General features: G+C 48.7%; 4 protein-coding genes across 14 annotated transcripts in view; 2 read left to right on the forward strand and 2 right to left on the reverse strand.

Annotated features, from left to right (window-relative positions):
• Nucleotides 1–26,186: 26,186 nt before the first annotated feature.
• On the reverse strand, nucleotides 26,187–78,538 carry shq1 (SHQ1, H/ACA ribonucleoprotein assembly factor). 7 transcript variants are annotated; one of them, XM_086197296.1, is made up of 14 exons: nucleotides 78,419–78,538; nucleotides 75,459–75,525; nucleotides 75,072–75,127; nucleotides 74,788–74,948; nucleotides 73,762–73,826; nucleotides 69,040–69,168; nucleotides 68,804–68,964; nucleotides 68,610–68,722; nucleotides 68,444–68,541; nucleotides 51,017–51,174; nucleotides 50,594–50,647; nucleotides 47,370–47,493; nucleotides 38,373–38,493; nucleotides 26,190–27,179 (listed from the first exon to the last, which is right to left on the reverse strand). In XM_086197296.1, the coding sequence occupies exons 4-14, from the start codon at nucleotides 74,928–74,930 to the stop codon at nucleotides 26,612–26,614; spliced, it is 1,734 nt and encodes a 577-aa protein (XP_086053422.1). In that variant the 5' UTR covers nucleotides 74,931–74,948; nucleotides 75,072–75,127; nucleotides 75,459–75,525; nucleotides 78,419–78,538; the 3' UTR covers nucleotides 26,190–26,611. The 7 variants fall into 7 exon arrangements, with proteins under 7 accessions (XP_086053464.1, XP_086053413.1, XP_086053446.1 ...); XM_086197306.1 differs by lacking the exon at nucleotides 78,419–78,538 and adding an exon at nucleotides 75,840–75,858; XM_086197338.1 differs by lacking the exon at nucleotides 75,072–75,127 and having other exon boundaries at nucleotides 26,187–27,179; nucleotides 78,419–78,520.
• gxylt2 (glucoside xylosyltransferase 2) lies at nucleotides 77,353–97,819 on the forward strand. The gene is made up of 7 exons (XM_086197352.1): nucleotides 77,353–77,738; nucleotides 84,435–84,630; nucleotides 87,793–87,924; nucleotides 92,284–92,535; nucleotides 92,817–92,940; nucleotides 94,957–95,129; nucleotides 96,592–97,819. The coding sequence occupies exons 1-7, from the start codon at nucleotides 77,482–77,484 to the stop codon at nucleotides 96,766–96,768; spliced, it is 1,311 nt and encodes a 436-aa protein (XP_086053478.1). The 5' UTR covers nucleotides 77,353–77,481; the 3' UTR covers nucleotides 96,769–97,819.
• A 1,292-nt stretch (nucleotides 97,820–99,111) lies between these two features.
• Nucleotides 99,112–107,436, forward strand: ppp4r2b (protein phosphatase 4, regulatory subunit 2b). Of its 4 annotated transcripts, none has more exons than XM_086197366.1 (9): nucleotides 99,112–99,314; nucleotides 99,967–100,048; nucleotides 100,233–100,403; nucleotides 102,436–102,529; nucleotides 102,606–102,643; nucleotides 102,735–102,809; nucleotides 102,892–103,032; nucleotides 103,124–103,431; nucleotides 106,002–107,436. In XM_086197366.1, exons 1-9 carry the CDS (start codon nucleotides 99,281–99,283, stop codon nucleotides 106,364–106,366), a joined length of 1,308 nt encoding a protein of 435 aa, XP_086053492.1. In that variant the 5' UTR covers nucleotides 99,112–99,280; the 3' UTR covers nucleotides 106,367–107,436. The 4 variants fall into 4 exon arrangements, with proteins under 4 accessions (XP_086053492.1, XP_086053511.1, XP_086053520.1 ...); XM_086197385.1 differs by lacking the exon at nucleotides 99,112–99,314 and adding an exon at nucleotides 99,392–99,770; XM_086197394.1 differs by lacking the exon at nucleotides 99,112–99,314 and adding an exon at nucleotides 99,799–99,819.
• A 17,748-nt stretch (nucleotides 107,437–125,184) lies between these two features.
• pdzrn3b (PDZ domain containing RING finger 3b) overlaps nucleotides 125,185–143,609 on the reverse strand; it is a 101,554-nt gene continuing 83,129 nt past the window's right edge. For both annotated transcript variants that reach the window (XM_086197418.1, XM_086197408.1), the window contains 7 exons: nucleotides 137,076–137,329; nucleotides 136,014–136,101; nucleotides 133,047–133,145; nucleotides 132,762–132,824; nucleotides 131,354–131,455; nucleotides 127,406–127,522; nucleotides 125,185–127,079 (listed from right to left, as the gene is read on the reverse strand). In XM_086197418.1, the coding sequence (XP_086053544.1) occupies nucleotides 125,571–127,079; nucleotides 127,406–127,522; nucleotides 131,354–131,455; nucleotides 132,762–132,824; nucleotides 133,047–133,145; nucleotides 136,014–136,101; nucleotides 137,076–137,329 (2,232 nt within the window). In that variant the 3' untranslated portion in view covers nucleotides 125,185–125,570. The remainder of the gene's footprint in view (nucleotides 127,080–127,405; nucleotides 127,523–131,353; nucleotides 131,456–132,761; nucleotides 132,825–133,046; nucleotides 133,146–136,013; nucleotides 136,102–137,075; nucleotides 137,330–143,609) is intronic.

A 143,609-nucleotide genomic window follows, 5' to 3' on the forward strand; every position in this document is an offset into this window, starting at 1 on the left:
CAGAGATAAAGAGAGAGAGAAAGGAGGAGAGACTGATGGACAGAGACAAAGACAGAGAATGGAGGAAGACAGAGAGACAGAAGGAGAGAGAGGGACAGAGATAAAGAGAGAGAGAAAGGAGGAGAGACTGATGGACAGAGACAAAGACAGAATGGAGGAAGACAGAGACAGAAGGAAAGAGGGACAGAGATAAAGAGGGAGAGAAAAGAGGGGAGACTGATGGACAGAGACAAAGACAGAGAATGGAGGAAGACAGAGAGACAGAAGGAAAGAGAGGGACAGAGATAAAGAGGGAGAGACTGATGGACGGAGACAAAGACAGAGAATGGAGGAAGACAGAGAGACAGAAGGAGAGAGAGGGACAGAGATGAAGAGGGAGAGAAAGGAGGAGAGACTGATGGACAGAGACAAAGACAGAGAATGGAGGAAGACAGAGAGACAGAAGGAGAGAGAGACAGAGATAAAGAGAGAGAGAAAGGAGGAGAGACTGATGGACAGAGACAAAGACAGAGAGACAGAAGGAAAGAGAGGGACAGAGAAAGAGGGAGAGAAAGGAGGAGAGACTGATGGACAGAGACAAAGACAGAGAATGGAGGAAGACAGAGAGACAGAAGGAAAGAGAGGAACAGAGATAAAGAGAGAGAGAAAGGAGGAGAGACTGATGGACAGAGACAAAGACAGAGAATGGAGGAAGACAGAGAGACAGAAGGAAAGAGAGGGACAGAGATAAAGAGAGAGAGAAAGGAGGAGAGACTGATGGACAGAGACAAAGACAGAGAATGGAGGAGGACAGAGAGACAGAAGGAAAGAGAGGGACAGAGATAAAGAGAGGGAGAAAGGAGGAGAGACTGATGGACAGAGACAAAGACAGAATGGAGGAAGACAGAGAGACAGAAGGAGAGAGAGGGACAGAGATAAAGAGGGAGAGAAAAGAGGAGAGACTGATGGACAGAGACAAAGACAGAGAATGGAGGAAGACAGAGAGACAGAAGGAAAGAGAGGGACAGAGATAAAGAGGGAGAGACTGATGGACGGAGACAAAGACAGAGAATGGAGGAAGACAGAGAGACAGAAGGAGAGAGAGGGACAGAGATAAAGAGAGAGAGAAAGGAGGAGAGACTGATGGACAGAGATAAAGACAGAGAATGGAGGAAGACAGAGAGACAGAAGGAAAGAGAGGGACAGAGATAAAGAGGGAGAGACTGATGGACGGAGACAAAGACAGAGAATGGAGGAAGACAGAGAGACAGAAGGAGAGAGAGGGACAGAGATAAAGAGGGAGAGAAAGGAGGAGAGACTGATGGACAGAGACAAAGAGAGAATGGAGGAAGACAGAGAGACAGAAGGAGAGAGAGACAGAGATAAAGAGAGAGAGAAAGGAGGAGAGTGATGGACAGAGACAAAGACAGAGAGACAGAAGGAAAGAGAGGGACAGAGAAAGGAGGAGAGACTGATGGACAGAGACAAAGACAGAGAATGGAGGAAGACAGAGAGACAGAAGGAAAGAGAGGGACAGAGATAAAGAGAGAGAGAAAGGAGGAGAGACTGATGGACAGAGACAAAGACAGAGAATGGAGGAAGACAGAGAGACAGAAGGAAAGAGAGGGACAGAGATAAAGAGGGAGAGAAAGGAGGAGAGCAGGACAGAGACAAAGACAGAGAATGGAGGAAGACAGAGAGACAGAAGGAAAGAGAGGGACAGAGATAAAGAGAGAGAGAAAGGAGGTCATGTATTGACCCATGTGCTTACTTATCTTAGCTGCGATGATACCTGACAGGAGCTTCCGTTTTGTGGAGAGTAGTTGGATGTGATGGGTCCCTGCTGGGGGTCCTTCATGATCAGGACTGTCCTGGGTTAGCCACTCTGGGTGCGTCCCATCCCTTAGCAGCTGGTTCATTTCTCTTGGATGTCTGCCATTGAGATGGTCACTGCTTCTGGCTCTGGGAGGTTTCTGCGGTCAGTTCTCAGGTCCACTGGCGTTGTGCATGGATGTTGTGTGAAGCTTCTCTTTCCCATATGCCCTTCCAGTACCTTCCATCTCAGCTCTTGGTGGGCCTGGTTGGTTGTTATTCCCCTGCCACTGAGAGTACACCTCGGCTGGGTCAGTGGCCTCTTAGTGTATCTCTTCAGTCAGGTGGCCAAAGCTCTTAGCCTTTATTTTGCAGTTTCAAGTGCCTCTGGTCTGGATAGCTTGGTGTACTTCTGAGGCACACCTTTATTCACCATGTTTCCTCGCTGCAGCTCTGCTAGCTGGCTAACTTCTCTCCTTGTTGTTTTCATTTTGGCCTCTACCCTTCTCTTCCATGGAGGGTATCGCTTCTTATTATTCTTCTTATGCACCATGTGGATGTCTACCTGGTACCTGAGCATCTCCAGTATTACTGTTGCTATACTGTGCATCAACTTGTGTTTATCTGATGTGATGGTTGCTGTGGGTGTTGTGTTCAGCACAGCATTCACATCCACTAGTAGATCTCCAGAGGGCACTTAACTCAGCCTTGGTATTCATGGGAGGTTCCAGGATTCTTGTTGGTTCACGATCTTCCTTCTTAGGTCAGCAGCTCTTGTATTGAGGCTGTTTATATCTTTTGGGGCTTGGTATCCACTCTCAGTTGGTGGGGGTGATGATGACATCCCCCCACTAACCTGTCGTCCTGGCTCCCCCTTGTTGAGGCATTGTTGTTGTATCTCTTTAGTCCCTAGCTGTGACAGTAGTTTTTGGTTATGGATGTTGGAACACTGGGCTTACAGATTGCAGGTTTTGAAGTGTCCATTGGTCTTGCATTCACTGCACATATCCCCTGTCTCTGGGATTGTTTGGATGGTAACATTCCAACAATTCAGTATTTTCTGTCATATAAATGAATATATATATATATATATATATATATATATATATATATATATATTTCTGTGACCAGACATAACATATATGAGAACTAATGGTCATCAGTACTGAGGGGCTTTTATCAGCAGTACAAAACACAAGGAGCCAATTCAAAGCCTAGGCAGTAAAAGCAAAAAGAGCCTTCACTTTGAGTATGAGGCAATTAAACTTTATGGAAAAATAAAACCTCTTCAAACACTTTAACACAGGCTCTCTTCACTAAAGCGCTTCACTTTGTATTGTGCATCAAAAATTTGACCTGAATCTTAAAACACCACGGTAATTTTACCAGACGAGCCCGCTGTGTGATTTCAACATGAATCATTTATGTGGGCAAACAGCTCACAAAGACAGAAAAAAAGATACCAGGTACAGAGAATACCAAGCGCAGCTCCGAGGAAGAGAAGAAAGAAATCAGCTTCTCCATATCTACGCCAGGGCCCTTTCTCTCTGTTTATGTGTTCCTTGAAAATATTCAGAGACGGAGAAGCGGAGATAAGATGGAGAAAGTGGGACAGAAGTGGGAGAATTGGCTGCTTGAGAGGCAGCAGGACGGCAGACAGAGGCGCTTCGTCTCTGGCTGGCGCTGATCCATCCACACAGAGGGGGAAATGATTAATCATCGCTCACAGAGCTCCCAATAACGTTCCCCAGTCAATCGCCCCGTCATGCCAGGAGAGAAAACAGAGCTTTTAAGTACGATTATTTAGAGAGCACTTCTTGTTTGACTTGCCCACTGAGTTGTGGTGAGCACAGTCATTCGTGGTTGCTCTCTTATAGGCTCATCGATGTCCAGGTTTATTTGTTTTTGCTGCTTTGTCATCTGCTGTCTTTCAGCGTTGTTTCAACCTGTGCTGCTTCTGCCACTTGACCTTTAACCTCCTGATTTGACTTCTCATATCTTCTTTTTGAATTTCACCACTGGTGCAGAGCATCTAAGAGATGTTACAGACAAGAACTCCTGCAGCAGGAATACAACAGCCTCAGCTCACACGTCTGGATTTACAGTGCAGAACTTATCAGAAAACAATGGACAAGAGTGGAACATTTAAGAGCTGTTTTTATTCAGTCAGGCTCTAAATCAAAAGCTGCATCTCAGTGTGAAGATGGAATCCACTGATGAGGATTTCTCTCCAACATAAGACTCAGTCTTACAGCCTCGCACTCGCTCAGCCACCAGCTCTCTCTCTTTTTTTTATGGTGTCAGACAACATGACATTGACTCCTGTCATTTCCCGGAGAGTTGCAGAGGGAGGAAGCCACGCGGGTGCAAGTCTCAAGTCTAAACCTTCAAGTCTCAGCAATAAATGAGAGAAGTCAAGGTATATAGAGTTCATCCCTGACTTTCTCAAACTGTCACAGAAATAAAACACACAGCCTGTAATCTCTGTATCTCACTGCCCTTTTTTTCCTGTTTAACTTAAAAACACACATTGCTCTATTCTATCTTTCTAACGCAAGGGTCCCGATGACCACAGTCTTCCTGAGGTCCATTACATAACCCAACACAAGGAGAAGAAATTAATTAAATTCAAATTAAGGTGCAGACAAACAGAAAGAAATAGAAGCATTGAATGGAACAGCAGAGCGCCAATCAACAAGCAAGATGTGTGGATGCAAAAATTACAGTCAGACAACATCAGCGTTCAGATTCTACAACTGGTACATCCTCAAGTCCATCATCAGCTACATCAACAAATTAAGTTCCTCATCAGATAAGACCAAAAGATAAATGATCAACTATTACAAGTCATTAAATCATACTCATTTACTCATCAAATTACCATCAAAGGCCATCAGACGCTTATAGAGGAGGGTTAAAAATGTCTATATTCCGATATTTTATCGATGTACATTTGTAGGAAAGATTATCGATACATAAATCCCAGTATCGATCTTTTAAAATGCATCAGATTTTACCCGTTTATTTTTTTGTTTTGTTTGCCCCTTTAGTCTGGCGTGATTTAGTGCGTAGTGCAATGTTACTGCAGTCAGATGATCAGACCTCACCAGATCCAGGCCATGTGCCTCCGATCAGAGAACAACAAGATGGCGGAAGCGCAACTTTAATATCCGGCAAATTTAAGAGCCGGTGTCTGGCAGCACTTCGGCTTTAAGAAGCGAGAAAACTGCACCCAACTTGACAAAAATAATGCTGTGTGCAAAATGTGCAAAGTAGAAGTAAAGTACAACGGAAATACTACTAATCTCTGGAGCCATGTGACGAGGCATCACCCAGAGGACACTCAGCAACCAGGAAACTACAAGTCCCTGCAGCAACCCTCGCTGGAGACAGCATTTGGGACCAAGTTTCCGTCCACGCCTCCACGTGCAGAGAACATCACTTCAGCTCTGGCAGTTTTGATCTGCAAGGACCTCAGACCATCCTGTGAGGTAGAAAATGTAGGCTTCAGACCCCCGTCCACACTGGAGCCACGCTATGTGCTACTGACACGGAAACAACTGAGTCAAGTCACAATCCCAAAGATGTTCAGAGAAGTTAAAAACAACGTCGCAACTGCAATGAAATCGGCAGAGAGAGTTGCCATCGCTGGTGACAGCTGGACAAGCAGAGCTACGATTCCTACTTGACCATCACCTCTCAGTCCACTGACAGTCACTGGTCCCTCATGTCCCACGTTGACAAACGCGGGCGATTGAAGCTCGCCACACCACGAGTCCTCCTGCTGAGCTGCTGACGGTTTGTGGAAGTCTAAGTTGCCCTTTTGTTTTGAATGACGGTCAAATATTTAAATAAAAAGTGCATGATGTTGTATAACTATTGTTTAACGGTCAGTTCTCAATGTAAATATTAATATTTAATGATGCAGCAGGGTAGAGGGTTACTTTTACTATTGAATTTACAGCATCAGTCCTTTGAGAAGCTCTTCCATTACCAAAGCAAAATTAGTATTGTAACTAAAATATCGTATCGTGTATTGGATCAAATCGTATCGGAAATCGCATCGACTTGGGACCTAGTGTATCGGAATCGTATCGTATCGGGAGGTCAGTGGTGATACCCAGCTCTAGACGCTAATATCAGGTGCATGTATGAGGGTGTGGTAGAGGTTGCCGAGTCACATCATTCAAGCCAGTCAGTAGGCCGTGCACGTGTTTTGTAAGGGGACATACACCAAATGTACTTTGAGTCAGAACATAGTCCGGCACCTTCTGATTTGCAAATTAAGCACAAGGTATAGCGCCACCTATGATTGTGTGGGCAGATAAACTTCCATTAATATTTGGATTCTTCTCTGAAACCATGGCAACTGCAATAGTCCAATTATATGGGCTAAACAAGTTCAAACTGAGCTCGGCTGCTACTGTCTATGTCAAACCACAGAGTTGGTCGAGCTGCTCTCAAGTGTCAACTCGAGGCCTCCATCTCCAGCCCGGCTCATCCTACCTGGTCACTAACAGATGTCTTCAGCCTCGCGTACAAAAGTTGTGGGGATTTTTATCATGAGGCGTAAACAGATCGAAGTCCCCACAATATGAGGAATAGCTGCTACACACACTTCATTCCAGGTCCAAGGCTGTGCTGCTGGTGTAGTCTGGACTCAGCCCTGTCCAGGGGTCAAGCCCCTAGGAGGAGAGCATTGCCCCCTGGATGTGGGGGGGGGGGGGCAGTTGAGGACATGTTTCCTGTAGCGGTGGAATGTCTTCATGTGTGTTCCTGTTTGGAGAAGCAGCTCATGGCTCCCAGGAGTTGGCAGGAAACCACAAGTTGTTCACACTGGGCCGATAAGAAGGAGGTAAAGGAGGTGAGAGGAGGGGAGCGGAGGAGAGGGGTTGTGGAAAGATGGAGGGTAGAGGAGGGGGGATGGAGGCAAGAGCAGAGGGGGGAAAGGAGGTGGGGATGTGGAGGGACTGAGGGGAGAGGACCACCATAACAAACCTTCAGGAAGGTAGCTTATCCCACGAAATGCTGGCAGAGCTTCAGCCTTTGTGTGTGTGTGTGTGTGTGTGTGTGTGTGTGTGTGTGTGTGTGTGTGAGAGAGAGAGAGAGAGAGAGAGAGAGGGAGGGAGAGAGCAAAAAGCAGCTCCTTCAGCTCACTCAGCAGTGGAGAGTTTCATGAATGGCCAACAGCCTCCACAAAGAGCTGTGGAACAAAAGGCTTGCAAGCTGAGAATGTGAGCATGGAGTCACAGCTCGGCCTCCCGCTGAAAACAGCGAGTAAAGACTGAGACAAACCCGCCTCTCTCCAATTACCTGCCTCCCCTCTACTGCTAGACCCCCTCAACTTTCTCTACCATTGCCTCAGCCTTCTCAGAGCTTCATGCTTTATCAGACAGGCGCAGACATGAAATCATGAACTTGATCTTCAGGGTGGTCAGGCCTGAGTTCAGGGGTCACCACCCTGCAGCCCTGATTCAGGGAGGAGGACGGGCCTAGAGAATTGAGGATTTCTGTCCTGGTGGTTCAGTTCATACTGGTCACTGGTGAACCCAGCGCTTGCAGTCCAGACCAACCAACCCCTAATTGCCTCCCACAGGGATAAATAAAGTTTTCTGAATCTGAATCTGTACTGCTGAAGAGGGGGCCCAGTTGGTCCTGGTGTGTTTGGGTCCTTGTGGCCATGAGGCAACAGTGCTAACGTTATCCTGTATTTAGTGTCCAGACACATTGGTTGAGGAAGCCAACGCCCACCTGGGCTGCAGTGGAGCACTTTAGTCCAACTGGCCTGAAGTGTTCCAAGCTCACAAACTCTGATCTGGAACCTGATCTGGGACTGGAGCAGAAGAGCTCAACATGGGAACCACACCCTCAGAGCATGAGCCTGTCTACAAAACAACTGCACCAACCAAAGAACACTAACACACACACACACACACACACACACACACACACACACTCACGATCCAGGGATTATCAATCACAGGCACTTGGGGAAGGTTCCAGCCCACTAAGCCTGGTGTTTATGGTTTCTCTGACTGAATCCAGCTGTGTGGAGCCTCTCAATGCTCCAGGAGGCACAGTCACTTTGGCAGATTAGCGTATTGACAGATGGAGCGCCATCCATCCATCCAGCGATCAATATGTTTCAGTTAATCCTTTCAACTGTTTAGTTAAGAATCTGGAGCACTCCCCTCAGTGGCCCCTCCCACTTTAACTTTCCTATTCTGTGGGAAACAACTTTCTGACCATCCACGTGAAAGAAAAACCCTCCTCTGCTCATATCCTCTGATAGTGTACTCAGGACCCCCGCCCCCCCCCCCCCCCAAGAGGGGCAGCCAAAGAGAGCAGTCAGACAAGACATCCATCACTGTCCTGCGGGGTGAGTAAATGACCTTGATGGAGACTCCTCACTCAGGTTCAGACACCCTTGGGCTCCATTATGGGAGATTTAAGCAGCCAGAGAGTGGCTGGCTGTCGCATTTGATTCTCACGATACTGGGAGTGATAAGTGTGTGACACAGGAGTCACAAGGGGGGAAGAGGGTGCTGAGCTGGAGAAGGTGAATCAGCAGGTGATGAAAGCACAGTGGAAAATTAGGATGGAATAAGAGGCTTCCAGGACATGAGCAGAGGAGATGGGCAAAAATGGCAGGAGGAGGCAGCACGAACAAGGAAGCTGAGAAATTTCTTTTCAAGGACTTTCTACTGCCTCTGTGGAACGAAGCCCTACCTCAAAAACCCCTGGGTACAGCGGAGATCCATCACAGCGGCACCAGAGAACATTCAAGCCAGACAGCCGGGAGAAAAGTGATGAGTCAGCAGGGTTTGTTCAACAACAACTGTATTGAAATACACGCACACACATTGGTCCGACTGACATCGTCCTGAGGTGAATTTCTCAAAGCTGGACCAACATGCATAGCTACTGTGGCTGGGAGTCAGCTCACCCATGTAGCCCGGCCTGCTGCGCATGTTCCGTAGCAGGGGCTCAAACAGTCGGGGGGGGGGGGGGGGGGGGGTCGTCATCAAGGCGGGAACATTACGCAAAAACAAAGTGTTACTGGACAAACTTAGGGAATCTTCTGGGGAATCTCTTCTGGATAACTGGTTTGGTTGGTTTGGATAACCAGTTTAACTGGCAGCTGTACAGAGGCGTGCTGCCACCTAGTGCTCCAGATGTGCAAATACTTCAATCGCCATGTTCACGTTTCCTGGAGCCACTCGAGTGGCCTGTTCAGTTTAATTTTAGCTGAACTCAACCCCACCTACACTGACTGACTATTGACTGACGGGACGAAAACCGACTCTGATGAAAACCTGTTTGCATCCAAAACAATGAGCTAAAACACCCAGCAGCATTTTACCTCCATGCCCTGTGGAGGAGCGAGTGTGTCCAGGCCGGCAAGCAACACTCCCACAGGAGAAACACCTCCTGCAGCTTTGAGTGACTTCATTAACAAAGGTCACATGTGCTCTCACAGTCAGATTGTACACCTGTAAATTTCCTTCGATTTGTTCATTCACCTGAATTCTTTGCCCACGGTGACAGTTTGCATTTGCTGTCGGGTGATTTTGATGAGAGCGCGTCACGCCAGCGCCACACATTTCATTTAATTAAGAGGCAGCTGATAACACTTTCACTCTGGTTAAAGAAGCATGTAAAAGAAATCAATGTGATTGACACGGCGATCCGTGGAACAAATCTATACTACAAGTACACGGAGGACTGAGACTTAATCCTTTTATCACGGTGAAGAACTGAAGATCGTTTTTCTAATAACTCTACATTCATCACGATCCTGCAGTTTCATCGTAATACGTGCTAATGCTAACTAGCTAACTGATCCAGCTAGCTTGGGGCCTGACAAAGCTGACGTGAGTTTATTTCTTAGGGCAGAGTTGTGGTGTGACAGTCAAGGTGACATCAACGTGTTCAGTCTGACTGGAACCCAAACAATACATCCAACTTGTCTGAAAGACTTTCTCGCCTCCGTTCTGGCCCAATTATCGCATGCCCATCATTTTCAGTTAAATATTTAAACCTGAACAGTTCCTCAATGACACTGCTCCTGCACCTCTCCTCCATCAGTTAGTGGCAGGAGGTGAAGCGCTGACAGCTATGAGGAGATGTTTCCTTCACAGAGGCAAGTGTCATGCAGGAAAACAGCCTTCCAAAAGCAAACTGGTTGATGTGCTGTAACGTTGCTGCTGTGTTTGCAGTTTGTTCCTTTCCCACCAACAAATGCTGGGGAGCCACTTTAAACATATTCTAACTTGGAATCTCCTCTAGAGCAGTGAAGGAATGAGTCCTAAAACCTGGAAGGAAGGAAGTCAGGTTTTTGCTTAAGATCCTGAAATAAGGTCTGAGGTTCTACTGGCTGAGGTACGGTAACATTTGGTTCTACAGACTACATTATATCAGGAGATAGAGCACTCACATTTTGAAGCCTTAGCAATGGCGGTTGCACACAGGAGAAACAAGGCGAAGGAGGCACATGAAACGGACGACAGAGGGTTAGATGGGGTGACGCTGGATCATCTGCACGTTGGCTTTCTACCTCTGGCGATTGTATTTAAGCTTCAAAAATCACAAAGGTACTGATCACTTTTGAAAAGGGTTAAATCTCTTGAAGCTGTGTTTGCCCCTGAGTTTGTCTTCTGCAATAATCCAAAATCAAGTGTGAAATCCAGCTGGCTTTTGGGAGAAGACCGTAACAGCGACATCCTTACCTGCAACTGTGCATTGCTGGCAATAAAGTTCACTAAAAATCATTTCTATAATAAAACTTCTTTTTATCAAGCAAAGTTAGTTCAATTTATTTTGTTCACGCCTTTTAAAATGCGTTTCTTTAGCATTTCTGCAAAATATATTTTATTCTATAAGAGTAATTGTGTTAAACCGAAATCTGTTTTGTTACCCTCTGTACTGCTGCTAATAATTAATCTGTAACTGTAAAATGAACTCGTTAGCGTTTCAGCAGCTATTCTCCAGTGAATGTGAGCACTGCACATCTCGAGGTTTGAGCTGAAACGTGTCACTCTCACCAATGAACCCACTCAGCCAGACTGAGTCACGAACCTCTGAGGAGGGACCAGGCTCCCACCAGACACAGTTGTCCTCATACCACAGAGGTTAATTGTGCTCAGAGTAAATCCTATATGTGGATCTCTGCCATGGTCCCGCGCAGCATGAACAATCTGCGGTCATTAGATGGTGAGCGGGTGTGTCATGTGAGGAGAAACAGCCCATTAGGAGTCAAACAGCTGTGTCTGATCAGACCTTTACACAGCCCGCTGCCTCGTCATGTCAGGCAAGGTTGCAGCTTGTCCTTGTCCACTGGAGCGAGTGTTTGCTCAGTGGAAACAGGCCCAGGGCAGCCTATGTGTGCTGCACTCATCCATGTAACTGTAAGATAATAAAATACTACAGGCTACCTCCAGTTTTCTGCCTTGTGAGCAAGAATTACACGCCGAGGCTTGTCTGGCTGACGTGTGATGATGGAACCAGGAACGCCATCAGTTTGCGCCGTTGCAAAAGAGGCAGCATCAAAAGTGTGACCCACCCACCCGTCGGTGAAGGAGAGAAGCGCTTTGTTTTCCAGGTGTTGGAGGCTCAGCTATTGCCGAAGCTGAGACATCAGGCTTGATCCAGGTCAGGTTGCTGAGAGTCTGCCCTGGGCTTCTCCCTCCTCCTGTCCTCCTTCCTGTCTCACAGCTGCAGGTCACTAACTGGACGTCTTCCTCTGAGTCCTGGTGCTTCGCACCTCCCAGCCCCCTGAGTGATGCTGCTGGAGGAGGAGGCTGCAGACTTGCAGAGCCTCAGGCTCCTACCACTAGTAGTACTGGTACTAGTAATACCACCACTAAGAGCACTGGTACTAAGAGTACCACCACTAAGAGCACTGGTAATAGTAGGACCACCAGTAATAGCACTGGTACTACTAGTACCACCACTAAGAGCACTGGTAATAGTAGGAACACCACTAATAGCACTGGTACTACTAGTACCACCACTAAGAGCACTGGTACTACTAGTACCAACACTAAGAGCACTGGTACTACTAGTACCACCACTAATAGCACTGGTAATAGTAGGACCACCACTAATAGCACTGGTACTAGTAGTAGCACCACTTATAGCACTGGTACTAGTAGTGCCACCACTAATAGCACTGGTACTAGTAGTACCACCACTTAGACCACTGGCACTAGTAGTACCACCACTTAGAGCACTGGTACTAGTTGTACCACCACTAAGAGCAATGGTAATAGTAGGACCACCACTAATAGCACTGGTAATAGTAGGACCATCACTAATAGCACTGGTACTAGTAGTACCACCACTAATAGCACTGGTATTAGTAGTGCCACCACTAATAGCACTGATACTAGTAGTGCCACCACTTAAAGCACTGGTACTACTAGTACCACCACTAAGAGCACTGGTACTACTAGTACCAACACTAAGAGCACTGGTACTACTAGTACCACCACTAATAGCACTGGTAATAGTAGGACCACCACTAATAGCACTGGTACTAGTAGTAGCACCACTTATAGCACTGGTACTAGTAGTGCCACCACTAATAGCACTGGTACTAGTAGTGCCACCACTAATAGCACTGGTACTAGTAGTACCACCACTTAGACCACTGGCACTAGTAGTACCACCACTTAGAGCACTGGTACTAGTAGTACCACCACTAAGAGCAATGGTAATAGTAGGACCACCACTAATAGCACTGGTAATAGTAGGACCACCACTAATAGCACTGGTACTAGTAGTACCACCACTTATAGCACTGGTATTAGTAGTGCCACCACTAATAGCACTGATACTAGTAGTGCCACCACTTAAAGCACTGGTACTAGTAGTACCACCACTTAGACCACTGGTACTAGTAGTGCCAGCACTTAGAGCACTGGTACTAGGAGTACCACCACTAATAGCACTGTTACTAGTAGTACCACCAATAAGAGACCTGGTAATAGTAGGACCACCAGTAATAGCACTGGTACGACTAGTACCACCACTTAAAGCACTGGTAATAGTAGGACGACCACTAATAGCACTGGTACTACTAGTACCACCACTAAGAGCATCTGGTAATAGTAGGACCACCACTAATAGCACTGGTACTACTAGTACCACCACTAATATGCACTGGTACTAGTAGTACCACCACTTAGAGCACTGGTAGTCGTAGTACCACCACTAAGAGCACTGGTAATAGCAGGACCACCACTAATAGCACTGGTACTACTAGTACCACCACTAATATGCACTGGTACTAGTAGTACCACCACTTAGAGCACTGGTAGTCGTAGTACCACCACTAAGAGCACTGGTAATAGCAGGACCACCACTAATAGCACTGGTACTACTAGTACCACCACTAATATGCACTGGTACTAGTAGTACCACCACTTAGAGCACTGGTAGTCGTAGTACCACCACTAAGAGCACTGTTACTAGTAGGACCACCACTAATAGCACTGGTCCTACTAGTACCACCACTAATAGCACTGGCAATAGTAGGACCACCACTACCAGTACTCGTCAGTCCGTGGCAGACACACTGCTGCTGGTCTCCTTCACCTGTCACTTCTGGAGTCCTGCTGCTGACCAGCTCGCACTGTGGTCATCATGATCACATTCTCACTTGACAAAAATCCTCATTAACTCGATTTAGGGTCATAAAATACAAACAAACAACAAGTTCATATGTAATAATAATGTAAAACAGACATAACACAGACAACAGATTTTCACAGTTTGGTTGATCGAAGTTAAATATTGATGAGCAAAACTGATTTTGTTGGATTTACTGAAGTTTTAACAGAAATAATTCTAAAGTAGTTTGAGTTTTCTTGCTGAGCATCAGAGGAGCCCATCAGTTCACTCTCATGCAGGAAAGGAAGCACTGGAACAGCTCGACTAGTTCTGTCTGAATGCTGATCCACTCATCCTGTGTGTCATCACACCACCGATGGTTCTGACCTGCTCTCACATCTAGTTTTGACAGAGCAGCCCCACAATATAATGGCAGTTTTACTCTCAAGGTTGTGTGTAATGACCCTGATGCCGTCTTTCTCGTTTCAGACCTTTTTGCTGCCAGAACTCGTCTGCTTACTTGACTCAGTAGAATCATCTGTTAAGGGTGGGGGTGGCGAAGCCTATCTTTCAGTGTGAGTCTGCATGTTCTCCCTGTGCCTGCGTGGGTTCCCTACATGTACAAGGCCACATCAGGTCACCTCAGGTGTGGATGCAGGAACGTCCATCAACTGAGTGTTCCTCTCACTTCCATAAGTCGTCTTACGATGACGGCAGTTCGCACCAATTAGTGGCCCTCATTTATCAAGCGGATGGTGGATCGTCTCCATTCAACTCTCATCACGCAACAGCGTGGACGCCAGCGGAGAACACAATCAACCCTCACATCACATACAGGACAGAACACACAAAGATACAGAAACTAGAGATTAAAAAGATGACCTTCATTTTTCTCTTCAGTCTGTCACAACAAGCTAGTTGGTTCTGTTGATCCGGTGATGTGGAGGTTTCAGTCTCCACATCAGAAGTTCCGCCTCTGGCACACATACTCTGACATGATGTAAACTCAGGGGGCGGGGCTTCCACAACCAGAATATACTGGAGTGTGACATTCAAATGACAATAGTTTACAGCCGCTCTATTGATCCGTGGCAGGTGGTGTTGAACGTGGTGATCAGCAGGGTGCGAGCGGAGTGAACAGTCACGTTGAGCTCAGCTGGATTCTGTGCCAGATTGATAAATAAAGGCCAGATGTTGGCCATTCATCGCCACCGTTACCAACGCACAGTGCCAGGTTGTTGCATCATGACCAGCCGTGTCACTACTGAGCACGAGTGGATGCTGTGGACCCGTGTGCACTACAGCCTGCTCCAGTTCTGGCAGAGATCCGGTAACCTGGCACCACCACTGAAACAACTCAACCTCCTGTTTACTGACTAATGCCCTCATTAGCATAACTGACCTCACTCACAGAACTGGTCACTTGTGTGGTGCTTGCGTTGTTGTGCAGCGGAACATTCCACAGCGCCGCAGCCTGACAGGATGCTCTCTGACAGCTCAGGACAGGCAGCGTGTCCTGGTCTTACCTCTGGAATCAGGGATGCTGTGTGAGTGCGGCACATTTGTTGACACTTTAGAATACGAGAGTGACGCAAACATCCCCCAGATATGAGCAGGCTGAAGTCAGCTGACGCAGGTGGTGCACTCCCACCCTGTTCTCGCTCTCCCTCAGCGATGGACGGCAACAATCTATCTTTGGCCTCCCGTGGTTACATGACAGTCAAATGTATATGATTTTGAATCAACAGTATTCAAGTGTCAAATTCAGTTTCCATTCACCAGCTAAAAACTGAGATACTCACTTTAAAATCCTGGAGAGAGAGGAGGTTGAAACAATATCTGATATTTCTGCAGTGTGTCAACAGAAATTAAGTCTTAATCTCAACATCTCACTGAGATAACGAGTTAATCATTTTGTGCTGAATCTTATCTTGAGAAAATTTACTGATAAGAATGATCCTGTGAGCTGAGTCACTGCATCTTTATTCCAGAGGACGATGTCAGTCCAGGACAACAGTTCCAGCTGGGTGGACCATCAACAGATCAGGGTCAGAGGTCAGCCTCCATCTTCCTCTCTTCAACTGCAGAGTCCCACATGAGCTTCCTTAGAAAGAGGTGCCACGGCTCTGTCTACATAAACTGATGGCACGAGAAGAATCTGTACTATTTCCCTGATGTCCAGAGGATCCGGCGAGCTGCCAGTCACGTTCTGTAAGCTTCCTGCACGTGATGACACTCGTCATGTTTGGCTTTCTGTTGCCACAGGATGATGGGAGGTAGCAGAAGCCTCATTGAGAATCTACAGAGAAAGTACGAGCAGGAAGTTCTCACAGCTACCTTTGAGAAGCCTGCCAAGCTGGAACTGATTTCCTCTTCCTCCTTTACCTCGGTCAGAAGGTGGGAGGTGCGGCGATGTAGTCTACACCCCTCCGGACCAGAAAATACTGCCTCAGTGGTGGTGGGCTGACGATCTTAGGCAAGATGACAAGGTCCGACCCGGTATATATGCCTTCATAGCCTGGTGGTAGGACGGCAATTCTGTGCAAAGATGTGAAAGCAGCAGCTCCAACAGCAGAAGCTCCAACAGCAGCAGCAGCAGCTCCAACAGCAGCAGCTCCAACAGCAGCAGCTCCAACAGCAGCAACAGCTCCAACAGCAGCAGCTCCAACAGCAGCAGCTCCAACAGCAGCAGCAGCTTCAGCAGGAGCAGCTCCAGCAGCAGCAGCTCCAGCAGCATCAGCAGCAGCTCCAACAGCAGCAGCTCCAGCAGCAGCAGCAGCAGCAGCAGCAGCTCCAGCAGCAGCAGCAGCTCCAACAGCAGCAGCTCCAGCAGCAGCAGCAGCTCCAGCTCCAGCTCCAGCTCCAGCAGCAGCAGCTCCAACAGCAGCAGCTCCAGCAGGAGCAGCTTTCATCAGTGTGGAAACTCTATTTTTGGTTGTCAACTGATGCTGCTGAGTGAATGTAGAGGAGTGTGTTTCTGTGTTTACATGACAGTAGAAACCTTTCATCTGTGTCAAGATCCTGTATTGGTGATGTCAGGGGAGATTTTCTGCAGAAAGCTTGGGGAGTGCAAACATGAGAAACCTTTGCGTCTGGTTGCAACATACCAGCATCTGTGAGGCATCATTAGTCTGAGGCTCTGCCCGGAGCTGCCAGAACCCAAAACATGGACTTCACACAGAGGCTGAAGGGCATTGACCTGTGGACAAACAGGCACCCCGGTTTGGCACACAGGGCACAGGGAGGAAGACAGAAACCTGTGTGTGCTTCCATAATCTAACACTACTTCCAGCAAAGTGACCACATTTACTCACTCCAAATATTCCATCATTATCATTAATCCAGTTATTGCCCTTATTCAAAAAATGACAATAGTCCAACATCACTGTTCACATGATTCTGGAAAATTAATATTCCACTAATAATCCTGGAAGGAAATCCAGGAGTCAGTGTATCACCTGGTGGTCGGGCCTTAGCCCATGGGGTCTGGCCAGGCCACCCACAAGAGGAACCTGAAGGGTCCAGTGCAGTGTGGTTTTGGGCAGCAGACCAAAAGCCAGACACGGAAGCTGGCTTTTGGGACATGGAATGTCACCTCTCGCTCTGGCGGGGACGGAGCTGGAGCTGGTGTAAGAGGTTGAGCGTTACCGCCTAGATATAGTCGGCTTCACCTCAACACATAGCTCAAGGTCCGGAACCCAAGTCCTTGAGAGGGGTTGGACTCCTTCGCTGGAGTTCTTCCAGGTGAGATGCGGAGGGCCGGGGTGGGCTTTTTGATAGCCCCCCGGACTCTCTCCCTGTACGTTGGAGCCTTCGGGTCAGGAACAGGTCCTGACTGTTGTCTGTGCTTAAGCGCCGAACACTAGTTCAGAGTACCCACCCTGTTTGGAGTCCCTGGGAAGGGTGCAGGAGGGTGCCCCGACATGGGACTCCATTGTCCTACTGGGGGACAATGACAGCCTGACCTGGAGGGGTGTGTTTGGGAGGAACGGCAGGCCCATCCTGAACCCGAGTGGTGTGACATTATTGGACTTCTGTGTGAGTCACAGTGTGTCCATAACTAACACCGTGTTTGAACATAAGGATGTCCACCGGCGCACATGGCACCAGGACATCCTTGGTCAAAGGTCTATGATCAATTTTATAGTCATATCATCTGACCTGCAACTGTATGTTCTGGAAACTCGGGTGAAGGAGCTGTCAACTGATCACCATCTGGGGGTGCGTTGGATCAGGTGGCAGGGGAAGACGCCACACAGACCTGGCAGGTCCAAACGAGTTGTGAGGGTTTGCTGGGAACGCCTGGTGGAAGAACCTGTCAGGATGATCTTCAACTACCACCTCTGGCAGAGCTTTGACTGCATCCCAGGGGCAGTGGGAAACATTGAGTCTGAATGGGCCATGTTCTGCTCTGCCATAGTTGAGGTGGCTGTTGTGAGATGCGGCCATAAGGCTGCTGGGGCCGGTCATGGTGGTAATCCCTGAACACGCTGGTGGACACCAGAGGTGAGGGGAGCCGTCAGGCTGAAGAAGGAGGCCTACAGGGTGTGGCTGGTCTGTAGGTCTCCTTTTTTTTTTTTTTTACCTGTCCTGTTCAGCAGCATCCATGTTCCTGCTGCCTTGTTGTACTGAAGCAGTTTTATTCTGCATAGGAGGAATCTGATAAACTCCTCCTATTGCCATTTATGTTTAACTTTATTAGGAATGGTGTTGGTTCATTGATGAAGCGACCGGACTGAGGACAGGAGAGAGAACAGGGACAGGACAGGGAAGACAAGGGGGAGTGGGGAGACAAAAAAACAACAACAGCAATAGCAGAAAACAACAACAACAACAACAACAACAACAAAAACACTAAAACAAACAAAGACAAAAAACAAACAAAAAAACAAATAAACGAACAAAGAAAAAGTAACAACAACAAAAGAAAAAGAAAGAAAAAAAACAAACAAAAACAAAAAACAATGGTTGCAGAATTCTCGGTGCAGGCTTACCATTTGGTTTAATATAATTTTAAGATAAATGTCTGAGTGTGTGTTTATGGGTCAGCTGTGCGCTCCATGCGTGTGGTCTGTAGGTCTCCAAAGGCAGGCGACTGGTACCGGCAGTGTGCAGCATGGTGGTCACCCAGGCCAAGCAGTGTGCAGCCACGGCAGTCACAGAGGCAAAAACTGGGCGTGGGAGGAGTTCTGCGAGGCCGTGGAGGATGACTATCGGTCAGTTCTGGCAAATTGTCCAACACCTCGGGGGGGCAACTTCACCACACTGTTTACACTGTGGACAGGAGACTGCTGACATCAGCTGGCGAGACAGTGGACGGTGGAAGGAATACTTTGGGGAACTCCTCAATCCCACCAATACGTTTTCCTCCAATATCCGGGGCAGAAGTCGCTGTGGTAGTGAAATAACTCCACGGTGGCTGAGCTCCAGGGGTGGATGAGATCCGCCCTGGGTATCTCAAGGCTCTGGATGTTGTAGGGCTGTCTTTTGCCCCTGTCAGGGCTGTTCAGTCTCTCTCCTGAAGGAGTGAGAGTCTGGTTCGGGATGCCGGCAGTAAGTCGGACTTATTCCTAGTGAGGGTTGGACTCCACCATAACTGCCCTTTGTCACCGGTTCTGTTCATAACTTTTATGGACAGTTCACAGTTGAATGTGAAGCGGTAGGGATGAGAATCAACACCCCCAAATCTGAGGCCATGGTGCTCAGCCGGAAAAGGGTGGCCTGCCCACTCCAAGTCTGGGGGGAGGTCCTGCCTATGACCGTGTTCCCAGGAGTGCCCTGTGGGGGTTACTCCAGGAGTATGGGTGATGGCCTCTTACAAAGGGCCACTCAGTCTCTCTACCGGAGGAGTGAGAGTCTGGTTCGTGATGCCGGCCGCAAGTCGGACTTGTTCCCAGTGAGGGTTGGACTCTCCCAAGGCTGCCCTTTGTCACCGGTTCTGTTCATAACTTTTATGGACAGAATTTCTAGGTGCAGCTGGGTGGTGGAGGGGGTCGAGTTTGGTGGTGGGAGGATGTCGTCTCTGCTTTTTGCAAATGATGTGGTCCTCTTAGCTCCATCAGGCCATGACCCCCAGCTCTCTTGCTGGGGCAGTTAACAGCCGAATGTAAAGCGGCAGGGATGAGAATCAGCACCTCCAAGTCTGAGGCCATGGTCCTCAGCCGGAAAAGGGTGGCCTGCCCACTCCAGGTCAGGGGGGAGGTCCTGCCTCAGGTAGAGGAGTTTAAGTATCTTGGGATTTTGTTCCCAGGTGAAGGTAGGATGGAGCGCCTCCCTTGGGAGGTCTTCAAGCCGTGTCCGATCGGGAGGAGGCCTTGGGGCTGACCCAGGACACGCTGGAGGGATTATACGTCTTTGCTGCCCTGGGAATGCCTCAGGATTCCCCAGGAGGAGCTGGTGGAAGCGGCTGGATAAGTGGAGGTCAACAAAGACGGACTAATAATCCTGTTATCGTGCAGCCATGCAAATCTGAGCAGCCTGGATCGTTATCTCTGCTAAGGCAGAGCTGCGTCCTTCCTGTCTAGTCACAGTACGATACACTGACACCTTCTGACTCAAATCATGGAAATTTGTGTTGCTAAAACAAAAACGAAACAATTTGACATGTTATTCTCAAATTTTCTCATGTCATGCCTTTTTTTACTAAGATGACTTATGAAGACATGAGTTCTATCCTTTGTTTGCGGCTACATGGTAGTGTTAAGCTAGCACATTTAAACATCTGAGGCTGAGTGCTGCAACTTCACAAACTGCTGCAAAAAGTATATTCGTGCTCTTAAACCCGACGAGTGTGAGGATATCACGTCTTAAATGCAAAATGTTATATTTGGAAAAAGGTTAGTCATATTTAACTGGAATACAATGTTTACATGAACTTTATCATAGTCTAAAATCTCTACTTACGTAATAATAGTGTGATATTAGTGTGCATGTGAAGGTAGCCACTGTAGCAGTCCGGCTAACATCATGAAAGCCAAGGAGGCAAATGAAAAGCAGCTGAGGAGGGAGAAGGTCAAAAAGCAACAGTGTTGTCTCCAGCTCCCTCCAGCACTGCCTCGCTGAAATATTAATCGTGTTTGACAGCTGTTTTGGCAGTGAAAACAAACATAAGACCATGGTTTCTTTTGTAAAGGGTAGAGACACACAGAAGCATGGCGGGCTCAGATAAGGACGGCTGGCTCATTACAGGAGAGCTGTTGTTCAGCAGTGTGAAATCATGTTGAGCTGCTTCCCACTGCGCTAATGCAAGAAAATGGAGTTTTAAATGTACAATCAGATGTCTGCGTCTTACTCCTCTAACACCTGTTTGACAAGGTTCCTGCAACTCCGGCATGCACACACACACACACACACACACACACACACACACAAACACACACACACACACACACTCTTGGGAAGGAGGGTGTTTCACTGTTTCTTTGTTATTAAAAGCATGTAAATCACCAGTTTAGATAATGCCTCCCTGGCTCAGGGGTAGCGTGGCTATTGAGCAACCAAAGGGTTGCTGGTTTGATCCCCACTTCCCCCGGTGACCATGTTCAAGTATCCTTGAACAAGATACTAAACCCGGGACAGACTGGTGACCCATCCAGGTTGAACCCTGCCTCTCACCCAATGTCAGCTGGGATAGGCTCCACCCCCCTCGACCCTTAACGGATAAGTGGTAGAAAATGGATGGATAATAATTGATTGTCAGTCTGAAAGACACAGACACATTCCTGCAGTCACTCCCTCATTACCATTTGCCATCATTTCAAGAGGACTCACTACAAAGGCGAAGGAATGAGCTGAAGGGAAGGCCACCTGCCACTCTGTCGCCAGAGCTCCTTGTCGCTTTGCCGGCCAAGCCTGGAGCAACGCAACACAGCAGAAACACACAAAAGAGAGAGCGGAGCGACACAGTTGGCTACTAAGAGGCTGCACTAAAGCATTTCTACTTGCAGTGGAGGAGTCAGGCCCTTGAGAGCACCTGATTCATTTCTTCTTGAGGGCTATTAATCTTTTCAAGCACCAGAATCACTTTGGCTCTTAGGAACAGGAGAGGAGATTGAGATTTCTATTACAATCAGCCAGCGGCGGCGAGGCAGAGGGGCTGTAACCATGTTGTCCTTGACACTGCATTTCAAAGAAAAACAAGTGAATAACATAATTGCATTAGTGATGTCTTTTCTTCTCCTCAATTACACGTGCAGCAAGGCAGGACACAGGAACTGCAGTTGTAGCGTCTTTACATCAGCAAATGGTTCACTGATCTACAGTGAGGGAGCAGTGAGGCTCTTTATGCAAAAGACACACAAACAAGGTTTAATCAAAATTGTTCCTTATCTGCACAAGTTAGAAACAGGGCTCTGGTGCGCTCATGTAGCTGGGAAGTTGGAGAGCTCTGGAAGGTTCCATGTTCCGGTAAAGAACATCTGCTCAATCTCTGCTGTCAATGTGGCCAAAAACCTCTGACCAGATCAGAGAAGCTCAGGAGGCTGATATCAAGTCATCCAGCTAGCCAGGAGGCTAACACTAGCTGAGCAACACAGAAACTGGTTCCATGATGATATGAACTCAAGTATGTAGAACCTCTCTAGCTTAGCGGTACTTAGAGTGCACACACACACACAGACACACACACAGACACACACACACACACACACACACACACACACAGACACACACACACACACTACCTGCTCATTAGTGGTTAAGGATCCTGCTCAAGGACACCTGGACACGGTCACCAGGGGTCATAAAAATGGAACCAGAAACCAAGCTAAGGTGCGAGTGCACCACCTGTCAAATGCTATCTACACCTGTGCTCTGTCACGCTCCTGCTCAGGGTTTGACTGGCGTTAAGTGCCAGTTTGGAGATTTCCCACTTCCTATTGCTGATGAACAATTGCACCTTGGCTCGCAGGTGGTAGCTCCATGTTTCTCCATGGCTGTTAAGTTCATTATTGGATCAACTTTCCAGAGAAGCCAATTATCTGATGAAGACCAAAGGGGGGGGCCGACTTCCACGGAAGCGGATGTTTGGAATTCCTGGGGCACTTTCATATTATTTTTATTGAACAGCTGTAGACAACAATCACACAAACAACAACAAACAAGCGTAGCTATGTTATATTTTGATGGTGATTCCTGGGCCAACATGTTTTATATTATTTTATTAGTCAACAATCCCACAAATACATTATCAACTCAGATAACGACGCAATGGAACGACAAAATACAACGACATGAACGCCATTTAGGTTTCCGTGGTTTGAACCATAACAACTGCAGAAAACTTGGAATGACGCTAGTAGCGTCCTTAGCAACCACCATAGCAACAGCAGAAACGTGACACTGTCACGACTCTCTTCCGAGAGGTGAAAGATTCATGGTAATAACGAACAAACCAAAGATTCTACACAAGAACTGAGCCAAGATTATGAAAACAAAATGCATATTTCTCACTGGAAATGTCATCAGAATGCTTTATTAAATCAAAACTCTCTTGGAGTAAGGCACTTCCCTCCGACAATGACAGGAGCGGCCACCATGTTTTTGTTTTGAGAGGCCCGCATGAAAGAGTCACATGACCTACCAGCACTCCAACAGGAAAGAATAGGGGGAAAAAAAACATACACATTTCACAATTTTTAGGCCTTTATGGTAGAACTGATAGGTTTGGACCTGTGGACAAACGGAGCCTTTTTACGTTTTGACATGAGACTGAGTCGTCCTGGAAGTATCCTGCAGTAGGAAGAACAGATTTTCTATTTATACACAATATTAGAATTGAATTGGCGACTCCTCCACCCTCTTCACCTGGCGGTGGTTACACACCTTTTACTTCTCAACAGAAATCCTCCATTGACCTCTGACACCTTCTTCCCCTTCATCTCAGACAAACAGGGACAAATCGTAGCGCTCTGACAAACGGGGGACATTTTATCCTCTGTTAGCCTTCTGGAATGAAGGGAAGGGAGAAGGCAGTCAAGCTTGACCATCCTTCCATCATCCACCCATCCACCCATCCATCATCCATCCATCCATCATCCACCCATCCATCATCCATCCATCCATCCTTCCATCAACCACCCATCCATCCATCCTTCCATCATCTATCCACCCATCATCCACCCATCCATCATCCATCCATCCATCATCCATCCATCCATCCATCATCCACCCATCCATCATCCATCCAGCCACCCATCCATCATCCATCCATCCTTCCATCATCCACCCATCCATCATCCATCCATCCACCCATCCATCATCCATCCATCCATCCACCCATCCATCATCCATCCATCCATCCATCCATCCATCATCCACCCATCCATCATCCATCCATCCTTCCATCATCCACCCATCCATCATCCATCCATCCACCCATCCATCATCCATCCATCCACCCATCCATCATCCATCCATCCTTCCATCATCCACCCATCCATCATCCATCCATCCACCCATCCATCATCCATCCATCCATCCATCCATCATCCATCCACCCACCCATCCATCATCCATCCATCCATCCATCCATCATCCATCCACCCACCCATCCATCCATCCATCCATCCATCCATCCATCCACCCATCGTCAGAAAAGCTGCCAGTAATCACAGAGACTGCTGCAGCTGGTGTGAGTCCAGCATGAGATATGATTGGCCAGAAGATTAGCTTAGCATGGAACAGAGGCTAGTGAACTAGCATGGCACTGTCCAAAGACGGAAGAAAATCCCTTCTAACACCTCTAAAACTTTGACTCTTGGAAAGTGGTATTTCTCACATTTACTTTTAGCTGTTTTCTTTCTACATGCTGAACTTAGCCGCTAAACTACGCTAACCCTGTCCTGTAGCATCATAATGAGGGTACAAACACATCATTAATCTTGTACTGTTGGGAGCAGGGGTGTCCAAACTGGTCCAGTAAGGGCCGGTGTGTCTGCAGGTTTTCAATTCAACCGAGCAAAAGCAACACCTGATTCTACTTAAATCAACTAAGCTGTATTCACACAGCTCATTTGTTGGATCAGGTGTTGCTTTTTCTCGGTTGAATTGAAAACCTGCAGACACACCGGCCCTTACTGGACCAGTTTGGACACCCCTGGTTGGGAGGAAAGGAGTAACTACGGCTGATATTTTAAACTGGGAGGTTTGATTCATCAGTCAAGAAACCCTCGAGCTAACTGATGTCCAGCTCAGAGTATTCTCCTCTGGAAAGAGTAGAAAAAACTGCTGCTGTTGTCCTATCACAAGGCATGCTAAGTTAGCTTAGTTAACATTACCTTTCTCCGCTTTGCTAACAACCCTGATGACATCTTGTGTGTGATTCAGCTACTCTCCGAACCAGGCGACCATCTGAGATGACGGTTGCAGGCAGCCAGCTTGCAGCAAGGCCCAGCTAGCAAGGTGAGTGGCCAGGTATGCTCGCTGGCGTCAGAGTCCCTCATCAGCAACAGCCCACATCAGTAAATCATCTGGATATTTGCTGCTCACTCACATTTCCCTGCAGTGGTTAAACATCAGATAAACTAGAGTCATTGGAGTCTGGTGCAGCCCAAGCAACAACCTTTCCGAGTGTCTTACTAGCGTTACCATTAGCTAGTAGCATTAGCCACTTCATATAGGAGGATATTCCAGTTAGGATTATTGGGCCGGGTTCAGCCCCTCTGACATATTTACTTTTTCATGTGGTTGGAGACAAATATATTTCAAATGTTTACAGACTCACTTAGCTTGTGTTGTTGCTAATTAGCCACATACAGAAGGTCAAAGGGCAAAATCACTACATGAGTGAATAGTTGGGCTATAAATCAGAATAGAGCGTCTGTGACATGAATTCCTGCTCAATGTAATTCTGACATGGTCGATCTTTTAACGGCAGCAGAGGACATGGGAAATGCTGCCGTCCCGGCCAGGCTCTGGAGGAGGGGGCCACTTAAGGGTGAAAAACTGCAGCACAGCATCGCTTAATCAGTGTGGAAGCCCAGCGGGGGAAAGGAGCTATTGCCTGAAGGGCCACACAGTCCCCAGACTCACGGCCCCTGAATGAAGGGGCTTCAAATGAGCTGACTCTCAGTTGTCGCACTGACGGCATTTGCTCCTGAGGGGGTGCTCCGGGGAGCGCGTCCCATCTATCTCCATAACACAATGCTGGAGACAACCGTCTCCTTTAGGAGCCATCATCACCAGCAGGTCCCTGGCTGCCTACATGCACGTTGGATCCGGTTCTCTCTGCAGGGTGCACACAAACACATCCATATTTGGGTGTTTTTGTGTTTCTTCTCCCTCCTCAGTAATGAGAAGAGGAGGTTAGTCCTGTGGTTGTGAGGACCTCGCCCTCCTGGGACTCCTTATCTGATGGTCTCCTCAGATGCCCTCATCCATCCGTCTGACACGGGCCTCTGTGTTTGTTTTCTCTCGTCTCCAATATTGAGCTCCTCCGTTCACGCCGGATGAATCAATCACTCCTGCGGGCTCTGCTGACCTCTTCAGTGCCGGCAGGATCTTTTCCACGTGCAGCAACGCTGAGGCTAGAGGATGCTGGAGGCTTCTCAGCTAGGGAGGAGGATCCACCAAGATCAGGCTGACAGGCAGTAACGAACGTTCCAGAGCTGCTGAGATTGACGGCTGTTTTTACCAAGCGCAGAATCATTCAGTAGGATTCTTACACTCGATACAAGTGTTACTTCACAAACCCCGTTGCATGACTTAATAAGTTAAAAGAATGAGATGGTTTACATGCAATTATATGTTAGGAGAGCACGAGTAGATCTTCCCAGCTACTCAGGACTGGCATGAGAATGTAGGAAGGACCTGGAATCAGCGGTCAGGAGGCACATTCTGCTTTATTCATATCGTTAAAATCATTTTACACCTTTTTCAACCAGAGCTGGATCAAGTAGCAGCTGAATGAACGTCAGTCAGGAGCTACGCGAGTCACACACATATTTTATCTCATTTCATTACATGTAAGTTTTGGGTTTGACTCAGAATTGACTACTTCATTCTGTACACGTTTTTGTACAACAAGTTAGATTATCAAGTGGTAGCAGCAACCATCAGACGACCATGGTTGGAAAACCAAGTAAATATAAACAAATGCGATATGTGCAGGCGAATTAGCAAGCCATCAAGTACAAAATGCTCTCGAGAGAGGAAGTCTCTGATGAGGGAAACTCCATGTACCCACGCACGAGGTCCTCCGGCATCACTTTCACCGTTCAAAAGATTGGATACCTTCCTGTGATTGGATGATAAGCAGAGGGTTCCTGCGAGGGTTTGCCTCCAGCAACGTCCTGCTGCTGCTCCTCTCTGCCGCTCCTTCAATCTGGACTGCAGCGGCGCTCACTACGTCTTCAGAGATCCGGAGCTCGTCAGCCACTCGTTCTCCCAGCTCCTGGATCAGCTGTCTGGAGCCTGTTGAGGCTGACAGGGGGACGCTGTCTTTCCTCTCTGCTGAGAGGAATGAGGCTGTAGGCGCCTGGGGGAGGGGGGATGAGGGAGAGGAGGGCTTGAGTTGGAGAGGGCAGTCCTTAGCTGTCCCTCCTCCTTCTTTCCTGCTGTGTCCTTCAGCCTCAGATTCCTCAGAAGAGTCACTGCTGCTGCTCTCGTTGCTGCTGTCGCCGCTGGAGGCTCTCTGCTCCTCCTCTCCCTCACCATCCTGCTCCTCCTCCGCAACAATTGCTGCTGCCTCCTCCAGCTCCTCCAGCTCCAGCTCCAAGTCCTTCTTCTGCAGAGAGGCTGTCAGTAGCGTAGCGGCCAGGGCCGGCACCTTCTTGAAGCTGCCGGGGTGAAGGGAGAGGATGAGTGTCAGGTAGATTTACATGGTTGAGAGGTCTCTCCTATATTGATAGACAGACTCGTCCTCTGAAATGCAGAGCAGGAGTCAACTTCTTACATGGACAATGAATTAGAAATGAACACTGTTACAGCTCTGACACACTTCTGTCAATCCTGATACCAGAGCTCTGCCTTTTCCTGAATATTATAATTGAATTGTTTTTAAATTAAAGATTACATCATAAGATAATAGCAAAACAACACAGCAATCAATAGACACAAAAGCAATGAATTTGAACTGTTTGCACGAGTCGTGATGGGTTCCAGTGGGTTCCTGATCCGGATCAAGCCGCAGAATCTGGATCAATTGGTGGACGGGCACCGTCACTCTGATATGTGACCAGTGGAGGATGTTATTCCGATGTGAAAACCATCCTTAGTGCTAAAAATACCCAAAATACATTTGTGACAATTAGGCTCTTACAGCTGCCATCGTTGATGTTGTGATGTCAATGTGAGAACCGCAGTTCCAACACTTCACTTCCTATTTGGACACTGTAGCACGTTTTCCCCCCAAACCTCCTGAGTTGAATACATGCGAACCATCAACACCATCTCTGAAGGTGCCACAGCAACTTTGCTGCATTATGATCTGATACAACAAACGCTAAACATGAGTGTTAAGGGCCAGAATCAGCTGATTGAGTGGCTGTCACACTGGCGTCGGACTGGAGGTGGCGTGCATCGATGAATCCGTGAGTTTTACACCTCAGGGGAAAACCACAACCTCCAGCACCTCCTGCAGGACCACATCCTCAGAACTAGTGCTGTTAACTAAACCCTGGTCTCTGGTGTGAATGTTGTGTGTGTGTGTGTGTGGGGGGGGGGGGGGGGTCTCAATGAAATATGGAAATGTGAGTGTTCAATAAAATAGAGTGATGAGTGGTGATACACACACAGTTCTCCTCCTCTACTGCTGCTCCCTGTGAGAGGTGATAAGAGCCTGAGAGGGATTCGAGACACACACACACACACACACACACACACACACACACACACACACGGGAGCTGAACCAACAGCAAACACTGCAAATCATCTATAACCCAATCAATTTGATATTTCAAGGAACATTTGTGCTCCAATATCAACAGGTTCTTTCTTCAATGAACTTTCCTTTCCTTACTGTATAAATTCAACCAAAGGCCTCAATACGCTCAGAATGTGAAGTTTATAATGATGGGGGGGGGGGGGGGTACACCGAGACCACTAGTCAACAAGGACCAGCAGCGATGACGAGGGGCACGTTCACATAAAACCTCCAGGAGTTTCACTGCTGACGAACGGCTCCCGCTAGTGAAGCCAGACTGTAGACCCACCCCCACCTGACCATTGTTCATGCTGGGAATGGCTGCCGTGATGCCTCCTGACCCTCGTGCAGTTAGGGCGTGTGCTGCCATGATCGCCATGGTGATTACGAGCGCGCCACCATGGGTCAGTGACTCAGGGTGGGATCACGTGTGTGCGCGTTACTCTTGGTAGTCACGTTTTCACCTCCGCCTCACGCTAACCTCTCTGGCCCAATTAACCGACTGCTGAGCCCCAAGATGGCTCCTCATTATGGAGCAGCCCTAAAGACCTCCGTCTCCATGAGCGCTCCGTGTTCATGGAGCAGCGAGTCGAGGCGAGCGCTCATCCATACCTCAGGGGCGGCGCTGGAAAGAGATCCTTTAGTTGTGTGAACCATGTGGAGGCTCAAAACCGAGAAAAGACGAGTGGAGCTGGTGGGTGGGGTCTGCAGAGACACGCCCCCCCGGGTGGACATGGCTGCCATGTCCACTGGCTGGCTTTGTTAACTTGCTCAGCTTGAACAGACTTGTTCATGTCTCTTCGTATCACTTGGAAGTGGAGTATGTGGTCATATTTTGCCCTTTTTGCACGTGGTAGTTAGCCTTAACCAGAGGGTTACAGTGAGGACTTCCTGCGTGGCTCCATCTGCTCTGTGTAGATTGGATAATCAAAAATAGACTTGCCACATATTTCTTGTGAAGAAACTCTTCTGAGTTGCAACTGACACGCACCACGGCACTTCTAGAATCAACTCATTGGCTGCGATTAGCTCCAGCAACCCTGGTGGACCCACCCAGTGTGACTTAGGACTAAATCCAGGTGACACAATGGCGTTTGGCCCTCAAGACAAATCAGGTCAGTTTTATCTGTGTATGACCAAATCCCTCCATCAGTCTCTCCTGCCTCTCTCCTTGTGGAGCAGCTCTAGAAACTCACTCCTATGAATTTACACCCAGCAATTCTTCATGAAAAGCCAGCACAGGGTTAACTGGTTTGTGCCAGCCAAGCTTTCAGAGCGATCCTTCCATGTCGCTGCTTCCCATCATTGTGAAGCAGAATTCACCAACCGTTGGTTTAGAGGGTCTTTGGACAGGTTAGTTACGGGTACAAGCAGCGATGACGGGGCAACCACAGCTCCTGAGAATGGTGACTGAATACAGACAGAGATGCCGGGGTTCAACGTGGTTAGGAATCTAGGAGACAAGCTGCTCCCCTCCCTCCTGGGGGGTGGGCCAGCCCACAGTGCTGTCAGTCAGCAGACTGGTTGAGGCCTGTTGGACATGGTGGCCCACTTGATGCTGGACAAGCTCATTTCAGAGGTCAAGCAGTAGCACACTGGACGCCGTAAGGTAAGGCTCTGGTAATGGAGTGGTCGCTGGTTCAATCCTGCCTCCTCCCTGTGACAGAGCCGATGTGTCACTGAGGTTAGCAGCCTCCATCATCAGTGTCACAGACAAGAAGGAATCTCAAAGCCTGCTGACACGAACAGCTGGAACTTTCACCGTGGAGAACACCAGGACTGCTGGGGTCAGGGGCCCAAACGCGGTCCAGTCCATCTGCGTGTGTAGGGGTTGATGCATGTAAATTAGGGTGTAACGATTCGTTCTAACGATTCGATTCCTATCACGATTGGTGGTTACTGACACGATTCAAGGCTGACATGGGTTCATTTGGAACGATACAAACGATTCAGTGACTTGAGATCCATTCAGTAACTTTTGAGCCAAAAATTCTACCCATGTGACTGAAATAAACACCTGGATACTGGACCGTGCAGGTGAAGTTTCCAAGATTCCTGTTGTTTCTTGTAAAGGAATCAGGCATAAATGAATTATGGATACAAACAAACAACAATTAATGGCAAATGAATTCACGTTTTATTGGAATAAAGAGCAACCAGCACTTGAGGTTGAATTAACAGCAGGTTCGCCTGCTACTTCTGCTTTTACGTGTCCTACAAACAGCCTGCGACTCTTCTAGAAAAGCTCCGTCCACCGGGTTCTCCTCCGTCAGCCGCCATGCTGTGTTTTGTTGTTCTGAAATCCGCGCGGGTTCAGGGTGGTGATGATGTCACCGACTGGCAGACCGAATCAAGTAACATTTGACGTCTTTATCATTAAAGTACTAAAAACTACATTTAGATAAATTCTGCTGTGTTTAAATCTGCTGTGTTATTACCCCGTACTGATACAATCAATGGTGGCCTGGTGGAGCAGTGGTCCTCCCTGTGGCCCCCAGCAAGAAGGTTGTGGGTGGAGCCCAGGCTGCAGCACGGGGTCTTTCTGTGTGAGTCTCCATGTTCTCCCTGTTCCTGCTGGGTTCTCTCTGGTACTCCAGCTTCCTCCACAGTCCAAAGACATCAAGAGGGACCAGGTTAATCCAGACTCTAAATTGACCGTAGGCGTGGCTGGGAGAGCCAATGGTTGTCTGTCTCTATGTGTTGGCCCTGCCATGGACTGGTGACCTGTCCAGGGGGAAGGCTGCTGGGATAGGCTCCACCCCCACCACCCTCAACAGGAGGAGAGGGAGAAGATGGAGGGATGGAGGGAGGGATGGATGGATGATGGATGGATGATGGATGGATAGAGGAATGGATGGATGATGGAGGGAGGGATGGATGATGGATGATGGAGGGAGGGATGGATGGATGATGGATGGATAGAGGAATGGATGGATGATGGAGGGATGGATGGATGGATGAAGGAATGGATGGCTGATGGAGGGATGGATGGATGGATGATGGATGGATAGAGGAATGGATGGATGATGGAGGGATGGATGGATGGATGATGGATCAATACAATCGACTGATTACATTTTAAAACAATGTTAGATGGATGCGTGTCATCCAAGGCCAACTTGTCGAGCTCAGATCGATGCCGTTGGATCCGAGGAATATAAACCGATACATTGATGTCGCAGACGAATCCCAGCACCCCTGATGTAAAGGCATCAATCTGGCTCGTGGTGCTTCATCTCCTCGCTGAGTCCCACCGACTCCAATCTGACACGGTGGCTCCTTGGTGATAGGACAAGCCACTCTATGGACAACAGGGTCCAACAAGTCAGATTCAACTTTTTAACATTGACCAACAGCTTTACTGCTGTAACCAGCGAGTGAAGGGCATGAAGGCATGGATGTGTGTGTGCAGGCGGGCTGCAGCTTCCTGCAGCGAGGCTGGGCAGAGGAGGCTCCTGCAGCAGAGCCACTTCAAAGACTGGCCTGTATTCTCTTCCCCCGTGGGAAGTCATTATTGAGTTAGCATTGGAGAGGCGCGCTTGTTTTCTCTCCCCTCCCGTGCTGTGTGGTGGGAGAAGCTCAGCCTGCGGTGAATACAAAGGCTCGGTCCGGGGGTGGGGGTGGGGGGCAGGCATTACTACATTGCTGTTGTGGCTTGTCTTCATTAAAGAGTGGAGGGGTGTTTTTTTGTAGGTTGGAAAACTTCTGGCAAGACAAAGACGCCTCCATCTGCCAAAGTCTTTAAATGAAAATGGGAGGCGTGTGTGTGTGCGTGCATGTGTGCGTGTGAATGTGCGTGCGTGCATGTGTGTGCGTGTGCATGTGTGTGTGTATGCGTGCATGTGTGTGCATGCATGTGTGTGTGTGTGCATGTGCATGTGTGTGTGCGTGTGTGTGTGTGTTAAGGAACTGTTAAGGAGTTAAATTACAGTCTGACATTTCTTTCATCAGGCTTGTGTTCATTGAAAGAGCAACTTATTCAGCATGTCTGAGCTCTTCGAAACAGTGCAGATAAAGCGCGTCTTCAGATGTATAAATCTGTGTAATATGAGCACCAGCTTTCCTCAGCGTAGCTCACCAATGCATCATTCACTGGCTGACGGGGATGAAAGCCAACACTGGGAGATGTGGGCCGTCACTGTGACTGAACGCTGGAACAGTGCTCGTCTCTGGACCCGACTGCCATCCCACAAATGAGAAACACAGATGTATTTATTCAGCAGGCCGTTTCAATCCGACTGAGCAGAGTTACTGTACAAACATAAATAATGTCCTTGTAGCTCAATATTTACCTTTTAAACAGTGATTAGAGGCACTTTCCTCCTCATCGCGGAGGGAACCCCATATGGGTCACTTTTCATCATAGTGAGGATTCTCAAACTGAATTATTGGAAATTCACTCAATCAACAAGCTCCAGTGGAACCTTCCGGGTCCTCCTCCAGGACAAAGGTCTGCATTCAAATACCTGATCAATTCAACTAGAAATACGGCACTGCCGGGGTATCTCCAGTGCCTGACACGCTCCTTGACCTTTGACTACCAAAATCTTTTAATTCATCCACGAGTCCCAGTGGTTGCTGGTCGTTCCCCAGACATCTCGTTATCGAGAGAGGGCCGTATTGGATGCTGCTGCCAGTCTTCCACTGTTGCTGGTGCAGACGCATAAAACCAAAAACTCTGAGGAAATAATGGCAGGAAGGATTTTGGACGCACATTTGAGTCTGGCTAGTTGAGCTGCACGAGTAAGATCTCCTACTTGTGTTTGCTCCTGTGACGATCGATGAGCAACCTGAGACAAGAATGAAGCTGAGAGGTTGGATTGGTTCACACTTTTAGGGCAATTCATTGAAATTCAATCATGATTGCAGCTTCCCACAATCCCGAGGATCATTATTGTTGTAGTTGCCTTGTGCCATGTGTTGTCAGGGCAGAGCACCATCCAGCCATCAGGGCCCCAGCTCTCCTCCAAAGCCCAGAAACCGTTTCAGGCTGGGCTGATGTTGAGAGGGAGACACGATGGCAACGGCGAAGACAACAGGAATGCACTGCTGAAGCCATTTGGAACCGACTCCAGTCGTGCGCTTTGTGCTCATAGCTGCAAGCAGCACAGAGGAAGGACTTGAGCAGCAGCAGGACTGCGAGGCAGCAGCCAGAATACGAGAAAGCCGATTCTTGAGTATCAGGAAGATATTTGCATCTGGCATGGATTTAAAAGGAGTATTGGAGCACAACTACAGTGGTTGAACTCCTTACTGCTCGTTTGTGCCGTCTTTTCCCATGAATCCATCATATTGAATGTATCTTTTCTGTCTCCAAAAAAATCCATATCAGAAGCATGTAAGCAGAGATTTAAGAAGCCCCCGTCCTGCCTGCTGCAGGCAGCTCAAACCTGACCAGAATGGATTGTAATAAGTGGCATGGGAAAGAACAGAAGGGGAAATTATGACAACACTGTGTAAGTCTGCTTAGGATGAGCCTGTGTACTCAAGACAAAAAGTTGGAGTGGTCTCATGTGGAGAGTAAATCTGTACTACTTATGCTTGTTAGCAAGGAGACCCTGGTGTCTTTGTTCTCCCCAGCTGGGCTTCCAGGCTCTCCTTCACACCCCACAAGCCTTGTTATCAGTTTCAAAGCCTTCTGGAGCATCTGACAGTTGGGTGAAGTTGCCTGGTGGTTTTAGGAACAATCTGTCAAACAAGTATCTGGGTGTCACCTGGGGGGGGGCTTTGGAACTCTTGACCGTCCTCATCTACCAGAGACCTCACCCCCCCTTCACTCAGACTGGGCCAACTACTGTAGCCAGCGTCTCCTAAACTAGAATGGGAGGCAGAGCACTCAGCTGTCTTGTCTCCCTCCAGCTTGGCTTCAGACTTTCTGTAGACTAAGTGTTGAGCCTGACTCAGGTTTTTTGAACCAGCCCCTGCAAATGCTGCGCTGGGCTGAGACAGCTACTGCTCTGATTGACAGCTCCTCCTCTTCCTCTGTTGGCATCCATACTCCATTCATGTATTTTCTGAGAATTAGTCCATGACAGGATTTTGAGGTAAAGCAGGACTGGCAACGAGGAGCCCTAGAGGTCTGGGTGCGATCTGTTTAAGGGTGGGAGCCGAGCGACTTGCCAGCGTTTCAGCAACACATTCCCGATATCTGACAAGCAAAGTATCAGGATCCGTCAGTCAGTAGATTTGCATACAGATGTGAGTGGAGCGACACTTGAGACTCTATGAGGCTACTACGGCTACAAATTAGCCACTGCCATCATCTCAGAACACATGAACAGGGAATCGATGTATTCATGAGAATACTTCCACCTCTGGAACACTAGGAGGCGGTACACCTCCTTACAGGCAGACTTTCTCCTGGGTCAGCTTTCCACCACCTCAAATGATGAAAATCAAAGAAAACTAAACAACAAAGGACACCTCCTTCAGTTGAGCAGCATCAAGTTTGCCTTTGTCCACAAATACACTGTTGTAGCCGTATTTAACCTGCTGGGATGCCCCCCCACACACACACTCACATACTCACCTACAACTGCTAGGCCAATTGATGCTGGAGTAGTTTGAACCAACTTCTAGGTTTGTTAGTCTGAATTTGAGGAATTCAAGTCAGTATGGGTTCAGTCAGACCAACAGGTAAACATTTTGCCAAAGACCAGTTTCAGTTGGATGAACACAATAAATGGACTTTTTCTAACATCAAGTAAACACACCATGTGACAAGCTTCAGCCATGAGAGCCAATCAGAAGTCAGGACCCCACCTGTAATAATGCAAACTGATGCTGCGCGATGTGCATTTACTCAAAAGACCGACGTCGTCCCTCAGGCCGTGGACCATAAACACGTTTGCATCACCCTTGCGAAGGACAACGACCCGATCCAACGTGCACGTTCCTCTCCTTCCTGCAGCTTCTCTGCTCTGTAGTTTCTTTGTAGAGATGAAGATGTTCGTCCACTTTCAGGGCCTTTGACCACAAGTATAAACTGACATGCTGACCCCGTGCCTGACCAGGCCGTTCTGAGGCCTTCACAGTTGTCCAGATGTTCCCCCACACCCCCTGCAATCCTGGGGGAGCTGCTTTTAAAGCTGCTGACAGCCCCCCACCCAAGAAGCCATTGTCATTCACACAATCTGAATGAGATGGCGGAGGTGGCGAGTGTGAGATGACAAGGGCCTCTCCAGACCTTGGAAATAAAAAGTTGGTTGGGGCAGCTTCCTTTGTGTTTTTCTCCTTTTCCCCAGGTTCAGTCTTTTCTTCACAGAAAACAACAAAGGGGCTTCCCACCTCCCATCCACTCGGCTCTGCTTGGAGGCTCGTGCTGCCCTTCAGCCATTTCTTGTAAATTTATCAGTCTGTAGAGAAACGAGTGTTTGACCGAAACACTTCCAATAGTCCAGCTGTACATTCGCTCAGCAAAGCAGGAAGGCGGAAAAACAGAGAAAAGTGGTGATTTCCTTTCTATAAACGACTCCCCCTGGAGCAGCAGGAGGTCTGGTTCTGCAGGTGAGGAGCGCTCTCTTCTCCTGAGGTGAAATGTGAGCACCACTGAGGCAGCAACCCTCCAAGTCCTGGATCAACCTGGGCTTTAGAGGGAACGACACCAGGCTCTCTGACTGGTCAGAGCCATGTCACACCTGGAACAGACCCGTGAGAGCTCAGGTGTCTACTGACGGCCTCTTATTACTATCTGACTCCACGCCTCTACATACCAGAATGAGCTGAACACGCCTGAATGCTCGCCGTCCACCAACAGCTTTATGCCGTAGGGAGCTTAAATAGGGCCCTTTGTCTGTGCCGGCTGTCTTGAATCTATGTTGGCCAGCCTCCAAGTTTTTTGATGGGGGGGGGGGGGGGGGGGCCAAAAAGAAAAAAGTGAGGCAACCCGCTTTTACTTTGCAGTCCAGCAGCTCAGCGGGGGCTTTGGCAATCGAGGACCTTCAAAAGAATAGACCAAAACTAATGGAGTGGAGAGGCCGTTGCTCAGTTTGGAACAACACTCTCTGCTAACAATTGGGAGATAATTAGGACTGGATGAGCGTGTGAGGGCCAAGTTACATATCCACAAAGGAAGTGTACACAAAAATCTGGAGCGGCGACCATCACAACGAGGGAGACAGAAGTTCCACATCGTAGAGATGAAGCTGTTCACCGTGAGGTGGAGCTCTGTGTTTCAACCTGGGGGCTTCGCTGTGACGGAGCCAAGCTGCCCAGCAGCTTACATCACGCTGAAGTCTTTATGAGGCTGCAAATTTGAGACCAACATCTCAGCAGTCAGAGGAATTTTAGGAGGAGAAATGCACACGAGAGGAAACACAGCTTGAATAAATCCAACCCCCCAGCCAGCAATCAGTCATTAATCTGCGTGTCCATCATCTGCGATTGATCGCCGCTGAGGACCGACAAGATACAAGGATCGCACCAGGGGTATGGATTACATCTCATCTTACCACTTGGCTCCTGGAGACAACTCACTTAGCACAGGATGACAAATCCTGCACAGGGGAATATCTCACCCTCTGCAGACAGCCGTGCCTACCAGATCTGTCAGCAAACCTGTCAAACAGCACAAAAGAGCTGAACAACAAACCGCATGTTTGATAGTGGAGGTCGGCTGTGGTGCCTGCAACTCCAGCACTCACAGCTCACAATATGGGCTGCTTTGCCTTTTGACTGGAGGCTCCTTTTCGTGGTGCACTTGCAACATGGCCCCCAAACCGCAGCAGGAGATTGTGTGGAAAGTCTAGCGGGGCTCGAGGAGCCCATGCTCGTGGTTCTCTGGTCCTTCCCCCTGGTCTGCCACCTCCTCGTCCGGCCGAGGTGGAACAGGAACGCGCAGCTGGAGTCAGACAATGTTGGACACGTTCCCTTGATGTCCAAGTCTCCGTGAAAATGCAGTGATGCCGTTTTAAGCTATTTAGAGGCAACTTTCCTGGTTGAGGTCCCTCAATTGCTTTTAGAAATTCTTGGAAATACTGACATGCCGATTTTCTTTTCTTTTTTTTTTAAACCGGCGCCGATGAGATTTCAGTCCTCGTTTCACTGTCATGTGGTAGCAGGCGCCTCTGCACACCTTTTAAAAACCTACACTTTACTTGATTTGGTGGGGCTGACGTGTTTCTCTCATGTTTGTTTCCTCGAGTGGTTGGAGGTGAAAGAAACTGTGTTTTATCATTTCAGAGAGTTTCTTGACATGCAGCTCATCTGACCCAAGTTTCACACTCCAGAACGTGAAAACTCAATCACAGGTCAGGGCTGTGAAAGTATGTGCTAACCCATGTAATGATGGATGCTGGGTGGAGGGCGGCTCGGCGTGTTCGGTCGGGCAGACATTTGTTTCCAGCAGAGTTGAGCACAGAGGAGGAGGAAGAGGTGGAGGAGGAGGAGCTGTATTCTCACCCCTCAGCTAAGAACAGACTGATGAAGCTCTTCAGAGAGTTGACAGGTGAGATGCGGTGCCTCTCGAAAGTTGAGCTGCACCTCCACTCTGCTCTTCTGTTCTGAGAACTAACCCACTCACCAACCACACATTAATATTCCTGCATCCGTACCATCTTTAACAGTAGAATTCAATATTTCAGTTGGAAAAAACGTAGAAATGAGGAAAAAAAAACGTTCAGTCCCTGCAGACTTTTTATCGTGTCTGCATCTGGGCACTGAGCCTACAACATCAGCCACATATTTTTCAACTGGGCTTCTTCCAGACGAGAACGCCACTTGGCTGAACCCTGGCCAAGAGGAGAGCAGAGCTCATTACTGAGCAATGTGCTCGCAGGCTCACATTTGAAATATGTAAGTAAATGTAAAATATGTAGTAGGAGGCAGAAAGAGGCATAAAATCTATCACAAGAGCCAATTTGGCATTTTTGGATTGCAGCGCTGGTGGAAGAGGACAAACTCTCTGAAAGTTTGGCAGAGTTTGTTCTGATAGCAGCTGTTGAGACACACCATGACAGAGACAACAGAAGCTGCACGTCTCGGCCCTGCCGGGACGAACGGCTGGTCTAATCCTCTCCTCTGGAGCAGCGACGCGTTGCAGCTGACAGGCACTTCCGTCACGAAGGTCTGGAAGGTGTGTGAGTGTGTTGAAGCAGTCGGTGGACTCACCTGACCCTCTGGATCCAGATGCAGTAGTCGCTGATGTACAGATCATTCAGTATGTAGGCAGGGTCGTTGTGTCTGAAGACTTTGTGAATGTCAAGCAGGCATTTGAGGACGCAGGCCTTCCCTGGGCACAAGAACACACCAGTGCAGGAAAATGAACCACAGTGTTATTGGTGCTCGGTATTAGGATGACAATACACTCCAGCTGCTGGCAGACACACGGTGCGTCTCAAGGCTTGCAGCCATTGTTGCATACAGAAAAGCCGAGGTAAAGGATCAGAAGAAAATCCCACTGAGCTGCAGAGTAATTTAATTCAACGCCATTTAAGACGAGTTCCTGGTTAAGAACTGGTTCATCCCAGAGAGAAAAGAGCAGAAGACGATTCTATTTGTGGCATTCAGTGTCAACTGAGTGGCAGCTCGACTGAGAGTGGAGCCTCCTCCATCATGAATAGCACTGAATGTGTAATGATTTTCCACTTGACATCAATTCAAGTGTCTGTTCAGCTATTGTGGAGCTGGATAAAAGACCTTTGCTGTACAGAAATGCATTTTGCAGCTATTTGACAAACTGAAAGCTGTAGCATAAACTACCTTAACTATCAATCTGGAATTAGTCTCTCCGTCAAAATATTTCCTTCATTCCTGTACAAAATGCCTCTTGTGCCGTTCCCTTGGCTCGAGTATAGACTTCCTTGGTGGTTCCTGTCATAATACGACTCACGTGCACTGCAGTTACCATGGATACCCTTCACTCACATCATCCTCGTGCACAGCATTACCGTAAATTGTGAATAGCTTCTTCCAAATGGAAAACAAGGGAAGAACAGATAGAAAAAGAGAAGTCAACTAGACAAAAGATGAAAGTTGTTCTCCTGGACGTTAATGGGACCAGTGGTGGGATGTCTACAGGAGCAGCGTTGGCCGCACATCGACAGTCATAATTCTTATTTGAGGAATTGTGCCTCCCCAGAATTTCTGTTTGGCTGTTGCACTGGTGCGCCGTCTCCACGGCTCGCTTATTATTTCCTCATTAAACCTGCTCGACAGACCCCAAGATGCTCAGTTGCATCAGCAGCTGTGTGTCTTCTGCTGGTCGCTGTTAGCGTGTGTCGGTCAATCTAGGGGCTGTTGCTAGTTCAGAGGACGGCGTTTGTCAGGGACCTTGTAGAAGAACTAACCTCCCAGGAAAAAGGTGCTTCGTAGCAGATTACAGCAGATGGCTAATCTCTGTCTGCAGTTCCTGGGCAGGCTGACAGAACACAGCATTAACAGTACAACAGAAAACACACACACACACAATTACACAGGAGCTTTTAGCTTAGCTTCCTCAGTGCTACTAACAGGCTAACTTTGTTCAGGTGTAACACAGCTAAGTAATAGATGTGCGGTGTGGGGACGAGTTTCACCTGGCAGGGTGAAGGAGCGGGGCTCTGTGTTTGCATCAGAACTCGTAAATTCTGCGTTTACTGCCATGCTGACTACATCTGACCCCACTGCACACAAAAGCCCAATGTTAGCAGATTAGCGGGTTTTTGTTGCATCCCTGCCCTGCGTGAATCTGTAGTCACCACAGATTCAGCTATTGCCCTCTATTCCTCCAAGTATCTCAATTTCCTGAGACTGGTATGGGCCCCTTAACATTTTTTAGAGGGAAATGGTCTCTCGGGACCTTCTAGGAAGTTGAAGAAAAAACAGTCCAAGATGAAAGGTTTTTTTTCACAACATTCTAAAGAAATCCTTACAGGGATTTCATGCAACTCCTTTCCCTGTGAAGCATTCACGGATGAAAATTTGAGGGCACGTAGGAAACCTTAGCCACAGGGGTTTGATGCAACCAGGCATCAGTTTACCAATCTTCTACCAATAAGTGAACACAGCAGTCAGGAACCAGCGCGGTTGTAGGCTGCCCAGCCCTTCTGGCACCAATACCAACAGGGGTCACTTGTCAAGGCTGACCAGAGCTGCAGTCTGATTCTTGAGTATGATCTTAAATGAAGCATTCTTTATCTCCTTTAGTGCTTCCAAGTGAGTTCTGTTGTTTTATCACCGTCAGAATCTTCAGCTGACAAGCAGCTGCTAATGAGCTGCTTCAGCACGATCGTGCAGTCGCATCAGTCGTAGTTCGCTACGATGGATTTGGACGGAGTGGCACAATTACTTTCTTCAAGGTGTCCTCTGTATGAGCGAGAGATCCACAGCTAATATATCGGAGTAGTGGCCAGTTAAAATCCTCTGGTGGTCTCATGTTTAACATCCACGTGGAAACATGGGCCATGATCTTTTGAGCCAATAAAACATCCAAAATACCACAAGACGCAACTGTCGGGAACAGAACTCTGCTGGCGCAGAATCACAACCCAACGACTCAAAAGGATGGAAGCATTTACCACTGAGGAACTTTTACACAATCAACTCATATACCCATCAGCTGGTGTGTGTGTGTGTGTGTGTGTGTTTTGGAAGTGCTGATTATCAGATCAAGTCTTTATCATGTTGAGCGGAACACAATCTTGAAACAGAAAGATAGGACTTTTAACGACATGCACACATACCAACGTGCGCACGCAAACACAGAGCTGCACCAATGATGAGGTACAAAAGTACCGCAGCACTCCTCCCTCCAATCATGCATAAAAATAGCCACATGATGCAGCCAACAATCTGCTGAGGGCAAGAGGAAACGCTCGTCTCCACCTCTGCAGAGCTGCTTGGCATTGTCCTCAACATTCCAGGCCAATCAAAATAAACAGAGCACTCACAGTGTGGAAAACCTTAAACAAACATTTGGTTCTTATTTGAGCATGGGATTGCACGCAGGGAACTCTGCCCTCAGCTGCAGGACTTGGATCGTGTGAGGCAAAACACACACTTGCTTCCAAGATTTCTTTTTCTCAGGAAAAGGTGGGAGACCTTTGACTTGGATGTCACTGATACTTCAGCGGCACGCCAGAACTCTGGACATGTGTTTCTGTGCGGTGCTGTTAAGAGATACAGGACAAATAGCAACATGTGGAACGTGGCAGCTGACAGGTCTGCTCCTGGATTTTTTTCGGGTAAACAGTACAGTGAGCGAGTGCAAAGTTTCTGTCCTCGTGCTGGAGCGATGGCGAGTGTGTGGTTTTAACCCTAGTAGTCACAACCCAGAAAATGGACCAGCTACTTCATCAAAAACTGTGTTTTGCTTCTTTTTTTTTGCACCACATCTGGTTTCTGTATGGTGACATGTGAAGCGCCAGATCCACATGGTACCACGAAACACGCACCATGAGCACGGCGTGATGCACAGATCCACATCGGGACCACATTCAATCAATTAGTACCGAATGTTGGCATTTGACTCACATCAAGGTGAGTCAAGTGTGACAGCAGCAGTTGCACGCTGGAGCTCAGCACACGGTCACGGCGAGGGGGAACACAAGCACCGAAGTGGTTACACAAACACAGAAAACAACCGCATCGAACCAGCAGGAGCGGCACAGCTGCAAAGTGGGCTGATGGGGTTTTTTCTGACTAAATTTTAGCTATTGAGATGGAAGTAAAGCACCAAAAATACAGTTGGTACCAGTACTAAATCCTAGGAATTCACACCTGTACTGCTATCTGTTCAGAGTCCTGCTGGATGTGGTGAAGGTCTGAAGTGGACCACAATCAACGGCCCCTGTGTTGTAAGTACTGGACATTTCCATTCTAATAACCAAAAACTTACTTTGGAGTTTGAACAGAAACTAGTTAGTAAAATGCAGTTTATCTGGTATTTTGTAGTAATTTCAATATTATTGATCCAATGTATCCAACCCAGCACTACCATCATTCTACAATAGCCTGCAAGATACGAATAATCTGTGCATGAGATGGAAGATGCACAGTGCAGTGCATAGTTCATACAGTTCGCATGAACTATCCTAAAAGTTCCCCCTTATCCATATTAATTCCCATTTTAATCCCAATGGAAGGTTTCCGACTCCACTGGGAAAGGGTAACATTTCTAAGCTTAGCTCCCTACAAACCTCCTCCTCAGCGTCGAGGTCAGGGAACAGGAGGACAGTCAGATAGTCCAACCTTTGGCTCATGAGGGAAAAAACAAACTTCACTGTAATATTTCAATTTAGCAGCTGTTGCATTGCCACATGAGATTAGTTCATGCACAAGTCCCATGGAGAAGAGGGGGCACTACAGGAAAGACTAATAATCCCAGTTGATGTGGACTCGCGGAGACACAAGTGTTCCTCTGAAGAGGAAGAAGTGAAGTCTACCCTGGCCAACTCTTCTCATCACTCAAACGGCCTGAAGGCACCAACAGCGGCTCCCCCACCCCCACCTCCTGCTCAGTGGCCTTTTAATCACAACTACTGAAGAGGCAGGTGTAGCTCCTTGAGAATACTCCACACGCCGCCACAGACTTGCTCAAATATTTACCCCTGATAGCGTTTCCTCCAGGGCCTGAACCTGCGCGCCGCTATGAAAGGATTTGTTTTCCTAATACCGATGAATGTTTGCTTTTCCTGCCACGTGAATGAAGTGCCTCGACTGGAGCGCGCGGTTCCATTTGTCTTCCCCTGACAAACTCATTAGGCTGTAATGTAAAGCTGAGTGGAAACACACTGTGGCAATTTATCGTAACGTTACCGTTCATAATAAATGGCTCTTTTTCACTTTGAGGGAATAACCATTAGGAGTTATGAGTGAGTTTTGTAAAAAATTAAGAGTAATATTTTTGGCCAATATTCCTCAAAAAGAGGGTTGGTCACTGGTGCTGACCATCTGTTCACTCTGATGGAGAGTTCAAGACGGATCCAGCTCAACACTGGAGAGCTTCAACCGCAGGAAACATGAGTCCAACTGCCGTTTCCTGGCTCTCGTGATCCACTGACCCTCCGCCTTCACGAGCTGCAGAAATGCAACTCAAGACCTTCAAGTTGAACAAAAGCTTCCTTTACCGGCAAGAAGGTGGAGCAGATCCAGGATCAGTGGGGACGGAGAGAGAGCAGGAGAGCAGGACAGAGACAAAGACAGAGGATGGAGGAAGACAGAGAGACAGAAGGAAAGAGAGGGACAGAGAAAAAGAGGGAGAGAAAGGAGGAGAGACTGATGGACAGAGACAAAGAGGGAGAATGGATGGAGACAGAAGGAGAGAGAGGGACAGAGAGGGACAGAGACTAACTGCCAATCACTAAACCAGTGATCCTTAATAGGCGGATGCGCCTACCCAGGCCGCCTATTTGTGGCCCCCAACTGTTGTTCCTTCACGGTGTGGTTTGGTTGGGCGAGCACGTCAAGGCAGGGTGGCCATCATGGGGTTTCCCAAATGGCCAGTCTGGCTAGAGCGATTTTTGTTTTTTGTAACCCCAAACACCATGTTTATATCCCCCCTGCCCTGGCGGCCGCAGCACACACAGGCAGGTACACCGATGACTCACAAGCAACCACACTTGCACTTCACTCACACCTCCAGCAATATGCAGGCTGGGACTCATCTCCATGGCAACGATACACAGACAGCCCGTTCCGGGTCACCCAGAGTTCACTGCTACCAGCACCATTTTTTAACTTTCACTTTTGTTGTTGGAGCAGTTTTTTAAGTTTTAGTCAGTTGGTTAAAGCAAAGGGACGTTTGGTTTGATCGTAGCGTCGATGCTAGGATGAGATGTTCAGTTCACCACAGGACAGAAATCCACTTGTCCTTCCTGCTTGTGGTTCTTTGGGATGAAAAGAAAAGTGTTCCTCACCCCTCCTGACATGTTAGGGTTGGATTCATGACAGGGTCGTGTTTGTTCTATTCTACTATTTATTTTATGTCAACATGGAAATGACAATTTATTTTAGTTTGTATTTTTGCTGTTTTGAATGAAAAGGACATTTTGTTTTGAATATTACAGTTTTATCACAGGTTGCTAGGACCGACCTCAATAAATGGACCTTTGACTCATGGAAAAACTTCTTTGTGGTCCTTTGCGATTTGTATTTGAGCGCTCCTGATCCGAACCCTTCGATTTAAATGGAGGACAAACAAAAGTCTGTTGATGCTTTTGGAGTAAAAGAGTTGACACGTGTTGCTGCATCCACACAATTATAACACGACACAAGAGAGAAAAGGCAAAAGTACTGTGTAGTGACATCAGAAAAAGTACTTGAGGATGTGACGTGTACCAGGAGGAGTCAATGAATGAGACCTGAGGAAAACGTGAGTCTGCGTCAATGAGGGTCTTACTTCTATGTTCCTGTTTAGAAACACGTGTGTAGTTGGCCTACATGCTTCTGACACATCCATGTTACATGCTTGTGTGACCAAAAGCGTTACTGTAGCGTCGTGGTTGCTACGTCACAACAACATGGATGCGTAACCACGGTGGAAACGTCAAGATGGTGGCCTCAGTCTAGAAGTCATCACAAGACCTCATCTAATTAATCAATGAAATATTCAAACTTCTGTTGGTGTTTGAGTGTCACTGGCAAATTTGTTGACTATGCAGCAGTGATTTCAGTCTGAACCACCGGCACTGACCTGCTTCTTTCAGGTCACATCAAACTAGCTGGTGGAGACGTGAAGGTTTCAGTCTACTGGTCAGAGGAGTTCCTGTCCTCTGTCACCCGGTCCAGAACACAGCCTCCTGTCTAGAACGCGGCCTCCTCTCTAGAACGCGGCCTCCTCTCTAGAACGCGGCGGCCTCCTCTCTAGAACGCGGCGGCCTCCTCTCTGGAACGCGGCGGCCTCCTGTCTGGAACGCAGCCTCCTCTCTAGAACACAGCCTCCTCTCTAGAACACAGCCTCCTCTCTAGAACACAGCCTCCTCTCTAGAACACGGCCTCCTGTCTAGAACGCGGCCTCCTCTCTAGAACGCGGCCTCCTCTCTGGAACGCAGCCTCCTCTCTAGGACACAGCCTCCTCTCTAGGACACAGCCTCCTCTCTAGGACACAGCCTCCTCTCTAGGACACAGCCTCCTCTCTAGAACACAGCCTCCTCTCTAGGACACAGCCTCCTCTCTAGGACACAGCCTCCTCTCTAGGACGCAGCCTCCTCTCTAGAACACAGCCTCCTCTCTAGGACGCAGCCTCCTCTCTAGAACACAGCCTCCTCTCTAGAACGCAGCCTCCTCTCTAGGACGCAGCCTCCTCTCTAGAACGCAGCCTCCTCTCTAGAACGCAGCCTCCTCTCTAGGACGCAGCCTCCTCTCTAGAACACAGCCTCCTCTCTAGAACGCAGCCTCCTGTCTAGAACGCAGCCTCCTCTCTAGAACACAGCCTCCTCTCTAGGACGCAGCCTCCTCTCTAGGACGCAGCCTCCTCTCTAGGACGCAGCCTCCTCTCTAGGACACAGCCTCCTCTCTAGGACGGAGCCTCCTCTCTAGGACACAGCCTCCTCTCTAGAACACAGCCTCCTCTCTAGAACACTGCCTCCTCTCTAGGACACAGCCTCCTCTCTAGGACACAGCCTCCTGTCTAGAACGCAGCCTCCTCTCTAGGACACAGCCTCCTCTCTAGGACACAGCCTCCTCTCTAGGACACAGCCTCCTCTCTAGGACACAGCCTCCTCTCTAGGACACAGCCTCCTCTCTAGGACACAGCCTCCTCTCTAGAACGCAGCCTCCTCTCTAGAACACAGCCTCCTCTCTAGGACGCAGCCTCCTCTCTAGGACACAGCCTCCTCTCTAGGACGGAGCCTCCTCTCTAGGACACAGCCTCCTCTCTAGAACACAGCCTCCTCTCTAGAACACAGCCTCCTCTCTAGGACACAGCCTCCTCTCTAGAACACAGCCTCCTGTCTAGAACGCAGCCTCCTCTCTAGGACACAGCCTCCTCTCTAGGACGCAGCCTCCTCTCTAGAACGCAGCCTCCTGTCTAGAACGCAGCCTCCTCTCTAGAACACAGCCTCCTCTCTAGAACACAGCCTCCTCTCTAGAACACAGCCTCCTCTCTAGAACACAGCCTCCTGTCTAGAACACAGCCTCCTGTCTAGAACGCAGCCTCCTCTCTAGAACGCAGCCTCCTCTCTAGAACGCAGCCTCCTCTCTAGAACGCAGCCTCCTGTCTAGAACGCAGCCTCCTGTCTAGAACGCAGCCTCCTCTCTAGAACGCAGCCTCCTCTCTAGAACGCAGCCTCCTCTCTAGGACGCAGCCTCCTCTCTAGGACACAGCCTCCTCTCTAGGACACAGCCTCCTCTCTAGGACACAGCCTCCTCTCTAGGACACAGCCTCCTCTCTAGAACGCAGCCTCCTCTCTAGGACACAGCCTCCTCTCTAGGACACAGCCTCCTGTCTAGAACACAGCCTCCTCTCTAGGACACAGCCTCCTGTCTAGAACGCAGCCTCCTGTCTAGAACGCAGCCTCCTGTCTAGGACACAGCCTCCTCTCTAGGACACAGCCTCCTCTCTAGGACACAGCCTCCTCTCTAGGACACAGCCTCCTCTCTAGGACACAGCCTCCTCTCTAGAACACAGCCTCCTGTCTAGAACGCAGCCTCCTGTCTAGAACGCAGCCTCCTCTCTAGGACACAGCCTCCTCTCTAGGACACAGCCTCCTCTCTAGGACACAGCCTCCTCTCTAGAACACAGCCTCCTCTCTAGAACACAGCCTCCTCTCTAGAACACAGCCTCCTCTCTAGGACACAGCCTCCTCTCTAGGACACAGCCTCCTCTCTAGAACACAGCCTCCTCTCTAGAACACAGCCTCCTCTCTAGGACACAGCCTCCTCTCTAGGACACAGCCTCCTCTCTAGGACACAGCCTCCTCTCTAGGACACAGCCTCCTCTCTAGGACACAGCCTCCTCTCTAGGACACAGCCTCCTCTCTAGGACACAGCCTCCTCTCTAGAACACGGCCTCCTGTCTAAGGCTTTGCTCAGTGTGGATGCATCAAAACAGAAAGGCAGCTTGTTGTCCAGGCACATTGAGGAAAGGCCTCTATCAGCTTCTTTTCGGGGCCAACATAAACCTGTATGGGTATAGGTAGGTAGGAGTGTGCGTGTGTTTGTGTGTGTGTGTGTGGTGGGGGGACTCACCTGACTGCAGGATCCCAACTGTGTCACCAAGAGCCGCCGAGACCAAACCAAAGTGTCTGTAGAGAGGATAGCACAGAACCCTCCTCCCAAAGGACACCAGGACCTCCTGTAAGGAGCTGAAGCTCTGGAGGACAGAGACACCACACTCAGGAACACATCCAGACGGACCGAGACAGCAAGATTACTATCCACTTGATGGATCTGACCTCACCAAACCTTTCCCTAACTTTTAAGACCGACTCAGTTTGGTGTGAATTCATGTCGCTGGTGCGCTAATTACTCCTAACAACTCCTCCATTTATGGAGTGACAAAATGAGAACTTGAAAGTCTCAAACACCTCTGCAGCACTGGCCTGGTAATTAATGTGTGTCTTTAATCACTGCCTCCACTCTCGGGTTTTCTCTGCACCAACAGACATAAGAGCCCGGAGATTTGTATCCACCCTCTTCTTGTCTTTGTTAAGGATACGTAGCGAGCTTGCACGTGCGTGTCATCCGGGATCATGCTCTCCCTGGGGCTTGTTTAGTAAGAGTGTAAATAAGGTCTGCTGCTGAGTGTGGAGGGGGTGGGGGGGCTTCGTCACACCAGCACAGTCGACTGAGGACACGCACACATGCTGCAGATGCAGGGAGGAGGGGATGGCGGCAGTGGGACAAGGTAGAAGGGAAGGATAGACAGTGGGTGCAGGGAGGGAGGAAGCAGAGCTGAGATCAGCTGTGATGCACTCAGCCGAAGACAGAGAGGAATGGATTCTGAAGCAGAGGATGAGGGATGGAGCAGGAGGAGCAGGAGGAGCAGGAGGAGCAGGAGGGCATGTCAATAGGCAGGAGGCTGCCACGCTTCGACTGCTCCCCCTCCAGCTGCGGTCAGAGTCTGGACTTCCTCTGCTCAGTTCTGAACCTGTTGATGAGAACTCTGAGTGTTTCTTCCTCTTTGGTTCACAAACAGAGCCAAAAAGCATCGCCACAAACGACATGGTGTTCACGCTGCTCATTGGTCAGATAAGTTTGAGGCGGGAACAAGACAGTGGATACAGGAAGAAGGTCTGGTATTCTGCTGCAGCACAAATTAATTTCATTAATTAATTTTTTAGTGTTTTCCTTTTTTAATGATTCAAAATACTACATTTGGATGCTCTGAGTTCACCTGGTTGCTGAGTTGGATCGTGTTTGAGTGACACTGTCAAGAGACAATCAAGGTACCAGGAACCAAGTGGAGACCGCCTCCCCAACAGGTCTGCTAAGGGTCAAAAGGTGGGAGGATCGGTTCGTTCACCCTCACTCTGACCATGTTAGTTGACCCTAAATACCTCTGCCCAGCCCACTCAGCAAGGGTGTGCACCATGGTCACAACAAGAAAAGTTGGGGCTAAAAATGAAGAATGCATGAAGGATGACAGGTGAAGGTGAGCCCTGGCTGCTGGCGAGTCACCGTAATTCTCCTTTAATTAAACAGCTATGCAAGAATCACATAAATTCAATTTAAGTTACTATTTCTATACCTCTTAAAGTGCAAACCACAGAGAGAGACCGGGGAAGAAGACATCTACAACAGAAACACAGAATGCTGACACCTCGACAGCACAGACACGCCAATGGAGGTGCTCATGGAGGGAGGGAACCAGCCCAGAGGTGTAATGAGCTGCGACTAAACAGCGGAGCTGCAATTAGTGTGTCCACAGTGCAGCCTTTCATCCACTTGACCATCATCAGCCCCGGAGGAAGAGGAGATTAAACCATTTCCTGTTGTTGTGGCATTTCAACGAGCAGAGCGACCTTTTAAGAGATCGTATGGAAGCACCGGTTTGAACAGGAATTTGTCCTCTGGTGAACGCTGATCAGGACAAGCTCATCTCTCCCACATCAAGACACAACACTTCGCCTGACACATTCACACACACTGTGTTGAAGCAAATGTTGAAGTAATTCTGAGTACATCAGAGTATCTTGGGTCAACAAACTCTCAAACCCTCAATCAGCTCCTGGATCAATACTAAAGGTCTGGGGTCCAAGGGTCCAGGGTCTAAAGCCCCGACAACACTAAAGCTTAGTGTGAGAGACAGAAAGGAATAACAGAAACACTTCGTCGATCCAGCCGTTCAGTTCTGGAGCTCTTAGACCAGCTAAGGGCGAACATGGTCGTGATCGGGTCGCTGGCAGTCAATAAGAAATCAATAACAGTTAAAATAATTAGCAGATCGTCCAGTAACAGCCTCTCCTGGGGGGGCACCAGAGACGCCAGGGCTCCCGTGACACTGGCCATCAGTGACTAAAGCCTCATTTAATACACTGTTGTCCAAGCGTCACGTTTATTGACCTTTGTTCAGCCAAAGAACGAGAGACAGAGACAGAGAGAGACAGAGACAGACAGAGAGAAAGGGAAACAGAGACAAAGAGAGTGAGACAGAGACAGACAGAGAGAAAGGGAAACAGAGAGAGAGAAAGAGAGAGAGACAGAGTGAGACAGAGACAGAAAGAGAGAAAGGGAGAGAGAGAAAGAGAGAGAGACAGAGACAGACAGAGAGAAAGGGAAACAGAGAGAGAGAAAGAGAGAGACAGAAAGGGAGAGAGACAAAGAGAGTGAGACAGAGAGACAGAAAGAGAGAGACAAAGAGTGAGACAGAGACAGACAGAGAGAAAAGGAAACAGAGGGAGAGAGACAGAAAGGGAGAGAGACAAAGAGAGTGAGACAGAGAAAGGGAAACAGAGAGACAGAAAGAGAGAGAGACAAAGAGTGAGACAGAGACAGAGAGAAAGGGAAACAGAGAGAGAGAGACAGAAAGAGAGAGAGACAAAGAGTGAGACAGAGAGAGAGAAAGGGAAACAGACAGAAAGAGAGAGAGAGACAGAGAGAGACAGACAAAGGGAAACAGAGAGACAGAGACAGAGAGAGACACAGACAGACAGAGAGAAAGGGAAACAGAGAGAGACAGAAAGAGAGAGAGAAAGAGTGAGACAGAGAGACAGACAGACAGAGAGAAAGGGAAACAGAGAGAGAGACAGAAAGAGAGAGAGACAAAGAGAGAGAGACACACAGAGAGATAGAGACAGACAGAGGGAGAGACAAAGAGAGACAGACAGAGAGAGATGCATGTGGCGATCAGAGCGATCATGAACTTCAGTCTTTGTGTTCTCCAACGCAGCTCAGCTTCTACCACGTTGCAACAGTTTCAATCTTCTCAGTAAATTCGTGATCCTGGAAATCTTTGGTGAAAACTGACTCACCTCCAGCCAGCTGAGTGTCCCGCTGAGCTTCCTGATGGTCCATGGTGACTCCACCTGCAGGGAGGAGACCAATGACTGACAGGAACTACAGAAGTGAAACAAGCTCCGCTCAATTTGAAAGCCATCTGGACTAAAGCACAGGATGGAATCACTCCACGTTCTAGCAGTCATGAGGGTTTAGCTGGGCTGCAGCCCACACCGCTGGCATTTATTGGTCTTCTGTGGTGAAATCAGCCAGGCTTGCCTCGCCACCTTCAAGGAGTGACACAAAGAGGCCTGGACAGAGCTCTGGGATCTGATGGTAATCTCTTCAGGCCCTGAATGAAACCAAGGGGGTCTAAAAGATTAGAGGATAGCGGGCCATCTCATCCAGGCTAAGTGCTGCTCAGGAGAAGTTGCCTTTTCCCTCGTAATCCCACTCACGTTGTGCTCCCCTCCTGTGGAGCGTACTTCATAGGCATAAGCCAGCAGGATGTCCACCAGGCTGAGCCACACCTGGGAGCGGGAAGGCTTGTCCAGCAGGTAGGATCGGTTGGTGAATTTCCTCAGCTGCTCCCTCTCGTCCTCACTGAACAACACAGCTGCAACAGAACAATTAAGTCATGAACGCATCTTGGTGAGCCTGACTAACTCCTCCTGCTGCTCCTCCTTGGGTTTTTCAATGTGTTTGATCTTGAAGGTAAAAACTGCCTCCCAATACACGTTTGCTCCTCCTGCACTCCTGCTCCTATCACAAGCTGCAGAAGGTTTCTTAAGCCCCTTTCACACTGCACCAAAAACGCGGGTCAACAGGGGTTTTTGGGCACTCTGAAAGGGTCGACTCTGCGTTTCGACCCGCGTCGACCGACTCGCCAAGCGACCCGGGTGTTTAGCGGCTCGGCTCGGCTCGCCTGCAGTGTCAAAAAGGCAACCCGCATCGTCTCAGGTTTCACGCGACCTCCCTGTCGCATCCTGATTTTGTCTCTGTGCTACCTGTCAGGCTTCTCCTGTAGCTTCTTCGGCGCCCTTCCTGTCGAGCCAAAAACTCCATCCTCCTTCGCTGCAGTGGCGCTCGGACATTTTCCAATCTGCGCCGAGTTTGTCTGCTTTGCAAAAGAGACAACATTGCATGCAGGCAACGACAACGCTGACGTTCATCTCATTTGTTTACCTCTCGGTGTTCCTGCGCACGTTTATGTGTAACGATGACGTGTCAGCGCGATGACGTACGAGAGAGAAAAACACAGGCACGCAGCCTCACAGCGGGAGTTCAGACCCGGGTCTGCTGGAAGCTTGAATGCGCCTTGATGCCAAGCAAACACGGGTCCAAAAACCTGCGTTGACACGTGTTTTTCAGTGTGAAAGTGTATAAGACACTGACATGGAGAGCCAGGTGAACCGTAACGGTGCATTTGACTTCAGGAACCTCAGCAGATCGTTGACATCGCGTTTCCAGCCCAGGTGGTGGCAGCACTGATGCCATGTTGAGAAGTTAGAGGATGCAGGAACATTAAAAGTATGTTTGAGTTTTCCTCTACCAGCACTGCCCGTCCTCACGTGACATGCTTCTGGTCATGCAGGCCCTGTTCACACCTGCTGTTACTAGCGGTCAGGTCACCTGATCCTTGAAACCATAGTCTGAGGTGGTCCCGACCACATCACCTCAGTAGTGTAAATGCTACCACGTGGAGGAGCCGCATCAGCTGATGTCCAGTGTGAGAGCGTGAACAGTGGTGTATCATTACAACATCTGATCATGTGACTGGTATGATCATGATTATTGCTGCATCAAACATCTGTAGTGCTGCAAGTATTTCTGACTGGTCAACACCAGGAAAGCATCATCAGCTGCTCTCTTACGACAGAGCGAAAGCCTGGCAACCATCAGCTGATCTCCCTCATGATGGGGCCAACAGGCTCAAGTCCTGGACGAGTGAAAGTACAAACAAAACCAAGTTCTAACCAGACTGAAACTAAAAAAGTTACTGGGGAACTCGGGGGAGCAGGGACCCCGAGGAAGACAGAAACAGCCACAGAATCAGGACAGAATCAAATGAACCGCCACAAGACGACGGGAAACACAGAGGTCAAATACACAGGGAAACGGGACACAGGTAGCGCAACAATCACAGGTTAGACACACAAGGTAACCAGGAAGACAAGACACTAACTACAAAATAAAACAGGAACTCGAGACAAAAACAGGATGCTAATTCCTTCAGGTTTAAAAGTGTCAGTGGCTAGCTTGGAAGCCAGGCTGATTGATCAGGAAGCTTGTGCGCACAGGAACAACCTGCGGATTTATGGAACACCTGATGACAAAGAGGGCACCGACATGGCCGGTTTCCTGGGTAACCTCCTGAGCACTTCACAAGACTTTCCACATGACGGAGACCTCCAAATTGAGCGGGCACACTGAGCTCTGGCACCAAAGCTCACCAGCCCACAGGCAATAGCCTGCTCTGAAGTGGTCCCGTTCAGCAGCTGGCGGACCAAAGAAGAGGTTATAAAGAGAGCCTGGCAGGCAAAACACCTTCTTTAGGTGTTTTACGACGTCTGTTTCTATGTGGGCCATGACCACCCTACTGAAGAAACGCGGCAAATACACCGAGGCCAAAAAGGTGGTAAAAGAAAAACAAAGTTTCAGACGCCACACCCAGCAAAGACGCGTGTCTATCATGAAGACGTCACCGGCTGATCCAGAATGCTGTGGAGGCTACGAGGGACATGTCGACGTGAGGGTTTCTAGTCACTGTGGTTAAGACCCCCACCACACTGTACCAAGAGGAGACCCAGCTCCTGTCCACCTGGCAGGTGGCGGGGAGAAGGGGAGACCACGTCGGAAACCAGGAGGCTGTGGCTGCAAGTGGCAACGCGCAATCGAAACCCAACACTCATTTTAAAAACAGACTTCAGGAGCTTAGGAGACCCTCCCAAGGCACTACGTGACCACGGATGGAGCCTTTCTTGGGACTTTGCAGAGAAGTCTTATTTGATTTCTATGTGGAACATGTGGAAGACCACCATACAGTCTTGCTTTACATGGCCTACACCTACAGTACATCTGATAATAGTCTACACTTGTAATACCTCGTTTAATCAGATGAAACAGGATTTGTTAGACAAGCCATCCCTGATAAGTTTATTTTATTTTTTATGTGGACTCTGGCTGACACACGGCCACATCTCAGGGCCCCACCAATGCGACGTGGGACGTCCCCTTACGAGGGCTTTGACTTTACAAGGTCCCTCAAGGCTTCTTTGAAGAGAGCCTCAGCATCGGGAACAACAGTTCTGAACTGCGCCAGTGAGGTTCTGTTCCAGACTGTTTTCTTTTGTGTTTTGCGGGAAAGGTAAGTTTGATATGCGTACTTCCAGGGACGCCAGGAGAGGTTTTGGGATGTGTGACAATCAAAGTAGATCTCAGTAGTAGACAATGAATAAGCAATCCCTTAAAGTGATTTCTCTTAATGCGAATGGGGTGTTAAATCCAGCTAAGAGGAGATAGATACCGACAAAATGAGAAGGGAGAATGCGCAGATTCTTCATTGCTCTTGCAAGAGACAAATGTCACCCCACCAGAACACGACAAATTTAGGAGAATGGGTTTTTCTAGGGTTTACTTCTCACCTCATAAATCAGGCCACAGGAGAGGCGTGGCAACAAATACCATTTGAACAGGTTTCAGAGACAACTGATACGGAGGGGAGATACACAGTCGTCTCAGGGAAAGTACATGACGTTACTACGACAATTTGTAATATTTATGCTCCCCCTGGAAGTGATTTCGTTTTCTATAGAAACACATTTGATTTGATGATAGAGAGCAAAGGGGTCGTTATATGTGATGGAGATTTTAATATCCGTCTCAATCCAAAAATTCAGCTTCTACACGATTACACAGGAAAATGGACGCTTTGATGACAGAGCTTGGCATATTCGATTTATGGAGGGATACCCATCAGGCCGTGACTGTACTTTTTACTCACATTCACACAATGTTTATTCCAGAATAGATAATTTTTGTATTAAAGAGATCGCCATGGAATACGTGACTGTGATATTGGATGTACTGGTCAATCCGACCACGCCCCCCCCGCGCTGTACCCCGGCAGAACTTTACGGAGGTTGAACACAAATATCCTAAATAACCCAACGTTTAAAACCCAAACTGGACAAGAAATAAAAAGCTTTCTGGAAGAGGATGACATGGAGAGGTGGACTCTGCTTTAAAAGCCGTTATGAGAGAACAAAACCAGAAACACTAGCTAGAATAAAAGCCATTAGAAATTAAATAAATATGATATACACACAGGAAATTGAAAAAAGATTATGTCGACAACACAAACTTATTATGACTAAGGAGCAAAATCACTAAAAGTGATCTTGGTGAGAAAAGCCCCTCTAACTGAGACAGAGCTAAACAGGGCTGCCCCACCCTGAGGACAAGGCAGTCCCCTTCCCCTCAGACTGGTGTGGGGCATTTAGAGCTGAGTTGGTGCCAACGCTTCTCCAAAGTTGTAATACGACCTTTAGGGATGCTAAAATGCCTCCATCTTGGAATGAGGCGGTGATTTCCCTTTGTCCCAAAGCGGGAAACGTAAATTGGAGTGTAGTTCGTTCAGACCTTTTTCAGTGCTCAGTGTTGACTACAAACTTTATCCAACCCTCCTCGCCAGAAGACTGGACAAGAGTCTCCCTCAGCTTATACACAACGGTCAGACCGCATTCATCTCACAAAGACAGACTCACGACAACGTCAGAGGGTCGTCACACACATCCCATCACCTCCCACAGAATAATGCCGACGCTTGTTTAGTTCGGCTGGACGCAGAGAGGGCCTTTGACTCGGTAGGTTGGCCTTTTCTTTTAAAGGTTTGAGAAAGATTTGGCATGGATTGATTAGGGGGAGCCGTATACATGAAACAGCAACTCATCAACTGGGATGAACAAAAACGGACAGCTCTCAGACACCCTTATACCGGAACGTGGCTCGAGACAGGGATGTCCCATTTCACCCCTGCTGTTTGCGCTCTATGTCGAGCCCCGAGCTCAGCGGATAAGACGGTCTGAGTGTGACAGGCATCTGCATTAATGGAGACGAACACAAGGTGGTGCTATATGTATCTATTTAAGTAACCCTCTTAATTCATTCACCAAATTAATGGTCCTCCTAGAAACAACTGGTAATTATTCAGGATATAAATTAAATTTACAAGACACAAATTTATCAAATTCATCATCAACTACCGACCTACAAAGCAACTTGGCGAGAAATTTCATGTTGATTGGGATCAAAATTCATTAAAATACAGAGGAATAAACTTACCGAAAAGAGTTTGAACACTGGCAGAGATAAATTACGGCCCCTCTTCATGAAAATTAAAGGAGGCCTGCACAGATGGAGCCCAATCTTGTACCTTAGTCTTCGTCACAGGATTGACTCAGGAAGAATGAATGTCCTCTCACGATATATCTCTTCCTTTTCCAGGAACTCCCTGTAGAAAATTCCTCACAACAATTTTCTGAACTGGTTAAGGCAGGGTAGAAACCCAGGGTTGGATTTAGAACTTTACAACCTCCAAAAGAGCAAGAGGGAATGGCACTGCCTAACTTTAAAGACTGTGTCTGCGCAGCTCAGATCAACCCCCCGTTCATTTGTGTGACCCATCCTTTCGCGCCAGATGGAAAGATTCGGAAGATCCTGAGTTTCAGCCTCGCGAAGTAGATAAGGGTTTTAAATCATGGCGTTTGAAAGGGATCCCGACGTACTTCCCTCTTACACTAAAGGGACAATTCAAAAACTTTGAAAAGTTGAGAGAAGACTGGGACCTTGAAAGAAATGATTTTTAAGATTCCTCCAGGTGCGTTATTGTTTGGAGCGGAACGGAAACAGACCTTAATGACCCGATATTGTTAATTCTTATTGATGCTTACCAAAGTAAATTGAAAAAGGGTGTCATTTCTTAAATTTATGAAGGCAAATTGTCTAAAAAGTCCCATAATACAGGTTGTGTGACGGAAAACTGGGAGAGAGAGGGTAATCTGTGACTACCTGGAGAGGACTGGCTGGACATTTGCCAGTCCCGGTGGAGGTGCACCAGCCTCATGTATGGTGGAGATGGATGGAAATGAGCGGTCCGTTGCTTCATCACACCACAACAAAAGGCCTATTTTTCTGGAGGGGAAGCTCCATGCTGGGGACCACGTGGACCCCGGGAAGCCAGTCGCAGGCATGTCTTGTGGGAGAGGCCAGTGGTTAAACCCTCCTGGACAGAGCTTCAAAGTGTTGGGAGGCTGACTGAACCCAGAATCACCAAAGCAGATTTCCACAGTATTTGTAGGAAATTTAGATTTGCAGGTTAGGCCAGCTGATGAATATTTATTTGGTACTTTGATAACAGCTGGTAAAAAAGCACTTACAAACCATTGGTTGCTGTCTGACTCCCCCATTACAGGAGTGGACAGACCCAGTGAACAAGACTACCTTCGCCCTTCGCCTCCGGACAAACACATTTATTAAACCGGGGGCCAGATGGGCCTGACATGCCAGGCTTTAACAGACACAAGCACTGGGATGCTGTTCTTTATACTTAATTAAGGAATGTTTTATTTGGCCTAATTATTAATTTGTATTATATTTTATTTCAATACTGCCTGGGAGATCTTTCTTTATTTGCTTTTTTATAAATGTCTCTTTCCCAGTTCGTTCAAAGTTCTCCAATGTTTCATTTGACTTCCTGTGAACAAAAACCTCAATTGTGAGTGGTCAAAATACCAGTGTATTTTGTCTTAAAGTAAGCAATGTATTAAAACTCTCTCACAAAATAAACATAAAAAAGCTGAACTTTTGCTGGTTCCAGGTTCTTTCATATATCAGGACTCGGCTGTGCTCAGGTCATCCATGACAGAAATCAGGGGTCTCTGGACTGTTGGACCGACAAACTTTAGCTGGTTTAATTCATTTGGAAAAGAACAGTTTGCAGTTTATCATGAATCATTCACAATGAATGAAAAGATGTCTGCAGAGAGAGTAGGAGGGCAAATATTCCAGGCAGCAGTGATCAGAAATGCACTGCAGCTGGAGCTGAGGGCTGGAGCCACAGAGAGCAGAAGTCAGCGCTACGGGGCTGCGAGCGCTCGCTCGTTAGCAGATGTCGCCTCCATGTAAAGGAGCGGAGATTTAGTCTTCTTCATATTGTTGACGTGTCTCAGTGTGGAGGAGGAGCTTGAGCTCAGCAGCCTCCACACGCTGGCGCGAGCAGACGTGGTTTTCACATGTAAACTACTTGTGAAGTGTTTTTCTTGGCCACCCTCACACTTTCACTCAGCAAAAGCAGTGCTATTGTTGGCTGACGAGTGGCTCTCCTGGAGCTCTGCCTGGTTGAGGGGCACCATGACAAGGGTTGCTGGGGGGAAGCAAGAGGCTGACATTAAATTACCTGCTTTAGTAGAGCTGAGCCCTCACTGGTGCATTTCACAGCTAAACGGCTCTGCGTAAAGCGCCGTCATATCAGCAAAGCTTTGAAACTCATCTCTGTAACTTCACTAACTCGCCTCTTGGATGAGACATCTGCTTAATAGAGATGGGCTGCGTGGCTAATGAGGTGGCACAAACAGACTTCAGTCCCATTTAAGCTCTCGGCGTCGTTCTGTATTGAGAGGCGTGTGAATGACTCCGGGAACACGCTGGAACGCTCGTCCGTCTCTCCTAGCAGCGTGTAAAACAGCTGAAAGCAATTCTGGTCTCTGCATGAGGAGAGGAGCGTCCCTGCACCGAGCCCCTGATGTGTACTGGCTGGAGGACCAACAGCCAATACACACCATGTTTAAAATATACACACACTTAATACGAATACACACACATCCAGACACACACACCCTCTCTCTCTCTCTGCAGTGGGAACTTGGCTCTGCCAGGAAGGAGATTCCTGCTGCATTACGTCAGGTTTCAGCTCCCTGCAGATGCTACCTGACTCTCCTCATTGCAGCAGCAGCGCAGCAGAACACGCCAACACAAAGACACGCATGCACATGCCAACACACACACGGACACACACAGACACGGCGTGAAGGCATGAAAATGGAGCACACACAGGAACACGCTGAGTCACCAGGGCGACATAAAAGCCAATGGATTTCCTGCAACTGCACAGAGATGCGAACATGCACAAGGGTAAAGGGAGGGATGGAGGGTTGGAGGGATGGGAAGATGGAGGGATGAAGGGACGGAGGGATGGAGGGAGGGATAGAGGGATGGGAGGTTGGAGTGATGGGAGGATGGAGGGACGGAAGGATAAAGGGAGGGATGAAGGGTTGGAGGGATGAAGGGATGGAGGGATGAAGGGATGGAGGGACTGAGAACGTGGCAACTTTCTGAAAATGTGTCTGCGTGGCATCATGAGTTCCAAAGAACAAGACGGAGATTTGATTGAATGTTACAACCACCCACCTATCCATCCATCATCCATCCATCATCCATCCATCATCCATCCATCGTCCATCCATCATCCATCCATCATCCATCCATCATCCATCCATCATCCATCCATCGTCCATCCATCATCCATCCATCATCCATCCATCCATCCATCATCCATCCATCATCCATCCATCCATCCATCCATCGTCCATCCATCATCAATCCATCATCCATCCATCATCCATCCATCCATCCATCATCCATCCATCCTCCATCCATCGTCCATCCATCGTCCATCCATCGTCCATCCATCGTCCATCCATCGTCCATCCATCATCCATCCATCCTCCATCCATCATCCATCCATCCTCCATCCATCATCCATCCATCCTCCATCCATCCATCATCCATCCATCGTCCATCCATCATCCATCCATCGTCCATCCATCATCCATCCATCGTCCATCCATCGTCCATCCATCATCCATCCATCATCCATCATCCATCCATCGTCCATCCATCCATCGTCCATCCATCCATCGTCCATCCATCCATCGTCCATCCATCCATCGTCCATCCATCCATCGTCCATCCATCCATCGTCCATCCATCATCCATCCATCGTCCATCCATCGTCCATCCATCGTCCATCCATCGTCCATCATCCATCCATCCATTGTCCATCCATCGTCCATCCCTCCATCGTCCATCCATCGTCCATCCATCGTCCATCCATCGTCCATCCATCGTCCATCCATCGTCCATCCCTCCATCATCCATCCATCATCCATCCATCGTCCATCCATCCATCATCCATCCATCATCCATCCATCTTCCATCCATCTTCCATCCATCGTCCATCCGTCCATCATCCATTCATCGTCCATCCATCCATCATCCATCCATCGTCCATCCATCCATCATCCATCCATCGTCCATCCATCGTCCATCCATCATCCATCCATCGTCCATCCATCCATCCATCCATCGTCCATCCATCCATCCATCCATCCATCGTCCATCCATCCATCCATCAATCCATCGTCCATCCATCATCCATCCATCGTCCATCCATCGTCCATCCATCCATCATCCATCCATCCATCATCCATCCATTGTCCATCCATCCATCCATCGTCCATCCATCCATCCATCGTCCATCCATCCATCCATCCATCATCCATCCATCCATCATCCATCCATCGTCCATCCATCATCCAGCTATCGTCCATCCATCCATCGTCCATCCATCCATCCATCATCCATCCATCCATTGTCCATCCATCCATCCATTGTCCATCCATCCATCCATCGTCCATCCATCATCCATCCATCCATCGTCCATCCATCCATCCATCGTCCATCCATCCATCCATCATCCATCCATCCATCGTCCATCCATCCATCATCCATCCAGCCATCCATTGTCCATCCATCCATCCATCCATCCATCGTCCATCCATCCATCCATTGTCCATCCATCCATCCATCCATTGTCCATCCATCCATCCATCCATCGTCCATCCATCCATCATCCATCCATCTGTTTTCTACTGCTCATCTGTTAAGGGTCATGGGGGTGGAGCCTATCCCAGCTGACACTGGGTGAGAGGCGGGGTTCACCCTGGGTCACCAGTCCATCACAGGGCCATCAGGAGCAATTAATGGTTCAGTGTCTTGCTCAAGGACACTTGGACATGGTCACTGGGGGTAGTGGGAATCGAACAAGCGACCCTTCAGTTGCAAGATGGCCACGCGACCTCTGAGGCACACCGGCCCTTTTAACAACCATCTGTTGTTAAAAAAGATGATTCTGGTTTGAAAACGCAAACCTTGACCGTGTGTTCACACCGGACGCGAACGCGAATTTCATGTCACGTCCTTCACGCGTATTCGACGCCGGCTGACCTGCCCGAGTAGCGAGTATTTCTGGCAACGTTCCCTTCCGCCATTTCACCATGAATATTCACAGAACTGTTGCGTTCTACCTGCCGTGGAAGGCAGAAATACGTCGGAAAACTAAACGCCGTCAATCTGGGTTATCAGCACCATCTAGAGGCGAGCTCAGCTCGGTGAATCAAACCCCTCGGTGAACCGAGCTCCTCCAGGGGCTCCGTAACTGCCGCTTCAAGCGGTATTTTCGGATGACGACTGGCCAGTTTGACGACCTGCTAGCTGGGATCGGTGACAGGATGTAACGGATGGACACCAGTTTATTCAACCGGTTCTTGTAATTTTGACACGTAGTGTCATAGCACCGGGTTTCCACACATAGCCACAATCAACTTGTCCACCATCTTGTCAGTCTCAGTCAGTAAGTCACAGTCAGCCATGACGTCGGGACATCCTCAACACTGATTGGCTGTCTTGACGCAAATTTTTTGCCAAAGTTCAATATTGTCAACTTGCGAGAATGCCGAATATTTCGGCTCATTCGTGCCGCCAGACTGAAAATTCACGTCATTCGCGCGTTTGCATGGACTTTGAATGGAAACTGTTTGCGCGAATTCGCATTCAGTGTGAACGCACAGTTACAATGAAACGAGCAGACTTTTCACACGTTTTCAGAAGAACCTACAAGAGGATTGGGTCCAGTTGCCTCGTTTGATCATTTTTTGAGGGTTTCACAAGAGCATTTCCTCTGAGGACAGTCTTCACCACCACAGTCTCTGAAACGTCCGGTCACATGTGAACCATCAAATTCATCTCCACGTTCACCTGTGAAGCCGTAACTGAAATGACTGACGAGCTGCGTGGTTCAATACCACGTAAACCAACGTAAATCCATGTCAACTAAAAGAAGTTTTCCACACGGGATCCGCAGGTTCCAATCCAAGTCTTCGGGAAGAAATTTCCATTACTTTCCTTTAATTTGGGAATTCCTCTATTTTACGAATTCTTTGAATCTTTCAAGTTTTTGTAAATGTTCACGTGAGTCAGCAGATGGTCCAAACCTCCAAGTCAGTGGGACGCCGCCACACAGGATGATGCTGATCCTGCAGCCGCGTCACTGAGGGCAGCAGAGCCGTCACCCACATTCACCCTGGTTTGATCGCCATCTCTGCTATGCGGCCAATCAATGTCATTAGCACGCGGTGAACGAGGCTTTTGCTGATGGGACATTAATTTCTGACCTAATTCCTCCAGTTGGACAGCAGTCTGGCCCTCCACGGGTCCAGATGGTTTGATGGCATGGAGGAAATCTGTGTTACCACAATACTGCTGAACTGAAAATTCTACAAATGGAAAAGGCCCAGATTTGTGAGGGCGCCGTGGTTCGTTTGGCGGGGCTTTTATGAAGTTGTATGCCTAAATTTGGGTTGTGCAGCGTAAACCTGGTCAAAGGTCAAACCTTTCCTCACGTGCTGCCGAGCTGTCAGGTCCCTTTAGTGGATGGCGCCGTGTGAACACGAGCCTCCTGAGGACAGCTGTGGCTGCGGCCACTTTCTACTTCATTAGCGCCGGTATCCACATCCATCTGTCTGGTGTCATATATATCAGTCTCAGTGGGGGGGGGATATGTGACAAACACTTAAAATCAGGAGCACATTTTCAAGACTGGACGGCGAGCTGTTTAACCTGGCCAGTGCTTCACCACACTTAGCTTTGGCTGATGCTAGTCAGCCTGTAGATTTAATTTGCTGCATTCATCTACGCCTGGGCGACGCGGCGTTCACACTGCGCTAAAATCTGCCTGTTAGCAGCAGATCGAGGACCAGGCGTCCATGTGACACGCCTAGCGGCGCCCCCTCCTGGGATGATGATATCTATTTAATCTAAATCCTCTCTCAAGCACGCAGTAGCACTGCCCTACACGTAAGCTTGGGCCGGGAGCCACGCAGCCGCTTAAGCTGTTGGAGGAGCTGCACGCCACAATTAAACAGCTCCTGCCGCGCTGAGTCCCCCGAGAGCCTCTCACACCTCCGTCTTAGTTAATGAGCCCTGGTTCATCTGATCAGCAGCCCCTCCCACCCCTCTGGACCCAGAGAGCAACAGGATACGGAAGATATGTGAGGGGCAGGAGTGCTGCCTCATTGGCTCTGAGAGCGTGAGCAGCACAACACTCACAGAGCCAAATGTGGGGCTTCGTAGCGCCCGAGGCGTTTGAGCAGCGGGGGGGGGGTTATTGTAAGGGAACAATGTCAGTGCTGACCTGACATGAACCCTAGCCAACATACTCCTGTTAGCATGAACAGCATCACAACCCAACCAGTGGAAGACAGAGCAACACCAGAGGGACCAGCAGGACTAGAGGGACAAGAGAGACAAAAAGGACTAGAGCCACATGCAGGACTAGAGGGAGTAGCAGGACGAGAGGGACGACAGAGACAAACAGGAGTAGAGGGACCAGAGAGACAAGAGGGACTAGAGAGACAAACAGGACAAGAGCCACATGCAGGACAAGAGGGACCAGCAGAACTAGAGGGAGTAGCAGGACTAGAGTCACATGCAGGACAAGAGAGACAAACAGGAGTAGAAGGACGAGAGAGACGAGAAGGACTAGAAGGACCAGCAGGACTAGAGGGACCAACAGGACCGGAGGGGCTCTTCGGAGGACATCTGTGGTAAGAGGAGAGTCATCCGTAATGCAGGACTTCTCTCTCTATTATTTGCAACGTCGCGCCACCTTCTGGTGGCCTTCAGTCACTACGCTGTTGCTCGACAGGTTCACGTCATGGTTCTCCATGCTCCTCCCTCAGGGACGGACTTGGAATCTCTGAGAATGCGAGTGCCGACAGAAGCTGGACAACCAGCATCTTCCCCTGAAATCACGTAAACTGGGAGGGATTCTGTCCTGGTCCACAAGCGTGACCAGCCACTAAACACACGTGTTGTCAGGTGCTTTATGCTTCAAGTGTGTGTGTGTGTGTGTGTGTGTGTGTTTAATATTTGTGATTTTTCTGTGTGTTTAAATGTTCAGTTTGCTTGCAACAAAAATAAATGTCACACAGCCTTTGATTGTTGTGTATCATCAATAAACACAAACATGGGCTGTCACAGCCGAGTGAGGAGACGCGTTGGTTTCACCTTCATGATGACGACTGGAGCTCTGAGAACTGCTGATGACCACCGCATCTGTTCTAACAGAGTAGAAGGTATCTGTTCTGACTGGAACATATCTGTTCTAACAGAGTAGAACGTATTCATTCTACCAGAGTAGAACATATCTGTTCTAACAGAGTAGAACGTATTCATTCTAACAGAGGAGAACATATCTGTTCTAACAGAGTAGAACGTATTCATTCTAACAGAGGAGAACATATCTGTTCTAACAGAGTAGAACGTATTCATTCTAACAGAGGAGAACATATCTGTTCTAACAGAGTAGAACGTATTCATTCTGACTGGAACATATCTGTTCTAACAGAGTAGAACGTATTCATTCTAACAGAGGAGAACATATCTGTTCTAACAGAGTAGAACGTATTCATTCTAACAGAGGAGAACATATCTGTTCTAACAGAGTAGAACGTATTCATTCTGACTGGAACATATCTGTTCTAACAGAGTAGAACGTATTCATTCTAACAGAGTAGAACATATCTGTTCTAACAGAGTAGAACGTATTCATTCTACCAGAGGAGAACATATCTGTTCTAACAGAGTAGAACATATCTGTTCTAACAGAGTAGAACGTATTCATTCTACCAGAGGAAAACATATCTGTTCTAACAGAGTAGAACGTATTTATTCTGACTGGAACATATCTGTTCTACCAGAGTAGAACGTATTCATTCTGATTGGAGCATATCTGTTCTAACAGAGTAGAACGTATTTATTCTGACTGGAACATATCTGTTCGAACAGAGTAGAACGTATTTATTCTGACTGGAACATATCTGTTCTAACAGAGTAGAACGTATTCATTCTAACAGAGTAGAACATATCTGTTCTAACAGAGTAGAACGTATTCATTCTAATAGAGGAGAACATATCTGTTCTAACAGAGTAGAACGTATTCATTCTAACAGAGGAGAACATATCTGTTCTAACAGAGTAGAACGTATTTATTCTGACTGGAACATATCTCTTCTAACAGAGTAGAACGTATTCATTCTAACAGAGTAGAACATATCTGTTCTAACAGAGTAGAACGTATTCATTCTACCAGAGGAGAACATATCTGTTCTAACAGAGTAGAACGTATTTATTCTGACTGGAACATATCTGTTCTAACAGAGTAGAACGTATTCATTCTAACAGAGGAGAACATATCTGTTCTAACAGAGTAGAACGTATTCATTCTAACAGAGGAGAACATATCTGTTCTAACAGAGTAGAACGTATTCATTCTGACTGGAACATATCTGTTCTAACAGAGTAGAACGTATTCATTCTAACAGAGTAGAACATATCTGTTCTAACAGAGTAGAACGTATTCATTCTACCAGAGGAGAACATATCTGTTCTAACAGAGTAGAACATATCTGTTCTAACAGAGTAGAACGTATTCATTCTACCAGAGGAAAACATATCTGTTCTAACAGAGTAGAAGGTATCTGTTCTGACTGGAACATATCTGTTCTAACAGAGTAGAACGTATTCATTCTACCAGAGGAGAACATATCTGTTCTAACAGAGTAGAACGTATTTATTCTGACTGGAACATATCTGTTCTAACAGAGTAGAACGTATTCATTCTAACAGAGGAGAACATATCTGTTCTAACAGAGTAGAACGTATTCATTCTAACAGAGGAGAACATATCTGTTCTAACAGAGTAGAACGTATTCATTCTGACTGGAACATATCTGTTCTAACAGAGTAGAACGTATTCATTCTAACAGAGTAGAACATATCTGTTCTAACAGAGTAGAACGTATTCATTCTACCAGAGGAGAACATATCTGTTCTAACAGAGTAGAACATATCTGTTCTAACAGAGTAGAACGTATTCATTCTACCAGAGGAAAACATATCTGTTCTAACAGAGTAGAACGTATTTATTCTGACTGGAACATATCTGTTCTAACAGAGTAGAACGTATTCATTCTAACAGAGTAGAACATATCTGTTCTAACAGAGTAGAACGTATTCATTCTAAAAGAGGAGAACATATCTGTTCTAACAGAGTAGAACGTATTCATTCTAACAGAGGAGAACATATCTGTTCTAACAGAGTAGAACGTATTTATTCTGACTGGAACATATCTGTTCTAACAGAGTAGAACGTATTCATTCTAACAGAGTAGAACATATCTGTTCTAACAGAGTAGAACGTATTCATTCTACCAGAGGAGAACATATCTGTTCTAACAGAGTAGAACGTATTTATTCTGACTGGAACATATCTGTTCTAACAGAGTAGAACGTATTCATTCTGATTGGAACATATCTGTTCTAACAGAGTAGAACGTATTTATTCTGACTGGAACATATCTGTTCTAACAGAGTAGAACGTATTTATTCTGATTGGAACATATCTGTTCTGACTGGAACATATCTGTTCTAACAGAGTAGAAGATATCTGTTCTGACTGGAACAAATCTGTTCTAACAGAGTAGAACGTATTCATTCTAACAGAGTAGAACATATCTGTTCTAACAGAGTAGAACGTATTCATTCTAACAGAGGAGAACATATCTGTTCTAACAGAGTAGAACGTATTTATTCTGACTGGAACATATCTGTTCTAACAGAGTAGAACGTATTCATTCTAACAGAGTAGAACATATCTGTTCTAACAGAGTAGAACGTATTCATTCTAACAGAGTAGAACATATCTGTTCTAACAGAGTAGAATGTATTCATTCTAACATAGGAGAACATATCTGTTCTAACAGAGTAGAACGTATTTATTCTGACTGGAACATATCTGTTCTAACAGAGTAGAACGTATTCATTCTAACAGAGTAGAACATATCTGTTCTAACAGAGTAGAACGTATTCATTCTAACAGAGGAGAACATATCTGTTCTAACAGAGTAGAACGTATTTATTCTGACTGGAACATATCTGTTCTAACAGAGTAGAACATATTTATTCTGATTGGAACATATCTGTTCTGACTGGAACATATCTGTTCTAACAGAGTAGAAGGAATCTGTTCTGACTGGAACATATCTGTTCTAACAGAGTAGAACGTATTCATTCTAACAGAGTAGAACATATCTGTTCTAACAGAGTAGAACGTATTCATTCTAACAGAGGAGAACATATCTGTTCTGACAGAGTAGAACATATTTATTCTGACTGGAACATATCTGTTCTAACAGAGTAGAACGTATTCATTCTAACAGAGTAGAACATATCTGTTCTAACAGAGTAGATCGTATTCATTCTACCAGTGGAGAACATATCTGTTCTAACAGAGTAGAACGTATTTATTCTGACTGGAACATATCTGTTCTAACAGAGTAGAAGTTATCTGTTCTGACTGGAACATATCTGTTCTGACTAGAACATATCTGTTCTAACAGAGTAGAAGGTATCTGTTCTGACTGGAACATATCTGTTCTAACAGAGTAGAACGTATTCATTCTAACAGAGTAGAACATATCTGTTCTAACCGAGTAGAACGTATTTATTCTGATTGGAACATATCTGTTCTAACAGTAGAACGTATTTATTCTGATTGGAACATATCTGTTCTAACAGAGTAGAACGTATTTATTCTGATTGGAACATATCTGTTCTGACTGGAACATTTCTGTTCTAACAGAGTAGAACGTATTCATTCTAACAGAGTAGAACATATCTGTTCTAACAGAGTAGAACGTATTCATTCTAACAGAGGAGAACATATCTGTTCTAACAGAGTAGAACGTATTCATTCTAACAGAGTAGAACATATCTGTTCTAACAGAGTAGAACGTATTCATTCGACCAGTGGAGAACATATCTGTTCTAACAGAGTAGAACGTATTTATTCTGACTGGAACATATCTGTTCTAACAGAGTAGAACGTATTTATTCTGATTGGAACATATCTGTTCTGACTGGAACATATCTGTTCTAACAGAGTAGAAGGAATCTGTTCTGACTGGAACATATCTGTTCTAACAGAGTAGAACGTATTCATTCTAACAGAGTAGAACATATCTGTTCTTACAGAGTAGAACATATTTATTCTGATTGGAACATATCTGTTCTAACAGAGTAGAACGTATTTATTCTGATTGGAACATATCTGTTCTAACAGAGTAGAACGTATCTGTTCTCACATCGATGTGAGGACCTGCTGACAACTCCCAGACTTTCTCATCTGCAACTGTGCACTTTCCTGCTGCGGTGGAGAACCAAACTGCTGGCGGAGCAGGAGCCTGGACAGTCTGGGCCTGGCGCCCCCAGCTGACTTTGTTGGTCCTCATCAAGCTGGACTTTGATTTCTCCACTGTTGTGGTTCAAACTTTTACCTGCTAGTTGATGGATTTCACCCCAACATCTGCACACCAAACAGCAAATCTCCCAGTGTTGGGATTCTGAACAGAAACAGCTGAGACGCTCACCTGCAGCTCCCTCCTGCTGGGGCGGTGGACTCGGGGCGGCCCACCAGGGCCTGAACTCCAGCAGCCCCTTTATCTCCTCATCCTCAAACAAATCCGCTCTGAAATCACAGAGAAGTCAGCTGCCAGCAGAGCGGCGCAATCCAAGGCCGTCAGACCGATGACTCACAGGTAATGGTCAGGAGAGAAGGCCGCTGCCTCAGCCTCCAGACGAGCCCGCCTCCTCTCCAAGGCCGTGGTTCCTTCTGGGTTCTTGACATCGATCACATCAGTGAGTTCCTCCTGTCAGGGTGGAGAAACTTTGGAGTGTCACCTGACTGTTATGACGATCAGCTGGGTGAAGCGTGCGTGAATGTCAGTTACCTGTAATCTGGCGAACACTCCGGACCGCCGACTGGCGAAGCCGTACGTCTGCTCAGCTCCAAGTTCCTCCGCCGTGCTCTCGCTGTACACCTCCTGCTCAACCTGCCAGTCAAACTCCTCTTCATCTTCATCTTCTCCCACATTTCCACTGCAATCTTTGACTGTTTCACAGCAGATTCCAGGTCAGCACGACCATGCTGTCTTTAACCGCGCTCTACTCAACCTGATTCCCTCACCGGAGCCCATGTCCTCGACCAGTGGCTTGGCTGAGCGGGAGCCTTTGGGAGCCAGGAGACTGGTCAACATCTGGAGCCCCTCGAAGTGCTCTCCAGCTGTCTCCTTAGGGACCCGCACAGTGAAGAGACCTGCAGAACACAGCTACTGATTAACAAGCTGGGGGGGCTATGTCTGCTGCCCACAGGCTTCAGGTCAGTCGCTCCCAGGTGGAAACGCTGAGCTGTGACTCACAATCACACCGTTGATGGCACATTGTTTTTCCTACTTGAGAGGTCAGCAGAGAAAGTCAGAGCTGGCTCAAACGAGACGCCGCGGATGCTGCGCTGTTGCATGTCGCATCCCTGCGTGCTCCTCTAGAATCACACGCCGCAGCCGTGCTACACTGGTTGTGATGGTGTTCATGGGAACAACAGTGAAAGTGTCCACAGGCTATGAGTGGAGGGGCCAGCTGAGACTCCAAGGTTCTGCTAACCTACAGGCTTCTGCCAAGGCAATGCACGCACCCACACCTTAGATCATTGAAAACAGAGAGAGACCAAGTGTTGTGTTTATCCATTCCATTTCCATGTTCCCCCTCTCCTCCTGTTGAGGGTGGTGGGGGTGGAGCCTATCCCAGCAGCCTTCCCCCTGGACAGGTCACCAGTCCATGGCAGGGCCAACACACAGAGACAGACAACCATTGGCTCTCCCAGCCACGCCTACGGTCAATTTAGAGTCTGGATTAACCTGGTCCCCTCTTGATGTCTTTGGACTGTGGAGGAAGCTGGAGTACCAGAGAGAACCCAGCAGGAACAGGGAGAACATGGAGACTCACCCAGAAAGACCCCGTGCTGCAGCTGGGGCTCCACCCACAACCTTCTTGATGGGGGCCACAGGGAGGACCACTGCTCCACCCACTACCTCCTTGCCGGGGGGCCACAGTGAGGACCACTGCTCCACCCACAACCTTCTTGATGGGGGCCACAGGGAGGACCACTGCTCCACCCACTACCTCCTTGCCGGGGGGGCCACAGTGAGGACCACTGCTCCACCCACTTCCTCCTTGCCGGGGGGGCCACAGTGAGGACCACTGCTCCACCGTGGCCCCGTGTTGTGTTGATATTTGAAGGAATTTAAAGTCATAATGACACTGATGAGGGGTCAAAGGTCCAGATCCACGGTTCTCCCTCCACTGTGACATCACTCCTTTAGATCAGGTGAAAAGAATTCCATCAGTGGAAGTAATTGATGACCTGTCAGACAAATGATGACCAAGAGCAACCGCGTTTCCTTCACATGCAAAACTAAATCCAGTAATTTTCAAATTCTTCTTGAAGCCAATCAGACTAATCAGCGTTGATGAGTGATTACGACGAGCTGACACCTCAGAGATGATGCGCTGGGCGCTGAGGGACGCAGAAATGCAGCCAAGTGTTAAAATCTTTACAAGTGAACGATGGATCCTAACGACTGCTCATTATCAGTCTAAACAAGGACACTCATTAGTGCAGCTTTATTAGCAGATGTTAAAGGCTGATTTGGCGGCGGCGTGTTAACCGGCTGCGCTCAGACGGGCAACGAGGTGTCAAGAGTCCATAAGGCAGACGCCTGCGTAAAGACAACTCATTAGAGCCGACGATGTGAAAGTCAAAGACGCATCAGAGTGAGAGACAGACTGGTGGAGACAGAGAGCACCGCGCCAGTAATCATTAACATGCTCCATTTGCTCATTAATATGTTGAACAAAGTCCCGGGGGAGTTTCCCTCCATGGAGATGTTCCAGGCGGCCGCCGGCTGGAACGGTGATGACGGTGCAGATGGTTCCAGTGGCCCTTTAATGGTATGAACTAACATGATCAGTAGGTTAATCTAGCGTGTGTGATTGACTGCAGCTTGAACAACAGGACCCTAGGGATCCGTCAGCCCTTGACGCTACACAGAAGCCTCAGTGTCTTGCTGGTCTCCAGTGTCGGGGACAGAGTCTCCCCTGAGTCCTGGACGTCCCCCCACCAGACCTGACAATCCTCCAAAGTGCAGAGTGTACATGTCGCCATCAGAGGCAGCTCTGTGTTAGCGCAGCACATTAACATGTAGCACGCAACCAACTCACATCCCCGCAAACTAGAGCAGGGATGCCCAACGCGGAGCAGCAGCTTCCTGGTGGGCCGCCCCGGTACTGCAGCTGGGCAGCCAGACGCAGAGGACACAAGCAAAAGTGGTTTCACTCTAAATGTTGGAAAGAAGTTTGAAATAAATCTAAAAGATGAGTGAGCCAGGTTTGGCCAACTAAATGATTAGCGATTAATTAGTTAGAGGGAAAATATCTCAACCTTACAGAATTAATCACACACTTGACCCTTGACCCCATGATGGAATTCGCTTGTCAATCAGAGCTTTGACACACTCCTTGGCTGTGTCTGACGGAAATTTAAAAAAGAAGATGATTTTGGCCTCATTCTCTCCAAATCTATTTGAACTGGAAAATTTCAGACGCTCCCAGCCATTCAGTGAATTAATCAATCGAAGACAGCGATTTACTAATTACAGAGATGAACTAGATCATGTGGTTACTGGACGGAAATGTGTGGCCGTTGATATTCAGTCATTTCATGCAACAGTAATGTTGGTAACTCTGCAGAAGACAACGAGCGAGGATGCAGACGATGTCCTCGATGTCCACGACAACCTGAGGGGTTTTTCGTGGATTCTGAGTCTGGATTTCTTGATCACTGCACTGAAAAACTGCAGGGCACCATTTGAAACTGGATTTATTGGGACAAAGTGCATGGCAATAAACTGTTGACCGAATTTAATATGAAACTGAGTTCATTTGCTTTGAAATTGAATTCAAATCGCAAAATTTCAACTTCAAATGATTCACATCCAGTTTGTCGGTTGCTGCCCCGCTCAGGATCCAAGAAAACCCCTTCACCGTTTCCTTCAAAACGTTTTTCAGCTGCAACTCAAACTCTCCAACCGTCCCTGACTGAAAAGTCACGAATGACATCATCGGAAGAGCACCGGCTCGGACAGCGGGAGCTCGGAGGTGATCCGGTGCCGTGGCGGACCTCAGCGCTGGTGCAATGATTTACTCTAACATCCTGAGTCAGGTGATCGCACACGATCCATCCAGAGGGTGAAGCGACCCCACAGCCTCATACAGCGCCAGGCAGCTCCTGCAGCTCTGTCCCACCCATCCGACCCATCAGTCCACTCTTCTTCACTGGTCTAAATCAGCAGACGCCAGCGGAAGCTCAAAGAGCACAAAGTGATTTCCGGGAAGAAATATTAGTCCGTGACAACTGAGCTGACAGGGAGTCAGCACTGGATCGGTATTGACTCTATGTATGACGTCTAATTCTGGACTTCAGGAAGGGCGGACAGGAAGGGCGGACCCAGCCCCGCTCCTCATGCACGGGGACTGTGTGGAAAGGGTCTACGCCATCAGATTTCGGGGCTTGCAGATATCCGACGACCTCTCCTGAACCACTCACGCCACGGCAGGGCTAAAGAAGGCCCAGCAGCCTCTCCTCTTCCTGAGAATGCTCAGGAGAACCAACCTGGAGGCGGAGCTGCTGATGACCTTCTACTGGGCCACCATAGAGCCGCCTGGCGTCCTGCATCACGGCCTGGTGCGCAGAGGGGAGCAGAGGTCATCAGCACAGCCCAGATAATCACAGGCTGCTCTCTGCCCAGCCTGGAGGACATCGCCGGCTCTCGCCACCTCAGCAGAGCCGCCAACATCACCAAGGACTCCGGTCACCCCAGCAACCACCCGTCTGACCTGCTACCCTCGGGCCGGCGCCACAGGTCACACAGACTCAGAGACACCTTCTGTCACTGCAGCCAGCAACCACAGAACCAAGTGACCTGCCTCACTACAATAAAGACATGGATCATATTGATCATTGATGACCAACGGACAATAATGAGCAACAACTGTTGTTGACATTTCAAGCGCAGAGTCGGTTTCATCTCTTTAATGGCAACTTTAAAATTCCCCACCGTTTTCACTTTGATATTTCGCTGCGCTTGTGTGTCCACCCTTTTCCTTCTTCTTGACGACTTCTATTTATCTGTGTTTCGCCCAGAACCGTCTGTGTGGGTTTAGCAATGTCGCCCTATCGACTGAAAAATGGCACCAAAGGGAGTTACGCTCGGATTTCGTTGTACGCTACAATAAAGGCTTTCGATTTGCCTCAAGTGATTATGGGGCCGGTGCACAGACGTGAAAACTCACCGATGGAGAAAACCACAAGTCACAGCACACTCATGCCACCCTGGCCAACGGGCCAGAACCCAGCCAAGACTGAGCCGAAATTACTATGCTGGGACACAACCTATGGAATGTGACAGGAAATCCAAGCGAGCGGTCTTTCTCGGCTAGTGTGGGAAAGGTCAGCGCATTCCCGCGCGTGCCGGGGGTGTGAATACCGCCGGATCAACTGCTCCAACTTGCTATCTTGTCCTTCTGGTGACGAGAACAGAAGCAGCGAAGTGCTGCTTTAGCTCTCAGACAGCTTTGACGGCTGGGGGGCAACCATCCAGGAAGAGGGTTTGGGATGCACAAAGATGAGTCAGCACGCAGGGATACGTGCCGGACATAAACCCTCCAGGTTGGGAGAAGGCTAAAAGAAGCTGCTAGTGGAGACGCCAAGCTGCCTCCCTCCTGCTCAGAAGACGGACGATCATCCGTTACCAGACGTGAGGAGACCTAGTGACCCGCCGCCGTCTTCACCCACCTTCATCCACGTCGAACACCGCCGTCTCTCTCCCATCCTCCACCAGCCTCCCCGGAAGAGTCAACCTGGAATGACATCAGAGGTGCTCAGTTTACGGCAGACACTGAGGCCAACGCAGGGTCAAAGCACCTCACGCCTGTGTGACCTTTGACCCCTCAACCTGTGCAACCTGTGTCGGTGGGTCCCGGTGAACATTTGTGCCGAATGTGAAGACGTTCCCTCGAGGCCACCCAGAGACAGCGGCTTCAGCTGACCTTTGACTGGTGCCGGGCAACACGTCGATACGGCGAATCCCTGTTCTTCTTGTTAACGTGAGACACGGCGATGGGCCACCAACAGGTTGCAGATCCCAGAGTGACGACACTTTGTCTTCTAGTTGTTTTAATATGTGCCTCCTCGCCGGAGCCATGACACCAACATCGCAGCTGATGAGCATCACCAGCCTTCATCATGATTAAGACACCGATAACCCTGACACCACTGTCACGATATGAGTGATATTTTGGTTTTGTCCAAACAATCCAGCCCGACTTTAAGGTCAAAGCCGTGTTCGGCAGGGACGCAGGATATCAGCTCAGCTTCGATGGCGGTTGACATGTGGGCTTTTCTAAATCTCTTGGAACTGTTTCATGTTCACAACGTTTACAGAGATTCTGAACAAGTGCGAATGAGAGCACCGTGCAGTTGAAGCGTGTGATGACAGCAGCAGCGCTGCTGGAAAGTGTCATCCCTGATAGTTTAGCATTTACTGCGATTATTGTTGATGAGTTTTTTTCACGGTAAGATTCAGGGCCACATTGCCCCGCCCACCTTTGACCGCTGAAATCTTTCAGTTAAGAGTTAAGGATCTGTAGTTCTTGTCGGTGTGACGTCATCCAAACGTTGACGACATCGACAACATGACTTGTCTTCCCGCTACTCCTCCTCTGACCACGTGAGGTTACTTGAGTCAAGCTGGTAACCAGGAGAATGGATTCGTGCAGCAGGAGGAAGGGAGACACCTGCTGGCCACAGGTGTGAACTCACCTGAGAAAGTAGGGTTTGGCGTAGAACTTGATATCTGCTCCATCGATGTAAAGGTCAAAGTCAGAAGTTCTGGTGAAGGGCACACGGATGCCAAGGGTGAGGAAGTCGGGGTCCTGGCTCAGGGCGAATGCTGGCGTGATCATGGCGAGTCTTCCGCGGACCTGCAGGAGCAGCGACAGCGGCGGACATGAGCAGAGCTGCCCGCTACGTTCCCTTCATGGTCCAAATAAAATCTGGTCATTTTCATTTGTTAATAAACGGGTATTAGTTTTATAATTGAGTACCTTAGTCTCTTGTGGCGTGGTTTCAGAAAAAGACTTGTGAAACAAGACAATCCACACTGAAATGTATGAGAATAAAAGTTTTATAAGTCTACATGCATCCCGAATAAGAATAGAGAAGCCACTCACAATGACATATTCAGTGGTGTTGGGTCAGAAGAAGCCATTCCTCGATTAAAAGCGAGGCGATCCTAAAATTAGGGTTTTTTCTGAGGAGGTTTGGTTCGCTCCTCGCCACGCTGACACGCATGGGCGTCCACGCTAGCCGAGCTAAGCTAGCGGACAGCCACGCTGCTGCCGCCGGGCACCGCCATAGTTTCACGGCTTCAGCAGCCTCGCTGACGGTCACACAGCAAAGTTAAAGTCCGGTAAACAGGAGCATTTACTCACCAGGAACCAGGAACCAGGAACCAGCATCAATCGCACGGCTCTGGTGTGGCGTCCATGTTTTACCGTCCTGTAGGGTGTAAACGAGCAACGCCAATTTTAGAACGACAACGTTTCGATGACAGAGCCAGCACGCATAGGGACCTCTCAAGAGTAAAAAGTATGACAATTGAGAGCGTTTATCTAATGACAGATATCTACAATACACACGAGGAAAATTCCAGAAAAAGAAAGTGACGTAATATTAGAGAGAGTGAGGCTTTGTTACAGAGCCCGACTGATCAAGGCTCTTTAAGGCAGGTGGAAATAATGGAGTTTGGGAGTAAAAAATGATTGATGATTGAGGTACAATTACACGACAACTGTGAGCAAGAATGCACTTACCTCCTATAATATGTCCCAATAGATAATGTTCCAATCATGACTTGTATTGATTACTTCATCTGGAGAGCTTTCATGTTCGCTCAGCCCACCGTCTCTCATACTGCGTGTCCACTCGTCACTCAGCACACTGACAGGTTTCATTGTGATACAACAGCCCTGCATTCCCCTCCCTGGTGATCAGAACGTTCCTTTTTTTTTGCCTGTTGGAGACTTGATTTGTTTCAGAAGTTGTACTTTGTGCTGATGTACTGAACTGTGTTTTAAAGGTGTGTCTGATATTTTGTCCATCCCCTGAACATGAATACCAGCATTTCTGAAAATTTCCAATATCATCTGAGAACAGTCACTCTAAAATGCTGGATTATCAGAATAACCCAGGCTACATTAGCATTGATTGATCAATTATTGATCAGCGTTATTCCTTTGGGCGGCCCGGTGGAGCAGTGGTCCTCCCTGTGGCCCCCAGCAAGAAGGTTGTGGGTGGAGCAGTGGTCCTCCCTGTGGCCCCCAGCAAGAAGGTTGTGGGTGGAGCAGTGGTCCTCCCTGTGGCCCCCAGCAAGAAGGTTGTGGGTGGAGCAGTGGTCCTCCCTGTGGCCCCCAGCAAGAAGGTTGTGGGTGGAGCAGTGGTCCTCCCTGTGGCCCCCCTCCAAGAAGGTTGTGGGTGGAGCAGTGGTCCTCACTGTGGCCCCCATCAAGAAGGTTGTGGGTGGAGCAGCGGTCCTCACTGTGGCCCCCCAGCAAGAAGGTTGTGGGTGGAGCAGTGGTCCTCACTGTGGCCCCCATCAAGAAGGTTGTGGGTGGAGCAGTGGTCCTCACTGTGGCCCCCAGCAAGAAGGTTGTGGGTGGAGCCCCGGCTGCAGCACGGGGTCTTTCTGGGTGAGTCTCCATGTTCTCCCTGTTCCTGCTGGGTTCTCTCTGGTTCTCCAGCTTCCTCCACAGTCCAAAGACATCAAGAGGGACCAGGTTAATCCAGACTCTAAATTGACCGTAGGCGTGGCTGGGAGAGCCAATGGTTGTCTGTCTCTATGTGTTGGTCCTGCCATGGACTGGTGACCTGTCCAGGGGGAAGGCTGCTGGGATAGGCTCCACCCCCACCACCCTGAACAGGAGGAGAGGGGGAACATGGAGGGATGATGGAGGGATGATGGAGGGATGGAGGGATGATGAATAGATGGAGGGATGAATAGATGGATGGATGGATGAATAGATGGAGGGATGAATGGAGGGATGGAGGGATGAATAGATGGAGTGATGGATGGATGAATAGATGGATGGATGGATGGATGGATGGATGGATGGATGGATGGATGGATGGATGGATGATGGATGAAATCTTTTTATTTCTATGTCTAATTGCAATCAGTCTTCAACCGGCCGTGAGAACCCGGTTCTTTCCCTCATGGACAAAATGCTGACGCGGTGATACTGAGGGTATTACGGTAAGGCTGGGGAAGCCACGCCCCCGCCGTGTAATCCTCAATGGACGGTGAGGAGCTCCTCTCCATCATCATCATCATCATCATCTGCAGCAAAATGCGAGCGGGGAGCGGTAACAAAATGTCAACTGGAGCTGCTCTCCGTGTCCCGCAGACATGAGCCGAGCCCCGCACGACTCTTTCTCCCGCAACAAGTTGCGCTCACCATGCGGATCCACTGCAAAGTTGTTGTGATCGCCGTGTGCTTCGGAGTTTTCCTACTTTTATACTTTTTGGGGGGCAACGTCGCGGACGATCCGCCGTTGAAAGAAGTTGTAGGGGAGGAGAACCGAAAGTCTCCCCCGACGCCGTCGAGCCGCGATGTCGCCGCAAAGTTGGCGAAGAAAGCATCGCCTCAAGAACCCCGCAAGGCACGCAAAGACGGGAAAGCGGGGAGCAGAGGGGCCGGCGTGAATCCGAGGAGGTGAGAGCCACTTTTCTCCCTGTCGAGTTGCATTATTGAAGGGCTTTTTCTTCCCGTCTGAACACACGCACACACACACACACACACACACACACACACACACACACACACACACACACACACACATGCATGCTGGAACGTCCAGGGTCCTGGATCCTAAACGGAGGGTCCAAAGTCCCGAATGGTGAGTTGATTAAAACTACATCCTCCTACCAGGAGCGGTGATTGTGCGCGCGCGCGCGTGTGTAACATAATTTATTGTTGGAATGATCAATCACGTGACCTCTGAGCCTTGATCAGTTGACCTGTGGTGTGCTGGTGTGTGTCTCAGCCCCCTGCTGTTCTGTGGGGGTAAAGGTCACCTTGAGGATGTAGATGAGGAATGCAGATGTGCTCAGGAGGTTTTGGCTGCGCTGGCCAGATCCTGGTGGAAGCTGCCATGTTCCTGCTGTGCGTGTTCTTGAGTGGGCAGGTGTGGCAGTCCAGGCGGATCTGCTGCATCCTGTCTGAAGGCGGCGTGGGCCCGCGTCCTCCAGCGCTCATACACACCTTTGTTTCCAGCTGCGGGAGTTGCGGAGGCTCCTGCTACGCCAGCAGCGGGCGATAATTGGCATTCTACCCTAAAAGCAGCCTGCTGGAGGCCTGGGACGCAAGATAAAAGCCATCAAGGCGTTACCTACCGGGGGAGAAGACCTTTCCGTCCTCCTTGAAACTGCACTGGTCCATGTGTGCTGGGCGCTGATAAGAGAGGAGGAGGAGGAGGAGGAGGAGGAGGAGGAGGTGTCGCTGCTTCAAACACCCCAAACCTGTAAAAAGTGGAGTCGCAGCGGTGGAGAGAAGCCCGCAGCTAAACAGCACCACCTCCTCTTGGTCGAGAATGAAAGGAGGATTCGATCTGTCAGATTAGTTGAGGTTCCCTCTGGTTTGTTCCTCCTCCGTCTGTGAATGTGAGCAGACATATTTCCTGTGCATCCCTGCTCCTCTGCTGGTTTCCTCTTCGACACATCACTCGCCTTCCTGTGGCCAAAAATAAAGAGGAGCTGCGTCTGTCCTCTCTCGCACGTCTACTCAGGAATGAACAGCCATTCTTGATAACTTTCTTTTCCAACACAATATCTTTCAGGCTTTTTGTTCCTGCTCCAGCAGGATGATGTCGTGTTGAGCCTCGTGAGCTGGAGCAGCACTGCTTCAGTCTATAGTGGAACTCTTGCAGCCTCTGAATCATTGACAGGAAGTTTTACTTTTTGGGCTGTTGTTGCTCGATCCTCCCTACAAGACCCTGGACTGGTTTTCCCAGTCGTAGATCTACACCACCTTGAAAACGTCCCAGTGCAAAAGGTTCTTTCCTGTGAAAGGGAGTGAGTAATAATAACATGAGTCAAGCAGCGTTCACTGGTCCTCCATGATGAATCTGCCTGTCTGAGCCTCATCAGGCCCGGTTCTGTCTGGTCCAGTCACTTTGAAATTGCTACTGCATGAATCATGGAGGGTGGGGAACCAGCAACGAAAACAACTGAATTTAATCCAAAGTGCGTTCACAGAGTTGAACTGTGAGGATTTGCTGCCTCCTCACATGCAGCGGTGCTGGTGTCGGACCAGCAGGACCAGCTGGGCGCTGAGGCACGTCTGGGCGGTTCTGAGACACCTCTGCTGAAATGATGTGTGCTGCTACGTTGGCTAATGGACACAAAGATTTCAGCTCAGGTCCTGGGGGCCCGTTGACATTCACCCCCCAGACTGATGAAGTCACTGATGTGCGTCGTCCTTGTTCCTCCCCCCTCAAACCTCCTCAGAACACGCAGCAGCAGAGGCCAAGCAGGTAACAAGACCCGCCTCTACGCGCCGATGCTCAGGCAGCAGCATCTCCCTCCACCTCTCCTGGGTCTCTGGTGACTGACGAAGCTCCAGACCTTCACCAGACGGCTGCTTGCTAGTTAGCTTAGCTGCAGGGAACCCGAGTGACGGGGCACTGGCGCATACCGTCCCAAAAGTCAAGTCCACTTTTCTCCAAAACAGTATTTACCTGCATTACTGGTTAACTGAATAATTGACATGCCCTTGTTTTTGTTTGTGTTGCCTAAACCGATGAAATTTGCTAAATAAACAAGAAGAAGAAATTCATCGCAACCTCGAGATGCTTTCTTACTTTTTACACGTTTCACTTCAGTGCCGGCACCTCGCTGAACCTGCTCCACCACGCCGTGCGACTGCTTTCTCTTTTTCACAAGTAACTTCAGACATAACCTTCATGTTCCTGCCTGGCCGCAGTGACCTGACGATGAACGGAGCCTTTAGCCATGCTGACCACAAGGGCGAGACGTTGCCGTGGACACGTTACCAGCGCTGATGGCTGATCTGCCGCTCTGGTGTAATGTCCATCCAAGCTTGTGAAGGAAGCTCTTGAGCTGGAAACGTCTCTGATTCAGTAGAGAATGAAAATGAAAGCGAATGTATTTCATGTGAAAGCAACCTCCCCTCTCATGGAGGAGCAGCCGTGTGTCAGGGGGAGCTTCCCCGGACCTGCTGGGCTTCATCCCAGAGCTGTTGGAGCTACTGAGCGATCAACGTGTAAAAGTAGACAATCCAACAGATTCAAGTCAACAAACATATGACAGCATGACATGAGAGAGACGGATGACCAGTTTTATATGGACACTTAGCTGTGGCGGTAACTGGGAGTGCTGGTCAGTGTGGTAAACTGCTGCTGTTGCCTTGTTCAGGTGAGAATCATCTGTGGGTCGTGTAGACTGGGATGTCTCTTTATGAGCCTCATTTTTGTTGCGTCACAGCTACCTGTGTGCCTCACGCCACGTCCCCAACAACAGGGACGCAGTTGCTAAGAACCAGCAGAAAACTGCCTCCAGGAGCACTGGCCGGGCCCCTGGGAGCCCGCGACCACTCAGCCTCACCACGTCTCAGTGCTCTGTATTAGTTTCCATTTTTACGCCATGTTTCCCTGCAGCTGTCACGTCGGGGACCTGGGCTGTCAATCAAACGGCGCACACAAGCCTACATGCTCGCTGCGGTTTGTTTGACCGCCCTCCCAGCTTTCTTGCCACTAGAAACCAGATTTTAGAGATGCACCCATGCTGACATCTAAAAGCAAGAGCCAATCAGAATGTGGGATACAGTCCCAATGTGCAGGATGCAGGATTTGCCGCAGGAAGCCCTGCTGTCACGGTGGCCACCCGAGCCCAGGACCAGCAGTGAAAGTCGCAGTCAGGGAGGCACTTGGATTCTTTGCCGATGTTTTCAAACTGATTTGGCGAATCGCAGATATCGATAGATAAGCTTGTGATCGTTAAGTCTCTTGTGTAGTCAAACGAACGAATGAGGGATCGTCACTGGCCACATTCAAGGACGCGTCTCTGGAACTCGCTGTCGACTGCTGCCACTTCCCACTTTGTCTCTCTGTTCAATCATCTCGGGCCAAACACGTCGTAGCGGGTCGCTGGATGCAGGAGGAGCGCCTGCTGGTGTGTCGTCCTGCTTTCATTTGTATATTTTATATGAACATTTACTGATTCACTGGTACTGATTTGGAGTCCCTGGGTCACATGGTTTTGAAGTAATTGCAAAACAAAACGACAGATCTTGCGGCATATGAACCCAGGCCGAAGCAGACGGGACGTCCTGTACCAGTTCTCCGTCCCGGCCTCAAGTTGCGTCGATCATTCAGTTTGAGTTGATAAAGCAACAAGCACAGCGAAGTCTGGCGTTTGTAACGGGCCTGTTCCTAATCTGTGAACAAACTGGGAGCCAGTTCATCAGCTAGGACCTGGCTTTTGTTGACCAGTGTTTCCATTCCCTTGCTGAGACAAAGCCTGGAACCAGCGTGACAGCCGGTAGTGCTGTAGTCTACCAGGGGGCCCCGGTGTGCTCCTCTCCACATACTTCTTACTCTGACTTTGACACCGTGGTTGAATGTGCCCCCCCCCACACACACACACACACATTTGAAAGCAATGGCTGCGGAGCTTTGCAGGCAGACGGCTCTTCTTCTGCTCACTCTGCAGCCAGTAATGAATTCAATCCCTTTGTTCGTCTTCTGACTGCTTCCAGATGTTGGGATCGGCGCCATGACACAGAACACCGTGTGTGCTGCTTTCTGACACAAAGACATGCATTTTTTGTTTTTTGGCCTCCAATTTTATGCCCTTTTTTGCATGACTAAGCGCAACATAATTACACTTGTTTGGGAGATATGCAGCGCTTTCTTCCTCCAGGGGGAAAATAGGAATGTGTGTTCTACAAGCGTGACCGAGCGTCAGCCTTTTGAAGCGTGGCAGACAGATTTCTCGGCAGCCTCTCGTTCATCCTAATCTGCTCTTCATCGTTGTCCCTCAGGCATGCAGGAAACTAAAGTGTCACGCCTGGAGACGGCCCTGCAACCCACCCGTCAAACGGCGCTCTTCTCTTTTAGCGTTCCTTGTCGTTTGAGGTCTGGAGACGTTCCTCAGCTCTCTCCCTTTAAAAAGAAAAAAACTGACACGAATGTTGGGAGTTTTTGTGCTTGCCAGTCCTCTCTCCCCGCAGCTATGACAACATTTGGGTTGTTGCAACTAGTGCTGTGTGTGTGTGTGTGTGTGTGTGTGTGTGTGTGTGTGTGTGTGTGTGTGTGTGTGTGTGAAGCATGTTGGCCTTCAGGCTCCCTCACTGAACAAATGTTTCTGTATTCTGCTGAGAGATCGTCTGCACTGCTGAGTGTATTTAGACTCGGCGACAGCTCTGCTGAGAGTTTACTTTCCTACATCAGATAAAGGACCTCCTTCCTTCTCAGCACCGAGGAAGAAAGTCCCGTGGAGACTCATCGCAGGGTTCAGGCTTCTTTTCCACATGCACCCTCGCTAATCCACTTGCCCTTGTGCAAACAGTTTTTGCTCATGAGTGCCTGAACGGTTCTGCACATGCCTGATGAGACGGAAGGAAGGACGATGAAGCTCCCCCAGCGCCGCCGCCATCGGCCCTTCATCACGCACCGGCCCCACCAGCTGCTGCACCTCGTCTGTGTGACAGGAAGATGGATGTCTGTCCTCCTCAGTGCTGCGCTCGCTTCCTCTGTCTTGAATCTTAGAGGTCTAGAATGAATCTCTGTGCTGCCAAGGTTTTCAAGAAGTGACGTGTCATTACCTGTCAACAGTGACGTGGTGACAGGCGGGGGGGGGACTGCAGCTCTGGTCATGACAAGTGAAAGTTATCAGTTGTGTTGGTACAACCATGTTGACATTCTCTGGCTATTCCCGTTTTGTTGCGCTTATTCTCAAAATATCAATATTCCAACTAATCTGTTTCCATGGTTAATGACAATGTTCAATAATTCTGTTTACATGCAGTTGCGCAAATTTCAACCTGCTCAGCTTGTCAGTAAGACTGAGGGTGGAACTAAAGTTTGCGGCCATTGTTCTCCTCCTGTCTGCTAAACCTGTGACACACTGTGAGACGTCACAGGTACAGTTTCTCTTTACGTGCATTCATAAAAGAAAAGGAAGCGATATTAAGTTAAACAACATGTTTAATGTTCAATAATATTAATTCGTATTTGAAAGTATCTCAGGGAGTTGTACTCTGATGAACGTTAACAGAAACTTCTAAAGCCTTTCTTAAGGACAACTCTGAACCAAAACTCAGCCCAAACTCAAATCCCTGTACAATTGAAAGATTCTTCACGATAATTCTGGTTTTGGAAGAAAAGAACATTGAAGAGCAAATGGTTGGATTGAGTCTTTTTAAAATGAATAAATAAACAGTGTTGAATCTCCCCGTAGAGCAGTGGAAGGGTTCATACGGTCAGGAAAAACCTGGAAGAGTCATGAAATTTAAAAATAGCAGTTTCCAGTTTCACAAATGTCTTGAAGAATAAAAACCAGACGATTTTGAAAGAGTCATGGTAATTTACCCTTGAAAATTAGGGAATATTTGGTTGAGTTAGGCTTGACCTGAAAAATATCTCCATCTATCTTAAACTGCTAATCTGAGGATGAACTGGAGGCTAACGGGTGAATTAGATGCTAACGGGCAAGCTAGAGGTTAACGGGCGAACTAGAGGCTAACGGGCGAGCTGGAGGCTAACGGGCAAGCTAGAGGCTAACGGGCGAACTGGAGGCTAACGGGCGAGCTAGAGGCTAACGGGCGAACTAGAGGCTAACGGGCGAACTGGAGGCTAACAGGCGAGCTGGAGGCTAACGGGCGAGCTGGAGGCTAACGGGCGAGCTGGAGGCTAACGGGCGAGCTGGAGGCTAACGGGCGAACTGGAGGCTAACGGGCGAACTAGAGGCTAACGGGCGAACTGGAGGCTAACGGGCGAATTGGAGGCTAACGGGCAAACTGGAGGCTAACGGGCGAGCTGGAGGCTAACGGGTGAACTGGAGGCTAACGGGCGAGCTAGAGGCTAACGGGCGAGCTAGAGTCTAACGGGCGAACTGGAGTCTAACGGGCGAGCTCGAGGCTAACTGGTGAACTGGAGGCTAACGGGCGAACTGGAGTCTAACGGGCGAGCTCGAGGCTAACGGGCGAACTGGAGGCTAACGGGCGAACTGGAGGCTAACGGGTGAACTGGAGGCTAATGGGCGAACTGGAGGCTAACGGGCGAGCTCGAGGCTAACGGGTGAACTGGAGGCCAATGGGCAAGCTAGAAGCTAACATTTAAGTACACATTTATGTAACATTTAAGTACATTTTATATTCTTTTCTTTGCAGTAAATTGCCCAGTAAAGTGGGGCGGCCTGTGACCAAGCGCAGGGCAGAAGAATTCATGCACTTGGCCGTGGTGGCCTGCGGGAGCCGTCTGGAAGAGACCCTCACCCTTGCCAAATCAGCCGTCCTCTTCAGCATCAAGAAGATCAAGTTTCACATTTTTGCTGATGACGCTTTGGCCCCACAGTTTAAAGAAAAAGTAAGATGTCTTCAAAGGGTGGACACACCAACATAGACCTACTGTTCTGCATTTCACATGTTCACCACCGGATCTTATGTGGCACCACAGAAACCGTGGCCGCTCCCCACACGTCTTCAGTGGGTTTTAAAAGCCTCTTATTTAATGCAGCACATGTTTAACATCCCCCTTCGTTGTGTAACAGATGACATGCAGATCCGAGCAGCTTTAACTCGGCTCCTCTGACTCACTCCAGCACCGACTCACAACCCTTTTATCTCGAGGTTGAGGCGTAATATATCACAAAGACACGCCGCTTGGCTCCACCACTGTGTTTGGCTTCAAAGTCACCTCTACACAGGCGCCTGGCCTGACGTTCATTAGTTCCACTAATCCTGTAACCAACAGTCGATTAACATCACTTCAATTCATGGTGCCCTTAAAACAGCAGTTTAAATTAAAAAACAGAATGCAAACTTGTTCACTCACCTTCACGTGCTTTGTGAGCGTTGAATCATTTCCTCGACGCAGTCCAGCTCTGCATCACGTAGCATGCTGATGGGTGGGTTTGCCAAGGAGCAAGCCAACATCAGGCGACACAGGGGCCAGTTCCCATCTGAAGAGCCGTTGAGCTGGGCCCCATCCTTCAAACTGGTGCATAATCACGGCACTAAGTGTTTGACATGGGTCTTGAGAAGATTTACAGGGGGGTTTGGGGCATAACGTGAATTGAATCATCTCTCATTCACGACTGCTGACATGAGATTCCGAAAATTGGAGAAATGAAGGCTGCTGAGGGAACTGCTCATTTGTCTCTCACCTGCCTGTCTAGAAATGTTTCCCAGGCTAAAAGTTATCTCGCCTGGAGAGTTTCATCTGTCCTGTCAAGTTCAGAACTTCAACTCCAATGTCCCACCATATTTGCTGCAAGTAGAGAAATGGTACTGAAAAGAGCTTCTAATCTTTACAGAAGCGAAACATCGACTCTTAACACCAAAAACAATCCCCAGGACGGACGTGGGGAGACGAGGAGTTAAATAATGGAGGTGTGCTGCTGTGCTTCATGCGTAAATGCACCCAGACACACACATCGTTCCTGCTGCGCGGGGATCTCAGCAGGAACTTGATAAATTTGTCTTGTAGATTTGTTTATTCTGCTATCAAACAAGTTGAATGTGGCTTTGGTCCTGACAGCGTGTTAGCAGTTGGTCTGCAGGCACAGCAGGAATCCACCAAAGCTCCTGAGGTGAAGCAGACAGGATCCACACAATGGTGATAATGATGCAGTCATGTTGTGGATGTGATCTTTGCGTGTTTGTGCCGGTGTGTGTCTCAACACACGTGTAGAGCAGCATACGCTGGTACCTCTGACCGACAAAAGCCCAAAACCAAGTGTCAGTGGCACAAAAAATTTCTATTGGGTTAAGACAGGAATGATCCATTTAGGTGTCATTTTAAAGACATTTTTGCAAATACGCTTATTGTCCATCGTCCCCAGAGACAAACAAGAAGATGCAGACTCTCTTCAAGAGATCAGAGACCCAGGCTAGTTAGCTTAGCCCAGTGGCTGGTAGTGGGCGGGAAGTGTTAGCATCAGCTAGCTCAGGTACAGGCTAGTTAGCTTAGCCCAGTGGCTGGTAGTGGGCGGGAAGTGTTAGCATCAGCTAGCTCAGGTCCAGGCTAGTTAGCTTAGCTCAGTGGCTGGTTGTGGGCGGGAAGTGTTAGCATCAGCTAGCTCAGGTACAGGCTACTTAGCTTAGCACAGTGGCTGGTAGTCGGCGGAAAGTGTTAGCATCAGCTAGTTCAGTTCCAGGCTAGCTAGCTTAGCCCAGTGGCTGGTTGTGGGCAGAAAGTGTTAGCATCAGCTAGCTCAGGTACAGGCTAGTTAGCTTAGCACAGTGGCTGGTAGTGGGCGGGAAGTGTTAGCATCAGCTAGCTCAGGTACCAACAAACGTTTGGTTCTGTTGACCCAAGTTCCAATGGAGCTTTGGAGGTGCTGCGTCAAATCACTGCTCCCAGTCAGGAAAGTAGTTCCGGCTACGTGTCTGATTCTACCACTACAACGTCTCCTCATGTTAAACTGGTATTCATCACCAAGGTTACACTCAACCCTCCTGATATCAATGCAGGCAGAGACGGAACTACGCTAACACTTCCCACCCACTAACGGCCATTGTGCTAAGCTAACTAGCCTGAATCTCAGCTCCTTAATGCAGTGCAGAGGAGAGAAGGACTCCATAAGAGATGCACCCAGGTTGGATCAGAATATATTTTCAGACGAGCTAGGATAATGACACGCAAATAGATTTTGGAATCACTTGGATTGGACAGCCCTGGCGAGCCGGCAGTGGTGTGCTCCCTCTGACCAGGTGCCACTGGAATGAGCACCATACTAGTGCCGCCCAGCAAATTCAAGTTTCTGCATTTCTTAACCACAAAGTTATCTTCCACAACTTTTAATGTCTGAATAAAACCAACCAAAAAGTTGTTACAGCAGCAAAACTTTCACAGTATTTACATTCAGTATCAGTATCAGAGTATCCACGTATCACAGTATCTACATTATTGACATACAACGATCTATACACCAGACGGAGCTTCAGACCCCTGTGTTCCATTTAGTAACCAGCACAAGTTAGTGTTCTTTCAGTTTGTCTTGCATTTCTCATAAATGTCTGGTCAAGGACATGCCCACCTCTGGTTTACGGTCACCAGTAACCAGACACTGATGCCTGGTTACACCCACAGTGTCTGGCCTCTTGTCTGGTGATGATGGACAGTAAATGTATTTCCTAAAAGTTGATGTGTTCCTTGTAGACCACCAGCAACATGACCAGTACAGTAACTGTGTTCACTGGTCGGACACCAGTGATGACACCCATGCTGCGCTGTACGCCAAACAGAAGGTGGAGTGTGTTGGCAACTGCTCCTGCCACTCCGTCTCATCAGGGCCAAACTGCTACAGTGGTGACTGGAGGGGATTCAGGGGGCCTCGGCTTGTTTAGCCTACTGCTTCACGACCAGACGCCATCTGGCAGCTCCGTGCAGGCCTGCACAGGACGTGACTTCCTAGTTTTAAGTGTCTGTATTTATGTCTCTTTCATGAAAAGAGAAAGTGAGCTATCAGCTCTCAGAATAATGCTGCTGATTGTGTGGTGTAACAACTAGTCGCTTCCCTTCCAGTTAAACCAGTGGCCTCGTTCGGTCTCAGCCAGGTTCCAGTACCACATCTACCCCATCACCTTCTCCGTGGGCGACGCTGACGAATGGAAGAAGCTCTTCAAGCCGTGTGCTGCTCAGAGGCTCTTCCTCCCCGTAAGGCTGCAGCACTTCCCTCACCTCGTCTCCTCACTGTGCATCATGCCATTAACCAGAAGAGAAGGGCATCAGTCTGTTTCATACGCTTAATCTTATTGCATGGTTCTAAGAACTTACGTTTGTGCTTTCTGATGACTTCACACCAGCATTTGTTTCACAAAGGAGCCGTGAGAATCTAGCCGTTTCACCCGTGAAGAGTCTGAACGCTCCCATGACGTTCTGCTGACTGTCACTGGCGGCCGGCTCGCTCTCATCCTCACTCGTTCACAGCTGTTTTCTCTGGCTGCAGCTCAGTCAGCAGACATTCACATCCGCTTAGTCAAAGTCATTTAGACCCCAAAACAGAATACGCAGTGATGACGTGACTGAACACCATCTAGCCGTTCAGGAGTGAAGTTTCAGCGCTACTGACAACTTTCATGCCGTCAGCAGCACAAAAAATGCAGCTGATTTTGACACGACAGCCTTCAGTGAGACAGGATGTGTTGGTAAGAATATGACTCAGATCTCACACCCAGAAATGTGTTGAGTTAAACTAAAGGCGGCTCACATAGCGCTAGTGACTGGGCTAGGGTTAGTCTGTTGCCACCTAGAAGAAGAAGATGAACAACGACGGAGGAAACCCGGGCCGAGCGGTCCTGGGACCTCCCTGTCGTCAGTGGGTACCAGCGAGGAGTCCCACAGCTCAGTCTGGTCCCATCGTTTATTTCCTCTTCTAGTAACATCCAAAATTACTGCTCCAAGAAGCAGAGGGAGGATGGGAGAGGACTGTCCTGCCAGCCTGTAAGCCTCTTACACTGGAGGAAACTGCTCCGTCTTCCAGCCTGCCATCCATCCTCCATCTGTCCATCCATCCTTCCATCATCCATCCACCTTCTCCTCTGGATGTTAGGGAGGAGTGGTTCCTCCGTGTGAGCTCCTCCCCTGTCTCACTACCCAGAGCTTGTGACCTGGATGGGGGTTGAATGTACAACAGCTCCTCCTTCCCTCCAGCAGATCCATGCAGTGCCTGCTAACGCTGCTCCCATGCTACCGTCCCTCAGACCACCCAGACTGCACACCAATCAGGGATACAGGAAGAACCCCCCCCCCCCCCCCCCCCGGCTATGGACTTACCTACCTACCCAACAGGGCAGGACACGCTCAACTTTGTCCATTAATCCAACTTCTCATAGCAAATCTGTTGCGTGGAACCACCAGCCAGAGCCTTGCAGTAAAGTTCCTGTGTGTGCAGCCCGTGGGCGCTAAGGTTGCTCTCACGTGTCCAAGGGTGACCCTCTGAGGAACAAGCTTTCCATGCAGCCTACCATGTGGGCAGGACCTTAATCGTGTCGTACCTTCATCTTTTTGTGAGGCTCACAACACTGACAATGTGCTGCTCGCTCATGAAATGAAGGTCGTCATGGCTCTTGAGGTTAGATATGATTTGGAAAGCAGGTCAATTCTTCTCAATTCAAAGTGTGACCACAGTGTGTTGTGAGGCTGCTGAAACACCGTGGTCCACTGCTCCACCTCTGTTGAAGCTCCGTGTCACACACACACACACACACACACACACACACACACACACACACACAGATACTACTGTCAGCAGTTTAATTCAACTCAACAGTCCATGGCAACCACACTGCCATGTTTCTTTTGTTTTTGGCATTCTGGACCCCATGTGGGTCGGTCTTTGTTGATCCTGGACCTCAGACCTGAGGTCTCAAACATGAGCTCATCTCTGCTGTCTTGGCACCGCACTGTGGAAAAGCACCAAAGCTGTTTAGATTTTCCAATGTGTAAGATCTCTAAAACTCTGAATGCCAGATCCATGGCGAGGAGGAGGAGGAAAACCTTGGTCTCATCTCAGCCACCTCAGTCATATTGCTGCCATTGACAGCGTACTTCATCATGCTGGGAGTGATGACCTCATCCTGAACTGGCTGCTGTTTCTTCCTCATAATCCTAATCTTCCCTGACCTCTGTCACCAAGGAAACATTTTCTTCCACAGGATTGATAGTGACTTTAAATTGTACATCTGAGGGTCTCTCGTCATGGACGGATGGTTCCATAATAATTATAATAAACTTTATTCATCAAGCACTTTCATACATTAAAAATGTGGCACAAAGTGCTTTCCATGATTAAAAGCAAGATGTTCACCACAAGTCAGAGACATCCCAGCCAGGGCCGATCACAGCCCCCAGCGCAGACGGCCCCCGCTGAGGAAACACTGGAGACGATTAAAAATGTAAAACTACTGGAGATATGTTATAAAAGAGCACTAAATAAATAAATAAAATACTACGATTAACAATAGCCTAGATGAACTCTTTCATAAAAAGAAATAAAAAATAAAAAGGGCTAAACTATAAATTGACTAAGAAAGTAAGGCATGAGTTAAAAGTTAAGTTCAATAGGTGGCTCTTGAGCCTGGTTTAAAAATATTTTTAGAATATTCTCTACGGCCCTCAGGTTCTCCAGCAGACAATTCCACAGACGAGGGCCACAGTGCTGGACAGATGCCTCACCGTAAGTTTGTGTTCTAGCTTTGGGGTTATCACTAGGCCAGTGCCGGAGGATCTCAGTGTCCGCCGGGGTTCGTAGGGTAAAGGCAATTCTGAAAGACAAGAAGGTCAAAGACCCCTAAGACATTTAAAAACCATTAAAAGGATCTTAAAATCAATCCTTAAACACAAAGGGAGCCAATGCACTGATTTTAAAACCGGTGTTATATGTTGCGGCCTTCTGGTCTTCATCAGCAAACGTGCTGCTGAGTTCTGTAAGAGTTGTAAAGCTATGGAAGAAGAGAAAGCAGGGCATTACAGCCGTCAATACTACTGGAGATAGAAGCGTTAGCATTAGCATCTCTGTGTTAGCACGAGAGAGAAAGGGGTGGACTATGGCTATGTTCTTTAAATGATAAAATCCTGTTTTTGTTATGTGTTTAATGTATGGAAGAAATTGAGCTCGGAATCAAAGTTGACGCCCAGATTCCTCACCTGAGTGGACGGATTTAAAGACAGCGTTTGCAGTTTTGATCAAAGTTTCTCTCTCTGAGCCTCAGATGGATCATTAAAATCTCAGTCTTGTCCTGGTTGAGCTGTCGTAAGTTTTCTGCCATCCAAGATTTGATGTAAAATACGTTTAAGAAGGGCATCAATTGGCCCTGTGTCATCAGGAGACATGGATATGTACAGCCGGGTGTCATCCGCTGATGGCATTTCCCAGTGGGAGCGTGTATAAGTTCAAAAGTACAGGGTCTAAAATTGAGCCTTGGGGCACACCACATGTGATTTCATGGATCCTTAAGGAGCATGTGTCCAAACTTATGAGAAATTTTCTATCCAGGAGATAAGAACTAAACCATTGAAGGGCAGTACCAGAGAGGCCATCCAGGAATTTTAGTCTGTTTAAAAGTATCGGGGGATTGAGCGCATCAACAGCAGCGCTGAGATCCAACAGCACATTGACTGTAAAACATATTCTCAGTCTTTGTCTCTGGACATGACTGATACCAGCGGGCACAAAAGAACAATTGTGACTTGCTCAACTGGAACTAGTTCCTCAAGATATCTCAATTTTACTCTGATAGATAACCAAGATAAGCTCCTCTTCTTCTGTTACAACCAGCTTAAAATTGCCACAACTGCCATCTTTTGGCCAGAATTTGTATTCCATCCCTCCATGTTCTCCCTCTCCTCCTGTTCAGGGTGGTGGGGGTGGAGCCTATCCCAGCAGCCTTCCCCCTGGACAGGTCACCAGTCCATGGCAGGGCCAACACATAGAGACAGACAACCATTGGCTCTCCCAGCCACGCCTACGGTCAATTTAGAGTCTGGATTAACCTGGTCCCTCTTGATGTCTTTGGACTGTGGAGGAAGCTGGAGTACCAGAGAGAACCCAGCAGGAACAGGGAGAACATGGAGACTCACCCAGAAAGACCCCGTGCTGCAGCCGGGGCTCCACCCACAACCTTCTTGATGGGGGCCACAGGGAGGACCACTGCTCCACCGGGCTGCCAGACTTTTTATTGCGTAGCCTAATTCATTCGTTTCTACCCAGTTGGAAACATGCCACAATTTCTGTAACTTTTCCTGCATTTACTTAAAATGTGCCTGAATGCAAATGTGGCTGTTCTGTGCTCCTGTGAGAATGTGTTTTCACTCATGGACCACGTTTTTGTCAACACGATACTGCTGTTAACTGTCTGTTTAGGGTTTAGTAACCCTTGCTTTAATTTTCACTTGAAGTGTGTGTGTGTTTGTGTAGATGTCGTAGCACCAGTGGTCCATCTTTCTGAGGGTTATCATCTGTTGAACGATGACATTTACTCAGTGCCCCTCCTCTGACTGTCACGGTGTCCTCAGGTCATCCTGAAGGATGTGGACTCGCTGCTGTACGTGGACACTGATGTGCTCTTCCTCCGGCCAATGGATGATATCTGGAGCCTCCTGAAGTCCTTCAACAGCACCCAGCTGGCAGCAATGGCCCCGGAGCACGAGGTCCCCAAGATTGGCTGGTATAGCCGCTTTGCACGTCACCCTTTCTATGGGGTCACAGGGGTCAACTCAGGTGTTATGCTGATGAATCTGACAAGGATTCGTAGTCAAATGTTCAAGGTAAGACCGAAATGCGCTCGTCCTCCTTCACTGTCAGTATACAACTAGAGAGAGTGTGAAGGGCTGTTTCCTGGCTAAGTGCTGTGTGTGAGTGGGCATGAGTGACGCTCGCTGATTACCATGCTAGCATCACACATTTCTGCCCCCAGAACTCAACATAGCAGCTCTCCAGCTCTCAATTCTGGAGGCTGATTGCAGCTGGAAGCTGGCATGTCAATGTGCTCCTCCTTTGAAGCTGTGTTTTGGTAAACGCTTGCGCTTGAATGTTATTGGTGTTTCAGAACAGTATGATCCCCAGTGGCCTGTCATGGGAGGACCTTCTCCATCCACTTTACCAGAAGTATAAGAACCACATCACCTGGGGTGATCAGGACCTCCTCAACATTATCTTCCACTACAACCCAGGTACAGTCACACGGCACAACACCTGTCCCATTAGGAGGCTTTGTAGCGCACGGTAATGAAGAGCAAGTGCCTCTGAAGCAAAATTAACACTGCAGTTTCCCTCTTTCAACATGTTCTCGTGCATTTCCTCACGTTTCACTGTTAAACATGAAATGTTCTCATTGTCCATCATCCCCAGAGTGAGTCACAAAGATAGAGACCCTCTTGTAGGGAGCTCAGACCCAGGCTAGTTAGCTAAGCACAATGAACGGCCGTGGACGGGAAGTGTTTGCATCAGCTAGCTCAAACCCAGGCTAGTTAGCTAAGCACGATGAAACGGCCGTGGACGGGAAGTGTTTGCATCAGCTAGCTCAGACCCAGGCTAGTTAGCTAAGCACGATGGAACGGCCGTGGACGGGAAGTGTTTGCATCAGCTAGCTCAGACCCAGGCTAGTTAGCTAAGCACGATGAAACGGCCGTGGACGGGAAGTGTTTGCATCAGCTAGTTCAAACCCAGGCTAGTTAGCTAAGCACGATGAACGGCCGTGGACGGGAAGTGTTTGCATCAGCTAGCTCAAACCCAGGCTAGTTAGCTAAGCACGATGAAACGGCCGTGGACGGGAAGTGTTTGCATCAGCTAGCTCAAACCCAGGCTAGTTAGCTAAGCACAATGTACGGCCGTGGACGGGAAGTGTTTGCATCAGCTAGCATAAACCCAGGCTAGTTAGCTAAGCACAATGAATGGCCGTGGACGGGAAGTGTTAGCATCAGCTAGCTCAGACCCAGGCTAGTTAGCTCAGCACAATGAACAGCTGTGAAGGGGAAGTGTTAACATCAGCTAGCTCAGGTCCAGGCTAGTTAGCTTAGCCCAATGTCTGGTAGTGGTTGGGAAGTGCTAGCATCAGCTAGCTCAGGTCCAGGTAAGTTAGCTTAGCCCAATGTCTGGTAGTGGGTGGGAAGTGTTAGCATCAGCTAGCTCAGGTCCAGGATGCTGGTGTGTCATGATCAGGAGCAGCAGTCACTCAGACACTGACCACCAGTGGTTGAGCTAACCAGCAGTCTGCCTGTCTCTGGGCTCTTGATGTCATTTTCAGGTATATTTATGGACTTGTTCTCCACACAGCCTTCTAGCCTGGCTGTTGTTTAAATATATTATTCAGGGTGTTGCTCTAATGGGTTCAGTGAGCAAAGTCATGAGCATCTGTGCTTCGTTTCACAGTTAATGTTCCCTCTTAACTTGTGCATATTCACATCTGGTGGCTGCAGTATAATTACCTTCAGCAGCAGAGCAGTTGGAGGTAGATTGCCTCACCCAAGGATACCGTGTAGATACTTTGTATTCAAGGTTCTTTGTTTAGGTACAAATGAATTATTAGATGGGGTGAAATACACAAAACACACTGCTGGTAAACAGTACTTTCCAAGGTAATACTGAATATTTTCCTTTCTCTTAGTTGCACCTTGTCTTTGATCCCACTTTCTACTCTTTTGCTGCTTTATTTTAATTAAAGGAAATAATTGAAGGCATAATGACATTAGGTTTTCATTTGCATTTGAGTAAAGAATGCATGAAAACAAGCAGTTGAAGAGAACTCCATCAGGGATTCTTGTCCTGTGTGTGGTGACCTGCTGGCCCGCTGGGGGACGCACGGTACTTGTATCCATGTTGCTGGGAACTTGTGAACCGCAGGGTTCTCTACACCACCTTCTCTGACCGTCTGTTGACTTATTACTGTGTCTGTATAGAGCGCAAACCTGACAGGGATGATGGTGTGATTATTTGGACTGACATTGTGAGGTGGCCTGCAATTTTAAGGATATTGTTATTTTCTGCGCGGCTCCGTATCAAAGGAAGACGTCTTCTTGAGTCTATAGAAGACGACGTGTTGTCAGAACTTCTCTGCAGCACCACTGCATTTCATCTAAAATGAAACTTTAACATACAATTAACCCTTAACAAATACTGCCATTTCCTAAACATGCAGCCCTGTGTGTGTGTGTGTGTGTGTGTGTGTGTGTGTGTGTGTGTGTTTCCAGAGTGTCTCTTCATCTTTCCTTGTCAGTGGAACTACAGGCCTGATCACTGCATGTATGGGAGTAACTGTAAAACAGCTGAGGAGGAGGGTGTGTCCATCCTCCACGGCAACCGAGGAGTGTACCACGACGACAAGCAGCCGGCCTTCAAAGTGGTTTATGACGCAATCCGTGATGTGAGTACCGCTGAAGGGTGTGTGGGTCTCAGCCATGCAATGAAAACATGTTACATGTGCTCTGTCAATCACTTGGATGAAATGATTCGATTTTGGAGGTCAAAGGTCACTGTGAGCTCACCAAACTCATTTTGGCTATAATACTAGAATTAATACATAATATAATATATATAAGAGATGTTTGATGAAGTAATTATGTTATTGTGTAGCCAAAGGTCAAAGGTCATCACCATTACTAGCGACCAGTGGGCTGGTGGCTCGGATCGGCCACTGGTCTCAGCTGGCACGCCAGGCACACAGCGGCCCTGCTGCCACAAACCCAGCAGGATAACTGATGTGGAGTCTCTGCACCAGGATGATGAGGGCAAGTTAATAGAAATAAGATCCAACCCAGGATCAGCAGGTCTGACTTCAGCTGCAGCCGTCGGTTCATCTCTGCTTTTGTGTGATGTCACTGCGCTGAGAAAACGCCTCTCTGGTTTCTAGTCGCTATGCAATCTTAGTGACTGAGTTCAGTCTAACCCCAAAAACAACCCTAAAATGTGGCGTTAACTCCGTAGTAGATGGAGGCTGTGAGGCAGCTGGTTTGAGGAGACTGCAGGAGAGGCCATGATGTCTGCGAGATACGGGCGGGGTTTAGATGAGATGGCTTGGCAGGTCCTGAAGAGGTTAGCATGGATGCTACTTTAGCATCATTTACATCAGAGCTGGAGTTTTTCTTCTTTGAAAGAAGACCGTCTGTGTGGCAACAATGTGGCTATTCTTCGACAGGTCGACTTCAGTTTCTTCGTCAGTTCATTTATCTGATTGGTCAGAGTTCGATGTGATAGACAGCTGGTTCATCCAATCACCTACCAAGATTTATTTAAGAACGTGTCTGACTTTTTCCTAGGTTTTTTACGGGCGACTTCTTCTCATGCATCAGTTTAGTTAAAGTCTGCTGTAATTCTTGATTTTACTCCCTCGAAGTCATAAAACCCTCCGTGCTCATTACAACAGAAGAACATGTCACATCTGCCCGAGCAGTTTTGATGGAAACTTCAGTAGTGATGAACATGTGATATCAGGACCCAACACATGTATGAGAGTGTGCCCAGGAGATGTGAAGGAGCCCGGGACTCCTTCAGACAACTGAGGAACCGTTTCTCAACAGAAGGCATGAGCTGAGCCAACAAGCAGCTGCAAGTATTTAGTCAGTGATACTAATTCTCTCCTCTCACATGAAACAATCTGGGTCACTCTTTAAATTTAGAACATGTTTTCTCCAGCAGCAGAGTTGGTTCTTGCTGCTCTGCTGAGATAAGCCTCTTAATGACTGACAGGGTCATCGTTTACCATTAATACAGACCCCCCGCCCCCAGCCGCCGCCGCTGCTGAGGGATTTGTAATTAATGTTTAGCTTTGTGATATGTTGCATTTCAAAAAGGATCAAACTGAACCAGAACTGTCTCTGGCCCTGCAGTTTCCCTTTGAGGACAACATGTTCCAGTCTCTGTTCTACCCCATCCAGACCAAGTTCCTGGACACGGTCAACACGCTGTGCGGTCGGATTCCTCAAGTCTTCCTCAAACAGATAGAAAAGACCATGAAGAAGCTGTTTGAAGAGAAAGTGATTCGTCACGTCAGGACGCACAAATAAGTGACGGACACCTGAGTGAGCGGCGGCGGCGTGCTGCTGTGCACGATCCGTGAGTCCAGCGCCTCCCACAGGGAAGGCGAACACTTCTTGGGGTGTTTGTGTGGACTTTGATGCTGGTTATGAGAATAAGGCGATGCAGACAGTGTGGCCCGGTGATGCTGTACAGGTTGCGTTGCCTTGTTTGTCTCTGCCAGAGACCAGCCAGGTGAGCAGGTGAAGCCTGTGCGAACCCTTCTTCATCATCCCTCAGTATCAGCTCTTCATCTCAATTTTCTGTCAGCTGGGAAGTGCTCAAAAGTTGTTCTCCTCTCATAAAGATGATTTGAATGAACTTGCGAGAGCTGTACACTAAAGAAAGTCAACTTTGGACCTTTTTACGACTCCAGGGTGTGGATTCATAAAACTCTCCTTTAAAATAATGTGAATGTTTTACCAGCAAGTAACTTGAAACTTGAGCCTGTGTGAATGAGAAGACTGGTGTGCAGTTGCCAAACACCACTGGCAGTATTGAACGCCGCGCCAGGAGAGGAAATACGGATTTTTTTTTATGTGGAATATTGAAATGCACTTTGAAAATTGTACGTCAGCTGAGGTGGCTGTTAGAGCACGTCCATGTTAGATGCTACACTGTCCAAGTGAATCTAAACCAAAAAGTGCTTGCATCTAAAAGAACCACAGCTGAGAATTTGCCATATAAATATTAATGTTTTAATTAAGTTGCCATGTTTACCATTCAAATAAAATGAATGGTGTATACTTGTGTTTGAGAGCGTCCTGGCTTGGGATGGTAGGTATGAACATGGATGTTACAGCAATGACCTTCCGTGTGTGATGGACCATATATAACCATTGGAACTGGAAACTGAATGTGGCTGTACAGTCAATGTGTTTGAAATAAAACCATGCAATTGAAGAGTTTGTATACACGCAGTTGATGGGGCACAACAACACAAATCAATGAAATGCATTTCTTATTTTAGGTGAATTCCTGACAAATACTTTGAGTTAATTCATGTCGTTGCATTAAAACTTGCCTATTTTAGAATGGGGAACGAACTTCAGTTTACTTGGTGCTAATTATCATGCGTGTTTGTATTGTGGTTTTGCAAATCTTTAGCCAAATCACACAAAATATGATTGCAAGTTTTTTGGGGTCCTGCTGAGCAAAACTACAAACCAGACGTCCCTGCAAAGCCTTAGAACAGAAGCTGCTGAAGTTCTCGCTCCAGTGTTTGTCTTCTTGTTCCACGGCTGAAGGTCGGAGCTTCTCTCTCTGACACTAGAAGGCTGCTTTCCTGGTGAAAGAGTGAAGTTTCTCTGTCATTTCTGATTTCAAGAGGCGTCCCATGAGCAGGATTTGTGACATCACAAGTACAAATTCAACATACACAAGTATGACGCTGAACTCTGAAGTACACAAACTTGAGAACGGACTGGATAGGAGAGTAGGAGACATCGTCTGTCCAGCAGCGTGAAAGAGTGCAAAAGAGTTGCATGTTCATGTAACCTGGATTTATCAGTGAGGGCGAAGAGTAGGAGGAGTTCCACGTGCTACTTCTACAGAAGAAGTAGGTAAAAAGTCCCTTGGCTTAAAGGTGCACTCAGCCTCATTGGTCTCAGCCACACTTCATTTTGGCTCAAACCGTAGGCGTCGCCCTTTGATCCCAGAATACGCGGCAAAAAGGTCCGGCTTTGCGTGTTTGGTATTTACTAAAAACTACAACCCTTGGAGTAAAAGCAGGGATACCCAGATATGATAGTAAACTTGTAAAAGTTTCCATGCCAAATTCCTCTTAAGAACAAGCAGAGAAGTATCTGATATTGAATTTACTTTGGTATAAAAAGCACACACACGAGAGGATATTTGTGTCTTTCAGTCCTTGAGCGTTCGACCTCTCAAGGTCATGCTAATGTGGATTGTGTCCTCTGGAAGTTGTGTTCCTCTTGAATTTTAAAGGATAACACCATCGAGTTTTGTCACGTTCTGAGCAACATCTTTCTCTCCATAGTAACCAGCAACTGATGGGACACTTGAATGTGAGGGTGTGAAAAGTAAAATGTGTCCTATGAAATGTAGTGGAAGTCCCTTAAAATCTAAATGCTCAAGTACTGATACCTCAACACAATTCTTAAAAGTAAAACTACTGTATTTGCCAACACTGTAATTATAAGACATAGTATTCATGAGGAGTATTTCTAGATACTGCATTGCAAGTGTGGGATCTCCACAAAAATTGCTACGCACAAAACCCGTAGTTTTCCTTGAGACATGAATTTGTGTGATTTATAGGTTTGAGACGGCTTGGCGCTTTCCCGAGCTTCTCCATCTGGGCTCCCTCTGACCGAGAGTCTCGCGCGTGCCTCGTCCGAGTGGAACAGGCAGTGACCTCACGGCGCCATGTTAAAATGCTTCCTCCTCCTCGCCTGTGAGGCTCCGCAGCAGCAGTTAGCAGTTAGCTAGCGGTCGGTCTGCCTGTCGTATCCGCTGGACTGCCGAGAGGGCGACGACGTGATGGAAGTTGACTCGCTTCAAGAGGCGCTCAGAGGTTAATGCCGTTTACCGCGGTGTTTTTATGGCCGCTGAGGCGACGAGTTGTCCGCGCGCGGATGTAACCGTCGCATTATAGGAGTGAACTGAATAAGCTAATGTCGCTAGCTAGTTTGCTGCTGCTAGCCTAGGCTAACATTTCAAGCTGCCTTACGGAAATTGTTAGCAGCCCATCGAGCGTGTTAGCCGGACATGATAGCTAACTGATATGAGGCACTAAGCTTTTCCTGATCCGCACTTGAAGAATCTCACCTCGGTGTTTATCAGCTTCATCGCCGGAGAAGTGGCCTGGAGGAGGTCGGGCACTGGTGTCACCGGTTACCGGCTGCCCACTGTGTTAGCCGGCTACACTCTTCCGGCTAAATAAACATGCTAGTGTAAGCGCTAAAGCGGAGCTAGCTGCCTAAAGCAAGCGAACTAGCAGGACGGGTAGCCTCCAGGAACTCCTCGTGAGGTGAATCGCTAACGTCTTTGAACCGCGAGCTGCATTGAATTGGTTTAAGGTGCAGTCACGAACGAAGGCACAGCATCCACAACTAGAAGTTGTTGCTAAGCGAGTTATCAAAATTGTCAGTCCAATGAGGTCCCAAGGCTGGGAAGTTTGTAATGTGGTTACACTTCTAATTGCCCTGTTGTTTGTGTCTTATCAGATTTTGATAAAAAATCGAAGAAGGAGCCATGTCCTCTACTGGAACAGTTTCTGTGTCACATTGCCAAGACTGGAGAGCCCATGTAAGAGAACATTGTGCTGCTGGTGCACCCCCCCCCCCCAATCTACAACACACACGCTGTTGTTATTACACTGTTATTGTTCTGTGTGGCAAAAGAAAATGCACAACATGTTGTTTTTCCCTGCAATCTGATGCCTGATATAGAACTATGTGCGTGTTTGTGTGTTCATGGCATTTCCATTTAGGGTTCAGTGGTCTCAATTTAAGAACTACTTCCTGTTTAAACTGGAGAAAGTGATGGACGACTTCCGAGCTTCAGCGCCAGAGCAAAGGGGCCCTGCAAATCCCAATGTGGAGTCAATTCCTTTTGAAGATATGAAAGAGAGAATCTTGAAGATTGTGAGAGGGTACAATGGGTAGGTACTGAAGGACTGAAGGTGGTCAACTTGGAGCAATGATTTTGGTGCAACAATAACCAGAATTGCACAGCCAGAGCGTGAACTCCCTGAGACAGAACAGGAGAGGTTGACGTGAGCAGGCGACGAGCTCAAAGCTGGCTGGAAACACTTAATATGGGAGGTGTGTTAAGTCACAGGGCTGTAAACGCTTTCCGGCAAAAAATTAGTAATATTGAGATTTGAACCTGTTGGAATTTGTATTGTTGTGTATTATGTCAGTAAACCGTTGCGTGGTGTCACAGAGGATTTGTTTTCTATGTTTATATTGTCCACAAGAAGATAAAAAGTACGAGGATTGATGTATAGTTTTTGTATGAATACCAATGCGTCTGTAGAAGGGGTACAAAGGTTCATCAGCTCAGGCTCCAGTTTGTTGGTCACAGTTAAAGTTCGTTTCATTTTGATTTTCACGAGGGAGAAGAAAACCATCCTCATCAAGGACGGCAGAGAAATACTGAACTGAAATGAACCGAGAGGTTTCATAAATGAGAGAACAAGGATAATAGAACATTGTTATAAAGGAATCAAAAGGTTGAAGTATTGTGCAGTAACTGTAACGTACTATCACTGCAACTACAAATGTCATGGCTGGCAGTGTTAAGAGTGATTCTATCCTCTTGATGGTAGCACCCTATCAGGAGCAGCCAGACTGTTGACTTTCAGTTCCTCGCCACGTCTTCTCGGTGGAGCTGAGTGCTGAGCCACTGCTGGGACGTGCTTGACACGCACAGCGGCGGTTCTGGTGGAAACCAAGTGATTGATTAGAAGGGACGTGATTAGCTCCAGCCCCCAGAACGGAGACGTGTTTACCACTGAACACATTCTTTTAGATTTTTTATTTTGCAAGTGGGAATCAAAAGACCTGCAACCTATGAAAGAGCCGCAGCTTGAGTATGGCCGTCTGAAGACTTCATTCACTAACATGCACAGGCAGCTAAGTTACAGAGCGGTTGGCGAATACCCCTTTCACACCGAAACGCCTGTCAAAGCGGGTTTTTGCACCTGCATTTGCTCAGCTTTTGGGCGCATTCAAGCTTCCAGCAGACGCGGGTCTGAGCTGCCGCTGTGAGGGCTGCGTGCCTGTGTTTTTCTCTTTTGTCATGACAGCCTGTCAAAATTAGGCTGGACAGGAAGGTCGCGGGAAACCTGAGACAACGTGGGTTGCCTGTTCACACAGCAGGCGAGCCGAGCCCAACAACCGGGTCGCTTGGAGGATCAGTCAAACGCAGGTTGAAATGCCGTGTCGACCCTTCCAGAGTGCCCAAACACCTGCGTTGACCCACGTTTTTGGTGCAGTGTGAAAGGGGCTTCAGTTAGATCAGCTTGTTGCTAGAGGTACTATGATCAACTGTGATTATAGGTCAACGGCCTCGCTCGCGTTGAGCTGCTGCTACAAACCTCTTGTCAACACACGCATTCACTTTCTTAGAATTTCAAGCTGACCTGCCTCAGTTTAGCAGCCCTGGTTGCTTTTCAACCTCCCTCTTGAAGAACAGGAACAGGGTAGCCATCTTCTTTCTGTCTAACAACCTTAGACACGCTGCTTTTTTTCTCTTCTCCGTTGGTTTTACTGACAAAGTCAACTCAAATACAATTCTCTGAATCAGAGTATATAACATCATGCATCATATCTGCTGGCGGGTGCACTGTCCTGAGGGAGAATAGATGTGCAGCTCCAAAAATAGAAGATCAGTATTGGCAGAAAATGTTTAAATTGTGGTGATCCACTGTAAAGAACTGATCATGTAGGAAACCCTGGAAAGGCCAAGGACACCAGCAAGACCACATGCATGCTACGAGTGCAAAAGGAAAGAAAGGGGATATAGAAGTGTTCACCCCAAGTCTGGAAAGGAATTTGAAATGGAATGTTTTTAAAGTTTGAGGGAGCAGAATGCACTTACCCTGTTTGATGAAGGGTGTAGTGAAGCGGCGTCAACAGTCGCTCTTCCTATTATCGGGTGTACGTTAACGACGCGTTCTTCTTTTTCAGTATCCCATTTACAATTCAGCGCTTGTGCGAGTTGCTCACAGAACCCAAGAGGAACTACACAGGAACCGATAAGTTTCTTCGAGGGGTGGAGAAGGTAAGTGCTCAGCATGTTGAGGAAGTCTTAAACTCAACGCTTTCACTCACTCGTGACCTTTGTTGTTTCCATCTAGAATGTAATGGTGGTCAGCTGCGTTCATCCAACCTCAGAGTAAGGAAACACATTTGTGAAGAAGAGGGGATCATGTTTCATTATGGATTAGGAAGTTTTTAAAATAACTGTTGGTTTTGTGTTTGTGCAGGAAAAATGGATGTGGTGCTGTGAATAGAATGAATGGAGTGATGCTTCCTGGGACCACATCTGCTTTTACAGAGAGGTTGTGTGAGATTAAGCCATTAAATTTAACCAAATTATAAGATTTCAGTTTTCATCATTAATATTCTCTTCTCTTTTTCCAGGAAAGTGAATGGTCCAGGAACTCCACGGCCGCCGAGCCGATCAAAGTTGTCTCTGGCCAACTCCCTGGCAGCAAATGGCCTGCCAGACAGCACAGAAAACAAAGACCCCAACACAGAGCCAGAGGGCGATAAAGACTCCAGGTACAGCTGAAGCTTTCACACCTAAACATCTACGGATGAGGAAAAATCCAGAGCAATCTCACCAATACCTTCTGTCTTTTTTTGTTGTTAGTGAGGTTTTGGTGTCAGGAGGCTCCCTTGGGAGCTCAGTAAAGAATAAACACACAGACGGTGAAGAGGACATGGAGGCTGAGCAACAAGAGGTGAAGAGACTTAAGTTTGGCAAAGACGAGGATGAGGATGATGATGACGACGATGATGAGGATGAAGATGAGGAGCAAGACGTAGATAGTCTCAGGCCTTCACATGCTGCCTGCCTGTCGAAAGAAGCAGAAGCCATGGTCCATGAGGAAGAGGAGAAGGTCTGTTACAGCAAAGAGGAAGAAGCCTCCAGCAGTGCTGCAGCCGTCGAAGACCAAGGTTTGTGTTTTACCTTTTTTTAAAAAAAAAAAAAAAGCCCTTTTTGTATGAGATGCCTCTTACATGACTGAGGGGCGTGTCTGTCCTGCTCAGACCACAATATCTGGTAGCGCTATAGTAGCAGCAGTCACGTGAACAAGCACCTGCATGATGACAGCGCAACGAGGTCATCGAGATCAAAATATCAAGTTTAATTGCCTGAGCAGCTTCAACCAGTCAGTGCACATGAAGAGAAATGGAAGTGAGCAAAGCAGCAGTTTCATCAAGAGCACAAGATTCTAATTGACGACTTGATGTCATCTGATCACTCCTGATGGTGAAGACGACAACAGTCCCTTTTTGTCAGGCGGTTTTTAAATTAGAAACTGTCATGAAACCGAGGGAGAGGGTAAGATAGACGTTTGTTTGTATCCACTCGAGGGTGAGGCGATCCGCTCTATTTTCAGATCATCCAATACTGTCTTGGGGATCTTACTGGTTTTCGATTCAATTGTTCTTGGAATAACGTGACTTTCAGGCAGCAGCATGACGGACAGAGAAGTTGAGTTTGTGACAAAGATAAAAATGCCACATCTCCAATTTGGGGTTTTACTGAGACGCCAAAGGTGAGCCCACAACCGCAGCTGTCAGTAGATGAGAGCCAGTGAAGACGTGCAGGCTACTAATTTATGTCCACACCCGTGGACTCACCATCCCTCCTAGGATGCTAAACTGTATCAAGCTAGCGCCGCTGATGCCCCTCACCAGTCCTCATGAACGGCAGCTTCAACAGTATACAATAGAGGCATGGCAGCACAACAAGTGTTGCAGCATATTTAACAAAGGTTTTGGTCCTTGGAGAATAAATACTGGGCTGAGAGACCGCCTAAACAGGGACCCCTGTGGGAGAGACGGCGGGAACCTCAGACCCACAGACCACAGCCCCTCACCCTCACAGACACCTGGTAACTGATGAGTGAGAGAGGGTGTGTTCAGGAATGGGATGTTGCTCTCATGTCGCCCTCACAAATTCCTTCAGCACAGCTGTTTCACCACAAATGTTGCAAAATCATGACGACAAAACAATATGGCATATATTCTAATCCAAAAATACATTCCAATCAGTGTTTGTTCAGTGTAAAAATGTGGGGGATGATGCCAAAGATGCCAGGATTCAACATAAGAATAAGATAAAAGTTAAAATGATAACATGGGAGCACAGTCTTGCATTTTGTTTTGTTTTTTCCCAGACGTTGTTGGTATAATGTTGGTCTACAATACATCAATCATATTTTCTAAGAAACAAACAATTAAGTTTAACTCCAGCAATTTTAAATGTAATACGTGGCTCGTACAAGTTTGATAATAAAGTACTATTTTCCAGTTGATCTATCAGTCACATCCATAAAAAAAAACATAAAGCAAACTGCCTGGAAACCCTCTGGTAACCATGGAAACAACTTGTAATGCCACAATGCACGAGACTCTTGACTGGTTCCTGTGAGACGGTTGGGATGGGTGTCCCTCCTGTGCTGCAGTGAAACCTGTTCAGGACTGTAGCTTTCATCCGGTGCTCAACCTTCCTCCTTTTGCTCCCAATCAGTCCTCCAGGCTCTCAGGGTCGACCTGGTTCCTGGCACTGACTAAAGTAGCAGTCATTTCTACCACGAAGGCTCTGATTAGTGATTCACGTATCTCTGACCTGGTCCAAGGGCCTCAGTGTTCCAGTTCAGCATGGCGATCATGTTCATCGCCAAAGGGAGCAGAATCACAAAGATGGTGGTAGTCTCTTCCATTCCCATGTTACCAACCCTGCTGGGATTCTAATCCTGAACCGGTTGTAATAATCCAGGATCAGGTCCCCCACATGGTTTACATGTGGCCATCTGGACCAGTTTGTGCAGGATGGAGCGGTTGGCATCAGCCGGAGCGCTGACAGGCTCCCCTGGTTCTCCTGGGCTTCTGTGATGAGCTGAGTCACCGCTCCTGTATCCTCTAAACATCCCGGCACTCCAGCTGAGCTTCCTTTTGCACAGAAGCATCAACGTAACCTTTGTTGCTGAGGCTGCTCTCGCTCTGCACCCCCCCGTCTCCTGCCCAGAGTGGCTCCGTACCGTCGAGCCCCTGGGCACATGAAGCGGGTTCTGTCTAGATGCCCCTGCTAATGGAAAATGGGTTTACGGTAATGTTGCTGCCCACGTCCCTGTTTAAGTTTGAAATAAATAAAACACATTTTCATTTCTGTAAGCTGTCTTTTTATTACCAAAGCATTTGACAGTGACACAGAAATAAAGTATATACATAATACTAGTTGTATAATGTCAGAGAGTCCATCAGAAGTGTTGGCATGTGATTGCGTGTTGGGCAACTGTATCTGAGGTGAAATGTGCTCGAGGGTGGAAAACTGCTTCATATCCAAACATGGATTCTATGAGCTTCCATGTCAGCCGGGACCCCTGACGTTGTGCAATTGAGGGACCAAACAAACTCATCAAAGTATCCTGTGGCGTCCATCGGAGGACGTACCGGCAGTTCTCTGAAACATGTTGCATGCTCTTGAAATGTTGTTTCTCTCGACTTGTTCTCTCCAGAACCCACCAGCAGCACGCAGGGGGAAGTGTGTGCAGGCCAGGAGGCAGAGCAGGCTGAGAGGGAGGTGCCATGTGCCTCGCAGCAGGAGGGCAGTGACATGGATCAGACGGAGCAACAGGCGCCTGCGTATGTCAGCGAGAGTCCCGAGGCCAGCCGAGAGGGCGAGGAGAGCAGCGGCGACCCAGTCAGCAGCAGCAGCAGTAGCAGTGGTAGCAGCTGTAGCATAGAGGAGAGTGCGGACGTGGCCAGAGAAGATGTAGCTCTTGCTCCCTCCAGCAGTACGACGGAGCCTCCTACAGAGGGCGCCATGGAGAGTGCCATCTTGAACACTGGGACCAGTGAGGAGCCCATGGAGCAGGACTAGACTGAGGCCCCCTGTGAGACCATAAACCAGCTCATCCTTGACTCCAGCTTGACTGTCACTGGTAATGAGGATACCGTCACCTCGTACACAAGAGGAACACTGCGTTCCGTGTTGGGACGCCCCTCCAGAATGGCTTCCTGGCACTGACGTGGGCACCAGTAGAATTTAATTTGAAGGGTTTTTTTGTTTTTTTTAAACTGGAATATTTCATTGATCTTATTGAGTTTTACGGCTGGATTTTTTTTTGCCTTCTTTTGTGTTAGTTGGGGTTGTTTGGCGGGCTGTGGTGGTCGCTTTCCTCTGCTCCTCTTTCCTTTCAGACAGGATAGGGAAGCTTTTAGAAGCCCTGAAGCTTGAAGCAAGCGCCACGCTGCAAGGGGCAGAGCCGAGCCAAACCAGCCGCTCATTATTTATGAAATCGCTTGAGATATGAACTTCTACTACCATGTTGACCTGAGCCCGACACCCCAGCACCACTATCTTGTCTGTCCACCAGGCTGTAGAGTACACGCATTGTTTTGAATTTTACCTCTCTATCCATGTGGGACGAGTCATTTATTATTTCCATTGTGTCCTTATATTATTCTAACCGTATTTTTGCTCGATACACTACCAATCCCACGGAACGATACTATAACATGCTACCTTGTAGAGGCATCTGCTGTACAACTATATATTTTGGATGCATAAAAACCGACATAATTTATATGATCAGTTCAGTTCGATGAGTTGTTTTGGAGTACGTTCTTGTTTTTGTCTGCCAGTTGTAGTTTCCAAACCAGCTGTAAGTACAAAGACAACTTCCGCTTTCTTTGTATTGTGATGTCACCATGTTGTTCACTGACCGATATCAGAGCAGTTTCTGGTTCCAGTTCTACACCTGTTTCTGCAGCTGTACTTTTTGATATTTAGAATTTTAAATTTCTGTAAAGTAGATTTTTGTAGATTGTAATACAGTATGTGTTCACTGCCTTTGTGAAACCATATAATTGTATAATTTCTGTGTATACTCTGAATGCTTTTGCTTTCAATGCAGTATTCAGAAACAGCAATAAATGTTAACATTTTTATGTGCGATGGTCTTGCTTGGCTGCACGCATCATCATGTACTCCAGGTATCATTGACTTCACCTTTTGTTTTACACTTTGAAAACACCTCAGCCGATTAAAAAAGAGCTTTCATTGGATTTGACTTGCAAACATGGGCTAAACTCCCGTCGTGTGATGTTGCACTAAACGGACGTCAAAGTAATGGCGTCTGAAATGTTCTGCTCGTTAAGAGAAACAGGAGGAGGCTGTGCTGGAGCGTCTCCATGTCGCTCCTCCACCTCAGTCTTGTATTGCACTGGAACAAGGAGAGTTACGAATGTAACTACGGTTCTATGAATCCCCAGTGACCGCCAGAAGGCGGTGCTTAAAGCACTGAATGTTCCCTTTGCGCATGCGAAATCCGAGTATGAACACCAACAAAGTCCCCTGTGACCCCCGGTTGACCCGAGAGAGGCAATATCTTCCGGTGTCATCAGAGGTTCTGTTCCTACAGAGTCTTCTCGCGGCAACGCAAGGATTCTGAGCGACAGAACGCTCTGGCGGTCATTCGGGATTCATAGAACCGTAGTTACATTCGTAACTCTCGTTCTATTTCATCCCTGCTGACCGCCAGAGGGCGGTGCTTAAAACACTGAATGACCAGTACCAGCAGTCACGAGGAATCCCCAGTACACACTTCATCGGGTTGACTCGGAGGACTCCGGTAGGAGGATCGTACTCAGGGGATGGGGAGTGGCTACATTCACCCTGTAGAACCTTGTAAAGGTGGTAGGCGATGCCCATGAAGCGGCAGCACATGTAGCCTCCAGGGGCACTCCTCTCAGGGCAGCCCATGAGGTTGAAACACTCCTGGTGGAATGGCACCTCACAGGGGGGCGGTCATTCGCCTCATACATGTGTTGTATGACGTCCGCTATCCAGTGGGAGAGCTTCTGCTTTGAGAGAGCACAACCAATGTTAGGGCCGCCGTGGCACACAAAGAGCTGGTCTGAACACCGGACGCTAGTGGTAGCTGCAACATATAGTGAAAGGGCCAGCACGGGGGACAACAATTCCAGCCTGTCCCCCCCTCCCCCCGGCAGAGTGTCAAACCATGCGAGCCTCACAGGACGGTTGAGCTGTGGGCCGGACAGCACCTTTAGGAGAAAAGCCGCATTTGGCCACAATGTGACCCCTGAGCCATCCGAATTCCATCTCAGACATGAGGGACTAACTGACAGTGCGTGTAGCTCACTAACACGCTTTGCCGAGACAACGTCCAGCAGAAAAGCAGTCTGATATGACAGCCACTTGAGCCCTGCCTGCTCTAAGGGTCAGCGTTGCATCTCATTGTACCTGGTATAATGACAATAAAGGCATTCTATTCTATTCTCTATTCTATTCTAAGGGGGGTTGGCACAAGGCGTCCAGCACAACAGGCAGGTCCCATGCTGGAGCCCGTAGGACTCTCAGGGGGCATAGCCTACGAGCCCCCCCCAGGAAGAGTGACACCAGGCTATGACTTCCCACTGTGCCATTCTCAACCCTGCTATGTCGACAAGATATTGCCGCCACGTATACCTTTAACGTGGAGGCAAAGCGGCCCCCCTCCAAGAGGGACTGTAGAAACTCGAGAATAATTTGCACAGAACAATGCACTGGATCCTCACCGCGGCTTGCGCACCACGCAGAGAACAGCTTCCACCTGTTTCCATACTGCAACCGGGTGGATGGTGCTCTGGCATTCAGGATAGTCTGCCTGACACCATCAGTACACCCACCTAGCAGTGACTCAGGCCCTCCAGTGGCCAGACCCACAGCCGCAGGTGTTGAGGATTGGGATGCCAGATTTGCCCTCCCAGTTGAGATAGAAGGTCTCTCTCTGACTTCTGATCCACATGCTGCATTTTGAAGCTGCCTCTCTCCGTCCTGGTGCCTGGAGTCACAGAGCCCCCAGGTGCTCGGGTGGAGACGCGCTCAGGCTCTCTGAGGACATGACAACATGAATCCCTGAAGCCACGTTTAACGAAGCCTTGTTTCAAATAGAGCAAAGCACCAGAGGGATTTCAAACGCTTTTCACTGCCTCGGGGTGATCAACAGGAAACAACGTGACTGAAAACGACTGGCTGACCCTTCCAACTCTGTCTTCCACTTAATAGAGTTTATCCGCTGCAAAACCTTATCGCGGGCCGAGGTGGCAGCCTTGGGGTTCAGGACACACCAGTAATCAGCATTCGTCAATATGATTGCCTTTGTTCACTGCATCCATGTCGTTTTGGACAGTTAAAGTCATTTCATCTGGTAAGTAGACTTTGTTCTACCTTGTCGTCTCATTCACACTCACTGATATTGCCCCTGCTCACCAGGAGCAATCGGGAGTTTGGGTTCTTGCTCAAGGACACTTAAACAAGTGAGGATTGAATCAGCAACCCTTTGGTTCCTCCACCCTACCTCTATGCCACACAAAGGTTCCATTCTAAATAGCAATATTTATATCATTGCAAAAAACTTGTTTTTCATATATTTTCTCTCTTTTCTCTTTATCTGTCCATATAATTTAAATATTTTTAAATATATACTTGAGAGGGTTGGCCCGGTGAAGCAGTGGTCCTCACCGTGGCCCCCCAGCAAGAAGGCTGTGGGTGGTGTAGGTAACTTTTAAAAATGTTCTTTTAATATGGTAACTGCTTCTGTAAGCCTTTGTTTTCCCCCTTTTTAAATACGTATATAATTCATGCTTTTATTTTTTGTGCTCTTCTGGCGGAAGTAACGATCGCATAACTAAATGAAACTGACGCAGCTTTGTAATGGGCGGAACGGTTAAAAACGGATTGCGCTCTCCATGAAAGGACACTCTTCAGAATTTGAAGCGCCTCGCCAGAATTGGGAACAAGGTGTTGTGTGATAAATACTTGTTTGTTTTAATTTGCTCTGATGTGAAGTTTGGGTTATTTTCTGTGTCTGAAGGGTTTCAATGTATAGTGGTGTTGATAGTCTTTGACCCTTAAGCTGATGGAGTTACAAGAGCTGTCTTATTTCTTCATGTATTGTTGTCAATGTCAGTTAATTTTTCATTAATGCATTTATGTATAGTTTTGTCATAAAGTTTATGTTTTTAAGATTTAATTGTATTTATTTAACTGTCTTAACTAGCTCTTACGGTGTTTCATGGAAGGATAATGGCTGAATGAAGATAAAGACTTCTGAGAAACATCATACGCCTTTACATTGACTGGCTGGGGTCGCTACAGGTGGAGCCCCGGCTGCAGCACGGGGTCTTTCTGGGGGAGTCTCCATGTTCTCCCTGTTCCTGCTGGGTTCTCTCTGGTACTCCAGCTTCCTCCACAGTCCAAAGACATCAAGAGGGACCAGGTTAATCCAGACTCTAAATTGACCGTAGGCGTGGCTGTGAGAGCCAATGGTTGTCTGTCTCTATGTGTTGGCCCTGCCATGGACTGGTGACCTGTCCAGGGGGAAGGCTGCTGGGATAGGCTCCACCCCCACCACCCTGAACAGGAGAAGAGGGGGAACATGGAGGGAGGGGTGGATGGGAGGATGAACTTGAGAATATCAGGCAATGTTGGTTATATTTATATTTACAGTTAAAGTTGTGGTTAAAATTGTTCTCCTAATTTCAACATCGGCCTTCCCATATCAATGACCAAACTGCCACTCATGTTCTCTGTCCTTCAAACTGTCCAGCAGTACACAGATGTGTACTTGTACTTCATCATGCAGTTCATAGACAAGAGTCTTTGATCCAACAAGTCAGTAAAATAACTATGAAATGAAAGCTGGAGCTGGTGACTCCTCTCAGGCTGCTGGGCTGTTCTGGGCCGTACGCTGAGATCCACCGGGCTTCTTTCCGTCATGCTTCACCTGCCTGGAGAGTAGAACCTTAAAACGGGCCTGCAGTCAGTGGAGCCGTAACTAATCCCTCTTAATTGTCTTGAGAGGAGGGAGAGGAAGTGTGGGAGGAGACTCGAGACTTGGAGACAGGATTAACAGACAGATATATCAGAAGAAAGTTGTTAACATAGTTGCAGAGAATATTCTGGTCTCTTTCTGGGGGCAGTGGTGCCACCTGCAGAGTCTGTGTCATCCAAAAGAGGGCACTGTTTAGTTTCCTTACCTGCACTCAAATTAGAATGCAGGCCCAGACCACTCCTTCTCTCTCTCTCTCTCTCTCTCTCTCTCTCTCACACACACGCTCAGGCTTGAATGGCCTGAGAAAGCACACAGACATCCTGACCTCCTTCAGCTTCATCCACCGCTGTCCGCAGGATGAACCCTCACTTGTGTATTTTTGTGTCTTTGGGGGAATTAAAAGCGTCCTGTTGGTGAGCGCAGGGAGGTGACACAACCATCCTTTCTCCTCCTTGTGCAGATGCCAGTCACAATGTTGGTTTGGGCTGGAGCTCAGTGCCGACTGGCCAAAGCCATCAGCCTCGCCAACAACCACAGAAATCAGATCAACTCCCACCTGTCTCCTTCCTCAAAGAACAAAAAGCTTTTCTCTTCAGACTGATCTAGAACGAGGTGCTTGTGAAACAAAAATACACAACTCTCACCATGGATATGTGTTTATGTAAATATTAAAGCACCCAAAAACCATATTTGCACACCAACAGCAGTTTTCAGCTCACTAAGGAGTTTTTCCCTCCTGCATCTCTTCTTAGCGACTCCAGAGTGCAGGAAGAACCAGCCACGTATATTTAGCTTGAAGCTAACGGAGGCCGACGGATCTGGTAGTTATTTAAGTTTGAAATGGTTTAAAATGGTTTTCCCACGACATCACGGGGCGGCACGCCTAGAGGTAGCAACCGACGGACTGGCGACCCGTCCAGACTCAACCCCGCCTCTTGCCCAGTGTCAGCTGGGATAGGTTGCAGGAAAGCAATTATCACTCGTCACTGGAGCTGGGTCGGGATTTAGGGAGCAGCATGTGCATGATGGGGAGGCGTGGTCCAGCCTCATGGTGCCACTGATTCTGGAGCAGCAGACCTCATGCTGGGACCCCTGCTAGTCTGGTTCATGCCATCAGGATCCCACGTGTGAACGACCAGTTTAGCCTCAGTTTAGTCACCTGATCACAGTCTGACCGGAGTCATGTGACTCCTGCCTACCAGTGTTCTACCTTCAACCATCTCTCTCACTCCATTCCCCCCACCCCCATGGCACTGAAGGGTCTTGTTTGTACCAGCCTGATGCTTTTACAGGCCATTACCAGACACGTGTCCTGCTCTTTGTGGCAGGTTGTTAGCGGTGTGAATAGGAGACTAATAGAGGTGTAATTAGCCCTGTCAGCCGCCGATGGGTGCAGGTGTGTTTGTGTATGTGTGTGTGTGTGTGGGGGGGTTCTAATGGACAGTTGGCGCGTCTGAGCTGTTCATGTGGTCTGTCTCAGGTGCGTCTGGCACGACATCATGGATAAATGAGAACATCGCTGAGCTGCTCACTTGAACGCTCCTCACCAGCCGATGTTCATCTGCTCTCCTCACACAATCACAAACGAACCTCTTGAGATGCTACGCCTCATCACTTTGACATTCAGTGTGACAGGCATGACGCTGAGACGTAGTGGGTGAGAGAGGCGGATGGTAGAGGGGAGCTACTTGGAGGCTGGAACATGTCGTGTGCTCATTCCCAGCAACAACAGGCCTCTTACCTCTTCCACGCCGTGTTCTAAACGTGCTTTAACAGACGGACATATTCAAACTGCCTCAGCAACCAAAAGTCAAGTAGTAAAAGACAGAAGCTGAAGCTACAGATCAGAGTCCAGGTGAAGCATCAGCAGTGTCCCTGGAGTGCTGGAAGCTCTCTGTGCACCATCACAGCCATTAGCAGGCCTGGGAGCTAGCGTTAGCTAACTACCGGTACGTTAGCAGGCTGTGGAGCGCTGACGTCGGGTTATCAGCGGTGCATCGGCCCTCCATGGCAGTCTCTGCAGGGACGTGCACATGACCATAGAGGGGCAGGGGCTCAAGCACCCCCAGGGCCCTATGTGTGCACGTGCCTGAGTCATGGCGTAGCTTGGAGCAGGTCAAGTTGAGCCTGCTGGTCTTTGAGAGGTTCACCTGAATGTGAGCGCCGCCACAGCGCCATTCACAGCGCCATTCACAGCGCCATTCACAGCGCCATTCACAGCCAACACTTCAGGGTTCGATTCCCGTTTTGCAGAGGGAGGAAAGCCCATCCGTCTCCTTCCTACCTCTCAGGTAAGGAGAGCCCCAGGCAGCCCAACCATCACTGGCTGCAGGTCCACCAGACCAGCGCGATAGTGAAGGACAAAGCAAGGCAAGGCAGTTTTCTTTGTGGCCTGTTTTCCCCACCAGTTTGTCTCCAGGCTTCATGGCATCATAACACCATCCTCTGCCCTCAGAGCCTCACATCGACTGAGGAGAAACTCCATAGAAAACCTTTACAGGGAAAAATGGGAGAAACCTCAGGGTGAGGAGGGGAGGAGGATCCCTCACCAGGAGGGACAGACGTGCAGGAGATGTTGTTACAGACAAGACAACAGTTTATAACACAGAATGGAGGAAACATGGAAATGTTAATAACAGTTGAAGAAGGAAGCTTCTGGAAGGGGAGGCAGGGAGAGCAAGCCAGCTTGATGGGGGACTGGATGGTAGACTGGTTCATGGGAGGGGAGGCAGGGAGAGCAAGCCAGCTTGATGGGGGACTGGATGGTAGACTGGTTCATGGGAGGAGAGGCAGGGAGAGCAAGCCAGCTTGATGGGGGACTGGATGGTAGACTGGTTCATGGAAGGGGAGGCAGGGAGAGCAAGCCAGTTTGATGGGGGACTGGATGGTGGACTGGTTCATGGAAGGGGAGGCAGGAAGAGCAAGCCAGCTTGATGGGGGACTGGATGGTAGACTGGTTCATGGAAGGGGAGGCAGGAAGAGCAAGCCAGCTTGATGGGGGACTGGATGGCAGACTGGTTCATGGAAGGGGAGGCAGGAAGAGCAAGCCAGCTTGATGGGGGACTGGATGGCAGACTGGTTCATGGAAGGGGAGGCAGGAAGAGCGAGCCAGCTTGATGGGGGACTGGATGGTAGACTGGTTCATGGAAGGGGAGGCAGGAAGAGCGAGCCAGCTTGATGGGGGACTGGATGGTAGACTGGTTCATGGAAGGGGAGGCAGGAAGAGCAAGCCAGCTTGATGGGGGACTGGATGGCAGACTGGTTCATGGAAGGGGAGGCAGGAAGAGCAAGCCAGCTTGATGGGGGACTGGATGGCAGACTGGTTCATGGAAGGGGAGGCAGGAAGAGCAAGCCAGCTTGATGGGGGACTGGATGGCAGACTGGTTCATGGGAGGGGAGGCAGGGAGAGCAAGCCAGCTTGATGGGGGACTGGATAGCAGACTGGTTCATGGGAGGGGAGGCAGGGAGAGCAAGCCAGCTTGATGGGGGACTGGATGGTAGACTGGTTCATGGTAGGGGAGGCAGGGAGAGCAAGCCAGCTTGATGGGGGACTGGATGGCAGACTGGTTCATGGTAGGGGAGGCAGGGAGAGAAAGCCAGCTTGATGGGGGACTGGATGGCAGACTGGTTCATGGGAGGGGAGGCAGGGAGAGCAAGCCAGCTTGATGGGGGACTGGATGGTGAACTGGTTCATGGGAGGGGAGGCAGGGAGAGCAAGCCAGCTTGATGGGGGACTGGATGGTAGACTGGTTCATGGAAGGGGAGGCAGGGAGAGCAAGCCAGCTTGATGGGGGACTGGATGGTAGACTGGTTCATGGAAGGGGAGGCAGGGAGAGCAAGCCAGCTTGATGGGGGACTGGATGGTAGACTGGTTCATGGGAGGGGAGGCAGGGAGAGCAAGCCAGCTTGATGGGGGACTGGATGGTGAACTGGTTCATGGGAGGGGAGGCAGGGAGAGCAAGCCAGCTTGATGGGGGACTGGATGGCAGACTGGTTCATGGAAGGGGAGGCAGGGAGAGCAAGCCAGCTTGATGGGGGACTGGATGGTAGACTGGTTCATGGAAGGGGAGGCAGGGAGAGCAAGCCAGCTTGATGGGGGACTGGATGGTGGACTGGTTCATGGAAGGGGAGGCAGGGAGAGCAAGCCAGCTTGATGGGGGACTGGATGGCAGACTGGTTCATGGGGGGGGGGAGGCAGGAAGAGCAAGCCAGCTTGATGGGGGACTGGATGGTAGACTGGTTCATGGGAGGGGAGGCAGGGAGAGCAAGCCAGCTTGATGGGGGACTGGATGGCAGACTGGTTCATGGAAGGGGAGGCAGGGAGAGCAAGCCAGCTTGATGGGGGACTGAATGGCAGACTGGTTCATGGAAGGGGAGGCAGGGAGAGAAAGCCAGCTTGATGGGGGACTGGATGGCAGACTGGTTCATGGGAGGGGAGGCAGGGAGAGCAAGCCAGCTTGATGGGGGACTGGATGGTAGACTGGTTCATGGGAGGGGAGGCAGGGAGAGCAAGCCAGCTTGATGGGGGACTGGATGGTGAACTGGTTCATGGGAGGGGAGGCAGGGAGAGCAAGCCAGCTTGATGGGGGACTGGATGGTAGACTGGTTCATGGAAGGGGAGGCAGGGAGAGCAAGCCAGCTTGATGGGGGACTGGATGGTAGACTGGTTCATGGAAGGGGAGGCAGGGAGAGCAAGCCAGCTTGATGGGGGACTGGATGGCAGACTGGTTCACGGGAGGGGAGGCAGGGAGAGCAAGCCAGCTTGATGGGGGACTGGATGGCAGACTGGTTCACGGGAGGGGAGGCAGGGAGAGCAAGCCAGCTTGATGGGGGACTGGATGGTAGACTGGTTCACGGGAGGGGAGGCAGGGAGAGCAAGCCAGCTTGATGGGGGACAGGATGGTAGACTGGTTCATGGGAGGGGAGGCAGGGAGAGCAAGCCAGCTTGATGGGGGACTGGATGGTAGACTGGTTCATGGAAGGGGAGGCAGGGAGAGCAAGCCAGCTTGATGGGGGACTGGATGGCAGACTGGTTCATGGGAGGGGAGGCAGGGAGAGCAAGCCAGCTTGATGGGGGACTGGATGGTAGACTGGTTCATGGGAGGGGAGGCAGGGAGAGCAAGCCAGCTTGATGGGGGACTGGATGGTAGACTGGTTCATGGGAGGGGAGGCAGGGAGAGCAAGCCAGCTTGATGGGGGACTGGATGGTAGACTGGTTCATGGAAGGGGAGGCAGGGAGAGCAAGCCAGCTTGATGGGGGACTGGATGGCAGACTGGTTCATGGGAGGGGAGCGCAGGCCGGTGTAACAGTAGGGAATAAGGGGGGGGGGGCGATGCAGGTGGCGGTTGGGGCTCTGGTGGATCTGTGGAAACACAGAGAGACTGCGAGACACCAAGGCCAAACTACAAAATGCAACAAGTAGTGGTAATGACAGTTCCAAAAATGTGCAGGGAGGAGAGGAGGAGAGAGGGGGAGAGGAGAGGAGAGGAGAGGAGAGGAGGGAAGGGCTCCATGTAACCTGATGTGTCCCCCAGCAGTCTCAGCCTATAGCAGCATAGCTATCAATGGTTCAGAGCTACCTGAACCAGTCCTGACTGAAGGCTCTGTCATAGAGGAAGGTCTTAAGCCTGGACTTAAACGTAGTTAAAGTGTCTGCCTCTCTGACCCATGGAGAGATGCTGGTTCCACAGTAGAGGAACCGGTAACTAAAGGCTCTACCTCCCAGTCTGTTTTTATTGATACTGGGAATCACTAAAAGACCTGCATTCTGGGAGTGGAGTGCTCTGGTGGGACAGGGGGGACTAATGAGTTCTTTCAGAGAGGATGGAGCTTCATCATTGAGAGCCTGATGAGTCAGCAGAAGGACTTTGAAGTGGATTCTCGATCCTACAGGAAGGAGAGAAGCTAAAGTGGAGAGAAGTGTTCTCTCTTCTTAACTCCCGTCAAAACCCTGGCTGCAGCGTTCTGGACAAGCTGGAGACTCTTTAGAGAGTTGTTGGGACATCCTGACAGGAGAGAGTTGCAGTCGTCCAGCCGAGAAGTGATAAATGCATGCACCAGTTTTTCAGCATCACTCTGGGAAAGGATGTTCCTAATCTTAGCAATACTTCGCAGATGGAAGAAGGCGGTCCTGGTCACATGCTTTATGTGGGAGCTGAAGGAAAGGTCCTGGTCAAAAATGACTCCAAGGTTCCTTGCAGTTGTACTCGAAGTTAGGGTGATGCCATCGAGAGTAGAGATCTGGTTAGAGAGGTGTCCCTGTGGTGTTTAGGTCCAAAAATGATGACCTCAGTTTAATCTGAATTGAGCATTAAGAAGTTAGAGGACATCCAGGATTTAATGTCTTTCAGGCAGTCTTGCAGATGAGTAAACTGGCTTGTGTCGTCTGGCTCCATCGACAAGTAAAGTTGTGTGTCATCTGCATAACAGTGGAAGTTGATCGAGTGCTTCCGGATTATGTCACCTAATGGGAGCATGTAAAGAGTGAAGAGAATCGGTCCTAAAACTGAACCCTGTGGTACACCATATGTAACTCTGCTATACTCCGAATGGTCATTATTAACATTAACAAACTGAAACCTGTCAGATAAGTAGGACTTAAACCATTTTAGGGCAGTTCCTTTAATCCCAATGTCACGGTCTAGTCTCTGTAGCAGGATGCTGTGGTCGATGGTGTCAAATGCAGCACTGAGGTCCAAAAGGACAAGCACAGAGACAAGACCTCTGTCTGAAGCTATAAGAAGATCATTAGAGACTCTGACCAGTGCTGGTTCAGTGCTATGGTGTCCCTGAATCCAGACTGGAAGGCTTCAAAGAGCTCGTTGCTGTGCAGATGTTCATGTAGCTGCTCCAGGACAACCTTCTCAAGGATCTTGGAGATGTAGGGGAGGTTGGATATTGGCCTATAGTTGGCTAACACATCTGGGTCAAGAGAAGGTTTTTAAGTAAAGGGTTGATGACAGCCACCTTAAAGGCCTGTGGCTCATAACCTGTGACTAAGGAAAGATTAATTTGATTTAATATAGAAGTGTTGACTAGAAGCTGTCAAAGTGAGCACCAAGTCTGGGAGGTGCTTCTATGGGGACTGTAGTCTGTCCTCCATTACTGGCAATCTTTGTTCTAATATTCACAATCTTTTCAGTAAAGAAAGAAAGGAAGTCGTTACTGCTGAGAGTTGGGGGATGCATGGCTCAACAGCACTATGGTTCTTGGTGAGCCTGCCCACGGTGCTGAAGAGGAACCTGGGGTTGTTCTTCTTCTTTTCTATCAGGGACGAGTAGTAAGCGCTTCTGGCATTATGGAGTTCTTTTTTATATATTAATAAACTCTCCTTCCAGGCTTGGTGGACTTCCTCATGCTGGCTTGAATGTGTCTTCCTTTCCAGTTGTCTGGTCTTCTGTTTTAAGGCACGCAGCTCTGGGCTGTACCAGGGAACTATTCTTTTCTGGTTGATAACCTTCTTCTTCAGGGGAGCTATGGCATCAAGTGTCCCAAGGAGTGCTGCTGCAGTGCTGTCCACAAGATAGTCCACCTGGGTGGGGTGGAATCAGCATAACTGCCCATTATATCACTACAAGATGTGGCAGCAAGCTCTGCTGGAATAAGCTCCTAAATCTAGAAACAGCAGTGTCAGATAGACATCTACTGAAGCAGGACTTTTTCCCAGGTAGAATATAATTTGTTAAAGTAAATTCAAATGTGGTTAAGGAGTGATCAGACAAGACAGGGTTCTGAGGAAGAACTATGATGAGGTCAGCTTCTATTCCATAAGTGAGTACTAAATCAAGGATGTGATTAAAAGTGTGAGTGGGTTTGTTTACCCTCTGACAGAAGCCAACAGAATCAAGAAGCGACTTAAACGCAGTGGCCAGAGAATCATCATTGACGTCCACGTGGATGTTAAAGTCACCCACTATAATGACTTTGTCTGAGTTCAATGCCAAGTTAGACAGAAAGTCAGGGAGTTCTTCTAAGAACTCAGAATAAGGTGCAGGAGGACGGTACACCCCAGCAAGTAAGAGTGGTTTCTCTGCTTTCCAGTCTGGGAGGGAGAAGCTGACAATAAGGCTCTCAAATGAGTTAATGAACAATTAGGTGGAGGGTTAATGAGCAAATTTGACTGATAGATTGCAGCTCCTCCTCCTCTGCCAGTGGTGCGAGGTACATGGTAGTTAATGTAACCAGGAGGGGAAGATTCATTTAAACTAACATACTCATCTTGCTGCACCCAGGTTTCAGGAAGTGCTAATACACCAATCTGATAATTAGTAATTAAATCGTTCACTAGGAGAGACTTGGATGGGAGAGATCGAATATTAAGCAAACCACATTTAATAGTTTTACTGGGTTGGTTTGCTGGAGCAGAGGTTTTAATTTGAACTAAGTTGCTATAAGTTACTCCTCCAGATTTGGGTGCAGGCTTATACAGCCTCGGGGCAGACAGTTTCTATAGGCTGGGTGGGTGACAACACCAAGGAACCAGCAGAGGGCGTGCTAACCTGCAGCTCTGCCTGCTGGTCTGAACTCTGGGTGCTTGTCAGGGATTAGTATTGCTAACAAACTGGCCTCTGTTCCTAGATAAGAGAGATGCACCATCCAAAGTGGGATGGACGCCATCTCTCCCAATCAGACCAGGCTTTCCCCAGAAGGAGCTCCAATTGTCTGTGAGTCACGTTGTTATCTCAGCACCACCTGGACATCCAGCGATGGAATGAACGCATGCGGCTAAACATGTCGTCACTCGCTAAATTGGGCAGCGGGCCAGAGAAAATTACGGAGTCCGACATTGTTTTAGCGTAGTTGCACACCGAAGCCATGTTAACTTTAGTTAATTCCGACTGGCGAAGCCGGGTGTCATTAGCGCCGACATGTATCACAATCTTACTGTATTTAACCTCACGTTTTGCCAGCAGCTTTAGCCTCAGCGTCGCCCGCTCTGGCCCCTGGGCTGCACTTCATGCTCGCTGGAGTCTCCACCTTCACGTTGCCAAGAACAGAACTGCCAATGACTGATGTCGGCTTCACAGCGGGGCTGCGAGCAACAGAGCCGACATGAAGAGTTTCACTCTCAGCGGGTGTGTCGCTGAGTGGAAAAGCGGTTGGAAACATGAAGGGTTGGTGGGCAAACACGGGCTCACTGCGTCTAGGTTTCCCTCGTGATGTCACCCAGCGGGACTGGCTAGTTCCCGGCTGCTCGAGAGCTGCTAGCGGTGGCTAGGCTAGGTGGCTCCGCACCCGCTCAGGTGGACTGAGAAGCTCCTGAAGGTAAAGGACTAGCGCAAGCCTCCATGGTGCGGAGCCGAGTCTCCAACTCACTAAGCCTCGCCTCCAGGACTACAAACAAACTACACTTTTTACACTAAAGGAGGCAGAAGAGTCACTAAACATCTGGCACATGGAGCAGCAGAGGGAGGGAGAGGTGGGGGGAGAGGCAGAAAGAGAGAGAGCGGCCATAGCTAGTATGCTAAGGTGAGCTAGCGGACCTGTGGCAAATAGAACAAATAGAACGAGGAATTTCAGAGCAAAGTCCTGCTAAAGACTGAAGTGACAGAAACCTCTGTATTACACCAAAACGTCGTATACAGTGGTGCTGAAAGCGATGAAGTTAGCAGTGCACCTGAGGGAGGATTGAGAGAGTGAACAACACAGCGACAGGATTACAGGCAGGAAATGACGTAACACGCTCACCGGTATCGGGTCAGCAGTCAGCAGGAGCTGTGAGTGGCAGTCAACAGTGCTGGTGAATCACAGGAAATGAGTCCCTTGTGTGACACAAAGACTTAACTAAATTCTACTTGGTTGTCACAACACCAGACAACTGCAGACTTTCCTTTCGAGGACTCACAGTCAGATGCTGCCAGAAGTCAGAACACGCCAGACCGAGCTTCTAGCTCAGGCTGAGGGAGGAAGACTTCTAACGGCAGCAACACTCTCCATGAGTGTCGAATTACAAACTCTCACAGCGTCATCCAGGATAATTCAGTGTCATCCGCTATAATCCATGTTTCTTTATCCAGAAAACCTTGGCTGCACGGTTCAGTAGCCCAGCAGTGGGAATCAAAAATGGCACTGGTACTGAATCTCCAGTCGGTGGAACACTTGAGGCAGCAGCTGGTCACTGCATCCCCGAGCGATGCCTTCACTGCTCCACTGACGCCCCCCCCCCCACACCACCACGCTGGACCCCCCCTCACCACCTCCACCACGCTGCTAGTGCCTCTCCAACTACTAGTGCTACAAGGGGTATTAACACGACTAGAACAACTACCACTACTAGTGGAACAAAGGCTACTACCACTACTAGTATTACTAGTACTATTACCACAACTAGTACTACTACCACTACTCGTACTTATATCCTCCCAGAAGTGCTCCTCAAACAGTGAAAAGCTCTGTTGAGAGGTTTTGACAGCGGCCCCATGAACCGGTGGCCCCCCAAGATCCCTGACAGCCACATAGGAAGGTGACAAACGTCCCGGGGCGCTACAGCCCCCCCCCATCCCGCTGCCGCTGTGCCGCTGGCCCAAATTGACGATCGGGAATGTCTACACAGGATAAATTAGCATCCCAGGCAGCGAGGAGCCACAGCGGTCCATGTGATGTGACCCAGGAAACAAGCTGTTGTACAGAGGGAGGCTGTGGGAGGACGACCCACCGAGAGCTCCAGGGCCGCCAGGCTGTAAACAACCCCCCCACACACACACAGACACACACACACACACAAGCAGACAAACAGTTTCACATCTTCACTAATACTTGCGTGTTGATCCATGAACTGGTTTTTGCAGCTGGATTCATTTTCATGGTGATTATCAGATTTTGTGCATCTTAACTCTTTTAGCATGCGGCGATCAGAGATGAGTTGCTCTGATGATGAGGGTGGTGATGATGGTGAAGGTCAACCAGCAGTTCCTCTCTGCATCCAGTCGTTTCCTTTTCCACCTCACCTGTCAACACTGGAACTGTACAACAGCAGATGAAACGTGACGGACAACCAGCCAAACCTCAAGAATATTCCAGTTCTCTGATAAAAGGTCCATCAACGGCTGTTCTTGTTGGACATTGATTGTCAGGCAGAGCAGCCAGCGGCTCACAGCAACCCAGCTGGTCCGTTCATCTTTGTCCTGACAAACCACAAGCAAAACTACAAGAATGGCAGGGGACATCGACCTGCTCTCGGTCTGCGTGGATCATTCTCGCCCACCTGGCCAGTGATGCACAGCTGGAACTACAACAAAGGGAAGCTTTAGAAAATTTCCATCCCACCTACGAAGATACAACTTAAGTTGGACCGTTGTGAGATTTAACATATAATAGAAGGTTGATCGTCCAATGGCGGCGCTCAGCCTACCTGAGGTACCACATACTGACGGCTCTGAGGAGTTGATGGTAAAGTAGAACCAGAGTGAATCAACACTGAATGCATATTTCTTTTGACAGCAAGATGCCATCGCCGTCCTGACAGACAACCATTGGCTCTCCCAGCCACGCCGACGGTCAATTTAGAGTCTGGATTAACCTGGTCCCTCTTGATGTCTTTGGACTGTGGAGGAAGCTGGAGTACCAGAGAGAACCCAGCAGGAACAGGGAGAACATGGAGACTCACCCAGAAAGACCCCGTGCTGCAGCCGGGGCTCCACCCACAACCTTCTTGCTGGGGGCCACAGGGAGGACCACTGCTCCACCCACAACCTTCTTGCTGGGGGCCACCGTGAGGACCACTGCTCCACCCACAACCTTCTTGCTGGGGGCCACAGGGAGGACCACTGCTCCACCCACAACCTTCTTGCTGGGGGCCACAGTGAGGACCACTGCTCCACCCACAACCTTCTTGCTGGGGGCCACAGGGAGGACCACTGCTCCACCCACAACCTTCTTGCTGGGGGCCACAGGGAGGACCACTGCTCCACCCACAACCTTCTTGCTGGGGGCCACAGGGAGGACCACTGCTCCACCCACAACCTTCTTGCTGGGGGCCACAGGGAGGACCACTGCTCCACCCACAACCTTCTTGATGGGGGCCACAGGGAGGACCACTGCTCCACCCACAACCTTCTTGATGGGGGCCACAGGGAGGACCACTGCTCCACCCACAACCTTCTTGCTGGGGGCCACAGGGAGGACCACTGCTCCACCCACAACCTTCTTGCTGGGGGCCACAGGGAGGACCACTGCTCCACCCACAACCTTCTTGCTGGGGGCCACAGGGAGGACCACTGCTCCACCCACAACCTTCTTGATGGGGGCCACAGGGAGGACCACTGCTCCACCCACAACCTTCTTGATGGGGGCCACAGGGAGGACCACTGCTCCACCCACAACCTTCTTGCTGGGGGCCACAGGGAGGACCACTGCTCCACCCACAACCTTCTTGATGGGGGCCACAGGGAGGACCACTGCTCCACCCACAACCTTCTTGCTGGGGGCCACAGGGAGGACCACTGCTCCACCCACAACCTTCTTGATGGGGGCCACAGGGAGGACCACTGCTCCACCCACAACCTTCTTGATGGGGGCCACAGGGAGGACCACTGCTCCACCCACAACCTTCTTGATGGGGGCCACAGGGAGGACCACTGCTCCACCGGGCCAGGATGACAGACTTAAAGGTTCAACTTTGACCAATCCTCTTTCAAAATGGTTTCATTCCCTCTCCTTTTCAGATTCAAACCAGTTCAACCATTGTGCAGCACTGGGAGACATGGAAATCAAGGACTGGTATGAAGATGTTTAATGGAAAATAGACTCTGAATATGAATCTGGCATTTTCACAAGAGTCAGATGACCACAAACTGAACCTCTCAGGTTTGACATGTCAGCTGAGAGTTGGCGCGGAGTTCTGGTGGTTCACACACGCACAGATACATACACACACATACACTACACACACACTCTCTCTCTCTCTGCTTGATTCCTCTTTGTTGTCAGGGTGAAAAGCCCCTGGTAGGAGGACGATGGGTTTATTCCCATCATAAAGAAAAGACCTAACAAATGACTGCTCCTTGTCTCTCTACTGTTCCCAGTAACTACATAAGAGTTCAAAGCCTAATACAATTCATGTGCAAGGTCCTCCTGTATCGTGGAACAATAACTCACTTCTCTCATTTCTATAGACGTCACACTGAGTGGCTGACGAAGGGTTGATCAGGTTGAGAATTTGAGAGCAAAATGAGTGCTGAAACATTTCATTGACAATAATGTGGCAAAACATACGTACACTTGCTTTGTGATGAGAAATACCTCATGGAACACATGCTGCATCAGCAACTTTCAAGAGGAATTCAAACCAAAAGCTGGATTTGTTAAAAAAACAACTTTATTTTTTAATTTACAAAAGTCCTTTTAAAAAGGGTTACGCTCCACTTCTCAGGAAAATATCAACATTTTGTTTCCAAAAAAGCAGAGTATGCAAAACAGTAAAATACTGATAAAATGTCTCACACACACACACGCGCACACACATACACTTATTTATATTTGTACATATGTGTGTATATATATATATATATATATATATATATATATATATATATATATATATATATATATACACATATACATATGTATGTATATATATATATACACACACACACATATACATATGTATGTATATACACACACATATATAAATATATATATATATATTTATATATATAAAAATATATTTATATATATAAATATACATTTATATTTATATATAAATATTTATATATAAATATATATATATAAATATATATAAATATACATTTATATTTATATATAAATATATATACATATATAAATATACATTTATATATATAAATATATATTTATATATATAAATATATATACATATATATACATATATATAAATATGTATATGTATCAAAAATTTCAAACAAACCAATGTAAAATAGTGTAAATGCTGGCTTCTTAATTATGGCACATGATCTTTACAAACCTCCACATAGCAAAACGTTGTGTTATTAAAACAGCAAGCACAAAGGTAGAAAAAGTTATTGAAAGATCCCAAAATCCCAAACGTGAACCGGTGTTCTTGTCCAGTCCATCACCCCGAGGATCTTCTCTTCACCACCAGAACAGAAAAGTCCAGAAAACGCTTTTTTTAATGTCCTATTTACAAAAATGTTGCCACATTGAACGAGGCAGGAATCTCTACCAATTGATGGTGTCCTATGTACAGTCCACTGTCCTCTAGTCCGTCCTCCTCGAGGCCGCCAGCCTCCTCTGCCAGCTCACACCAGGACTTAGACTGTGGTCACGGACAAGAGCGAGTTGTAAACCCTTGTTCCATCTGGCGACTTGGTACCGTGGGTCAACAGTTCTTGGATGGTCATCCAGTTGTCAAATATTTTCTTATTTCTCTTTTTCATCATCTTTTTGTGGCTGAGTTCGATGATGTTGGGTTCTTTTTTGTCTTCCAGGCCGACTTGCTCCTTCAGACAATCGGCTCGGCTCTGCTTCATGAACTCACGGCGCTGCCTCTGCTCCTTGGAGCGCACAGCATGCTGCTTCCTCTCTTCCTTGCTCCAGTAGCGCCCCATCTTCAGCTCGCTAATGGCGTCGTCATCTGTGGTCATGCCACTGCGCTCCTCATGAATGCGCAGGGCGCGCTCCCTCAGCAGTTTGTCTCGAACTGGCCGCTTGGTGATGTAACGGGTACCGTCGCTGCGGATCTTCACCTTCCACTCCATCTTAGGCTCCAGGTCGCTGCCAGTGATGGGGTCCCTGCACATGCTGACCAGGCTCATCTGGCTCTGGGCGTACTCCACAGCGGACTTCTGCTGGATCAGCTGCATGTAGCTCTGGTAGTGCTGGGCGTGAGCAGGGATGTGGGCATGCTTGTAAGGGGAGTGGGTCTGGGAAAAGCTCCGGCCAAACTTGCTGGACTCTCCCAGTTTCCTCTCCGTGCTCTCTGTCTGCAGGGCGTCTGGTTCCTTGGAGAAGCCTCGGTTCCTACTGAGACCACAAACTTCCTGCACAGGGGACAGCAGCGGCTTGAGTATCCTGCCACTGGAGCTGGACGCCCCAGCAGGACCCTGGCTCTCTGCACCTCGACGGAGCGAGTTGTCTGGAGACAGCTCCAACGTGAGAGGGGTGCTGCGGCAGCTCTCGCCAGTGTTGTAGGCGCTGGAACTGTCTTTGTCTGATTTCTCGGGCATCTCCGTGATGTCTGAGAGCTCATGGCGGCGTGCATCAATGCTCGTGTTGTAGTTGCGGAACCCGCTGTTGTGGAGCATCCAGGACTCACGGCACTGGTCCCGCAGCTGCTGCATCTTGTGAGCACGGACAATATTCAGGCATTCCAGTTCGATGGTGCGCAGCTCCTCATTCAGCATCTCCAGCTCTTTGTCCACGGCCTCCTGGTCTTGACCTTCGGCCCCAGCACCTTGGCAGTATAGACCCTGCACTCCGCTGCTCGTCATCTGACACTTGAGCTCCAGGAGTTCCCTGAAGCGCTCACACTCATCAGCCGGGATGCCCAGGAAGTCGGTTTCGGTGTAGTCTGCGGAGATGAACGACTCGCCGCTGAAGGGCAAGTCGGTGCTGCCCAGGGTGTCCTGGCTGTAGGTCAGCTTCCTGCAGCTGCTCAGAGTGTTGGAGGCCGTGGTCTGGTCGTCAGCGAGGTTCTCCTGCTCCGAACTTTCGTCGTTTCGGATGCTCTCATCTGTTCGGCCGACCCCACTGTCCTTCTCGTGGTGGTTGGACAGAAGAGTGGCGGTGTCTGTGGTGCCGCCATCTTCCTCATGGTTCTTCTGTAAAAACAGAAGAAGAAAGGCCTCTAGAACACAGCTGAACACTGGAGGCTCATCTCTGGTTCAAGTTCAATGCTACTAAGATGCTTCTTTTTTCTATGACTGTAACAATCATGAACGAACCCCCATGAAAAACCAGCTCTTTACTCTCTACTGAGTTCAAGCTGAAACAACTGAGCAGATGAGCCCTCAGCAGAGGGAACAGTGGTTCCTCGTGCAGATTGATTGTGCTGCCTTGCCTCTTCCCACTGTGTGTGTGTGTGTGTGTGTGTGTGTGTGTGTGTGTGTGTGTGTGTGTGTGTGTGTGTGTGTGTGAGAGCTAGTACCTGCTTCAGTATGCTGGCGGTGAACTGCATGGCTTGATGGTGCTGCTGCTCCAGCATGTCCATGTGGAGGTCATCCAGGAAGTCGTTCCTGTCATCATCCATCCAACCCTCGTCCAGCTGGGACGCGGTGGGGAGAACACATGCCTCATTAAACACACTCAGTAAACACAACTGTAGAGTGATGACTTGGCTCCTGAAGGGTTTGAGGTCTGAACATGCTTTCATTAAAGTGGACCTATTATGCTTTTTTTTTTTTTTTTTATCTTTTCTGACCTACAAATGTTGCTACAGTGTCAGATATTCATGTTCATCAGTTCCAAAGTGTTGCATAGTAAACTGCATGTATGTGGAATTGATGAACAGGCTGTTTCAGCTGGCTCCCATAAATGGGCGTCCCCCCTGCACACAGCCCAATACTTGCTCCTCGCCTACTCAGCTTCAGAAGTCTTAACACTGCTACCTGCTCGCTTCAGAATTCAGATCAAACTGAGGTCATCATGTTTGGACCTAAACCCCTCAGGGACACCTCTCTAACCAGATCACTACTCTAGATGGCATCACCTTGACCCTGAGGACAACTGCAAGGAACCTTGGAGTCATTTTTGACCAGGACCTTTCCTTCAGCTCCCACATAAATCATGTGACTAGGACCGCCTTCTTCCACCTGCAGTATCACTAAGATTAGGAACATCCTTTCCCAGAGTGATGCTGAAAAACTGGTGCATGCATTCATCACTTCTAGGCTGGACTACTGCAACTCTCTCCTGTCAGGATGTCCTAAATACTCCCGAAAGAGTCTCCAGCTGGTCCAGAATGCTGCAGCCAGGGTTCTGACAGGAGTTAGAAGAGAGAACACATCTCTCCACTTTAGCTGCTCTCCTTCCTGTAGGATCTAGAATCCACTTCAGAATCCCTCTGCTGACTCATCAGGCTCTCAATGATGAAACTCCATCCTCTCTGAAAGAGCTCATTAGTCCCTCCTGTCCTACCAGAGCACTCCGCTCCCAGAATGCAAGTCTGTTAGTGACTCACAGTATCAATAAAAACAGACTGGGAGGTAGAGCCTTCAGGTACCGGCTCCTCTACTGTGGAACCAGCATCTCTCCATGGGTCAGAGAGGCAGACACTCTGACTACTTTTAAGTCCAGGCTTAAGACCTTCCTCTATGACAGAGCCTTCAGTCAGGACTGGTTCAGGTAGCTCTGAACCATTGACAGCTATGCTGCTACAGGCTTAGACTGCTGGGGGACACATCAGGTTACATGGAGCCCTCCTCTCCTCTCCTCTCCTCTCCTCTCTCCTCTCTCCCCTCTCCCCTCCTCTCCTCTCCTCTCCTGTCCTCCGTGGTGTCTCTCAGTCTCTCTGTGTTTCCACAGATCCACCAGAGCTCCATCTCTCTCCTCCAACCACCACCTGCATCGCCCCCCCCCCCCCCTTTTATCCCCTACTGTTACACCGGCCTGCGCTCCCCTCCCATGAACCAGTCTACCATCCAGTCCCCCATCAAGCTGGCTTGCTCTCCCTGCCTCCCCCCCCCCCATGAACCAGTCTACCATCCAGTCCTCCATCAAGCTGGCTTGCTCTCCCTGCCTCCCCTCCCATGAACCAGTCCACCATCCAGTCCCCCATCAAGCTGGCTTGCTCTCCCTGCCTCCCCTCCCATGAACCAGTCCACCATCCAGTCCCCCATCAAGCTGGCTTGCTCTCCCTGCCTCCCCTCCCATGAACCAGTCTACCATCCAGTCCCCCATCAAGCTGGCTTGCTCTCCCTGCCTCCCCTCCCATGAACCAGTCTACCATCCAGTCCCCCATCAAGCTGGCTTGCTCTCCCTGCCTCCCCTTCCATGAACCAGTCTACCATCCAGTCCCCCATCAAGCTGGCTTGCTCTCCCTGCCTCCCCTCCCATGAACCAGTCTACCATCCAGTCCCCCATCAAGCTGGCTTGCTCTCCCTGCCTCCCCTCCCATGAACCAGTCTACCATCCAGTCCCCCATCAAGCTGGCTTGCTCTCCCTGCCTCCCCTCCCATGAACCAGTCTACCATCCAGTCCCCCATCAAGCTGGCTTGCTCTCCCTGCCTCCCCTTCCATGAACCAGTCTACCATCCAGTCCCCCATCAAGCTGGCTTGCTCTCCCTGCCTCCCCCCCCCCATGAACCAGTCTACCATGCAGTCCCCCATCAAGCTGGCTTGCTCTCCCTGCCTCCCCTCCCTTGAACCAGTCTACCATCCAGTCCCCCATCAAGCTGGCTTGCTCTCCCTGCCTCCCCTTCCATGAACCAGTCTGCCATCCAGTCCCCCATCAAGCTGGCTTGCTCTCCCTGCCTCCCCTTCCATGAACCAGTCTACCATCCAGTCCCCCATCAAGCTGGCTTGCTCTCCCTGCCCCCCCCCCCCATGAACCAGTCTACCATCCAGTCCCCCATCAAGCTGGCTCGCTCTCCCTGCCTCCCCTTCCATGAACCAGTCTTCCATCCAGTCCCCCATCAAGCTGGCTTGCTCTCCCTGCCTCCCCTCCCATGAACCAGTCTACCATCCAGTCCCCCATCAAGCTGGCTTGCTCTCCCTGCCTCCCCTTCCAGAAGCTTCCTTCTTCAACTGTTATTAACATTTCCATGTTTCCTCCATTCTGTGTTATAAACTGTTTTCTTCTCTGTACCAACATCTCCTGTCCGTCTGTCCCTCCTGGTGAGGGATCCTCCTCCCCTCCTCACCCTGAGGTTTCTCCCATTTTTCCCTGTTAAAGGTTTTCTATGGAGTTTCTCCTCAGTCGATGTGAGGGTCTGAGGGCAGAGGATGTTGTTATGATGCCATGAAGCCTGGAGACAAACTGGTGGTGAAAACAGGCCACAAAGAAAACTGCCTTGCCTTCATACTCGATCACCGTGCAGCTCCTACAAGAGGTTTTCTCTGGTCTGAGGGAACGTGAACTTAGCTGGGCTACCTTAGGATGCGAGCAGCAGGAAAACATAAAGGTGCTTCTTCCAGACCAGCAGCAGAAAAGTACTTCCATTTTTCACAAGTCCCCAGAATGCTGACCAATCACAGCAGAGTGGGCATGGTGGGAAGCCAAAGGGGAGCGGTACATCACACAGACCGTAATTGCTGGATGCTGAAAAAACCAGGAAGAGACACAGCAAGAGGCGCAACGGCGGGACGATGCACGAGGTCACGAGGTTCCTCTGAGGTCAGTGGTGTCTCGCTACTTTCTAGGTGTCCAGAATCAGTTACAAAGACCCCAACTGGAGAACAGGTCCCCTTTCACCTTTACCTAGACCAGTGGTCCTCAATTACTCTGTTACCCCCCCAGAAAGAAGAAAACATTTTGTGCCCCCCACTCCCCGCAGCAACTATAAATAGTATCATTCGTCTATAGAATTGTTAAAAGTGCACCTCTGCGTAACATCCTTAATAACATGAAAGAAAACACAAAAGAAAGAGCTATGGATCAACTTCCAACGAAGAAGAACTTTATGAACACTGTTTGTTGAAAGTCTTTCCTGGCCTCCCACCATAGACACGGGGAAGCCCAGCGCTACATTCGCTTCCTCGTGTTTCCTCGTTTGAGCCTTTGGGAGACTATCGTTTGTCTCATGACCTCCGTCTCTCTCCACCTTTCTTTTCGTCCCTGGTAAATATGTCTCCACGGTGTCTCTGGAGGGTTTGTTCACTGCACCTCTTATCTCCCACTCTGAGCTGTGTGTGCATGCTGGTCCAAAAACCCTCCACCATTGAGCTAAAACTGCCTGCACTCACTCTGACACTGAGAGCGCCACCGCCACTGCCACTGCCACTGTAGCGGATGTGCAATTACACTTAATTCAAGTAAGGCAAAAAAAAAAAGAAGCGTGTTCCATGGGGTCAGACCACACCCCTCCAGGGGGGCATCGCACCGGGGGGCTCACCCCACTATTTGAGAAGGACTGACCTAGGACCACCTCCTGATTACCTGGATCTCTGGTCTGGCCACCAGCAGAGAGACGTTCTGGTTCCCCTCACTGGTCAGCAGCACAACTGCATCCTCGCGGTTTTGGATCTCAATGCCATTGATCTGGATGGAAGCAGGGGAAAGATTATGTGAGTTTATAGATCTTTCTAAAATCTAGCAGTTTGTTCTGTAATCCAGGGTTTATTACAACCATGCTTCACCATAAAAGTGTGCTTTGTATTACAGGTACAAGTACTCACAAATATGTGTCTTGAGCTCACAAAGGCATTTTTCTTTCCAAAATGCAGAGTCAGCCACAAATCCCGTAAATTCCGGACGATAGAGCGCACCGTTATGTAAGCCGCAGATGCTTATTTTAGGGAAAAAATCAACTTTGTACACGTATAAGCCGCACCGGTAAATAAGCCGCGGTGCACAGTGGAAACACCTCGGCCGCCCGTTCTCTGCGTGTTGACCCAGTCTTCCAGAGCGTTTTCAAGTTCGGGCCATCTGCTGTTATGACCTCTGAAAGCTTTTGTAGTCTTTTTGCATTGGGTCAGTTCGTCATGTTGCCGCCTCCAGCGTCTCACCATCGATTCGTTTATGCCAAACTTACGTGCTGCAGCTCTATTTCCATCTTTAACCGCCAGATTGATTGCCTTTAACTTGAAAGCTGCATCATAAGCATTCCTTCTTCTGCTCTCCATCTTGAGGGTGAGTACAAATGACTGAAAATGTCGTGTGATGCTCTTTTTACACTGCACCGCGGCATGGACTGGACGCTCCAAGTACAGTACTTAGAGAAATTACCATAACATTTGGCTAGGAATTTCCCTAAGTACGGTACTTGGAGCTGCCATCAGGAACAATAGGGAATTACTGCCCGCTGCCGCTGCCCGCCACACCCCAGGGTGAAGGTAAAATCCTCGTATAAGACGCACCGGAGTATAAGCCACAGGGCATGAAGCGTCGAAAAGAAGTCGCAGCTTATAGTCCAGAATTTATGGTATATGAAGCTTAAAGCTAAACGGTCCAAGAACCTTTAGAACTCTCCAGGTAACTGTCTGGATAATCCAGGTCTTCTTAATCCAGCAGGGTGTTCAGTAATTCAAGGATTCTGATGTTGATAAAGCAGTAACTACAGCACCTCTGCTTCAGCTGGTGGGGATAAAAGTGCAGTTCATGGAAGCGCCATTAGCTCCGAAAATGGGACTTGCATTTTCTACATTCCTGAATCGTGAAGAAGTGATGAAGGAGTTGAAAACCATTTATGAGTACTCGAACATCAAATTACACTTTTAGGGGGGGGTATAACTTGAAATTCTTAACACCACCTGAAAGGTAGCAAAGTTGTATGTGATCAAATGCTAAAATATGAAAAACACAGCTCCCAAAGTAAAACCAGAGCCACAACATCCGGGAATATTACCTGGATGATTTTGTCACCTTCTCTAATCCGGCCATCTCGAGCGGCGATGCTGTTCGGATCGATCTAAAACAAGAAAAGAAGCAATAAGAAAGAAGCTGCTTTGACTGTCCACTCTGAGCTCAGACGGCGGGCTACGATCTACTGGCATGTTTTCAGTGTTTCTGACTTAATCAAATTAGAAAAAAAAGTAACAAAATGCCCAAATCCTGATGGAGTTGAACTAAAAAAACTAAAATTTAAGAGATAGAGAAAGAGATGGATAACACAAGAGCAGAAGGCACAGACCTCGCTAATGTAGATCCCAGCTTCATCCTCATCATCAGTCCTGTAGCAGATGGTCAGGCCCAGCTTGTCCTGGATGTTGGCTCGGTACAAATCCACCTCCTGATGAGACATGCGCACACATAAATATCCCAGACATCTGAAACTTTTTGTTTGACCAACACTGAGCAGAAGTGGGTTGCTGCTCCTGTGTCTGGGCTGGACTGAATATATTGACTAAGAAATGGGATCACGGAGCGACAGAGACCCATCAATCACTGTAATGAATCTTTCAGCTGGGCGCCAGGAGGCCATCGGCTTTCTGAGAGGCCCACTGACAGAATGAGAGATGAAGCAGTGAACTGCAGGCAGACTCAATCCCGTTTTTCACTTGTCAACACCTGTAATCTCTCGGATGCAGATAGAGATAGGAGTGCGCCGGCTTCGAGGGCAGGACGAGCTCCAACCAGGGTTAAACCCCGAAAAACTGGGTCGCAGATGAAATATGTGGGCCCTCGGAAAGAACCAGCCTCGAGTCTGAGAGGGAAGCCTGGACGTTGCTGTCGTTGTTTCCTACGGTATGAAGATTGTGTTTTCAGCCAAACATTAAACAACAGCACACTCAGCCTTAATAGACAGGGACTTAGCATGTTCTGCTAACTTTAGCTACTAATGTCATACTGAAATAAAACTGCACTCCTTTTCTCAAAGAAACAGTTTGAATCAACAAAATGGCGGTCTGTGATAGGCAGAGAAGCCCTCACCCCCTCACCCAGCAGCATCGACACATTTCTTGTTGATCGAGCCCCCAAACACACAATTAGGAGGGAAACACGGCACCGCGAAGGCTGCGTGCCTGCAGCAGCTGGTCCCGCAAACATCAGCCGCCACGTGTTGGGGTTGCAGATTCATGAATACTCGAAGGAAGTAGGTCAGGTACTCCTCCCCACCCTGGTAGCGACCCCTACCGCTACGGGGAGGAGTCACTTCCGGGGTAAGGAGTGGTCTCGGCAGGGCTGCACAGTAACACAGTACATTTAAATGACTACTGGCTAGGGCTGAGCAGGTTTATTGATCCTGTGCTATTTATCGGTATTTTGTTTCCTCAGAGTATTGATTATTCAGCTGTGAGTATCGATACATTGAGCCTCATTCCAATCCCCCGTGTCCCGCACTTTGCAGGAAGAGCAGTTCTGTCTGCCAGCCACTGGTGTCGCTGTAGAGCATTTCTAGTTACCCAGACGACTACGCCTTTCACATCCGGTGAGGGCTGAGACATTCAGGAGAACGGCAGCGAGTATAAATCCAGCGCCTGCACGCTCAAGCGCAGATGTGTGGGAGCATTTTGGGTTCAAAGACAAAAAGGAAAGTTAAGTTTTAGACAAAAGTGTGGCGGTTTGTGAGCTGAGGCACACAAACGTGAAGTACCCTGGAAGTACCACCAACCTGCGAGCCTCCTTAAACATCACCACCGGACAAGGAAATGCCAACTGAGACCCCAAACAAGCCAGCTGGAAAGTGACGGCGGTTGGGTGTCCTTATTCTGTGGTGGAAAACACCGGCTTGAGGCGCCTGGTGAACGGGATGGAGCCCCGCTATGCTGCTGTCACCTGCCAATTGAATTATTGGCTGCCATGGTTTGTTTTTGGTGAAGCTGGTGGCTGGACTGGCCAGCAGCTCCCTCCTGTGTTCAGTATCCAGCTCAAACGCTGCCTCAGAAGGCCACTGGCTGCACTTTAACTCTCAGTGTTCACTTCTCTAAAGCTTGAAAGCTAAAATTTGCACTCAGTTTCAATAAATGAAACAAATTTTCTCACCACATCTTTGATTCATTTTGTCCAGCACTTGCGAGCTGCCAGTCAGAGCCTCATGTTGTGTACTTGATGCTTTCAGTTCAATTAAGTCAATCCAAGTCAACGGAACTCACAAGATGTCACCAAAATCACTTTGTCCCTTAAAACCTTTCAGAAAAGCATGGAAGTGGAGCGAATCGTATCGTGAGATTAGCGTATCGCCAACGCCCTACGACTGGACTGAAGAACATTTATTTGCTCTTTTTGGAATGCAGGACTTTGGCTCCACCACATTGCTGCCAAAGTGTTTGTTGCGCTTTAGTTTTAAGCTGCTGTTGTTGTTTCCTAATGTGACTGCTGACGTGTTGGTCCAGGAGGAACTGATCTGATCCCTGTACTTTCCTTTTCTTTACTGTTGCATATTGAAGTATTTTTAAAAACAAGTACTGAAGAAACTGATGTCACTTGCGGTCCGGAGATATTTGGTGAGGAGTATCGATTCAAGTGCTGTGCACTTTGTTTACTAAAGGACATTGGTCGCACTCTGGTCAGGTGTGATGGTGGGTGGAGCCAGCAGGTGAATGAAGCATCTTCCATTATTCTTCCCATCCAACTTTCAACAAAAACAACAAAGCTTACTTTTTCAACTAAAAACTACAATATTTTACAGTCCTTTAAACACAACATGAGGAGGACGCACACAGCGATACAAGAGCCAGGCTGGTGGTACTGAGCATCACTACGCGTCTGCCAGTTCCCAGCTTCACCTCTCAGCTCAAGCCCTTGGAGCTCCTGCGTGGATATCATTAATTTCAAGGTCGTTCTAAGGTTGGGTTTAGCAGCAGATGGGGTCAGAGGTGATGGAGGTCAAAACAAAGGCTCCTGGATCCCATAGCTCCGCTGCAGCCACGCCCCGGCGTTGTTAACGGCCATCATCTCAGCAGACCTAATATTTGGGCCATGTGGTCACCCACCAGGCCTCATCTCGCTATGAGGGCCTGTCACTGATAAGTCATGTCACCGTGGTGCACCTGCTGGAATCAACCAGCAACTTGATTCCCGTCTGGCCCACAGCACGGCCTGGGAGTGGCAGGGTTCCCCATCAACAACCAAGATCCATCAGGACTGTGGTTGCCAGCAGGGCCAAGACACCGAGGCCTGCTCACGTCTGCTGATGCAACGGTGAGACGATGTTTACCTCGAACTCCAGCTCCTCGCGCTCCATGTCCTGATGGATGCCCTCCAGGAAGTCATTGGGGTCAAAGAACGTGTGCCCAGGAGGATGCCTGACAGACAAACAAGTGCAGAAGAAAAAATGAAAAGAGTGAAATTTAACACACATTGAAAACATTAAGAAAAAACACCCAACATTTCCTTTTTGCCCAAGATGATGAAACTTTAATGAGCAGAGAGGAAGTACTAAGAGCGGAATCTAGAACTCACACTTGTATCAGATATAATGTGGCGATAGCCAGAGGCTAATCACAAACTAACAGGCTGCGTCATTAATTTGGCTCAGAAATCAATCATGGAAATCACAACTATTCATTAAAAGGCAACTGCCGCTGCCACTGAGGGCAAAATGATAGCCAGACTCTCCGAGCGCCGGCACACAAAGACACAGCAGGCTCAATTTTGGGAAAATGCAAATCCTGATGAACCCAGTGTGGCGGCGCGGCCCGGAGGAGCTGCCATGTTCTCCTCAACCTCCAGACACTTCCAGCGTGATCACGGCAGCCTGGTCTGGAGCAGCAGATAAGGTGCTTCTCTCTTAATTAACTGCTGGTGTGAAAGGTCTGATTGTATCTTAGTGAAGTGAAATGACCTTTGAAGCATACGGAACGTCTCTGCGGCAGACGCAGGAATTACACTCCTTTTGTTACCACGGCAACACTGAGAGCGGTTGAGTTTAAAGTCAGACTTCGCTTCTCTCTAGATGGGCAGAAGGAGCTTCCCACACTGAAATAACGACCAAAAATTTTGTTTAGTCTCGTCAAACAAATCTCATGATCAAAATATGTGACGAAAAAACGTTGTTTTTCTATTTTGTTGCTTTCAACAGGCACATAAACATCAAAGGTTTCACAAACCAATCACCTGACCTGAACCTGCAGGCAGCGTTCAACTAAAGTTATAGGTCGCCATGGTGATGATAACTGATGAGTTATGGAATGAGACAAGGATGGGTGAGGGTGTGGGTGAGGGGGTGGATGTTCATGTACACACTCGCTGACACAGTCCGACTGTAAGGAAGTCTTACTCTTCTGGCAGCAGGTACTCCTCCAGCACTGTCATGGGGGGCGGGGAGGGCGGGAGCTTGGCGAGGGGCATGACGTGCTGGAGGGTGATGTCGGTCTGGGTGCTGTTATCTGACACCTGGGTGTCGGTGATGGGGCTGAGGAGTTTGGATTGCGGAGGTCGGCGCAGGACTTGGACCATGATCGGCTCCTTGGCGGTGCGGAAGGCCTCCACCGCCTGGTCATGGGTAGCCTTGGAGAGGTCCTTACCATTGACCTGGGGGGCAGGGGAGGGAGGAGAGGGGGAGACAAAGATGAGCTGAAGAAACAGAAGGAAGGTGTCAAACAGCTGTACTCATTCAGAAGATTCGTTTTTACTCTTGGAGCTGTGATGTTAGAATCGGTGAGGTCATCACGATCCCGCATGAGTACGGCTCCGCCCCCAGACTCCAAACATTGCGCCGTTAGTGTGAAATGAGTCATCGCTGTCTCTGCTTGTGTTCCAGAATCGCAGTTGGAGCGAGCAGAATGAGACCTTAATGAGGTAAAGTCTTTCTTTAATTAATCAAGGTCGTTAGCCGAGGCTGCACGGAGGAGCCCTCATTTCGCTAAGAGGCTACATTTGACCTCCTGTCAGAGACAGTGGCGTGGGAGCCGGCGTTCACCTGAGAAGATTAACTGGAGCGAGAGGCAGTGGCCTGTTGCAAAGATGAGGCTAATTAAGTCGAGCTGAGCCACTTAGGACCTGCGGGTACTGAAGACTGCGAGCCCACACCCTCACCCAGCCAGACTCGGTCATCAGATCCAGCAGGACTGTGAACAGAGCAGACTTGTGGGCGTTCGTACACGCTTTGACCAAAATGTACATCAAATTGGCAATTCTAGTGTTCTGGCCCCAAAGCCATCATGTCACTGGGAATCCACAGAAGCAACTGCTGGGGGGCCAGCAGCAGCCTTTTGGCGGGGCCGGGGTCCTGAGAAGCCTTCCATGTCCCCTGGCGCCTCAGTTGTAATTAGTTCCCTGATACGACAGTCAAAACGACCGCCGCCAACCGACTGGCAGAGGAGCCCACACATCTCCTGCCTCGGCGCTAGAGTCGCATGAATGTCACTTCCTATTGAGGCGGGTCATCACTGGTTAGAGTCCTTTCTCCCTGGCATAAACACACAAGCAGGACCAGACGAGAGGATTCATTCAGAAAATGAAGGCAATGAAATCTGAAGAGAACATCCGTTTGACCCAAAGCCATTACAGCTGAGCACGTTTCTATAGAAGAGGGGGTATAGAAATCCAAGGCCCTGAACTTGGTGTGTGTGTGTGTGTGTGTGTGTGTGCGTGCGTGCGTGTGTGAGAACTTCATGCAGGGCTCAGAGGAAGCTGGTGCCCACTAACAACCAGCGCAGATTAATACTAATCCTGGGCCTGAAGGATAATTGGATCATCTCAGTGGACTTCAACTTCTTCTATCAAATATTTGCTGTTGTAGGAGGAACGAGCAGCTCGTCGACGTGCCGTCTGCTCTCAGCAGTTCAGAGGGGCGAAGCTCGCGCCTCTGAATACTGATGTGAGAAAAACACCACTGAATTAACGTGCCTTCAACTGTGAGCTGAACCACACCAAACACAGCAAATATCACACAGACAGACACACACACTCACACGTACGCACACTCACACACACGTCGTGACCACTGAGACCAGTAAAGACACAGTGGACCTCTCCCCCTCACTGGTTTCCCACAGCTAACCTCCATGCTGCACATCAGCTGAGGAATACAAGCGTCTTTGTGCTGTCCCTCCCTGCACGCTGCCTCCAACAGTCAAACCTGGTTGCCAGGAATCCCAGGGCTACTTGAAGGCAATGAACCAGAGACAAAGCCCTCAGCCCCTTCTTCTGCTTCAGTGGGCCCAATGGGCGGAGTCTCCTCCCAGCAGTGGAGGGGGTCCCACAGCCTTCATTCACAACTCTCACCTCTGACACGGAGCAGCCCTTTGCAGCACACTGGGAAAAAACACACAACCCTTCCTTGACACAATGCACAGCGCTTCATCACAGCTGAGCTCTCCAACGATGCCGGGACCTCATGACTGAACCTGGCTGAAGTCAGTAGCTTAAGGACACGGAAAACTCTGCTGAACCTGTAGTTCACCCAAGTAACCAGGCTGAAAGCCTTAAAGTACCTCTGATACTGCAGTAACGGTTACTGGAGGAAGCCATGCAGAAGGTCTGCCAACCTCGGCTGCATCCGCCGTTACACCAACCTTGACTAGAAGCAGCAAGGCCTCACGAAAGAACGCTGATTCAGTCAAAGTCCCACATCTGTGGCTTCAGTTCTAACAACACACCAGTATCCCTGCACAACACACCAGTATCCCAGTATAGCGGACTGGTACCAAAGGTTGAGGATCCAGCTGTGCGACCTCTGTCAGTCCTTGGTGCTCTGGCTAATAGTGAGTGGCGGCGCTGCACGCTATCATCCAGAGGGTGCAAATGAAACTGGATGGAGATGAAGGGGGAGTCAATCTGCGCGTGTGTGTGTGTGTGTGTCCCTCACTGATCTCTAACCTGCTGCTAACATGCTAATCTGCTAGCCAGAGAGCTCAGTCTCTCGCTCCCACCTGTCTGTGATAATGGCCTTCAGGTTTTCCTTCCCTGTCTTTCACCAGATGGTGTCTCTGACTCGGCCTCCTATTCATGAGAAGCCTGATCAGAAATGCAGCACCTCACACTCGCAGTTGAAACACAAACCTTTACACCAGTTTGCTGCTGGTGCTCTTGAGGTTCTGCCCACTCGGTTCTTGTTGGTGAACCCGAACCCTCTGATTCGAGACTGATCAGCTTTCATCTGGCTGCTGGGTGACGCTATTGGGATGTGACCAGAGGAACACGACTCCATCCCAAAACGTCACATCCCAAAATCCTACAAAGGGCAAGAAAGACCAGCTAATGTGCCACTCCACAGCTTACGTCCTCATAGTGGGAAACCACACAGTCACCCTATTATACAACAGCTGCTTCAATAATGACATCTGGTGAAAGGTCAGAGGTCACGAGCCATTACCCAACTTGCCATATTGTTCAGCATGATCAAGGAAGGAGCTGAGGAAAGTCATGTCTGCAGTCGAAGACAAAGCATAAGATGTTCAAAGCAAAACTAAAACACTATAAAAGTGAGCTCATCAGAGAATAGAACCAGCGCTCGAACCCACGGCCTGTGTTGTATAACGCTTTGACAGGCATTCAAACTCATTAATCCTTGAATAAAGAGAAGCGCGTGCTGGGAGCGCCAGAGTCTCTGTTCCCTGAGGGACCAGAGCGGGAACCCTGGGAACCTCACCTACACACTCGCATCTTAAAGTCGGCCGCTTGCCTCATCTTCTGGATGGCTAAACTTCTTAGACAAGTTCTTCAAAGTCTGTATTTGAACTGAGAGACATGATCGGGCGCACCGAGGCTGGGGGGGCTGCACGACAGAGAACAGCGTTGAGCGGCAGACTGAACGTGACTCATTCTGCTCTGACAACCATTAATCCCTCTTTTATTTAACTATTTTCATCGGAAAAAAGAATAAACTGAAATAGCAGCCTGTATTTTCTCAGAGTATGTGTGTGTGTGTGTGTGTGTGTGTGTGTGTGTGGATACACATGCTCTTCAGACATTGGCACAAACTCTTTTTTTACCGACTAGAGAGGAAGTCTTCATTTAGTGCAGTGTGTGAGTTTACTGAGGATTACAGAACAAGCAGCTAAAACCGTTAGCTCTGCTGAAAGAGACGCTGCTGTTTACTCTCCTCTAATCCGGTTTAGGCTCGGGACGTTGCCTTAACCACGGGTGATCAACCAGGACGCCACAACACTCCCAGCACCCTCCTCCCTCCTATAAGAAGCCCAGCGGAAGGTGTGCAGTGTGTCACTGGGCTGCTGAAGATCTTCAGAGACCAGGGTGAGCACTTTAATCGACACAATTAAATGGACAGACCCCCCCCCCCGACACTTTTTGAATGAAACTATGCCAAATTAATGCTAAGGTTTACTGTCTGTCAATAACTTCAACTCCATTATGTTGCATCTTTGATTAGAAAATCACAAAACCTGCACTTGGAAATATCAGTGGGATTCCAAAGAGGAAGAAAGAAGAAGAAAGAGGAAGAGCCGCCTAAAACCAGGAAAACCTTCTGTTCCTGAGTTACAGTGAGGATTAATGACCCTGACAGTATTTTCACAGAACGTTATGATATTTTGTGAGGTCACAGTGACCTTTGACCTTTAATCAGTAGATCCTTGAGGCCATTTGGAGGCTTCAAGGTGATTGTGAGAATGAAACAGAGAAACAACCAGCGGCAGCCAGTTGGTTCAACAGAGTGTGTCAGCTGGTCGCACGTGGCGCTACCGCGGCCGAGTCTGTGGGTGTGGGTCACTGCTCATGCAGCTGGATTAGATTTCGCTGTTTGTCCCTGCTGGACCGGCCTCCCCTCTGGGTACAGGACTCCTGCCGCTGGCCCCCTGTGACAGCCCCCCACCTGCTCCAGCGCCTGACAGATATGAGGGCTGATCTTGGCTCGGGGCTGGTGACCCTGTCATCCAGACCTGGGCCACCTCGCTGTTCTTTTGTAGGAGCGACCTGACGAGGGGACGGGTGGGCCCGGGACTGCCTGCATGAGGGGCTGCCTCGTACAGTCTCATATTCAGGGAAGTCACACTGAGACAATCTGGCGCCGTGACAACTTGGCTTCTTGAGCTGAATGTGACGTCTTTACTGCCTTCAATCAGAAACATGGATAATGAGGCTCTGGCACCTGGGAGCCTGGGAGAGGAAACGCTCCCGCCGGCTCGTTTCTACAAGTCGGCTCAGCACATCAATCCTGTTGGTTCCTCTGCAGGAAACCCGGGGAAAGAAGAGAGGGAAGGAGCGCCGGAGAACCCAGACAGCAAAGCACAGACAAACAATAGTCTGGATCAGTTCAGTGTGGATCAGAACCTGCTGCAGCCGCCGCCGCACGCCACCACTGCTGCAGCCGCAGCTGCCGCACGCCACCACTGCTGCAGCCGCAGCTGCCGCACGCCACCACTGCTGCAGCCGCAGCTGCCGCACGCCACCACTGCTGCAGCCGCAGCTGCCGCACGCCACCACTGCTGCAGCCGCAGCACGCCACCACTGCTGCAGCCGCAGCACGCCACCACTGCTGCAGCCGCAGCACGCCACCACTGCTGCAGCCGCAGCTGCCGCACGCCACCACTGCTGCAGCCGCAGCCAGTACAGAGTGTTGTCAGAGAGATTAGGAGCCCCCGACTGCCAGAGTTTTCAAGGTCTGTACCTGAAAGTGGCGTCTGCAGCAGCTAAACTTACATCTCCAGCTGTCACAGGGGTCAAGGTCAAATAGGAACCCTGTGGCTGATGCGGATCAGAACAGAGAATGTCGCTAGAACTCTGTTGTGGATGCGTTAATGTTTGATGTTGAGGTTGTACCCAAAAATGTGGATGCCATTAAAATACAGAGTCAAGTGAGGACGAGTAACAAACAGACAAAGCAACAAAGCAGAGCAGAATCCCATTTCTCACACTTCCAACGTGGAAGTTCGTAGGAGGGGAGGAGAGAGAGAGAGAGACAGAGGGAGGGAGGAGCTGGTGGATGAGGAGCCAGGCTGATCCCATCCCTCCATACCGGTATAGACCTCGCTGGTCCACCTGAGCCGTGCTCAAGGGTTGCCAGCTTGGTGGCAGACCCCCGTTCACTAGAACCAGACACTAGGCTACACTGGGGCCTGGTTCTGGGGGGTTCTAAAGCTGATCCGCCGCTGGACGACCTGAGCTAAACCAGGTTCTGGTGCCTTAATGGTCTGTCAGTTTTACTTCAGACGCACTCGGGGAAATGTCACAACTACGAGTGCTGCTACAACACTCGCTCAGGAGAAAAACCTGCCTCGAAAAGATGTTTGATTTAGAAAACAGAAACTCTTTCCCTCCCTCCCTCTCTAGGCACCGACGCACAGCCACAAAATACCAGAACATTCCTTACAAGATCGTTCTGATCCTCAACCAGTTCCCTTCAAAACCATTTCCAGTACAGTGATCTTGCCTTCAAAATAAAAGCAGCAGTGCTTAGTGCTTCAAGCCTTATTCTGCAACTCAGAGCTGCTTGTTACCAGCAAAGCTGATCTCACCCCACCTGTGCTGTGCTGCATGTTTAGAATGTTTCTTTTTGTCAGTGGGACAGATGAGGTGGAAGTCCTCAGCTTCTGTCCAGCTGCTGCTACTCACTGTTGCTCCTTTTCACACTCACACTTCTCAAACATGATGGAGTGATTGTGAAAACTATTGCGGCTTCACCGGGAGCCACTCCAGAGTCCGTGTGCTGTCAGGTGGGCCGGATGGGGACGACCATCAGGTGTGACATAGGGACCACAGAGGAGGCGGAACAAAGGCAGTGACACGTCTCCTGCTCCTAACAGAGGTGGGCGGGGGTGGAGCAGTGGGAGATGTAGCCCTAAATTAGCGCAAATCAGCCACTTATGAAGCTGCTGCCAGAGGCAGCCGCTGCCAGCCAGCAACGACTCTA

Source organism: Aulostomus chinensis, chromosome 3, assembly GCF_037954235.1.
Source record: "Aulostomus chinensis isolate RoL2024-O1b breed Wild chromosome 3, RoL_Achi_v1.0, whole genome shotgun sequence".
Lineage (NCBI taxonomy): Eukaryota > Metazoa > Chordata > Actinopteri > Syngnathiformes > Aulostomidae > Aulostomus > Aulostomus chinensis.

Coding starts and splice junctions, on each gene's coding strand:
- shq1 (XM_086197287.1), bottom strand. CDS start 75,877: ATGATTGGAACATTATCTATTGGGACATATTATAGGAG. Junction 75,526..75,839: donor ATTGGGACATATTATAGGAG/GTAAGTGCATTC, acceptor TACACCCTACAG/GACGGTAAAACATGGACGCC. Junction 74,949..75,458: donor TTCCTGGTTCCTGGTTCCTG/GTGAGTAAATGC, acceptor CTGCTCCTGCAG/GTCCGCGGAAGACTCGCCAT.
- ppp4r2b (XM_086197366.1), top strand. CDS start 99,281: ATGGAAGTTGACTCGCTTCAAGAGGCGCTCAGAG. Junction 100,049..100,232: donor GCCAAGACTGGAGAGCCCAT/GTAAGAGAACAT, acceptor ATTTCCATTTAG/GGTTCAGTGGTCTCAATTTA. Junction 100,404..102,435: donor ATTGTGAGAGGGTACAATGG/GTAGGTACTGAA, acceptor CTTCTTTTTCAG/TATCCCATTTACAATTCAGC.
- gxylt2 (XM_086197352.1), top strand. CDS start 77,482: ATGCGGATCCACTGCAAAGTTGTTGTGATCGCCGTGTGCTTCGGAGTT. Junction 77,739..84,434: donor GCCGGCGTGAATCCGAGGAG/GTGAGAGCCACT, acceptor TTTTCTTTGCAG/TAAATTGCCCAGTAAAGTGG. Junction 92,941..94,956: donor TATCTTCCACTACAACCCAG/GTACAGTCACAC, acceptor GTGTGTTTCCAG/AGTGTCTCTTCATCTTTCCT.